The 144,179-nt window shown below is 38.5% G+C and overlaps 1 long non-coding RNA gene across 3 annotated transcripts; it reads left to right on the forward strand.

Annotated features, from left to right (window-relative positions):
* The first annotated feature begins 532 nt into the window (after positions 1-532).
* On the forward strand, positions 533-58,022 carry LOC147370015 (uncharacterized). Of its 3 annotated transcripts, none has more exons than XR_015168306.1 (4): positions 533-969; positions 34,460-34,557; positions 53,960-54,165; positions 57,070-58,022. It is a non-coding gene; the product is annotated as an uncharacterized LOC147370015 (long non-coding RNA). The 3 variants fall into 3 exon arrangements; XR_015168307.1 differs by lacking the exon at positions 34,460-34,557 and adding an exon at positions 49,201-49,310; XR_015168305.1 differs by lacking the exon at positions 34,460-34,557.
* The last annotated feature ends 86,157 nt before the right edge of the window (positions 58,023-144,179 follow it).

Below are 144,179 nucleotides of genomic sequence, written 5' to 3' on the forward strand. Positions count from 1 at the left end.
GGCAAGAATACTGGAGTGGTTTGCCATTTCCTTCTCCATTAATCTAATATAACATGGCACTCTTGTGTCTTGTGCCCATTTTAACTTGAGGTTAATATTGATGAAGGATATCCCTACTTAACAGTTTTAAAGAAATCTTTTTTAGTTATGTGATTTTCCCCAATGATTATATTAAAAATATAATGATTTTAGAAATTTAGTTTTATTAAACTCCAAGATCTTACCCACTATATCTAACCTATTACTCATTCCCTCACCAATTTCCTAATGAAAAAACAATATTTGAAAGGGAAATGCCATTTCTGCCTCATCTTGATAAGAGTGAAATATGATTTTATGTATTTTGTGAGGACATGTGTTTTATATGTGGAATTGGTTTCTGTTTTTCAAAGGAATATTTTGAGATGGTATTAGGGTATATGATAGAACCTTCAGGCTTTGGGAATGAGAGGGCAAGGCTGCCCTGGGACTCTTAGCAAAGAAAATTTGCAAACTTTCCCTTAGTGCTCCTGGTTACTATGCTCACCAGGTCCAGGTCCGCTTCCTTCAGTTCTGTTTCTCCAGGTGAACACTGATTGAATTTCTTGGCTCAGTGATCCACACCTGGTCCAATTAGTACTGTGAAAGAAGACAGGCTGGAAACAATAATGTAGAAAAAGAAGGTCAGGAGAGGCTGTTTCCAAAGAAGGAGGTAGGCTGAAGGCAACATATGTACCTACTACAGCACATGATCAACTTTTAAGACCTCATCCCTTATCCCTTATATTTGCCTCAGGTGTTGGCTTGAAATAAAACTGTTAAAGGGGGAGAAGCCAAGATGGCGGAGGAGTAGGATGGGGAGAACACTTTCTCCCCCACAAATTCATCAAAAAAAGCATTTAAACGCCGAGTAAATTCCACAAAACAACTTCTGAATGCCAGCAGAGGACATCAGGCACCCAGAAAAGCAACCCAAGTCTTCGAAAGGAGGTAGGAAAAAAATATAAAAGACAAAATAAGAGACAAAAGAGGGAGGGATGGAGTTCTGTCCCGGGAAGGGAGTCTTAAAAAGAGAGAAGTTTCCAAACACCAGGAAACCTTCTCACTGCCGAATCTGTGCCAAGCTTTGGAAGCACAGAGGGCAACATAACAGGGAGAAAAAATAAATAAACAATTAAAACTCGCAGATTGCGAGCCCTACGGTAACTCCCCCAGCGGAGAAGCAGCACAGACGCCTGCATCCGCCGTTAGCAAGCGGGGGCTGGGCAGGGAGGCGCGGCGCGGGCTGCATCGCTTAGAGTAAGGACCTGGCCTGAATACCCTGAGCGCTATCTGAGCGAAATAATTTGGGCTAGCAAACCAGACTGTGGGATATCTACCACACGAAAAGCCAGCCCTAACCTAAGACACCACCAGGCCCACGCACAGAACAAAGGACTAAACAGAGATAGCCGGCTGCAGACCTTCCCCTTCGGGTGACACGCAGCCAGAGCTGGAAGGGGGCAATCTCAGCCCCAGAGAGACATTATCTATAAAACTGTAAGCAGGCATTTCACCCGGGTCTGCGCTGCGGCCGCAGGCGGAGCAGCTGGTGCCGGTGCTGGCCCTCGCGTCCGCGCTCTTGGGCTCCCAGGCGGTCGATGGGACCTAGCGCCGTGAAGCAGGAGGCGGCGGCCGTCGGGGGGCTGGGTCAGCTTAAAAAAAAAAAAAAAAACTGTAAGCAGGCTTCTTTGCTAACTAAAACTTCTTGGGGGTCTGGATGGTTAACATCTGCCTGAGAAGGTGCGCCGGTTGTACACCTAGATAACCAAGTGGCGGGGAGGTGATAAGTCGCAGCAATCGTGCTCGCTTAACACCTCATCACCTGAGCTGCTCGGACCTGGGAAGGGCACAAAATGCAGGCCCAGCTGAGTCTGTGCCTCTGAGGACTACCCGAGGGCCTGAACCTGAGCGGCTTGGACCTGGGAGGTGCAGGCAGCCCAGGGCTGGCCATGGATGGTTCCCGGCGGAACAACCTAGAGCCTGAGCAGTGTGGGCAGGGAGGCTACACGCGCCGTGAGCGGGGGGCAGACCCAGTGTGGCTGAGGCACTGTGAGCGCACGCCAGTGTTATTTGTTTGCAGCATCCCTCCCTCCCTCCCCACTGCGCAACTGAACAAGTGAGCCTAAAAAAAAAAAAGTGTCCTCCACCATCCTCTTTGTGTCAGGGTGGAAACCAGACACTGAAGAGACCAGCAAACAGAAGAAGCTATAACAGAGGGAACTGCCTTGGAAGCTACAGGCAATAGATTAAAACCCTGTGGTTACTACCGACTACATAGGAAGGGGCCTATAGATCTCGAGAAATATAAATCGGACCAAGGAATTAGCCAAAAATGAGCTGAACCCACAATACTCACAACAAAACCAGAGAAAGTCCTCGATATATTTTTACTACTTTTATGATCATTTTTTCTTTCTTTCTTTTTTAATTAAAAAAAAAATTTAAGTCCTCTATTATTCCTTTAATTTTCACTTTTATAACCTATTACTTTGCACAAAAAAAAAGACCCTATTTTTTTTCTTCAGCAAACTTCATATATATATATATATTTATAATTTTTTGACCTTGTTTTTTTTTTCTTTTCTTTAGCATTGTATTTTTGAAATTCCAAACTCTACTCTAGATTTTTAATTTTCGCTTTTTTTGGTATATGTTATCAATTTTGTACCTATAGTTTTTTTTTTATAATTTCTGTGACTTTTTTCCCCCTCTGTTTCTTTCTCTTCTTCTTTTACATAACATTGTATATCTGAAATTCCAAACTCTACTCTAGATTTTTAATTTATGCTTTTAGGTATTTGATATCAATTTTGTACCTGTATTTTCTTTATAATTTTTGTGACATTGTTTTTGTTTTTTGTTTTTCTCTCTTTCTTTTTCATCTTCTTTTTTTTAACATTGTATTTTTGAAATTCCAAACTCTACTCTAGATTTTTAACTTTTGCTTTTTGGTATTAGTTATCAATTTTGTACCTATATTTTCTTTATAATTTTTGCGACCTTGTTTGTTTTTGTTCATTTTTTCTCTCTTTCTTTTCCTTCTTCTTTTCTTTAACATCATATTTTTGAAATTCCAAACTCTACTCTAGATTTTTAATTTTTGCTTTTATGTATTTGTTACCAATTTTGTACCTTTAAGAACCCAATCTTCAGTACCCATTTTTCACTAGGGAACGAGATTACTGGCTTAACTGCTCTCTCTCCCTTTGGACTCTCCTTTTTCTCCACCAGGTCGCCTGTGTCTCCTCCCTAACCCCTCTCTACTCTACCCAACTCTGTGAGTTTCTGTGTGTTCCAGATGGTGGAGAACACTTAGGGAACTGATTACTGGCTGGATCTGTCTCCCTCCTTTTCATTCCCCCCTTTTATCCTTCTGGCCACCTCTGTCTCCTTCCTCCTTCTTCTCTTCTCTGTATAACTCCGTGAACATCTCTGAGAGGTCCAGTTGTGGAGTGCACATGAGGAAGTGATTACTGGCTAGCCCACTCTCTCCACTATTGATTCCACCTCATCTCATTCGGGTCACCTCTAACTCCCTCCTCCCTCTTCTCTTCTCCATGTAATGCGGTGAACCTCTCTGGGTGACCCTCACGGTAGAGAAACTTTTCATCTTTAACGTAGATGTTTTATCGATGGTGCTGTATAGAAGGAGAAGTTTTGAAACTACTGTAAAAATAAGACCAATAACTGGAAGCAGGAGGCTTAAGTCCAAACCCTGACTCCAGGGAACTCCTGACTCCAAGGAACATTAATTGACAGGAGCTCATCAAATGCCTCCATACCGACACTGAAACCAAGCACCACACAAGGGCCAACAAGTTCCAGGGCAAGACATACCAAGCAAATTCTCCAGCAACAAAGGAACACAGCCCTGAGCTTCAAGATACAGGCTGCCCAAAGTCACCCCAAAACCATAGACATCTCATAACTCATTACTGGACACGTCATTGCACTCCAGAGAGAAGAAATACAGCTCCACCCACCAGAACACCAACACAAGCGTCCTTCCCTAACCAGGAAACCTTGACAAGCCACCTGTACAAACCCACACACAGCGAGGAAACGCCACAATAAAGAGAACTCCACAAACTGCCAGAATACAGAAAGGACACCCCAAACTCAGCAATTTAAACAAGATGAAGAGACAGAGGAATACCCAGCAGATAAAGGAACAGGATAAATGCTCACCAAACCAAACAAAAGAGGAAGAGATAGGGAATCTACATGATAAAGAATTCTGAATAATGATAGTGAAATTGATCCAAAATCTTGAAATCAAAATGGAATCACAGATAAATAGCCTGGAGACAAGGATTGAGAAGATGCAAGAAAGGTTTAATGAGGACCTAGAAGAAATAAAAAAGAGTCAATATATAATGAATAATGCAATAAAGGAAATTAAAAACACTCTGGAGGCAACAAATAGTAGAATAACAGAGGCAGAAGATAGGATTAGTGAATTAGAAGATAGAATGGTAGAAATAAATGAATCAGAGAGGATAAAAGAAAAACGAATTAAAAGAAATGAGGACAATCTCAGAGACCTCCAGGACAATATTAAATGCTCCAACATTCGAATCATAGGGGTCCCAGAAGAAGAAGACAAAAAGAAAGACCATGAGAAAATACTTGAGGAGATAATAGTTGAAAACTTCCCTAAAATGGGGAAGGAAATAATCACCCAAGTCCAAGAAACCCAGAGAGTCCCAAACAGGATAAACCCAAGGAGAAACACCCCAAGACACATATTAATCAAATTAACAAAGATCAAACACAAAGAACAAATATTAAAAGCAGCAAGGGAAAAACAACAAATAACACACAAGGGAATTCGCATAAGGATAACAGCTGATCTTTCAATAAAAACCTTTCAAGCCAGGAGGGAATGGCAAGACATACTTAAAATGGTGAAAGAAAATAACCTACAGCCCAGATTATTGTACTCAGCAAGGATCTCATTCAAGTATAAAGGAGAAATCAAAAGCTTTTCAGACAAGCAAAAGCTGAGAGAATTCAGCACCACCAAACCAGCTCTCCAACAAATACTAAAGGATATTCTCTGGACAGGAAACACAAAAAGGGTGTATAAATTCAAACCCAAAACAATAAAGTAAATGGCAACAGGATCATACTTATCAATAATTACCTTAAACGTAAATGGGTTGAATGCCCCAACCAAAAGACAAAGACTGGCTGAATGGATACAAAAACAAGACCCCTGCATGTGTTGTCTACAAGAGACCCACCTCAAAACAGGGGACACATACAGACTGAAAGTGAAGGGCTGGAAAAAGATTTTCCATGCAAATAGGGACCAAAAGAAAGCAGGAGTAGCCATACTCATATCAGATAAAATAGACTTTAAAACAAAGGCTGTGAAAAGAGACAAAGATGATCACTACATAATGATCAAAGGATCAATCCAAGAAGAAGATATAACAATTATAAATATATATGCACCCAACACGGGAGTGCCACAGTATGTAAGACAAATGCTAACAAGTATGAAAGGAGAAATTAACAATCACACAATAATAGTGGGAGACTTTAATACCCCACTCACACCTATGGATAGATCAATTAAACAGAAAATTAACAAGGAAACACAAACTTTAAACGATACAATAGACCAGTTAGACCTAATTGCTATCTATAGGACATTTCATCCCAAAACAATGAATTTCACCTTTTTCTCAAGCGCACATGGAACCTTCTCCAGGATAGATCACATCCTGGGCCATAAATCTAGCCTTGGTAAATTAAAAAAAAATAGAAATCATTCCAAGCATCTTTTCTGACCACAATGCAGTAAGATTAGATCTCAATTACAGGAAAAAAACCTATTAAAAATTCCAACATATGGAGGCTGAACAACACGCTGCTGAATAACCAACAAATCACAGAAGAAATCAAAAAAGAAATCAAAATTTGCATAGAAATGAATGAAAATGAAAACACAACAACCCAAAACCTATGGGACACTGTAAAAGCAGTCCTAAGGGGAAAGTTCATAGCAATACAGGCATACCTTAAGAAACAAGAAAAAAGTCAAATAAATAACCTAACTCTACACCTAAAGCAACTAGAAAAGGAAGAAATGAAGAACCCCAGGGTTAGTAGAAGGAAAGAAATCTTAAAAATTAGAGCAGAAATAAATGCAAAAGAAACAAAAGAGACCATAGCAAAAATCAACAAAGCCAAAAGCTGGTTCTTTGAAAGGATAAATAAAATTGACAAACCATTAGCCAGACTCATCAAGAAACAAAGGGAGAAAAATCAAATCAATAAAATTAGAAATGAAAATGGAGAGATCACAACAGACAACACAGAAATACAAAGGATCATAAGAGACTACTATCAACAATTATATGCCAATAAAATGGACAATGTGGAAGAAATGGAAAAATTCTTAGAAAAGTACAACTTTCCAAAACTCGACCAGGAAGAAATAGAAAATCTTAACAGACCCATCACAAGCATGGAAATTGAAACTGTAATCAAAAATCTTCCAGCAAACAAAAGCCCAGGCCCAGACGGCTTCACAGCTGAATTCTACCAAAAATTTAGAGAAGAGCTAACACCTATCCTGCTCAAACTCTTCCAGAAAATTGCAGAGGAAGGTAAACTTCCAAACTCATTCTATGAGGCCACCATCACCCTAATACCAAAACCTGACAAAGACCCCACAAAAAAAGAAAACTACAGGCCAATATCACTGATGAACATAGATGCAAAAATCCTTAACAAAATTCTAGCAATCAGAATCCAACAACACATTAAAAAGATCATACACCATGACCAAGTGGGCTTTATCCCAGGGATGCAAGGATTCTTCAATATCTGCAAATCAATCAATGTAATACACCACATTAACAAATTGAAAAATAAAAACCATATGATTATCTCAATAGATGCAGAGAAAGCCTTTGACAAAATTCAACATCCATTTATGATAAAAACTCTCCAGAAAGCAGGAATAGAAGGAACATACCTCAACATAATGAAAGCTATATATGACAAACCCGCAGCAAACATTATCCTCAATGGTGAAAAATTGAAAGCATTTCCTGTAAAGTCAGGAACAAGACACTTTCACCATTACTATTCAACATAGTTTTGGAAGTTTTGGCCACAGCAATCAGAGCAGAAAAAGAAATAAAAGGAATCCAAATTGGAAAAGAAGAAGTAAAACTCTCACTATTTGCAGATGACACGTAACTCTACATAGAAAACCCTAAAGACTCCACCAGAAAATTACTAGAACTAATCAATGACTATAGTAAAGTTGCAGGATATAAAATCAACACACAGAAATCCCTTGCATTCCTATACACTAATAATGAGAAAACAGAAAGAGAAATTAAGGAAACAATTCCATTCACCATTGCAACGGAATGAATGAAATACTTACGAATATATCTACCTAAAGAAACTAAAGACCTATATATAGAAAACTATAAAACACTGGTGAAAGAAATCAAAGAGGACACTAATAGACGGAGAAATATACCATATTCATGGATTGGAAGAATCAATATAGTGAAAATGAGTATACTTCCCAAAGCAATTTATAGATTCAATGCAATCCCTATCAAGCTACCAACGGTATTCTTCACAGAGCTAGAACAAATAATTTCACAATTTGTATGGAAATACAAAAAACCTCAAATAGCCAAAGCTATCTTGAGAAAGAAGAATGGAACTGGGGGAATCAACCTACCTGACTTCAGGCTCTACTACAAAGCCACAGTTATCAAGACAGTATGGTACTGGCACAAAGACAGAAATATAGATCAATGGAACAAAATAGAAAGCCCAGAGATAAATCCACGCACATATGGACACCTTATCTTTGAAAAAGGAGGCAAGAATATATAGTGGATTAAAGACAATCTCTTTAACAAGTGGTTCTGGGAAATCTGGTCAACCACTTGTAAAAGAATGAAACTAGAACACTGTCTAACACCATACACAAAAATAAACTCAAAATGGATTAAAGATCTCAACGTAAGACCAGAAACTATAAAACTCCTAGAAGAGAACATAGGCAAAACACTCTCCGACATACATCACAGCAGGATCCTCTATGACCCACCTCCCAGAATATTGGAAATAAAAGCAAAAATAAACAAATGGGACCTAATTAAACTTAAAAGCTTCTGCACACCAAAGGAAACTATTAGCAAGGTGAAAAGGCAGCCTTCAGAATGGGAGAAAATAATAGCAAATGAAGCAACTGACAAACAACTAATCTCAAAAATATACAAGCAACTCCTACAGCTCAACTCCAGAAAAATAAATGACCCAATCAAAAAATGGGCCAAAGAACTAAACAGACATTTCTCCAAAGAAGACATACAGATGGCTAACAAACACATGAAAAGATGCTCAACATCACTCATTATCAGAGAAATGCAAATCAAAACCACTATGAGGTACCATTTCACACCAGTCAGAATGGCTGCGATCCAAAAATCTACAAACAATAAATGCTGGAGAGGGTGTGGAGAAAAGGGAACCCTCTTACACTGTTGGTGGGAATGCAAACTAGTACAGCCACTATGGCGAACAGTGTGGAGATTCCTTAAAAAACTGGAAATAGAACTGCCTTATGATCCAGCAATCCCACTGCTGGGCATACACACTGAGGAAACCAGAAGGGAAAGAGACACGTGCACTCCAATGTTCATTGCAACACTGTTTACAATAGCCAGGACATGGAAGCAACCTATATGTCCATCAGCAGATGAATGGATAAGAAAGCAGTGGTACATATACACAATGGAGTATTACTCAGCCGTTAAAAAGAATACATTTGAATCAGTTCTAATGAGGTGGATGAAACTGGAGCCTATTATACAGAGTGAAGTAAGCCAGAAAGAAAAACACCAATACAGTATACTAATGCATATATATGGAATTTAGAAAGATGGTAACAATAACCCTGTGTACGAGACAGCCAAAGAGACACTGATGTATAGAACAGTCTTATGGACTCTGTTGCAGAGGGAGAGGGTGGGAAGATTTGGGAGAATAGCATTGAAACATGTATAATATCATGTATGAAACGAGTTGCCAGTCCAGGTTCGATGCACGATACTGGATGCTTGGGGCTAGTGCACTGGGAGGACCCAGAGGGATGGTATGGGGAGGGAGGAGGGAGGAGGGTTCAGGATGGGGAACACATGTATACCTGTGGCGGATTCATTTTGATATTTGGCAAAACTAATACAATTTGTAAAGTTTAAAAATAAAATAAAATTTAAAATAATTTAAAAAATAAAATAAAAAATTAAAATTGAAAAGAAAAACTGTTAAATACTGTACATTACTTGGAATCATTAGCTATTACTGCTACTTGTTAAAATAGTATTTTTCTATTTACAGCCATAGATTTGAGAAAAAATATTTAAGTTAATTCTTCAAAAGAATGCATATATATACACTTACATTGGCTCTATGAGAATATACGACTCTATCTTTTGAAGTCAATTAAAATAGCACATTATAATATTGGATTAAATGTATTTCATTATTAGCACTGATGCAATTATTTTATACCTATCTTGTGGCATATAAGATAAAATATGAGATTTGAAGATAAATTGTCATAAATTTAAGCGTGAACAGCTAACTTGGCACTTAAGCTAGCTTTATCTATTTCTGAAATGTTATGTTCTGCTACTCCTCTGCCATATACTGAATTAGACATGAGCTTACTCTGTACTCTAGTACTCACTCTGCCTGTTTGCTATGTGATCTTGGGCAAGACACTTAACCTCTGTGAGTCTTGGTTTTTTCAGTAGTATGAGAAAGTTAACATCTGCCTTCCCTGTATCACAAGATTATTATGAGGATAAAAAAATTGCTGTATATGAATGCAGTTTGTGAGCCATGAAATACTATGTGATTTGTATGTCTGTGTCTCTAAATTATAAGCTCTTTGAGAGGAAGTACTATAATTTGTATTTCTCTGTTATCCAATAAGTAGCACAGTTCTCAAGCTATGGCAGATGTTCAATCACTTTTGGTATTGATGATGAGGCTATAAATAAAAGTGTGGAGGTCTTGCTAATAATTTTATTCTGCTTGTAGTCACTTATTCATTCATTCACTACAGTGCCTAAAGTGTCTTCCATGTGCTGACATTGAGTCATTGCAGATAAAATAAGATGTAAGACTCAGTGTTCTCAAGAAATTTGTAGAAAAGGAAAGGAGAGACTCATGAGCAGAAAACTATAAACATTATGGGGGACCAAGGACAAAGATGGTTACAGTGCTCTAGAAAGGTACATCTGATTCAGACTTGGTTCTCTTGAGCATGAGAACTGTAAATTTCTCAGTATAATAAAATAGTTTTGCAATTAGAATTTTGAATGCAAATTAACTTTTAAATTAAGATCAACATTGAATATTCAATATGAAATATAGCTCCTTGAGTATTTTAAAGACATAAATTTAGTACATAGAAAGTTTATGACTTGACAATAATAATATGTCATGGCATTTTAAATTTGAATTCACAGTATTTATTCCTAGCTGGCGATTATATATTTATTTCCATGTGATTTAGTTTAATGCCCTCATCTCCCATTATGCTGTACACTCTGTGAGATGAAGAACTGTATTAATCTTGTTTTTCACAGTATGCCCAGTCCTGCCATGCTGGGCATTTACATATTTGCCAAATGTTGTTTGAATAAATAATCTACGGACAATTGGAAGAAATTTGTGGCATAGACTATTTTATATTGCATGTTATTGAACCTACACATAATTTTTCATTTTAATAATATTGTTATTAGATCTTTGTATAATTTCTCTCACTAAACATTGCTTTTTGTCCCTTGGAACACTCATTCATATTTGAAGTTGCAAATATCAACTCTTTGTTAACTCTTAAAGGCCTTTTATCACTTAAACTTGAAACATTTAAAATCTAATTTATTATTTCTTTTCAAATGTACTCCAATAATGATGTCACACATTTCCTATGCTCTAGATCAGAAAACTGGATGAATCTTACATTTTTCTTACTGCCCCTCATGTGTCAAGCTGCTGCTGCTGCTAAGTTGCTTCAGTCGTGTGTGACTCTGTGTGACCCCATAGACGGCAAGCCCATCAGCCTCCTCTGTCCCTGGGATTCTCCAGGCAAGAACACTGGAGTGGGCTCTCATTTCCTTTTCCAATGCATGCATGCATGCTAAGTCATTTCAGTCTTGTCTGACTCTGTGCAACCCCATGGGCAGCAGCCCATCAGGCTCCTCTGTCCCCGGAATTCTCCAGGCAAGAGTACTGGAGTGGGTTGCCATTTCCTTCTCCCATGTGTCAACAAGTATGTCTAATTCGTCATAAAATTGTTTTGTTCTGTCCCTTACTATATGGGTTTCCCAAGTGGTGCTAGTGGTAAGGAACCTTCCTGCCAAAGCAGGAGACATAAGAGATGTGGGTTCAATCCCTGGGTCAGGAAGATCCCCTGGAGAAGGAAATGGCAACTCACTCTAGTACCCATGCATGGGAAATCCCATGGACAGAGGTGCCTGGCAGGCTACAGTCCATGGGGCTGCAAAGAGTTGGACATGACTGAGCAGGTACGCACTTCTTTCTCATTACTGTCTCTGAAGCCCTTACTTTCTCACATCCACCACACCCCGGTTTCCTTGGCTTCACTTTATCCCCTTTTGAACCTCGAGATATTTCATTGCTGGATTAAATTCTCCGAAGCACCACAAATCATTGATTTCCTGCTCCTCCTGTATTTTAGTGAACAGTTCTTCACTCAATGAACAATTTAGGTCAACTCATTTACTCCCCTAAGAAAAATGAAAAAACAAATTTGGGACTGAACCATCTTTTTAATATGGTCCAAAATTGTCTTGAAATTTTCTAGACTTGTGTTTATTTCTTTTAAACTATTACCCCTTGCTCAGATTTTTCTTTGCTTCTATAGGTTGATGTTTAAATTTGGCCTGGTAGTCAAAACTATCTTCTGGTTTAATCATTTGTTTGAGCTTTATTGTTGGTATAATTTGGTTCAATCATTGAACATAGATCCTTGCATATAATGGATATTCAACAAATATTTATTAATTTTGTTTGACCTGTGAAAGTTAACGTGTATTGACTTGGGATATTGTTATAGAACACATTTCTATTTTCAGTTGGTTAGGATACAGATCAAGAATTCTTTATTTATCGACTGAAGTACTTATCTCCTCAGCCCTGGGGCAGCCCATGGTGGTTGGAGTTGTGGAGTTAATTATCTTTCCTTGCTGTACAAGTAGCATCATTTTCTATGTGTGCCATGCTGTGACAAAGATTGAGAAATGCTGTGTAGGAATGCTCTGATGCTCAGCTTACAATGATTCACATGTTAATTAACATTTCCTTTTGATTTTATTACTAAGGTAAAGCAGAATAGAAATTTAATGAAGATTGTAACCTTGCTGACAAATGTGCCAATTCTGGTCTTTTTCCCCAGAGACATAATTTTGGCTACTTGTATTTGTATCCTTGGGGATTGTTGCTGTCACTGGATTAGCATTTTCTCATTTTTCTGACAAAATATTTCACATAATTTCATGCTCATGTCCATGGCTCTTAAAAGTGGAAAACATGTCCATGGCTCTTAAAAGTGAGGTAATATCAGAAGTTTATATATTTTTCTAAAAACATTTTATGTTTTTTTGAATATTAGCAGTTTCACCTTGGAGAAGGCACTGTTGACCCACTCCAGTACTCTTGCCTGGAAAATCCCATGGATGGAGGAGCCTAGTGGGCTGCAGTCCATGGGGTCTCTAAGAGTCGAACACGACTGAGTGACCTCACTTTCCCTTTTCCCTTTCATGCACTGGAGAAGGCACTGGCAACCCACTCCAGTACTCTTGCCCGGAAAATCCCATGGATGGAGGAGCCTAGTGGGCTGCAGTCCATGGGATCGCTAAGAGTCGGACACGACTGAGCGACTTCACTTTCATGCATTGGAGAAGGAAATGGCAACCCACTCCAGTGTTCTTGCCTGGAGAATCCCAGGGACGGGGGAGCCTGGTGGGCTGCCGTCTATGGAGTCGCACAGACTCGGACACGACTGAAGTGACTTAGCAACAGCAGCAGTTTCACCTACGTATGAGTGAGTGAGTGAAGTCGCTCAGTTGTGTCCGACTCTTTGCGACCCCATGGACTGTAGCCTACCAGGTTCCTCTGTCCATGGGATTTTCCAGGCAAGAGTACTGGAGTGGATTGCCATGATTATTCTGAGGAAGGAAAATATACTCCCTATATTTGGAAACAATCTGGTCTGTTTATACATTTAAAAAATAATACTGTTTAAATAGTATCATTTTTTGATATTCTGTTTATTTAGAGCCATTAGTTTATAAATTACTATTGCAGCCCCAACACAATTTCTGGGAGATATTGGCAGTACATAGAAAGAGCTGTCATAGTCCAGGTTTCCAGTAAAACCCTAGAAACTACCACTGTTAGTCAAATGTGATATTAGGAAAAAGTTGCTTTGATTTTTACAGGCTCAATATTTGTTGACCTGATTGCTACAGTTTTAAAATGCATGTATTGAAATATATTCATTTTAGAAAAATGTATGCACATTTGTTACAAAAAAGCAAACATCAAGTATTCTAATCCTTTCCCTACTTCTGTATAACTTGGTATCAGGGGATAATTTTTATAAGGTGAAGAAGACTTAAAATATTCACTATTTGTGGAATAAAAATAGCCTACAAATATCTCTTAATATAATGTTTCCAATTTAAGCCAGATAAATCTTAACATAGAACCAAAAAGTCCCTTTAAGATGAAGTAGTTTGAGAAAATGTTTTTTAAAGGACAAAGAAGTGTGTGAGAGAGATACACACAAACCCAGTGGAAAATTGTTTATTTCCTCTTGGGTTCACATACATATTTCTTACTTTTTATCTACTTTGGAACCTATGATGAGTGGTCTGTGTAAGGTCTGCAATCCAAGGGGATGAATATTATTAGTCACATGAATGAAACACTGCATAAATTCTTCATGAACAATGAGCTGCAGATGTTATGTAAACCATTGGTGGAATAGAATTCTGTTCTTCATTAAAATATGGTTAATAAGCCAGATGGGTCCTTGATGGGCAGCATGATCATTTGTATCTGAATCTCTCCAAGTCCAAGGATTTAGTCCTGACTCCACACTTCATGTAGTTAGTTAGTTAGTTCAATCTCTCAGTCACATCTGGCACTTTGCAACCCCATGGATTGCAGCATGCCAGCCTTCCCTGTCCATCACCAATTCCTGGAACTTGCTCAAACTCATGTCCATCAAGTCAGTGATGCCATCCAACCATCTCATCCTCTGTCATCTCCTTCTCCTCCTGCCATCAAGCTTTCCCAGCATCAGGGTCTTTTCTAATGAGTCAGTTCTTCCCATCAGGTGGCCAAAGTATTGGAGTTTCAGCTTCAACATCAGTCCTACCAATGAACACCCAGGACTGATCTCCTTTAGGATGGACTGGTTTAATCTTGTAGTCCAAGGGACTCTCGAGAGCCTTCTCCAACACCACAGTTCAAAAGCATCAATTTGTCAGTGCTCAGCTTTCTTCGTATATGGCTACTGGAAAAACCATAGCTTTGGCTAGACAGACCTTTGTTGGCAAAATAATGTCTCAGCTTTTTAATATGGTGTCTATGTCGGTCATAGTTTTATTTCCAAGGAGCAAGCGTCTTCTAATTTCATGGCTGCAGTCACCATCTGCAGTGATTTTGGAGCCCAAGAAAATAAAGTCTGTCACTGTTTCCATTGCTTCCCCAGCTATTTGCCATGAAGTGATGGGACCAGATGCCATGATCTTAGGTTTCTGAATGTTGAGTTTTAAGCCATCTTTTAAACTCTCCTCTTTCATTTTTATCAAGAGGCTCTTTAGTTCTTTGCTTTATGCCATAAGGGTGGTGTCATCTGTGTATCTGATATTTCTCCTGGCAACCTTTATTTCAGCTTGTGCTTCATCCAGCATGGCATTTTGCATGATGTACTCTGTTGCTGCTGCTAAGTCACTTCAGTTGTGTCCGACTCTGTGTGACCCCATAGATGGCAGCCCACCAGGTTCCCCCGTCCCTGGGATTCTCCAGGCAAGAACATTGGAGTGGGTTGCCATTTCCTTCTCCAATGCATGAAAGTGAAAAGTGAAAGTGAAGTCGCTCAGTCGTGTCCGACTCTTAGTAACCCCATGGACTGCAGCCTACTAGGCTCCTCAGTGGCACCCCACTCCAGTACTTTTGCCTGGAAAATCCCATGGATGTACTCTGAATATAAGTTAAATAAGTAGGGTGACAATATACAGCCTTGACTTACTCCTTTCTCAATTTGGAACCAGTCTGTTGTTTCACATCCAGTTCTAACTGTTGCTTCTTGACCTTCATGCAAATTTCTCAGGAGGCAGGTCAGGTGGTCTGGTATTCCCATCTCTTTAAGAATTTTCCACAGTTTGTTGTGATCCACACAGTCAAAGGCTTTGGCATAGTCAATAAAGCAGAAGTAGATGTTTTTCTGGAACTCTTGCTTTTTCACTGTTCCAACAGATGTTGGCAATGTGATCTCCACCTTTTCTAAATCCAGCTTGAACATCTGGAAGTTCATGGTTCATGTACTGTTGAAGTCTGGCTTGGAGAATTTTGAGCATTACTTTGCTAGCATGTGAGATGAGTGAAATTGTGCAGTAGTTGGAACATTTGGCGTTTCCTTTCTTTGAGACTGAAATGAAAACTGACCCTTTCCAGTCCTGTGGGCCCTTCTGAGTTTTCCAAATTTGCTGTCATATTGAGTGCAGCACTTAAACAGGAATCATCTTTTTGGACTTGAAAATAGCTCAACTGGAATTCCATCACCTTCACTAGCTTTGTTTGTAGTGATGCTTCATAAGGCTCACTTGACTTCGCATTCCAGGATGTCTGGCTCTTGGTGGGTGATCACACCATCATGGTTTTCTGGGTCATGAAGATCTCTTTTGTATAGTTCTTCTGTGTATTCTCGCCACTTCTTCCACCCCAACCCCCACCTTCATCTTTTTTTTTTTTCTTAAATTTATTTATTTATTTATATTTTGGAGGCTAATTACTTTACAATATTGTATTGTTTTTGCCATACATTGACATGAATCCACCACAGGTGTCTTGCCACATCTTAATATCTTTTGTTTCTGTTTGGTCCATACCATTTCTGTTCTTTATTGTGCCCATCTTTACATGAAATATTCCCTTGGTATCTCTAATTTTCTTGAAGAGATCTTTCCCATTCTATTGTTTTCCTCTATTTCTTTGCATTGATCACTGAGGAAGGCTTTCTTATCTCTTCTTGCTATTCTTTGGAACTCTGCATTCAAATGAGTATATCTTTCCTTTTCTCCTTTGCCTTTAGCTTCTCTTCTTTTCTCAGCTATTTGTTAGGCCTCCTCAGACAACCATTTTGCCTTTTTTTCATTTCTTTTTCTTTGGAGTATGTATTTACTGTAGAGTTTTGACTCAGTAAAATAGTAAAATTCTAAGCATTTCATTGTAAACTGCATAGAATCATATTTTCTTTGTGTCATTCACAAAATTATGTTTGCCATTGATATTTTCATTTAAATCAGTTTATCAAAGAATAATATATAAAATTTAACCAACCATTTCATGAAAAGTTTATCCATTTACACATTTCTGACTTAAGGATCTCACACTCTTGAGACATTGTTTTCAACTAATAACTTCTGAATCACCTTAGGTAATAAATATAAGATGCCATTATTGCTCTCAAATTGGTTACAATGAAGACAAAAAAATGAAATATTGGGTTGGCCAGAAAGATTGTTCATGAAATTTTTGGCCAACCCACAGTATTTGATGGAATGGTGGCAGTAAAATTCTGCTACAAAGAACTTTTGGGCAAAGGTTTTTCAATTAGGCAAAAGTAACAAGATATTTAACTTTTAACCCCTTCGATATTACAGATTCTAAAACACTTAGCCATTTCTTGCTGTAAATGGGTATACCAAACACAATTCACTATATTTGAAGATTCAAGGTCTTCATTATGAGCATTTACTCTCATATGGTTAATACACTCATGTCCTATTGAAATGTTTTTCATCTGTTGGCTCATACTTGAAATAACTCTGAACTATTCTATTTTGTGCTCTTAAGTGCATGCATTCATGTGTGTGTGTGTGTGTGTGTGTGAGAGAGAGAGAGAGAGAGAGAGAGAGAGAGGGGGAGAGAACTTATCACTGATGCCCACTTCACCGTGGTGCTGTATCACCTTAATTGCCTCACTTATATCTCCCAGCATTGCGTTTTACTTTTGCTTGGACCTAGAAACCTAACTTTCCCTTCCTTTGCCTTCTTTTCCTTTCTTTTTCCTTCCTCCTCCCTCCCTGCCGTCTCCCTCCTTCCTCCCTTGCTTGCTCTCACCCTCACTGTCCCCTCCCTTTATCTTCCTCCTCCTTCTTCTTCCCTCTTCTCTCTCTTTTCTTTTTTATCTCTTTCATCTACTCACTTATTCAACAATTATTTATCGACTGTTTTTTATGTACTTAGAAAGTATGTTTATTATATTATGAATAAAGCAGAAAAAATGAGCTTCAGACAAGATCCTAGAGAAATTTCCTATATGTAAAAAGCACTGATTTTAGTGTGTGGGATTTGTGATTTCTCTTTAGGGTACTCAGATGTCTTTTATCCCTACTTAGTTTTGAAGTGTGTTTCATCTGGGTGAGGTGTCACAGTAATGTGAAGAACTATTGGAAGTTATGTGTCAAATGAGTTCATTAGAAGGAGAGTAATCAGCGTGAATTATAGTAATTGGAGAAAATCTCATGAAAGAAGTGGCAACTGACTGACTCAACATGAGCTAATAAAATCGCAATGATATAAAAAGATTCATGATGAAAAACTGCCACATTGGGAGGTTTCTCCTTTGGAGCACTGGTAAGATTTCAGATGAGATGGTAAATACTTGTGATTAAATAAATGATTGCACAGATTATTTGTCCTAACTAAAAATTTAATGGCCATATGTGATGTGGTAAATAATGAAATCACTTCATAACGTAAGATGTCTACTGTGCAGTGATTCATCATGGAGGCCCCATAATACCGGTTATATGGGAATGGATTTCTCAGATTGTTGCAGGAGGGTGTGCATATAACTGTTGGTTCTGGAGAATGTTTATAAAGTTTATAAAGGACAAAGTTTCTTCAAACATTTTTGTGACATGACCTACATTCACACACCATGCACACAAACACACATATGCCTCATAAGTATCTAATAAACAGACATTTCACAAACTTCCTATTTGCTGTGTGTTCTGTTATTTTCTGCTCCATTTAATTTTGCTTTTAACTAGATATGATCCACAAAATTGATTTAATGATTCATTAGTATGTTGTGATCTTCAGCTTGAAAAAGGATAACCTTAGAGTTAGGATAGAAGGCAAGAGAGGAAGGCATAATAGGCACTAAATGTAGTCAGCTGTAGTGAGTATTTCATTGTTGGTTGCTCAATAGCTATTCCCACTTGTAATTGTGCCCTGATTTTCTTTTGGAGATTGGCCTTCTTGCACTATTAGTCTTCATGGTGGGCACCTTTTCTAGATGCCAACCTCTGCCCCTGATAGCCAAGAGACAATCACATGACATAATCTTGGCCCACAAGACTCTGTCCCACTAGAGACTTTAAATCTTGAGAGTGTTATGAGGGAGGACATGGTCAGAAATGACTGATCTCAGGTGCAGTGTCAGCTGGCATCATTCTTGGTAAGGCTGTGCCAGGGATCTCTGTCTTCCTACTTCTTGCAGCTCCCTGGGTTCTGACCAACCACGTCTGCGTCTCTGTTCTTGACCCCGAGTGAGTGTCCTGATTGGCCCTTCCTACCACACACTTGCAATAACAACTCTTGTGCTTTGGTTTAATAACATCTATTTTGCTTAATTTAGCTAGACTTAAGTTCTTACTGGAAAAAATGAATTTTAATTGCTTCATCAGTTAAACAGGAAAAGTTATTGGTTAGTTTGGTATTAGGAAATCAGTCTTGACTATTCATTGGAAGGACTGATATTGAAGCTGAAACTCCAATACTTTGGCCACCTCATGCAAAGAGCTGACTCATTGGAAAAGACTCTGATGCTGGGAGGGATTGGGGGCAGGAGGAGAAGGGGACGACAGAGGATGAGATGGCTGGATGGCATCACCGACTTGATGGACGTGGGTTTGGGTGAATTCCGGGAGTTGGTGATGGACAGGGAGGCCTGGCGTGCTGCAATTCATGGGGTCACAAAGAGTCGGACATGACTGAGCAACTGAACTGAACTGAACCAGCAGACTAATACATGTGTTATGGAGAGGGATGAGAGAGTAAAGGAGAACTTGAAAATGAAACATTTGATATGACTGTGCTAGTTAACACACGGCACTAGTATACAGCACCATTTCACAACGCACTGTATTTTAACAGTAGTCTAAATAGAAATGCCAAATGATAAGCTGGCCAGTTGAAACTGGGTACCTTACTGAAAGGAAAAAGGACCAAGAGGTATTTGTTTCACTTATATAAATATCCTCTCCTGAAAAAATAGCTGTTTCAATTAATTCAGCTTTTTTATCTTGTCTTACAACAGTAGAGTTGGATCAGGTTTTCATATGTAGATAAATTTTGTGCTTAGGGGGAGTTCTTAGAAATTGTAGAAACGGTTAGTTTGTTTATAGCTAAGGAGAAAAATGAGCTGATGCTTTTAACTAAATGCTATTCAATAAAACTAGAGCTTGTACTATTACTGTGATTGCTATAATTATTGTCAACATATTGTTATTTTAATTTCTGTTTCCATATGATAGATAATATTTTCAATGAAAATTTAAAAATCTGCTACAAATTTTTTTATAAATAATTTTAAAAAGCAATAAGCAAATTGCAAATAGAAAAGTTAAAAACAGACTCAAAATTTCTACCACCTAGAAATATTCATCATTAAAATTCAATGAACATTTTTTCAGATATCTTTTTGTGCAAATACTGGAAACCTAGCTGAAGATGACCTTTTATGAATATACATGTTATAATCTTAATAAAAATATTTTTACCTATCAGGATGATTTGATATAATTATGAGTTGTTTGAGATCTTTTTAAAAAGTAGCAAGTAACAGTTTTTTTGAGTATGCAACCATCTAACATAATTTTCTACAATACACTTGAAAGTCCTAAAAACATTCATGCCTTCTAGATAAAAATCAAAGGAACAAATTATTTGGTCCATTAAAAAATCAGAGATGCACCCAAATAATTAGTGTAAGAATATTTACTTCTGTGCTATTCATAATAGTAAAAATTACATTTCACATGCCCCAGCTGGAGTATAATAAAATACATTATCTTATTAGTCATTTCATGTAGTGCTATGCAGCCTTGCCAAACAATGTTGAATAAGAATCACTAATAATCTAAAAGTTCATACACTGTGAAGTGAAAAAACACAGGTTACAAACAAGTATATACATATATTATTGTATACATATGTTACAGACACACATATATTTTTCATATTAATATATTTACACATATTTATATGTATTTATAAATATATTTATATATGTACTTGGGGTTCACTGGTGGCTTAGCTGGTAAAGAATGTCCCTGCAATGTGGGAGATTTGGATTCAATCCCTGGGTTTGGAAGATCCCCTGGAGGAGGGCATGGCAACCCACTCCAGTATTCTTGCCTGGAGAATCCACATGGACAGAGGAGCCTGGAGGGCTGCAGTCCATGGGGTCGTGAAGAGTTGGACACAAGTGAGCAACTAAGCAAGCACATATATATTACACATATATGTACTAAAGGGTATGGACTGAAGTGTTTGTTATAATTATTATTTTCTTTTTAATTAAAAACTATCATATAGGTATTGTTATTTTAATTTCTGTTTCCATGTATTTTATGTATTTTACTTGAAAATTAAGAAAACAATGTTATTTTACATCTTTCTATATCTTGCTGTGTTCAGAATTGGGTTTATAAACACCATTGCATTAATTCTGCTTTAGGTATGCTAGTTTATAGACCAATTTTCAAGCAGGAAAATTTTAAGCAAATCACATCTGTACTTGGTTTCTTTATATTCTTCCTCAGGTAATTTAAGACAAATCAAAATCTATTGACTAGTTCTTAATTTTCTGAAGCATAGAAATCAATAAGGCAGAGTATCTACTTTTTTTTTTTTTAATACTATCTAGAAGAAAACAAAGGTCATATGCAGTCCCTCTGTGCTGTGCTAAGTCGCTTCAGTCATGTCCAGGTCTTTGTGACCACATGGACTGTAGCCTGCCAGGCTCTTCTATCCATGGGGCTCTCCAGGCAAGAATACTGGAGTGGGTTGCCATGCCCTCCTCCAGATCTTCATGACCCAGTGACTGAACCACCCCCTGTCTCTTGTATCTCCTGCATTGGCAGGGGAGTTCTTTACCACTAGTGCCACCTGGGAAGCCCCATGCCATCCCTCTACCCTTATATAAACATGTATTACTATTATGAATAAACACACATACCCACACGTACACACACACACACACACATATATATATATATACTTTGTTGTTCATAAATGGAATTGTATCATATCCTGTCATCCAGTTTTTATCAATGGACACTTTTCCTCTCCCTTCACCCATCTCCTGCAACGTCAGCACCCCATGCTCCACAGTTGTCATGCTAATATTCCTTTTTATTTTTCTGTGCTTGTATGGTGATATCCCACTAAACATTTTGTTCTTATAACAACTGTACCATGTAGAATTGACTATTGTTACTCTGTCTTATGTGTCTTACATACAAATGAACAATTCTTCCTTCACTCCTTTTCATGTTTCTCGCAGCAGATGTTGGGCATTTTCTCGTACTAATTGCAAGATTTATCTAAATTTAAGAAAATTCTTGATAAGGTGCTACATTTAATTGGATTGGATTTTTATATGAAAGATCAGTACTTTTTAATTTCTTTATCACCTATTATCAAGAAATTCTTCAGGATTACTTTCTATTATGAAAAATACTCTCAAAAAAACGAGAGGACTGATTAAGAGTGAGGTTCTTATTAAGGCTGATTTACAAACTGCCATCTCTCTAAACTGTAATCTGCTTACTAGTAACATAAGTATTGAGGAAAGTAATTTCTAAGGTCTGTTTTAGTTATTAGGCTCTAAAATTTATATTAAAATGATTTATTACAATCTACACACACATATATATGAAAGTCTATTTTTTCCGGGTTCTCCAGAAATCCAAGCCATAGCTACTTCATGACTAACAGTAAAAATGACATAATAATGTACTGGTGGAGTGATGTACCTGTCCTGTTTCAGTTCCTGAACTGAAGGAGCTTGTAGGATTGGGGATATTAAGTGTCAAAAGCTAGATGGATCTAGGCAAACGAGGATGGTTAGTTATTGTAAGTGGTCTGGTGGTTTCTTTAAAAGCACTTTGAAAGTGTCCATATTCTTATGCATAAACTCATTGAAATTTCTGCTTTGATCTTTAAAATTTACTTTGAAGGTGATTTCTCTCATAAATTTTACAAAGATTTTTTTGGCTCAAATAAACTTTAATGTTAAAGATAAATTATTTGATATGTGATTACTATTTTTATTTACTTAAAATTTTTTATTGCAGTATAGCTGATTTACAATGCTGTGTTAGTTTCAAGTGTACAGCAAAGTGAATCTATTATATATATATATATATATATATATATGTATATACATGTTAGGTAGTTAGAATAGGAAATAGGAGTCCAGAATGGTGGTAGCTAAAAAGCAAAGAGGGGAAAAGCCCACGAAAATAGAACAAAGGATGGTCTGAGGACAGGAGTGAGAACCTTGGGTAAAACACACAGCCCTCCTGGCTAGCCCAGTTTACATAGGGCAGGCTCAGGGGGAGGAGGAAAAACATATACAAAGAGGAGCCAAAATTGAGCAGGGAGCTCTCTTCTCTTTGTGTCTTTTGGGTCGGCCACCCTCATACCTCAAGGATGTATTTTCCTTTACTTGCCAAATGAAAATGAACTGTAACACAGGGTCCGTCCGTTGCTTCTAATTTTTGCTGTGGTGAGACAGAACCAAGGAAATCACACACTCCCCATGACATATATGCATGTATATGTATGTCTATCTCCACTTTTCAAGATTCTTTTCCATATAGGCCATTGCAGAGTACTGAGGAGGCTTCCCTGTGCTATGCGGTAGGTCCTTACTAGTTTTTAATTTTGTAATATATTTTTCTGGGCTCCAAAATCACTGGAGATGGTGATTGCAGTCATGAAATTAAAAGATGCTTACTCCTTAGAATGAAAGTTATGACCAATCTAGACAGCATATTAAAAAGCAGAGACATTATTTTGTCAACAAAGGTCTTTCTAGTCAAGGCTATGGTTTTTCCAGTGGTCATGTATGGATGTGAGAGTTGGTCTATAAAGAAAGTGGAGCACCGAAGAATTGATGCTTTTGAACTGTGGTGTTGGAGAAGACTTGAGAGTCCCTTGGACTGCAAGGAGATCCAACCAATCCATCCTAAAGGAGATCAGTCCTGGGTGTTCATTGGTGGTACACCCTCCTAGCTGAAACTACAATACTTTGGCCACCTGATGCGAAGAGCTGACTCATTTGTAAAGACCCTGATGCTGGGAAAGATTGAGGGCAGGAGGAGAAGTGGATGACAGAGAATGAGATGGTTGGATGGCATCACCAATTCAATGGACCTGGGTTTGAGTGAACTCCGGGAGTTGGTGATGGACAGGGAGGCCTGGAGTGCTGCAGTTCATGGGGTCGCAAAGAGTCAGACACAACTGAGCGACTGAACTGAATATATAGTAGTGTGTCTGTATCAATCCCAGTCTTCCCCCTTACCCTCAGTAACTATAAGTTTATTTTCTACATCGGTAACTCTATTTCTGTTTTGTGGACTAGTTCATTTGTAGCCTTGTTTTAGATTTCACATATAAGTGACATCATATGATACTTGTCTCTGACGTACTTCACTCAGTTTGACAATCTCTAGGTTCATCTGTGTTGCTGCAAATGGCATTATTTTGTCCTTTTTATGGCTGAGTAATATTCCATTGTATTCCATTGTACCACATCTTCGTTATCTATTCCTCTGTTGACGGACATTTAGGTTACTTCTATGTCCTGGCTATTTTAAATAGTGCTGCAGTGAACATGCAAGCAGTTTATATAGCTCAATATCAAACAAAACAATCCATTAAAAAATGAGCAGAAGATCTAAATAGACATTTCTTCAAAGAAGACATACAGACAGTTAGAAAGCGCATGATAAGATGGTCAATATCACTAATTATTAGGGAAATGCAAATCAAAACTACAGTGAGGTATAACCTCACACAGGTTAGAGCAACCATCATCAAAAAACCTTTAAGCAGTAAATGATGAAGAGGGGTGGAGAAAAGGGAACCTGTCTACACTGTACAGCCACTATGGAGAAAAGGGAACCCTCCCGAACTGGTGCAGCCACTGTGGAGAACAGTAAGGAGTTTCCTTGAAAAACTAAAAATAGAGATACTGTATGATCCAGCAATTCCATTCTTGGGTATATATCTGGAGACGTAATTGGAAAAGATACATGATTAATATTTATAAATGGTGGTCTGTAAGCAATGTAATTATGCAAAAGTTTTTCTCACATGTCAAATCTTATAAAAGTAAAGTTAAAGTGAAATGAAAGTTGTTCAGTCATGTCCAACTCTTTGCGACCCCATGGACGATACAGTCCATGGAATTCTCTAGGCCAGAATAAAATGTATGTGTAAAAGATAATATTAATATTAGTCTTAAAGATCATGACTATGTCAGAAGAATGGTTGAAAATGAGCATAAGGGGAAGCCAGTAATTATTTTGATATACTCCTATATATTCTGCAAAAGTTATGTTCTTTTATTTATTATTATTATTTTTTACTTTACAATATTGTATTGGTTTTGCCATACATCAACATGCATCTTCCATGGGTGTACATTTGTTCCCCATCCTGAACCCCCCTCCCACCTCCCTCCCCATACCATCCCTCTGGGTCATCCAAGTGCACCAGCCCCAAGCTTCCTGTATCCTGCATCGAACCTGGACTGGCGATTCATTTCTTATATGATATTATACATGTTTTAATGCCATTCTCCCAAATCATCCCCCCCTCCCTCTCCCACAGAGTCCAAAAGACTGTTCTATACATCTGTGTCTCTTTTACTGTCTTGCATACAGGGTTGTCGTTACCATCTTTCTAAATTCCATATATATGCGTTAGTATACTGTATTGGTGTTTTTCTTTCTGGCTTACTTCACTCTGTATAATAGGCTCCAGTTAAAAGTTTTGTTTTTTTAGGGATCTTTTATTAGTCTTCTTGGGCCACTGTCACAAATATACCACAGGTTGCGTAGCTTAAACAATAAAAGCCAATCTTTAAAGTTCTAAAGGCCAGAAATCCGAGGTCAGCATGCCAGCATAGTTGGCTTCTAGTGAGGGCCCTCTTCCTCACTTGGTATGACTGCCTTCTCATTCTATCTTCTGATGTTGGAAACAGAGAGACAACGGGCTCTTTCATGTCTCCTTTCTCAAGGGCACTAATCCCTTCATGAGGACCCCACTCTTGTAACTGTCAAATTATCTCTCAAAGACTGATCTCCCTATACCATCACATTGAGGGTTAAATCTTCAACATATAAATTTTAGGGGCACACAGTTCATAGCAGCTTTCATGGAAACATACAAACCATGAGAAATAGTGATTTCTTGTAGTTAGTTTAGCCTAGTTAATAATTGCTTGAGGGCCTCAAGTCTGATTAATCGCTGAAAAATTACTGCCTTTATGAAGTACATTTTAGCACGTTATTGCATAAGCATTTTGGGGAATCACAATTTTGACAGAAGAAAACACACAAAGGTGACTATATATAAAAGAATGTACAACAGTTAGACAATAAGAGGCTTTCCAGTCATCAGAATTTTTATAGTGCATTTGCATTTTTATTGGCTTAGGAAATTTTTAATGCACTTCAGTATAGTGTATTAAACAGATGAATATTTGGCCTTTATAATATCATTTATTTTATGCAAATTTTTATTCTGTCTTGCTCTCCTCAAACCACTTATACATTGTTGTGTTATTTGGGATATGGGGAGGTTGCTGGCAGTGTCACAATTTTGGCACCAAGCCACTGAGTTGTGACAGTCAATGCCAGCCTTTGTATTATGTATCTATTCCTCTTGAAGATGAGTCTAAGGCAGATAACATGCTTTAAGCATACAGGGGCTTGTATACCTTTGGATGATGATATAACTAAAACATGATTATTTGGTAATTTATATGCATATAAATATTGGCAAATGAAAGTAACTGAGTCTCTTGCTCTTCTGAGATAATGTAATCTAGAACCCTGCTTTTAGATTTGAGTTTTTTCTTTAGTCTGTTTATATTATTTTGAACTTGCTTTGCATCATTTTGTCAGCCTACTTTGTATGGGTCTGTTTTAACAGCTTATTTTATGTTGATCTATTCTGGGTCCTTTAAAAATTGTTTGGATGGTGATGGATCTGTTTGTTTATTTGCTTGTTTGTGGTAATACGCTGATTGAATAAATACTAACATTTTCAGGGCTTAGAATATTTTTGTGATTTCAGTTATTTCCCTGTGGCTGTTTTTCAGCTATTAATATTTCTGGCATACATAGCTATTTGGATGATGGAGATCTAAGTGGGGACAGAACTAATTGGGGGTGGAGGGTAGTGGTGATTGTAGAGAGAGAAAAATCACTTAAACTATGTGGGTAATTCTGTGAAATATAAGGCTACATTAGTATTCAGATTGCATCTGATGTTCTCATAAATAATGTGTTTATAGAAAAACAACCATTTGCTCTAAGTAAATGGTGGTACATATAACATTTTTGTAGATGATTTGTGAGGCATATAGGGGTAATATTGCTTCTCCTACTGAGCGTATATTGCTTTAACTATGTATTCAGGAAAATGTATAAATCACAAATGCAAATTAAGCAAAATATAGTGACTAACACTTGCTTTAAATATGTGGTATTGAAATGTGTACTCCTCAATATTTTTCATAATGGATGGCTTGCAAAGGTAACACAGAAAATAAGGTTAAGCTTAAATATTATATAATTATGGGCCTTCAGCCTTGCCTGCACTTATAAGGTAATAAAGTATATTTGCATTACTTTTGATCTCATTTTATTCTTTTGTGATTGTTAGCTTTTCTTCTGAAATCTGTCCTAAACTGAATTCCGACTGCATTCTGCAGTGTCAGGAAAATTGATAATGTTTATTTCTTAACACTGTGCAGTATATGATTTTACTAACTCTGTATTAATATTTCCAAAGAAGAGTAACAAAAGGGGCTTTTAGCATTCACCCTTTGTTCAATAAATCAAGCATAAACATGGTCTGCACATGGCTTTTCAGCAAACTCTGCCATTTTATTTGTCTTTTATCTTAAGGTTTATTGCTTTCCAAGGCTTAAAATGATTCAGGGTCTGAACTGTTTAACTTGGGATGTTTAGGTTATTGATGTCTCAGCCAGAGAGTGTGAGAAAGTCAGACGCTAAAACTCCTTGACCATGTACAGTAGATGAAGTGTATGTGTTTGAATGATTCATTCCTTGGCACATGATCCTTGCTCTGCCCTCTTACTTTTGAAATTCATTGGCATTTCTGAATAATTACCTGAAATTCTGACTCTTTTCTGTAGGTTATTCTGTCTTCCTCGTGCTCAAAACTTGCTATAGAGCATGTGCTAGCTCGTTTCCAGATTTTCCTATAGGAACTTCCAGGGAAGAAACAACGCAGTACCTAGTAAAGTTAAACTCTAGTAAAATTGAAATCTACTAAAAATGAAAAACGACCAATCCTCCCAAGTTGATTATACAACAAAAAATTTTGTTTTTATTTAGAGTATATTTGTCATTTGCTTTTTTTCCTTTTAGCATTACAAATTTAAAATTTTATATTGTTTAAGTATATGCACAATTCTTTCATTAATTACTGATTAAATGCCTATTTTTTTCTCCACTAGTTTAGACCTGGGGTAGATTCTTAGGGAAAGGAGAATGGGAACAATACTAGTATGAACATGAAATTGGACCCTAGAGAAAGAAACAAATTTCATATTTATTAAGTACTTATTTTGTGCTGGACATTGTTTAAGAAAGTGTGATATATGCCTTGTACCTAAAATCTGGTTGAAGATACATGTGTGCCACATAATTGGTATGTGCCACGTATTGGTACATGTATATACTACCCTTCACTATTATAATTATAAAATTTAAGACTAAAATTATTTTTATATGAATGAAACATGAGAGTTCAGACAGAAGAGTAGTCAATATAGAGCTGGTCTGGACAGATAAGGCTGAGAAGTTGCCTTGAGTTGAGACTCAAGGAGGGCTAGTGCATTTTTTATCATTTGTTTAACACAGAACTTGAAAGTCCTTTTACACATTTTTCATTTACAACTTAAAATAGCCCTTTGAAACAAGTAGTTGAATTACTTCCCCTTCTAAACACAGTAAGTGGAATTTAGATAGATGAAGTAAATTTGCCCCCAAATGACCCAGTGATGCAGCATTATCCTCCGCTCCCAACACAAACACAATTTATCTCACGTTGCAGCCCCGTCACGCTACTCCTCTGTTTAAAACATTTTGACAGTGTTCAATCACCCTTTAAATAAAATCTATACTCCTCTTCTTGACCTATGAACACTTACAAGAGTTCACCTTTGTCTACCCCATGACATCACTTGATGTCACTTTCCCTTCCCTAGTATCACCTTAGCCACTTAGAATCTCCTTTCTCTCCTTTAACTGATACAAAATTTTGCATGAACTGTTGGTACTGGACATTGTTGACTACCTGTGTAGCTTTTATTCAGTATCAGCTTTTCCCTGACAGCATCCCAGCTTTTGTTTGGGTGTCCCATCTCCCTGGTTACATTGCAGACACATGGTTTCTAGGACGGATGGCTGCTTGAGGTATAATTCTAGTAGTCAAAGCCAATCATGGTGTTCCCAACCCTTTGTTAGATATTGACTGAGGGATCAATGCCCACGCCAATCAATACAAAACCATTTCCTCAGTAACAGGAATTGAGTGGAGAATGAGCAGATGACCACATTCAGGCCAGTGACACACAGGGAAAGCTTGGTAAAGGTTTCTGGGAAATATTTTATTGCTCTTAAAATAGAACAAAATGAAGAGGAAGTATGTTTGTTGGCTATCTGTGTGAAACCTGGAACTTTGACATCTCTCTTGCCAGCATCTCAGGATTGAGGCTGACACACAGAAGGCTGAGTTGAGATCTCCGAGGCACTGGATTGAGCATCCCTGAACTATGCTCATATTTGAATTTCTACTTATTTTAAGCAAGATCTACCCTTCTTTTTTTAAACCCATTTCCCTTTTTTTTTTTTTTTTGATATGGTAAAAACTTCCGTCCCTTGTGAACCTCTTTCCCCTAGTTGCTAACTATTGACTTACTGCAGCGTTTATCTGATGTTCAGGTCTCAGTTCAGTTGTTTCCTCTATAGAGAATTCTGTCCTGGTATACAATTGGAAATACTCTTCTCTGTCAATCACTGTTTATCTCACTACTCTTGTTTTCATTTCTTCATAGCACTTATTCCTACTCTCTTATTAGTGTATTTGTTTAATGCTTGAGTCTTTACATGTAATCTCCATAAGAACAGGAAGCTTGTCATCTCAATTACAGTGGCATCTTTAGCAGTTTGAACAGTGGGGTCTTTCTTACCCAGGGATTGAAACTGGGTCTCTTATATGTCCGGCTTTGGTGGGAAGACCTTGTCATTAACAGCAGCTCGGTATCTGTTGGATGGATGGATAGGTGGAAGAGTCAGATTGCAACTTTGGCTTCAAATGCCATGCTCTGCTCACTTCACTTTGTTGGCTGACAAGGAGGAGGATGATCATATCCATAGAAGGAACAGCAAAAGCAGAGGACAAATGGAGGGCATTCCAGAGAGGCTCAATCTCTTTTCTATTGATTGAGAATAAATTGATGCAAATTATAAACCAGTAGGTAAATATGTCAGTTAAAGAGTTTAAAAAATCCAAATCAAATGAATTAAAATGTTGGCTAGTAAAAATTTGGTATGGTATATGCTTACTCCTTGGAAGGAAAGTTATGACCAACCTAGATAGCATATTGAAAAGCAGAGATATCACTTTGCCAACAAAGGTCCGTCTAGTCAAGGATATGGTTTTTCCAGTGGTCATGTATGGATGTGAGAGTTGGACTGTGAAGAAAGCTGAGCGCTGAAAATTGATGCTTTTGAACTGTGGTGCTGGAGAAGACTCTTGAGAGTCCTTGGACTGCATGGAGATTCAACCAGTCCATCCTAAAGGAGATCAGTCCTGGGTGTTCATTGGAAGGATTGATGCTGAGGCTGAAACTTCAAATTCTTTGGCCACCTCACGCGAACAGTTGACTCATTGGAAAAGACTCTGATGCTGGGAGGGATTGGGGGCAGGAGGAGAAGGGGACAAGAGAGGATGAGATGGCTGGATGGCATTACCGACTCGATGGACATGAGTTTGAGTGAACTGTGGGAGTTGGTGATGGACAGGGAGTACTGCCGTGCTGTGATTCACGGGGTCGCAGGAGTCAGACACGACTGAGCGACTGAACTGACTGATGCATATAAAAAATTTAGGTCATTGCACAGAGTTGGACATTCAGTACATAAATGTTTGCTCCATGATTGCCAGTGACTTAAGTTATCACAAGATTTTATCTGTAATGAGTGGCTTGTAACTTGATGAGTTTTATAAACTCAGACTCCAAATACTCCAACCAGAGGGAGACTGACAAGTCCTGAAGAGCCTTGGCAATGGGAAGAAACCAGTGAGTGGAAGCTTCTTAGGAGCTTCAGTGATGGAGCAGGGATGATGTCAAGGATCACGCTCTACTCTGTCCTCAGCATTGATTTGCACTGGCAATGGAATGGGGGTGGCTGGACATCAGGAAGTAAAGGGATCATCCTGACACCTTTGTTCTCTACTTAAGACCCTAAGTCAATTTTTTTTTTTTTTTTTGCTCTACTTTTCAGATACCCACCGAAGATAGTCTTAGAGTTTACCATAGTGCTTAAAAGCGTGTCTTGATACTAGCTAGACTCCTTGAGATTGAATTTCTGCTCTGTCAACCTGCTGTGTGACTTTACTTAACCTCTATGTGCCTTCCTATCTACATTTCCACATGCAACTAATAATAATAGCACTTCATAGAGTCACTGTAAAAATTAAATGAGTCAATATACAGAAAAGCATGCCTTCCATCCTATCTGTGGTGATATATCTTGTTCTCTTTTTTAAAAAAAATATTCCAATGTTACTGATAATTTTGTAAAAAATAATACAATGGATTACTAGAAAACTGAAGTAAAGACACAAAACACTGGTCTCAATTTTATAAAACAGATTAAACAGAAAAACATTACTGTCACAGTTTACCATAGCAGTTTCTGAATGTTTGTTCTCAGTTTCTGTATTTGATAGTAAACTGCTAACCACCACCCAATGAGTAGCTGGTGTGTAAAGAACTTAAAACAGTACTTGGCACATATTATGTATAGCACAACATTGCCCAATATTGCAGAACTTTACTTTAAGAAACAGATCTAGGAAGGGTTGTCTACTATAGCTATATGCTAAGTCGCTTCAGTCATGTCTGACTCTTTGTGACCCCATGGACTGTGCCTGCCAGGCTCCTCTGTCCATGGGATTCTCAAGGCAAGAATACCAGAGTGGGTTGCCATTTCCTCCTCCAGGGGATCTTCCTGAGTAGAGATCAAACCCATGTCTCTCATGTATCCTGCTTTGGCAGGCAGGTTCTTTACCACTAGCGCCACCTGGGATTTCCTCCCAATTTGTCTAACTGCTGCTGCTAAGTCACCTCAGTCATGTCTGACTCTGTGTGACCCCACAGACAGCAGCCCACCAGGCTTCGCTGTCCCTGGGATTAAGAACACTGGAGTGGGTTGCCATTTCCTTCTCCAATGCATGAAAGTGAAAAGTGAAAGTGAAGTCGCTCATTTGTGTCTGACTCTTAGCGACCCCATGGACTGCAGCCCACCAGGCTCCTCCATCCATGGATTTTCCAGGCAAGAGTACTGGAGTGGGGTGCCACTGCCTTCTCTGAATTTGTCTACTACCCACTTTATTGTAAGAAGCAGATCTAGCAAAGTTTATCTACTACCCATAGAGAAAACTTGGTAAAGGTTTCTGGGAAATATATTGCTTTTAAGTGTTGAAGGCACAAGTAGGTGACTAGAGAAAGGGAAGGGGTGACTAGAACCCTCTTCTCTCTTGCAGCAGAAATGTTTAACTTTTGTGATTTCCTTTCACAGCTCAATGAATTGGCAGACTTTTTCAAATAGATATATTAACCAGTAAATATACATACTTTTGGGATAGGGAGACAATTCTCATGGATATTTTGCAGGTATTACATATCTCCTTTCCTTAGTGTAATATGTATAATTTATACCCAAGGGAAGGTATATCCACTCTGTGAGACTTACATAAAACCCAAACTATCTTTGACCCCTTTCTAACTTTGTTACCTGACTGTACTACCTCTCTATACCTCCCTTATCTCATCTGTAATATTATCCCATAGGATTATGATCAAGGTTAAACAAGCTGATATATCTTAGCTAATATCTATCAGAACAATACCTGCTATAGAGTAAGCAGCAGGAGGATACCATGAATAATACGTAATAATAATGAATAATAGAAATCCAAACAAAGACCATTTCTGATAAAATATTTTTATATTGAAAAAGCCTTATATCCAAGTAACAAATTAATCTTACATTACTAAAGATCATTGGAAATGCTAAAATTGTTATTCACAACCAATGAATAGCATCATCTTTTTGATGGGGCAATTACCCTGAGTGATCTGATGGTGCAAACTCACATGATTCAAAAGTGGAATAAATCAGACATGTAGCAGAGAGCCATCAGTGAGAGCTTAGACATGCTACAGGCTTACAGGTCATCACAGGGAGATATGTAATAGTTGTTTGAAAGTGAAAAAAGGCATGAAAATATTTTATTTTTGAGTTGTGGGCATCTTTTAAAAAATATCTGGTTGAAAGCCAATTCTCTATATTTATTGAACCAGTCATCATGTATGTATTGAATGCCTATGTGGTGGTAATTCAAAGATTATATCACTTAACTTCAAAGAACATACAATATGACAGGAAGAGACATACTGAATTAAATTATTAATAAAATACTGTGTTAGATTTCGGTAGCAATTCAGACATCTGGATGTAGCAACCATTTGTGAAACAATCCAAATGATTCCACAGTTCTGAAGCAGCAGTCTAATCCCTTTCTTACTTTTAGAAGATAACTTGTCAGCTTAATGTATGTTGCCTTCTCCATAGAGGATGGAAAAAATATGGGCCTGCCTTATTGAGAACCAAACAATCCAGAGAAAGGCTCCGTTATGGGAAACCTCATTGCTCTGTAAAAAGTACCTGCCAAAGCAGAAAGGTGATTCCAGGAAGAGTTAGCAGCTTTATAGTGTCTTTGGACAACTTTATTTTTTTCATCAGGAGTGACCAAACAAGATGGTGACACCTCTGAGACCAAATTCTTGTCCCATTTCTATCCCATTCCCAACTACTCACCGAATGGACTATGTGCCCCTTATGTTGAGGTGATCACTAATTTGCTCTCCTGCCTCCTTGAAAGAAAAGAACAGAAAATTGTTTTGCCACTGATTTAGCTGAATGAAACTCATCTCATCCTGTGTTTTGGACCTGAATGGTCTCTCTAAATGTGCCATATCATTGTGCTTTGTCACCAGGTAGTGCTGGAGAAATCTTGGATAGCTTATGGACAAAACTCTTTTTAAATTTTATGTTATTTTGAGACTTTGCTTCTTTGGGGTTGGGGTACACTGGTCACCCCATCTGGCCGTGAGAGCTCTCTACAGTCTGTGGGCCGGCAGGGTGCTAATCTTTTAAAATTTCTTTCCCTACCCAAAGCTCCATTTTTGGTGAGGTTTCGGTGAGGTCTGTTAGGTGTACATCTGGCAGCTTAGTTGGCTTAAAATGTTCTCTCCTTTGGTGTGATCTCTTTGGGGACCAATTGAGAGGAAGAAAAACCAGTAGTATATCTGTTTTGATCCTGAAAATTGATGTGTCTTTTTGAAATAAAGGACCAGTCTCTCCAGAAAAAAAAAAAAAAAGAAAGAAATGAGAACAGCAAAAAACAAAGCAAAAACAAAAAACAGAGACATATGTAGTTGATATAAGATGGTAAATGATTGCTTGGTTGCTGTCATGTCCAGCTGTTTGTGACCCCATGGACTGTCACCCACCCATCTCCTCTCTCCGTGAGGATTCTCCAGGCAAGAAGACTGGAGTGGGTTGCCATGCTCTTCTCCAGGTAAATGATTAATTACCATTAAAAGGTATAGCGTTTTAGGAAATATATAGACCATTTTAGGTAGTGGTGATGGAATGGATGCTATATTCTGATGATTAAGTAGCCTATGTATTTTGTTTCATTCAGTAAGAATAAAATCCTACCAACAGTCACACACATATATGTGTGTACCTGTTCCTCTCCACACATACCCCAAACTAAAAAGGAACCATATGTAAATCTATTACATTTTAATCAAATTCTTCTGGCAGGTATTATATGACCTTTCTGAAGCATTGCAGTAGAATTGTCAAGCAACCTAAACTTGTTCTTCTTTTAAATGCCTCAATGCAAAATTTGAAGCAAATTCACTGGAGCTACATGTACAGTTTTGAAAGACAGTCTAATTTTTCTGGGAACATTGAACATAGTATGATTAGCCTCAAAGTTGACATTCAACAATTTAGGTGTGCAATTTAACTTTACATTAAAAGAGAGAAATTTTGAAAAGTTTAGTTAACTTTAAAAATTAGTACCTTTTCAGACTTGAAGCCTATCAGGATGTCAACATATTCTAGCTGCCAACTCTCTTTAACCTAATGTCTGAAGAGTGTGGCATTAATTAAACCTTTATTATTTATCCAGTCAGTCTGTGGACTTCTCAAATTTGAGACTCCTAATTAGTCAGATGTCTTTTGGTGGTTCCATGACAAACATTAAGAACATGTTATTAAGTTCAACTTGTGACTTATTACCACCCTGTGATTAGAATGTTACTCCATTTACCATTTGGGGAGAAAAGGTGCTAAACAATTTACATAAAATGTTGTTCTAAGGACTTGATTGAAAAATCTGTGGTGTTTTCAAGCCATATTTTGAAGTAGCACATTCTGTCTCTAACAATGATTTCTCAGCAGGACCTGGTTTCCACTGCAGCTATATAAGGGGGAAGTTAGCCACGTCTTCTGGCAGTAATACATGAAATTAAACACATTTTTCATAAGGTGTGTTTATCCAGAGGACCAAACGTACCATGAACAAATGTATTCTTTGGTTAGCCACTTACACTTGAACTCACTGGAATGCTCAAAACCTGACTGTCATTGTAAGAATGTTTCAATTAAAGAGGTTAGAAGAGTCAATACAGTCTTTTTAAGGGAATAATAGCCAGAAACAATGTAAACAATCCCAAATTTCCCTAGATTATTTAAATTTCATTTTGAGAAAGCAGAAAATATGACTCAGTTGTTAACCAAAGGTATCCGTGCCTTTACAAATTAGTTAGCAGTAAAAGAAATTTACTTAAGTCCTGTACCTATGTCAGACTATTGCATACTACCTTGTTCAGATCAAGCACAGGAATATAAATGTGTAAATCTGAAAATCAGCTATTTTAGCTATGATTTATATCTTTAAATTTTTCTCTTTAATAAATTAAGTATTGTGTTTTGGAGCGAAGCTATTCAATTCAGTCTAGTAATATCATCCAACACGATAAATGAAGACGCTTACTAAGCTGTTAAAGACAGAAAAAACAGAAAACCCAAAACAAAACAATAACAAAAAACAAAGCTATAGATCCTGTATTCAAACAACAAGCAGTAGTTCTTACATCTTTTGATTATTTTAATTATGGACATAGCTTCTCAAGTGGAGATCGCTAATCTATTTCTTAATTTCTTTGGCTATCAGTTTATACACTGATTGGTGATATTCTATTTATGCCTATAGTTGTGAAAATAAAATGGCTTGAAAATATATAATGGAAATAGCTTAAAACAAAGCTTATCAACAGTAGCATTATCGATGTTTCCAGATGAGTAATTCTTTGTTGTGGGGATGCTCTGTCTTGTGCGTTGTAGAATATTTAGCAGCATCACTGGTCTCTTCCCTGCTAGATGCCTGTAGCATCCTCCCAGCTGTGGTAATAAAAAATGTCTCCAAACATTGTCAGACGTTCTCTGGGGAGCAAAACTCCTGGCTGAGATGCACAGTCTTAAGAGTACCATATATTGTGATGAATGAAACTGTCTTTCTTCTCTCTTGTATTGTGCTTTTCTCTCTCTTTTATGTGTGTGCATGTTTTATATTCTGCACTAGATTATTAATCCTCTGCCTAGGAAGGACTTAACAAAAACATAATATTTATATTTGTTTAAAATGACAATAAAATTGTTACCAAGGCAGGAATGTTACACATAAGACCTAGCTCTGAGGGTGAACATTCAGGCTGCCTATGAGAAAGCGGGAATATAGCAATTATCCAAGAGAGACTGAAGTTTTTTCTTGAAAGTAAATTCTAAAACACATATTTCATCTGGGATGTTTTTCCCTACTTGGTTGTGGAAAGATGCTAATTGCAAAAGTCGAAGTATACAGCTTATTTATATTACCTGACTCTCTCTCACTCTCTCTTTTTTTTTAAAGCAATCTTAGCTTAACTCTGAAAGTATATGGATGATATGCAATTGAATTCACGTGTTCTTGTGAACACGTGTGAACTGAACTACGGTCAGTTCTCTCTTTTATTTCAGCTAGGAGTTTTAGTTATAGTTTTAGTTAGCACTAAATGACTGGCTACTAAAGATCATAATCTCTGAAGATTTAAACCATTTATTTTTTAATCTTCTAACTGAGATTACAGCCACAGGTTTGAAACTATATAAATAGGATCAAGCAAATAAGATCACACCTAACATATTATAAAAAACTGCTGAAAGCCAAAAAAAAAAAAAAAAGAGAGAGAGAGAAAAATATTTTCTTCCCCCAATTTATTTAGATATAATTGACATATTACATTGTGTAAATTTAAGCTGTATAGTGTGATGATTTATGAGAAAAATCTTATCACCCAGAAGAAAAGACACATACATTTTATTTTATTGAAGTGTAGTTGATTTAAAATGTGTTGGTTTCTGATATACACCAAAGTGATTCTCTCTCACACGCACACATACACACATATACTCTTCCATTATGATTTATTACAAGATATTGGATATCCCTATGCTACATGATGTTGTTCAGTTGTGTCTGACTCTTTGTGACCCCATGGACTGCATCACACCAGGTTTTTCTGCTCTTCATCATCTCCTGGAGCTTGCTCAAACCCATGTCCATTGAGTTGATGATGCCATCCAACCATCTCATCCTCTGTCATCTCCTTCTCCTCCTGCCTTCAATCTTTCCCAGCATCAGGGTCTTTTCCAATGAGTCAGCTCTTTGCATCAGGTAGCCAAATTATGGGAGCTTCAGCTTCAGCATCAGTCCTTCCAATGAATATTCAGGACTGACTTCCTTTAGGATTGACTGGTTTGAGCTCCTTGCAGTCCAAGGGACTCTCAAGAGTCTTCTACAACACCACAGTTCAAAAAGCATCAATTCTTTGGAGCTCAGCTTTCTTTATAGTCCAACTCTCAGATCCATACATGACTACTGGAAAAACCATAGCTTTGACTATATGGACCTTTGTCAGCAAAGTGGTGTCTCTGCTTTTTAATATGCTGTCTAGATTTGTCATAGCTTTTCTAACAAGGAGCAAGTGTCTTTTAATTTCATGGCTGCAGTCACCATCTGCAGTGATTTTGGAGCCCAAGAAAATAAATTCTTTCAGTATTTCCATTTTTTCCCCATCTATTTGCCATGAAATGATGGGATCAGATGTCATGATCTAAGTCCTTTGAATGTTGAGTTTTAAGCCAGGTTTTCACTCTTCTCTTTCACCTTCATCAAGAGGCTCTTTAGTTCCTCTTCACTTTTTGCCATAGGGTGGTGGCATCTGCATATCTGAGGTTATTGATGTTTCTCCCAGCAATCTTGATTCCAACTTGGGCTTCATCAGTCTCAGCATTTTGCATGATGTACTCTGCATATACGTTAAATAAGCAGGGTGACAAAATACAACCTTGATGTACTCCTTTCGTGATTTGGAACCAGTCCATTGTTCCATGTCTGGTTCTAACTTGTTTCTTGACCTGCATACAGATTTATTAGGAGGCAGGTAGGTGGTCTGGTATTCCCATCTCTTGAAGAATTTTCCACAGTTTGTCGTGATCCACACAGTCAAAATGTTTAGCATAGTCAATGAAGCAGAAATAGATATCTTTCTGGAATCCCCTTGTGTTTTCTATGATCCAACGGATGTTGGCAATTATTTATCTATTTTACATATAGTAGTGACTTCACTTTCACTTTTCACTTTCAGCATTGGAGGAGGAAATGGCAACCCATTCCAGTGTTCTTGCCTGGAGAATCCCAGGGACGGCAGGGCCTGGTGGGCTGCCGTCTATGGGGTCGCACAAAGTCAGACATGACTGAAGCGACTTAGCAGCAGCAGCAGCAGCATTGTATATCTGATGATCTGTAACTCCTAATTTATTCCTCCCTATCCCTTTCGTCCTTTGATATCCATGAGTTTATTTTCTGTGTCCGTGAGTCAGTTTCTGTTTCATAAATAAATTAATTTGTATCATACTTTAGATTCCACATGTAAGCTATATCATCTAAGATCTGTCTTCCTTTGTCCAAATGTTTCACTTAGTCTGTTGATCTCTAGTTCCATGCACGTTATTGCAAGTAGCATTATATCGTTTTTAATGGATGAGTAGTATTCCATTCTTTTGTTGATGGGCATTTAGATTGCTTCTATGTCTTGGCTGTTGTAAATAATGCTGCTGTGAACATTTGGGTGCATGTATCTTTTTGAACTATAATTAAGAAAAGACAGATTAATCACATGAAGGATCACAAAAAAATAGCATCTGACTTCTCATTGGGAACAATGGAGGCAAGAACAAATATAATACCATCTTCAAAGTGCTGAGAGGAAAATAAGAATTGTTGTCTTAGAATACTTTATGTATTGAAAATATCCTCCAAAAAGAATGGTAAAATAGTAACATTTTTGATGAATGTAAGCTGAGAGAATTCATCATAAACAGATCTGGTGATACGGTTTTTAAAAACGCTCAGGGAAGTTTTTTAAGATAAATGATACTAGGTAGAAACTTTAATGTACAGAAAAAAATGAGAAGAACCAGAAATGGTAACTATATAGTTAAATACAAAAGACTTTAGATGTAAAAGTTTTTTTCTTAAAAGTCAATTTTTTTAAAGAAGAAACAATATGACATTAATAATATGGGAATTATAGTGGAATGAAATATATGGATTTACATAATGATTCAAAAATGAAGGTGATTAAATGGAATTATTCTGTTGTAGGGGTTTTACATTTTACTTGAAGTGATAAAATATTCTTAATTCCAAGGAAATTTGTTAAGTTTGGGATGTATTTTGTGATTCTGAAAGCAACCACTGATGGAGTATTATGAAACATAGCTAAAAACCCAATTGTAAAGCTAAAATGGAAAACTAAAATAATTTTTCTTTAGCCTAAAAAAAATATCAAAGGAGGAACAGAAAACACAGGTGATAGTGGAAAACAAATAGGAAAATATGTGTTAATAATTATGTCAAATGTAAATGGGCTTGACACTCCAATTAAAATCAGAGATTATAAGACTATATAAACAAGCAACTGTATGCTGTCTTTTCAGTGCCTTGACACACAAAGATTCAAACATATCAGAAGTAAAAGAATGGAAAAAATATGGTATGCAAAGAGTAAAGAAGAGCAGGCTAGTGTGGTTGTATTAAAATTGACAAAGTATATTTCAGCCAGGAGGTCTACCAGAGGTAAAGGGAGACACATGATAATTAATTTGTTTTAAAATTCTTGAAATAATTTAAGGGACAAATAGATAAAGAGGACTGTATAATAAAAGGATTAAATAACAGGAAGACAACTCTACATGTCTACTTAATAACAGAGTTTCAAAATACTATGTCCAAAAAAAAAAAAAAAAAAACTAAAGGGAGAAATGCAAAAAATAGTTGAAGATTTTAATACCTTTCTCTCAGTAATTAATTGAACAAATAGGTTAAAAAGTCAAATAAGATATGAAGGATTTGAGCAACACTATGGACTATCTTCCCTGGGGAAAGAAAGTGCAACCCACTCCAGTTTTTTGCCTGAGAAATCCCGTGGACAGAGGAACATGGCAGGCTACAGTCCATAGGGTGGGAGAGAGTCAAACATGACTTAGCTAGTAAGCAACAAATAACAACAACAATTAACTACCTTAAGTCTCATTTATATAGCATTATACTCAACAACTACAGAATAAATATTCTTTTTACATACGTATTGAATATTCAACAATAAGGCTATATATTGGGCCATAAAGTAAGTATCAGTGTATTTCAAAAGACTGAAATCATGTGGAGTATATTCTCTGACTAACTAATTAACTTAGAGATAAAAATAAAATGGAAAAACCTCAATTATTTGTCAGTTAAACAAAATACTTATTCCTAATCAATGCCTGAGTCAAAAAAGAAATCACCAGGCAAATTTGTAGTATATCAAACTAAATGATAATAAAGAGACAAATATCAAAATTTGTACAATGCCGCTAAAATAGTTTATAGAGAGAAATAAATAACTTTAAAACTTGTATTCAAATAAAAACATTTAAAAACAGTGGTCTAAATTTTTACTTTTAAAAGCTAGAGAAATAAAAAGAAATTAAACCCTAAGGATGTAAAAGAAAATAAGAAAGACAAGAGCATGAATAAGTGAAACAGAAAGCAAACAGAATTAACAAAGTCCATCTAAAAATTTCATTGCATGTTCTGCACATTCAGACTATCAGAATGAAATTGCTCCTCATGTGGTATATTGTGAGGTTACATATACCCAGAATTACAGGAATGATTTATTCATACTACTTTTGAAAGATAACATTGTATTTAAAAATGATAATGATTTCAGTTATAGTTTACTGAATCCCTACAATGGGCAGATATATTTGAACACATTTATTGTTAATAGAAATACTGTAAAGCATATATATTTTCATTTTCCAAATGAGGAAGCCACATTTTGGAGACCTGAAGTAGTTGTCTCAAAGTTACCCAATAAGTGATAGAAATAAGATTCAAAATAGACACCTTTGGTCCCCAAACCAGCACCACTTTTTCTATAAAGCTAAGTTATATTATCTATTGATCTGTTTGTCTGTCTCTTTTTATCACAATTCTTTTTATAGTTCTTTTCTCATATGATATCTTAGACTCTCTTGGACATTTTATTTCCAGTCTATAGTTCAGTTCTTTTTTTCAGTTTATTATTTTTTGGTGATATCACTGAAGTTAAATATACTTAATATGAACTACTTTGGAAATATCTACAGAATTTCATTATTGTACAGTTAATGTTTACTTTCATATCTCCATACCTTCAAAATGTCAAAACCTACCTTGACTTTTCTGAGTCATTGTAAGGTGAAATTTACTGTGATATCATATCCTTGTAAAGAGGATAGTTTAAAAATTCTGATAAAAGTGATTTGAAAAATAAAATTTTATTAATGAAAACATTTGGAATACTTCATTTTAGTAAAGGTAATTTTGACTAAAATTGCTGATCTCTAACCTTATTTTCTTATTTTTCTATACTAAAAAAAGATGCAGTCTTACTTGTCTTCCTGTTTTCTAGCAACTTACACCCACTCTCTAAAATATGATGTCTGCTTCTACTAATACTTCCAAAATATCTGAATGTTTATGTGTTATTTTCTGTGATAAATGCTTTGTAATCATTACATCCTTAAATCCTTATTGAGTGAGCGAGTGAAGTTGCTCAGTCATGTCCAACTCTTTGCGATCCCATAGACTGTAACCTATCAGGCTCCTCCATCCATGGGATTCTCCAGGCAAGAGTACTGGAGTGGGTTGCCATTTCCTTATGATTTGTTAAAATAGATAGAATTATCCCTATTTTAAATGTGAGGAAACAGGCCCAGGTTGCATCAAAGGAAAGCCAAAAATCAGTATTCAACTGAGATCTTGTTGGCTCAAATCTTGTTCTTTTGGCTTATATATATATATAAGTAGTATATATATATATACACACATAGTAGTAAGAGATGTTTATCAGTTTTCACAATCAATAGCAGACAAAAAATAAAAGATAATTATAATTGCAAGCCATAATGGGAACATGATAAACTTAACAATGTAAAATAATCACATACAATTGGGGGGGTGTTCAAGCAGGGTGATTGTGATAAGTGGAAGTGGATACATGCCCATGTGTTCATTCAGCCAACTAAGTCTTTTGGTTGGTGCATTTAATCCATTTACTTCGGGAGCCGTGTTAGGCATTACTGACAAAATGGAGGCATGGCCCCAATTCCCTCTCCTTGTCCCGCAGGCGTGGACCCAGGATAAAGGAGTTAGGCCTTGTGATTCTGACTTGTTTTTTTTCCTTCTCCTTGGCTGAGTTTACTGAAAAGAATATTAAGGTGCTTATTGTTCTTGAGGGGAGCATGAGAAGGCACAAAGCCTTCTGCAGCTGTGCTCAGAGAATAATTCATAAAGTTAATCATTGACATTCGCTCAAAAGAGTGTTCCAGGATAAGCACTTAGGCTGCAGCTTGAGGCCATGGAAGGGATTGCTATCTGAAACCTATTTGTGAGGGAAATGTATATGGTAAAGGAGTTTGCTGAATTTAGGGCTTAGGAATAATTAAAATAGTTAGAAGCTAAAGATTTAAGGAATGTTGTAATGTTAGTAACATAATGTACGGTAACATTTTACTATCAGATCAGATCAGATCAGTCGCTCAGTCGTGTCCGACTCTTTGTGACCCCATGAATCGCAGCATGTCAGGCCTCCCCGTCCATCACCAACTCCCGGAGTTCACTCAGACTCACGTCCATCGAGTCAGTGATGCCATCCAGCCATCTCATCCTCTGTCGTCCCCTTCTCCTCTTGCCCCCAATCCCTCCCAGCATCAGAGTCTTTTCCAATGAGTCAACTCTTCACATGAGGTGGCCAAAGTACTGGAGTTTCAGCTTTAGCATCATTCCTTCCAAAGAAATCCCAGGGCTGATCTCCTTCAGAATGGACTGGTTGGATCTCCTTGCAGTCCAAGGGACTCTCAAGAGTCTTCTCCAACACCACAGTTCAAAAGCATCAATTCTTTGGCCCTCAGTTTTCTTCACAGTCCAACTCTCACATCCATACATGACCACTGGAAAAACCATAGCCTTGACTAGATGGACCTTTGTTGACAAAGTAATGTCTCTGCTTTTGAATATGCTATCTAGGTTAGTCATAACTTTCCTTCCAAAGAGTAAGTGTCTTTTAATTTCATGGCTGCAATCACCATCTGCAGTGATTTTGGAGCCCCCCAAAATGAAGTCAGCCACTGTTTCCACTGTTTCCCCATCTATTTCTCGTGAAGTGATGGGACCAGATGCCATGATCTTTGTTTTCTGAATGTTGAGCTTTAAGCCAACTTTTTCACTCTCCTCTTTCACTTTCATCAAGAGGCTTTTTAGTTCCTCTTCACTTTCTGTCATAAGGGTGGTGTCACCTGCATCTCTGGGTTATCATCAGATATGGTTTGATCTGACTCATATTATCTTGATTAACTTCCAGTAATTTGGTTTTTGATTTAGCTGCTGTGCTTCTTCTTAAGAGGCTTATGTAAGCTTCTTGATGGGAGGGACTGGCAATGGGAGAAACTGAGTCTTGCTCTGGTGGGCAGAGCCTTCCTCAGTAAAGATTTAATCCAATTATCTGCTTATGGGTGGGATTGCACTCCCACCCCCCTCCCCAGTAGTTGTTTTGCCTGAGGCAACCCAGCCCTGGGGGCTATGTCAGTGAGGACTTTCCAGTGCCCTGGTCCCTGTGGTGAGCCCCTGTCAATCCACACATCCACGGGAGCTTCTCTAACACTAGGAGGTAGTTTTGGTTCAGTATCCTGTGGGGTCAGCATTGCTCTCCTCTGGGTCTTGATGTATGCAAAGTTTTGTTTATGCCCTCCAAGACTGCAGTCTGTTTCCCTCAGTCCTCTGAAGGCCTATAATTAAGATCTGCTAGCTCTCAAGGCCAGATTCTTGGGGATTCTCAGTTCCTTTGACAGATTCCCCAGGCTGGGAAGTCTGATGTAGGCTTCGGAACCTTCACAATATTGTGAGAACTTCTTTGGTATTATTGTTCTCCAGTCTGTGGGTCACCCACCTTCCAGTTATGGGGTTTGATTTTATCATGATTATGATAAAATCCTACCATCTCGCTGCAGCTTCTTCTTTGTCTTTGGATGTGGGGTGTCTTTTTTAGGTGGGTTCCAGCATCCTCCAGTCAATGGTTATTCAATGGCTAGTTACAATTTTGGTGCTCTCACAGGAGGAGATGAGCACACATCCTTCTGCTCCGCCATCTCGAACCAGACTTGAATGTTGAGTTTTCTGTATTTTTTATTAAGACAACTTTTTTGGAGCAGTTTTAAGTTCATAGCAAAATTGAGAGGAAGGTACAGCTGTTTCTTATACATTCCCTGTCCCTGGACATGCATAGCCTCACCCATTATCAACATCTCCTCCCTAAGTGGTATATTTGGTGGAACTGATTAATCTATATTGACACAAAATCACCACCCCAAGTACATCATTTACATTACGGTTCACTCAGTGTTATACATTCTATTGGTTTGGACAGGTGTGTAAAGACATGTATCCATCATTATAGTATCATGAAAGTATTTTCACCACCTTAAAATTTTTCTCTGTTCCACCTAGTCATCCTCCTGTATCTATCCACAACCCATGGCAACCACTGATCTTTTTACTGTCTTCACAGCTTTCCCTTTTCTAGAATGTCATATAGTTAAAATCAGATTGTATATAGCCTTTTCAGATTGACTCTTTTTCTTTAGTAAAATGCAGTTAAGTTCCCTCCATGTCTTTTCATGGCTTGATGGGTAATTACATTTTAGTCCTGAATAATATTCTATTGTCTCTGTGTGCTGTGCTTAGTCACTCAGTCATTTTTTAAAAATATATTTATTTTAATTGGAGGCTAACTACTTTACAATAGTCACTCAGTCATGTCCAACTCTTTGCGACCCCATGGAGTCTAGCCCGCCAGGCTCCTCTGTCCATGGGGAGTCTCCAGGCAAGAATACTGCAGTGGGTTGCCATGCCCTTCTTCAGGGGATTTTCCCAACTCAGGGATTGAACCCAGGTCTCCCGCATTGCAGGTGGATTCTCTACCATCTGAGCCAACAGTCTCTATGTACCAGAGTTTATTTATCCATATTTACCTACTGAAGGGCATTTCAGTTGCTTCTAAATTTTAACAACTATGAATAAAGTTGGTAAAAACATCCATGTACAGGTTTTTGTGTGGACATAGGTTTTGACCTCCTTTGGGTAAATATCAAAAAGCATGATTGCTGGATCCTACGGTAAGTGTATGGTCAATTTTCTAAGAAAGAAACTGCCAAATTGTCCTCTCCATCACTGAATTTTAATATACCACACAAAAAGAATTATTGACAATTTCAGACCATTTAGCGGCATCGTTGTATTTCTCGGGAATAGTTTAAAAAATGAAAATAAGATTGTGAACTTATTATTTTAGTGAAAATTATAGTAGTTTTTTCCCCCTTAAATTCTGATGATGAGCATTTGTGATAGTACCTTATTATTGTGACTGTGAACCAGAATGTAGTTTGAGTGTAAAATACCAATCAGATCACATCAGATCAGATCAGTCGCCCAGTCGTGTCCAACTCTTTGTGACCCCATGAATCGCAGCATGCCAGGCCTCCCCGTCCATCACCAACTCCCGGAGTTCACTCAGACTCAAGTCCATCGAGTCAGTGATGCCATCCAGCCATCTCATCTTCTGTCGTCCCCTTCTCCTCTTGCCCTCAATTCCTCCCAGCATCAGAGTCTTTTCCAATGAGTCAACTCTTCGCATGAGGTGGCCAAAGTACTGGAGTTTCAGCTTTAGCATCATTCCTTCCAAAGAAATCCCAGGGCTGATCTCCTTCAGAATGGACTGGTTGGATCTCCTTGCAGTCCAAGGGACTCTCAAGAGTCTTCTCCAACACCACAGTTCAAAAGCATCAATTCTTCGGCGCTCAGCCTTCTTCACAGTCCAACTCTCACATCCATACATGACCACTGGAAAAACCACAGCCTTGACCAGATGAAACTTTGTTGGCAAAGTAATGTCTGCTTTTGAATATGCTATCTAGGTTGGTCATAACTTTCCTTCCAAGGAGTAAGCGTCTTTTAATTTCATGGCTGCAGTCACCATCTGCAGTGATTTTGGAGCCCAGAAAAATAAAGTCTGACACTGTTTCCACTGTTTCCCCACCAATTTCCCATGAAGTGGTGGGACCGGATGCCATGATCTTCGTTTTCTGAATGTTGAGCTTTAAGCCAACTTTTTCACTCTCCACTTTCACTTTCATCAAGAGGCTTGTTAGTTCCTCTTCACTTTCTGCCATAAGGGTGGTGTCATCTGCGTATCTGAGGTTATTGATATTTCTCCTGGCAATCTTGATGCCAGCTTGTGTTTCTTCCAGTCCAGTGTTTCTCATGATGTACTCTGCATATAAGTTAAATAAACAGGGTGACAATATACAGCCTTGATGTACTCCTTTTCCTATTTGGAACCAGTCTGTTGTTCCATGTCCAGTTCTAACTGTTGCTTCCTGACCTGAATACAAATTTCTCAAGAGGCAGATTAGGTGTTCTGGTATCCCCATCTCTTGAAGAATTTTCCACAGTTGATTGTGATCCACACAGTCAAAGGCTTTGGCATAGTCAATAAAGCAGAAATAGATGTTTTTCTGGGACTCTCATGCTTTTTCCATGATCCAGCGGATGTTGGCAATTTGATCTCTGGTTCCTCTGCCTTTTCTAAAACCAGCTTGAACGTCAGGAAGTTCATGGTTCACATATTACTGAAGCCTGGCTTGGAGAATTTTGAGCATTACTTTACTAGCATGAGATGAGTGCAATTGTGCAGTAGTTTGAGCATTCTTTGGCATTGCCTTTCTTTGGGATTGGAATGAAAACTGACCTTTTCCAGTCCTGTGGCCACTGCTGAGTTTTCCAAATTTGCTGGCATATTGAGTGAAGCACTTTCACAGCATCATCTTTCAGGATTTGAAATAGCTCAACTGGAATTCCATCACCTCCACTAGCTTTGTTTGTAGTGATGCTTTCTAAGGCCCACTTGACTTCACATTCCAGGATGTCAGGCACTAGGTCAGTGATCACACCATCATGATCATCTGGGTCACGAAGATCGTTTTTGTACAGTTCTTCTGTGTATTCTAGCCACCTCTTCTTAATATCTTCTGCTTCTGTTAGGTCCATACCATTTCTGTCCTTTATCGAGCCCATCTTTGCATGAAATGTTCCCTTGGTATCTCTAATTTTCCTGAAGAGCTCTCTAGTCTCCCATTCTGTTGTTTTCCTCTATTTCTTTGCATTGACCGCCGAGGAAGGCTGTCTTATCTCTTCTTGCTATTCTTTGGAACTCTGCATTCAGATTCTTATATCTTTCCTTTTCTCCTTTGCTTTTTGCTTCTCTTCTTTTCACAGCTATTTGTAAGGCCTCCCCAGGCAGCCATTTTGCTTTTTTGCATTTCTTTTCCATGGGGATGGTCTTGATCCCTGTCTCCTGTACAATGTCACAAACCTCATTCCATAGTTCATCAGGCACTCTATCTCTCAGATCTAGGCCCTTAAATCTATTTCTCACTTCCACTGTATAATCATAAGGGATTTGATTTAGGTCATACCTGAATGGTTTAAGTCTGAATTTGGCAATAAGAATTTCATGGTCTGAGCCACAGTCAGCTCCTGGTCTTGTTTTTGCTGACTGTATAGAGCTTCTCCATCTTTGGCAGCAAAGAATATAATCGATCCGATTTTGGTGTTGACAGTCTGGTGATGTCTATGTATAGAGTCTTCTCTTGTATTGTTGGAAGAGGGTGTTTGTTTTGACCAGTGCATTTTCTTGGCAAAACTCTATTAGTCTTTGCCCTGCTTCATTCCATATTCCAAGGCCAAATTTGCCTTTTACTCCAGGTGTTTCTTGACTTCCTACTTTTGCATTCCAGTCCCCTATAATGAAAAGGACATCTTTTTTGGGTGTTAATTCTAAAAGGTCTTGTAGGTCTTCGTAGAACCGTTCAACTTCAGCTTTTTCAGCGTTACTGGTTGGGGCATAGACTTGGATTACTGTGATATTGAATGGTTTGCCTTGAAAACGAACAGAGATCATTCTGTCGTTTTTGAGATTGCATCCAAGTACTGCACTTCAGACTCTTTTGTTGACCATGATGGCTACTCCATTTCTTCTGAGGGATTCCTTCCCGCAGTAGTAGATATAATGGTCATCTGAGTTAAATTCACCCTTTCCAGTCCATTTCAGTTCGCTGATTCCTAGAATGTCGACATTCACTCTTGCCATCTCTTGTTTGACCACTTCCAATTTGCCTTGATTCATGGACCTGACATTCCAGGTTCCTATGCAGTATTGCTCTTTACAGCATTGGACCTTGCTTCTATCACCAGTCATATCCACAACTGGGTATTGTTTTTGGTTTGGTTCCATCCCTTCATTCTTTCTGGAGTTATTTCTCCAGTGATCTCCAGTAGCATATTGGGCACCTACTGACCTGGGGAGTTTCTCTTTCAGTATCCTATCATTTTGCCTTTTCACACTGTTCATGGGGTTCTCAAGGCAAGAACACTGAAGTGGTTTGCCATTCCCTTCTCCAGTGGACCACATGCTGTCAGACCTCTCCACCATGACCCGCCCATCTTGGGTTGCCCCACAGGCCTGGCTGCGCTTTGCTGGAGTAGCCATCAAGAGATACCCCACGCCCAAGGTAAGAGAAACCCAAGTAAGATGTTAGGTGTTGTGAGAGGGCATCAGAGGGCAAACACACTGAAACCATACTCACAGAAAACTAGTCAATCTAATCACACTAGGACCACAGCCCTGTCTAACTCAAAATACCAATAGTGTTTCTCAAATATTTATCCAAAATTGAATCAGTAAATACTGTACAGTTTACTGCACTTGCTGCCTCTGAATGACAAGATAACTCCTATATAAATTAAGCAATTTGCTGAAAGTTTTCACAATTTTTAGGCCTGAAACCTTGAAATTTAGAAATATAATCTCACTCTCTGTGTATGTTTGTCACTCAATCGTGTCCGGTACTCTTTGCAACCCTGTGGGCTGTTGCCTGCCAGGTTCCTCTGTCCAAGGGATTCTCCAGGCAAGAATACTGGAGTTGATTGCCATTTCCTTCTCCAGGGATTGAACCGGGGTCTCCAGTCTTGCAGGCAGATTCTTACCATCTAAGCTCTGGTTGAATTTTAAGCTTTGATAAAAATCATACCATTTCCTTTTCATATTTTGCAGAAGGTTACACTCTCTGAGGGTAGATAGAATTTGAGAGATTAAAAAAAAAAATGAAAGTCTCTTGTTACATGTGAATGTGTAAGTATTTTTGTCAAAAGGCTGATTATCATGCATGTATTAAAGCAATATATTTTTCTTTCAGCATAATAAACTTATCATGTGCATTTTATCATGAAAGTAAAAGAAAGTGAAGTCACTCAGTCATGTCCGACTCTTTGCGATCCCATGGACTGTAGCCTGCATCAAGCTTCTCCATCAATGGGATTTTCCAGTCAAGAGTACTGGAATGAGTTGCCATTTCCTTCTCCAGGGAATCTTCATGACCCAGGGATTGAACCCAGGTCTCCTGCTTTGCAGGCAGACGCTTTACCCTCTGAGCCACCAGGGAAGCTTATCATGAAGTTGTATATGATTGGGTTGAATTTTTGAAATTCTTTTAAAATCATGAAGTAAAACACATACAGAAAACCATGAAAAATTAATTTATAGCTTAGTGAACTTTTTGAAAGCAAGCATTCCAGTAACTGTTATCCACATTAAGAAATCAATTCTTGTTTAGACAACCTGTAAGTCCTCTGTGTGCTTCATCCCATTCATATCTGCCATCAACATTAACCTGTATCTTGACTTTTTTCAAAAAAACTGGGGATATAGTTGCTTTACAATGCTGTGTTCGTTTCTCCTGTACAATGAAAGGAATCAGTTGTATGTATATGTATATCCCTTTCTTCTTGGACCTCCCTCCCAGCTCCCCCCATCCCATCCATCTAGATCAGCACAGAGCACCAAACTGAGCTCCATGTGTTATACAGCAGGTTCCCACTAGCTATCTATTTTACACATGGTAGTGTATATATGTCCATCCCAAGCTCCCACTGTTTTTTTGCTTTGCAGATTGGTTTACTGCCAGATCTTGCTAGTCCATGGATTCACAGTGTGAGAGCTGATCAGGCTCCTAGAGAGCATTGACTCAAACTTCTCCTACCTGCCCACCACAAAGGAGAAGAAATTGAGTAGTAGAGGGGAGAGACTTTCTCATGTGCCTTACCATTCTCTCTGCTTGCAGGATTTTCCCACTCTTCCTTCCTCACATATACTCAGCCTCAACAGATAAAAGCCCCACAGTGACCTGGCCCTGTTTACCTGCATATTCTTCCAGTTTTATTTTTATCACTGCCAACTCTCCAAAGTCTAGGTTCTATTCAGGCAAAAATACTTTCAAATTCGAGGAAATGTCATATTCTTTTATCTTAGGTCCTTGGCATTTTTTTGTTTTCTCAGTCTCAAAAACTCTCTTTCACTACTCTCACCTGACTTCACTGTGCACTCTAGTGGTCAGCTTACTTTCCTGGGGGAGGGGGAGGGCGCTTTGCTGGAACATCCCACACCCAGTTTAAGTGCTGCTCCCAACTGCTGCCTTAGGACCCAAACACACCACTTGGAGGCACCTATTAGCTGATGCTGCAATTTTTTTTTAAACTTTGTATTGTTCTTGATTGGACTGAAAGCTCCAAGAAGTCAGAAACCATGTCTAGTTCATTAATGTTTAAGTAGCTTGTGTCCACCTATCATAGTGTGTAAAGAGGGGTCTCCAGTAAATATTCACTGAAAAATTGTTTTTGTTCATATTTTTATTATCTCATATCTGAATGTAGGTGTACACACACACATACACAGCAAGTCTCTAAGTTTTTTCCATGACTCCTTACTTTTAGACATAATTATCTTTAATTTCTGAATCAAAGAAAATTTCCTCTTTCTATCATCATTCAGAGTGGTATACTAATGGATCTTCATCATCCTAATTGCTTAATAAACATTGTTACTTGACAAGTCATTTAGAGGATTATTGCAATAATGACTATTATTTACTATTTCATGGGAAGAAGTTTAATGTGCAAATGCATAACTGTTTGGTGGTTCAAACATCAGCAGAATCAATATTTAGGTTATTCTAAGATTGATATAATTGTTCCATGTTTGCATGAATGCTAAGTTGCTTCAGTCATGTCCAACCCTTTGATACCCTATTGACTATAGCCCGCCAGACTCCCCTGTCTATGGGATTCCCCCATTAAGAATACTGCAGTGGATTGCCCTGACTTCCTCCAGGGGATCTTCCTGATACAGGCATCGAACCCATCTCTGCAGCCCCTGACTTGCTGGTGGATTCTTTACTGCTGAGCCACCGGGGAAGCCCATATTTTCTGTCAAATACATTTGATTCTCAGGAGGTAGTTTCATTCAAGAAAACAGCATGGACTTCAGGGGATTTCTGTGGTAAAAGCTGTTGTTTATAGAAAGGTCAAGCACCACAATCATATTAAACTAACCAAAACCAACATGATATATTTTGGAGGGGAGCATGCTCTGCATTAAGAATTTGTAAAATTAATGTAGAACTCAAGGGCCTATGAATATCTGCTCTCTATTATCTGATCTTGGATTCTTGAAAGCACTTAGTTTAAGGGCTTGTGAAAGATAATAGATCAATAGGACTGTTTAGAATTTTGTTCATACTTTTCTATTCAGATAATTTTAGGTGTCAACAACTAAAAGGAAAAAAAAATTACTGTTTGGTAAGCATTGAATCTTGCTGTTTACATTCCTGTATTCTGCCTAGATGTGCGGAGGGATTAACAAAAGAAAGAGATTGATGGTGTCTGAGGAGAATTTGCTATTCATTTTCTTGATCCTCAGTAATATACATTTATTGTTATACCTTATTTTAGTCACCAGAATTCTATTTTGTTTGCTTTTTACCTGTTTCAGTGAAGTTGAAACTGAAATACTTTCATAAAGCATCCTCCTGATGTTAGCAGAACTGGATATAATTTATAGGCTATTTCTGAGAATCAAACAGTGGCTCCCTTACATTAATTGTGTTTTGGAAAAATGGGTCAGGTTATTGATTACATTGTTTTAAATATAAAATAACTCATTGAATATGCTTTATGTTTCTGTGTAGAGCTATGTTTAACATTCTGTCTTATTGTTGGCGTTCAGTTGCTAAGTTGTGTCTGATTCTGCAACTCTCTGGACTGTCACAGGTCAGGCTCCTGTCCTCCACCATCTCCTGGAGTTTGCTCAACTCATGTCCATGAGTCTAACCATCTCATCTTCTGCCACCCCATTCTCCTTTTGTCTTCAATCCTTCCTAGCATTAGGGTCTTTTCCAGTGAGTCATCTCTTTGTACCAGGTGGCCAAAGTATTGGAGCTTCAGCTTCAGCATTTACTTTCATTGTATATTCAGGGTTGATTTCCTTTAGGGTTGACTGGTTTGAGTCTTATTTACACCAAAAATACTGATTTTACTGTAAATATTTTATTACTGAATATAGGTAGTTAAATATGTATATGAGTAGAGTAGATTAAACATTTTTAGATGATTAATTTGTGGTCTGTTGCTGTTTTATGTTTATAAGCTTAACAAACATCATTAAAATGTACAAATTTTATTCTTTTTATTTTTACTTTATGTGTGTATGATGTTTACAGAAATATAAAGCAATGTTTTATATTTTTTGTGTCTTCCTAGTAGTAAATTAAACTTTGTTAGATCAGTAATTATTCTGGCCTTTTCCCTCTAGCTTTGCCAATTGTTGATTGATAATTAGTTTTGTTATTTATGAAATATTGTATATTATTTAAATATGATCAACTTTTTTTTTTTCATAATTAAGCCAAAATATTATTCTGGTTGGACTGAAAAAGGTGCTACAGATTGAAGTACACAAATTAGTTTAGGTAGAAATCACCGTAATTCAAGTGGATTTTAAAAACTTAAACATGGAATGCTTTATCCTTTCCATTTGTTATCACATTTGATGCATTGTACCCTGCTGGTCTTCTATTAAAACAGTAAGCTGCTTGGGAGGAGGGACCCCACATCACTCATTTTTGTATTACTGACACAATGCATTTTCCTGCACACATTCAAAGTTTAGGAAATAGTTGACAAATGGATAAGACTTCAATCTGAATGAATTGTGGTTTACATGTTTGTTGTACTGTATTCATGTGGAAGAACAAAATTAATTATGTTGTTTTTTCAAATTTCTCTTGGGAACTTTGTACATTGTACTATACTGAATGTTTTCTTTTAGCCCACCAGGTCCACTTTCTACCCTTCTCCACCTTGTTGCCTGCCCCAGAAGGCTGAACTGAGTGGACACGTCAACAGAGCTCCTAGCCTTCTGCTTTCTGGTTGGGTTTGGCCCATGGAGAGCCGTGGCAGATCAGAGTGGGGCTGGATATTTATTCCCTTGGCCTCTCCTTGAGGGTTGCCTAATGCCGGCTGTGTCATGCAATTGTAAGTCATTGCTTCTCTCCGAGTATGTCATTTTATATGACTCTTACTTGGTCCTAGATACCTCTCTCTCCTCTGGTCATCTGTTTGGACCTATATGTGGTGGCAGCTTGGCTGCTGGTATCCCTGAATTCCCCTTCTATCCCCTTAGTGAGCAGCCCTTTTGTAAACAAGCTCTCCTTGCACTGCACTAATTTGTGCCATCTGGTCGCCACTACAGCTATAGCTGACACTTGCATCTGACTGTGATTTGTTTTAAAATTTTATTCTTTTGTTAAATACTTTATTAGCAGAATCTAATTTTCATAAGAGCAATGACAATCTACAAATTTGATGCAACTGAAGTACTTGGTGACAGCATAAAACAAGTGTATCAATCTTTTGAAGAAAGTGATATCCACTAATCTGTGTACTCCACCACAAAATAAATGATAGACTGTTTAAAATTAACATATTCATTAATTCAATAAACAACTGAGTATACGGTATTCCAGGAGTAATAGATACAAAGATGGAGAAAACCAAACGTCTAATCATTTATATTACCAAAGCATTTAAAATATGTACCTGCAAGATAATATGTATCTTTACATAGTTTTTATCCCCTTTATTGGAGAAGGCAATGGCACCCCACTCCAGTACTCTTGCCTGGAAAATCCCATGGATGGAGGAGCCTGGTAGGCTGCAGTCTATGGGGTCTCGAAGAGTCAGACACGACTGAGCAACTTCACTTTCAGTTTTCACTTTAATGCATTGGAGAAGGAAATGGCAACCCACTCCAGTGTTCTTGCCTGGAGAATCCCAGGGACGGGGGAGCCTGGTGGGCTGTCGTCTATGGGGTTGCACAGAGTTGAACACGACTGAAGTGACTTAGTAGTAGTAGAAGTATCCCCTTTATATATCAGTCTCTCATAGTAAATTATGAGTATTTTGAAGTTTCACTATGAGAGACTGATATACAAAGGAATAAAAACTATGTAAAGATGCATATTATCTTGCAAGTACATATTTTAAATGCTTTGGTAATGTAAATGATTCTTCTTAGGAAACTAGATTTCCCAGCTTCAAAATGTTCAACATATTACTATATACTGGGCACTATTCTAAGTAATCTATACTCACTCTTTTCATCCTTCTTTAGCTCTTATGAACTTAATGCTATTAATTACCCATTTCAGATATGAGGAAACCAAAGCACAGGAAAATTAAGGATGTGCCTAAACCAAAATTGCTGCTGATTAATATAGCTGAGATTCAAATTCAGGCTTTGAATTAAAATCCACCTGTTTCCCAGGTGGCACTAGTAGTAAAGAACCTGCCTGCCAATACAGGAGGTGCAGAGATGAGGATTCAGTGTTTGCATCAGGAAGATCCCCTGGAGGAGGGCATGAAAACCCACTCCAGTATTTTTGCCTGGAGAATCCCATGGACAGAGGATCCTGGTGGGCAGCAGTCCACGGGGTCACAAAGAATAGGACATGACTGAATTGACTTAACATGCATACACAATATAGCTGAGATTCAGATCCAGACAATGCTCTTCTGGAGCACAAGCTCTTAATCACCATTCTGTGATAAGACTTTAATATAGTCCAAACCACTCCTTTCTACATATCCTTGTTCACTCCATCTCTGCAAGAAGAAATGAATAGCTGATTGGTGAGTTTGACAGAAGGACCAGAATTTGTGTGAGCCACTCGTTTCTCTTCCCTTTGGTTGTCTGCCTACCAGGAAGAAGAATACCATTTCATTTTCTGTTTGCTGTGAGGCAGGCTTTGTAGATCAGGTGCCTCTCCTGAGACTGTGGGCTGAAATTATCCTGTACCAGTGGCATAACTAATTCAGGGGAAGCAACTGCTGTTGCTGTTGACCTAAGCCATATGTCTAGAACAGCATTATCAGGAATAATATATTTGTTCACCTGCCTGGCTATTGCATTTGTCTCTCAAATTGTTTCCCAATTAAGACAAGGGAGTGAGGGAGGTTGTATATTTACCTTCCTGCTGCTACTGCTGCTAAGTCACTTCAGTCGTGTCCGACTCTGTGTGACCCCATAGACAGCAGCCCACCAGCCTCCCCCATCCCTGGGATTCTCCAGGCAAGAACACTGGAGTGGGTTGCCATTTCCTTCTCCAATTCATGAAAGTGAAAAGTGAAAGTGAAGTTGCTCAGTCGTGTCTGACTCTTAGTGACCCCATGGACTGCAGCCCACCAGGCTTCTCTGTCCATGGGATTTTCCAGGCAAGAGTACTGGAGTGGGGTGCCATTGCCTTCTCCAATTTACCTTCCTAAACACCAACAACTGACAAGTGAAGAAGCACATTCCAGGAAGAGATATGAAGTAGCTTGGCACATTTGGATATTATACCAGTTGAACTGTCCATTCCTTAGTCGTTCACTACAGACTGATGAAGAAACTGATATAAAGTTTGTATTTTTAACCTCATTGTTGTATTTTATAAATATAGTATTGTAGCAGAGTCACTGGTAGGAGCCACTTTTAGGATGCATAATGTTAGAGAAAGAATATAAGGAAAATGAGTAGCTATAAAAAGGAACAAAATTGAGTCAGTTGTAGTGAGAAGGATGAACTGAGAGTCTGTCATACAGAGCAAAGTAAGTCAGAAAGAGAAAAACAAATATTGTATATTAATAGATATATATGGAATCTAGAAAAACGGTACTGATGAACCTATCTGCAGGGCAGGAATAGAGACGCAAATGTAAACGTCTTTTAAATGTCAGGATAGAATTGGAATCCCTGCTCAAAAAATATGGTTTAAGTATTATCACTGACCACTTAAATCCATGTTGTAAAGCTCTATTGCTCTTTGTCCAGGATTTTAAAAATGGCTCTGTGTTTTCTGGATGTTTTATTTTTCCCTCATTATGATACCTTTTTTATAGTGGTTCTCTGCTGGGAGCCAGCGTGAGGAACTCCGCCCATGGCAAAGGTCATGAGGAAGGAGGCTTGGCATATGTAAAGGCGGGATCGAGCCTCAGGAGTCCCCCTGGAAATTCTCGAGCATCTACCCCCCAAACCATAGTCTGCCTACTTTACTGCTTTGTGCTCTCACCTACACCATTGACTTTATGGGGGGACTGTCCCCCACCACCTCTCTCGGAGAAGGAGTTAACTTAGAGCTCCAAGTAATTAAGTTCCTGGGCGTGACAAGAGTGTTTTAGTTCACAAACTCCTTTGGAAGTTCTCTAGCCTGCCTGAACAGGTTCTTCTGGCCACATGTGATTGTTCACAGCCTCCCAACCCTGAGAGGCACGAGATGTTCTAAGCTTTCTAAATACAGATTCTTTTGAGCAGTTAGAAGATTATTAGCATAGTATAGTGGGTTGATTAGAAATTATATTGGTGAAGGGTTTTCATTTATTGGGCCAATGTTTGCTGCTAAGTTTCCATATCCCTTACCTACTGTGTCCCTGGGAGTGTATTGATTAATATAATTGGTGTATAGGAATGTAAGTAGTAGCTTTAATGTTTGTAACCTTGGACCCTTGAGTTAATTCTTTTCTTGTTATAGCCCACCACACCTTTGCCCTATAGGAATGCAACTTTATCTAATGCTTTCGGAGGGTGGCGCCTGACTTTAGAATAATCACCTTCAGAGAAAAATAAGTTTTCTGAAGAAAGGGTCATAAAATGTTAACAGGCCTCCTGGCCAGAAGATGATGTAAATTACCTAAACTTTTGCATATGATAAGTTTGCAGGAAGAAAGCCTGGCTTTGATAAGGATCAAGGACTGCTGACCTTGCATGACTCTACCCCTTCCCCCATTATCCTCTATGCACAACTTAAGGTATAAAAACTACTTTGGAAAATAAAGTGTGGGCCTTGTTCACCGAAGCTTCGTCTCCCCATGTCGTTCTTTCTCTCACCTTCTGGCTGAATCCCATCTGGAGCATGGAGGCTTGTCAAGCCTACTAATTTTGCCTGGGCTTCTAAGATCTGACTGAGGAGGCCTTAGTGTCTCCTCTCCTTCGGGAGAACGGGAGGACACCTGCGGCCTATGTAGGTGACGCAAACTCCTTGTCTTGGAGTTTTATTGGCTTTCCACGTAAACAAAGTTATTCAGCCTCTTTTCTTCACTGAATTTCTTTGCTGAGCTATCCCTATTTAACCACTCTTTATATCTTTAATTATATCATATCCTGATCGCTGAGGCCATCTCCCCTTCGAATTCCCTGGATCCACCGTGGCTGGACTCCGGCAGTTCTCAAAGTGAACATGAAGAGGAAGGCAAGCAGGGGAAGAGGGATTCAGGGATCACGTGCCCTTTGAAATTCCCAGTGGCTTCCACAGTGGAGAGCTATTGCTTCAGTGCTTTCCAAAATTAAACATTTCCTTTCTTCTCTGATATAGGTGTAATTTTGATGTGTTCCCAATCCAAGTCAATGTTAAGTTTCCCTTTGATATTATGCACGATGCTCTCAACTTCCTGTCAAGGTCCACTTCCTTGGAAAGTCTTTGCATGGTTCATTTGCTTTTAAAGGTAGAAAAAGGGGCTTCCTATAGCCTGCTGTGAAGCCTCGGGGCAACCGCTTTCCTGTGTACCACATTAGAAACACTTTTTTAGAACTTCTTAAAGGATTAGGGGGGCCATGGTGATATCATGAGATACACTGAGTTTGGTTTCATGGGACATGGAATCACTATATTCTTGCCTCAGTTGAAGCATCAGTTCAGTCACTCGGTCGTGTCTGACTCTGCGACCCCATGGACTGCAGCACGCCAGGCCTCCCTGTCCATCACCAACTCTGGGAGCTTACTCAAACTCATGTCCATTGAGTTGGTGATGCCATCCAACCATCTCATCCTCGGTGGTACCCTTCTCCTCCTGTCTTAAATCTTTCCCAGCATCAGGATCTTTTCTAATGAGTTCTTTGCATCAGGTGGCCAAAGTATTGAAGCTCCAGCTTCAGCATCAGTCCTTCCAATGGATATTCAAGACTGATTTCCTTTAGAATTTAATGATTTTATCTCCTTGCAGTCCAAGGGACTTTGAAAAGTCTTCTCCGACATCAGAGCTCAAAAGCATCTTCTGCACTCAGCTTTTTTTATGGTCCAGCTCTCACATCCATACATGACTCCTGGAAAGACCATAGCTTTGACTAGATGGAGATTTGTCAGCCAAGTTGGAGCATAGCTAGTGGGTTTATTTTTATCATCTAATAGAAACATAGAAAGCACTATGTTAGAATCACCTAACAGTAGGACTCTGGTCAAGGAATTCTTTGGAGGCTTAATTTTCTCTTAACTCTGTATGTGTTAACGTCTAGGAAAGGGATATACGTGGTTGTATAGTGAAGGACAATAGAAAACATTGCAGACTGTTAATTCTATCTGCTTCCCAGAAGCAGTGATACTGAAGGGACCTGCGGGGGTTTCATATCATCTTGTTTGTGGATGTGTTTACAGACCTTCACTGAACAGTTCATCTTGTTGTTCCACTTAGCAAGCCATCGCTTGGTCGTGGCTTTTCAGCTAGCCCGTCTGTATGTTATTCCCATGCACATGTAGTGGGAAAATACCGTCCATGCAAACTGGTATGAGATCAGGAGGAAGGGCTCTGGGTCTCATTGGTCTCATTTCCTGAACAGCTACTGCTTTGTCCTTTGTCTTTATTATAGCGCCTTATTTAAGAAAGAGTTTTTTGACCAGTTTACAGTTATCTTACTTTTAGAGCTAGGTTTGTTTCTTCATCTGAAAATCAGTGGGACTGAGTCCTCTGTTTTCCAGCCTTTCTTATCTCTACTTGCCTTCCTCTTCTATAATCTCTAACCAAGCTGCCAGCATCCAAAACTCAAATAGGTGGCAGATGGATAAAGTACACCTGATTTATCTGTTATGTGTATCTTTATTTCAGTCATGTTAGTATACGATGGCTGTTATTTGTAGGCTACACATCCTTAAGAATTTCAGCACCTTGATTTCTTTTATGAACTCTAAAAGAGGAGTTTATACAGGATTTTAATTTTTGTCTCTACCTCTCTTCAATGATTGAAAGTACATATACTGTCATATTTGAGCCATTAAGACTTTCTTTAAAAAGCCTGGCACGTATGAGAGGCATACTTAAATTGAGAAAAAGTAAATAAAATTTAATCTACAGAATTCAAATATTGGTAGTAATATGTTATCTTTTTCCCTCCTCTTTTTTTTTTTTTGGCCACATCATGCTGCTTGTGGGTTCTTAGTTCCCTGACCAGGGATTGAAGTGGGCCCTCAGCAGTGAAAGTACAGAGTCCTAATTACTGCACTGCCAGGGGAAACCCACCCCTCCCATTTGCCCTTTTTGGTTATTTTATCCAATTTTGAAAACTTGACTGCTTATTACGTGCCAGACATTTCACTCAGGGTTGCCAAGTGAAGATACTGAAATATCAAATAGAATATTATAGTGAATTATTATTATAGAAAGCTATATCTTATTTTCTCACAGCTGACTGATCTCTCCTTATTTGTTTCTAAAGCAAGAATACCAAACCAGATAAAGCCATGCTTCATACTTATTCACACAAGCATATGCAAGCTCATTTACATCTGAACTCTCTTAAAAGAGGCTTACAGAAAAGCTAAACATTTTTTGTTTTGGTAGTATTCCGCTGTCAGTCACAGACATACTTCCCAGAGAATGTTTTTCTCTGCCTTCTTCAGATGTTCTTTTCTCTTATGTAGACTTTAAAGTGGAAGCTTCAGATGGTACTTTTAAGAACATTCTTAGTGTTTTTTTTTTAAATCACTGTTGGACATATTCAAGATGCTTTTGACAATTTGCTCCATCAGAGAATCAACCTCACAAAGATAGCAATTTTATTTGTTCAATCTGAGACACTGTAACAGGAAAAATCACCTTTCCAGATTCACTGTGATTCTGTAAACATGAAATGGCTGTCAGAGGAGGAAGTCTACTCATCTTCACTTAACAAACGGATGTCTCACTGTTATATAAATTTGTATTTCTGCTAGAAATCAGTGTTCAAAATGATCTCTGTAGTGGGAAGTTGATTTCAGAAATTCTCCTTTATTGTCTTTTCTCTTTAGTTGAAAGAAGAAATACTTAATCATGTCACATGGCAGTGTAGCAAAAGCCCATGAATTATGTGGCTCTATACACATTTTCCTTAGTTAACCTTCATTTACTTCAACAGTAGCCTGCTTAACTTAAAAAAAAAAAAAAACGATTTTCTTTTTCTCAGAACATAGATTCTTGTCCATTTTGATGGTAGGCCACTCTTTGCTAATTGGACATTTCTTCACCTGGTTGCCAGATCATGTTGCCTAATTTCAAAATGACTCAGAGGGGTAAGAAATTCACCAAAGCTGGTCCAGATGCATGATTTTTGGGTTTTTGGATGCCTTATTAAAACATTCTTAAATCAGGAAGCATTTAGCATTCCCTTACTTGCTAAAAATAATTTACATATCTTAAAAGTTGTTTTTACTCTTATTTATTTCAGGGAAAAAAAAATCTCTTCTTCTAATAATGAAGTACCTTTCATTGTTATTCCATTAACATTACAACTATTTTAATGTTATTTGCTTACAAAAATTGATTTTTTATTTTTTGTTGTTTGTGTATTAGCAAAATGCAAATTCTTTGCGTTCTAGAAGTCTTGTTGCTTCAAAGTTAGAGTTTACACACCGAGGAAAGCAGAACTGAAAGAGACACATGTACCCCAATGTTCATCGCAGCACTGTTTATAATAGCCAGGACATGGAAGCAACCTAGATGTCCATCAGCAGATGAATGGATAAGTTTTACAATTAACTCTTAGTTGGGTTTTGGCAGTTACAGACTCTTAAAAGGCCAGAGATAATATTTGGAGAGTTAACTATGCTTTTTTAAAAGTTCATGTTTTCATAAATGTTTATACCATGCCTTTGAGAATACAGCAAAATCGATGTGACATTACTGATACAAGGCTATGTTAGTTGTGAGATTATGGCTTATTTTATGTTGATTTCCTTGTATCGTTAGTTGTAAAATACAATAGTACTCCCAATGCTGGATGTAGTCCTGAGCATGGCTATTTAGGTCTAATTTAAGATGCATCCACATGAACAACATTCCTATTTTCCTGCATTTCTAATAATTAGTACCTCAGTTGATGATTTCCTAGCATAATATAACTTGAAAAGACCAATCTTTGCAACCAACATTATCCCGTGGATTGACAAGTATTGGAAATACTATCTATTTCTATTCTTATATCCCCCACAACAACAGTCACATCAGCTGGGAAATAATAGGTTGGGGTGAATCAGTGGACATTTAGGGGAAAAAATTCAGTTGGTTCCACACCAGAATAAATTATAGATGAATCAAATATTTACATTAAAATGTGACACCATTAGAATACTAGAAGAAACCATGGAGTAAATAAATGTTATATTTGCTATAGAAAAGCCTTCTCTCAAAATACAAAATTCAAAAAATTTTGATAAATTCTATCACATACAAATAAAAATTTATATGGCAGAAACTGCTAATTCAAAATGCAAATAGCAAAAATAAAAAAATATTTTCAAGTCATACCACCAGAAAAAAGATTAATTCCCCTAATACGAAAAGCCCAACAGAAACAGGATTTAAAAAAATCAATGATCCAGAGGCAAAATGGACAAAGGACATGCACTGATGTTCATGTGTGCTTAGTCTCTCAGGCGTGAACACCACACTTGAAAAGCATCAATTCTTTGGCGCTCAGCTTTCTTTATGGTCCGACTCTCACATCCATACATGACTATTGGAAAGACCAAAGCTTTGACTAGACGGACCTTTGTTGGCAAAATAATGTTTCTGCTCTTTAATATGCTGTCTAGGTTTGCCATAGCTTTTCTTCCAAGGAGCAAGTGTCTTTTAACTTCATGGCTGCAGTCACTATCTGCAGTGATTTTGGAGCCCAAGAAAATAAAGTCTCTCACTGTTTGCATTGTTTCTCCATCTATTTGCCATGAAGTTATAGGACTGGATGCTATGATTTTTGTTTTTGAATGTTCAGTTTTAAGAGAGAAAAACCCCTAGTTAAAACCTAAATATGTTGTTTCATGTGAGGATAGGAGTTGAGTAGACTGGAGGTTACAAGAGAGATTTCACCTTATACTTTTAAAAGTTGATTTGTAAAATATGTTTCCTACTCAAAAAGTAAATTGAACATACCCCCCACAGGTACCTTCTCAGAAATGGAAACAGTACATTCAACTTGTAAACACCTCCTATATTTGATTTAGTTCCTTGTTTGTAACATGTAACAACTGTCTTGAGATTCAGGTGACTATGAAATTTAGAAAATCCTGTGAATATAGTTAATCCTTCATCAAATGTAAACACTGTGGACATGGTAAGTGGGGAGGGGAGGAGAGGATGGGATGAATGGAGAGAGTAGCTTGGAAGCATATACGCTCAGTTCAAGTTCAGTTCAGTCACTCAGTTGTGTCCGACTCTTTGCGACCCCATTAATTGCAGCATGCCAGGCCTCTCTGTCCATCACCAACTCCCAGAGTTCACTCAAACTCATGTCTACTGAGTCAGTGATGCCATCCAGCCATCTCATCTTACCGTATGTAAAATAGATAGCCAGTGGGAATTTGTTGTATGATTCAAACTGGGGGTCTGTGACAGCCTAAAGGGATAGGATAGGGTGAGAGGTGGGAGGGATGTTCAAGAGAGAGGGAATATATGTATACCTATGGCTGACTCATGTTGATGTACGGCAGAAGCCAACACAATATTGTAAAGCAATTATCCTTCAGCTAAAAATAAATAAATAATTAAAAACAAAAAAGTAAACATACAGAATGTGTCTGAGAAAATCTTTCTATGTTCTTACATATGTTGAAATAGTCTTAATAAATACTACAGTATTCACTTAACACAAAGTTTTAAACTGGACGTTCCTCACTGACAGAAAGCTAAGGAAGATTTAAGAAAGGAGTAGGAATAAGGAGCTGGATAATGTGGTTCAAGATGGCATTTGGAGGAAGGTTATATGCTTAGGTATATCTCAGACCCCAGATGGATAAGACAGAATACTGTTAAGAAAATGAGAATTCTATTGTTGACTTTTTTTTAACTAAATACATAATCTTGGCCTTTTCATTTCACCTCTCTGGACCTCACTTAAAGAAAGTATTATGGGGGATGATCTTGAAGATTTTTTCAAGAAATTAATGCTCTGTTATTCTGATCTCAATAATTATATAATGCAGGTGTTATGATTCAAGTATCTTTATATTGTTTAAAGTTGTTTAAACATTATAAACAGCATAAAAATTAATAGAGCTTTACTTCAACCATCAATAGACCATAAAATTTACTCTAATTAGTGACAGCCTAGTAACGATATGTTTGTTTTACATTTAAATATAAGACTACATATAAATGCTGTGTACAAAATGAAATTTAACATATATAGTATGTTCTATAGGTTATAACCTAGACAGCATATTAAAAAGCAGAGACATTACTTCTCCAACAAAGGTCCATCTAGTCAAAGCTATGGTTTTTATAGTAGTCATATATGGATGTGAAAGTTGGACCATAAAGAAAGCTGAGTGGCAAAGAATTGAAGCTTTTGAGCTGTGGTGTTGGAGAAGACTCTTGAGAGTCCCTTGGACTACTAGGAGATCCAACCAGTCAATGCTAAAGGAAATCATTCTTGAATATTCATTGGAAGGACTGATGCTGAAGCTGAAGTTCTACCTGATGTGAAGAGCTGACTCATTGGAAAAGACTCTGATGGTGGGAAAGATTGAAGGCAGGAGGAGAAGGGGACCTCAGAGGATGAGATGGTTGGATGGCATCACTGACTCAATGGACATGAGTTTGAGCAAGCTTCGTGAGTTGGTGATGGACAGGGAGGCCTGGTGTGCTGCAGTCCATGGGGTCTCAAAGAGTTGGACATGACTGAGCGACTGAACTGATAGATTATAAAGGCCATAAATGTTAGTGGTTTCATTTTCTAAATGAGAGATGCTTAAATCTTTCAGGATTTGCTGAAGAAGGTGTCAGAGGTACCGTGACACATATATGAATTCTGAAGTATCTATAGAAGCATCCAAAAATTTTCCAGGAAGTTAGGATCAAATGTTGGGTAGGCATAGCCAGCAATGTTAAGTGGCGTAAAAGATGATCAAACATGTGGAGACTTGAACTTATTTTGGAATTTATGAAATATTAAGTGTGACCAAGGAGTGGTAAGAAATGAAGCTGAAGAAGTAGTAAACGAAGATAACAGAGAATGTGGTATTACATTCTAAAGGGATTAGCAATGAAAATCATTGCAGTTTTCAAAAGTAGGTGAGTGACATGCATTGTAGATAGAACATCTGAATACTATAGAGATGGACTTGGAAAATGGAAGACCAGGGGCAGACAGACTGATTAGGAAACTTTGTAATAGTTGGTAGACAAAAGATTATAATTGCATGATTTAAGATCAAGGCTTCCCTGGTGGCTCAGATGGTAATCTGCCTGCAATGTGGGAGACCTGGGTTTGATCCCTGGGTTGGGAAGATCCCCTGGAGAAGGGAATGGCTATCCACTCCAGTATTCTTTTCTGGAGGATCCCATGGACAGAGAAACCTGGAGGGCTACAGTCCATGGGGTGGCAAAGAGTCAGACACGATTGAGTGACCAACACTTTCAGTTTCAGATAAGATCAGACACTTGAAACGGCATATGGGGGTGTCTGGCTGTTCAATGATGGAGTTAGCTGATTTTAACTGAATCTGAGCATTAGGGAAAAACCAGTGACATCTCAGAACAGTAAGAACAGTAGCATTTTATTTCCTTCTTCTGCTTCTTTTTTTTTGACTCTTCCAAAAGCTAAACAACTTACACAGATATTTCTTTCAGGTTTTGTGATCTCCTTCAAATTTTTGTCAGCATGCTTGTCTAAGTTATTTGATTATTCTAACTTTATTTTCTGCTCATTATCTGATGGGAAAATATAGTATTTAGTATTTTTTGTACTCTCTAAGGGCTTCCCTAGTGGCTCAGACGGTAAAGTATCTGTCTGCAATGCAGGAGACCTGGGTTCGATCCCTGGGCTGGGAAGATCCCCTGGAGAAGGAAATGGCAACCCATGCCAGTAGTCTTGCCTGGAAAATCTCATGGACCTGTGGAGCCTGGTAGGTTATCGTCCGTGGGGTACTCTTTAAAACTAGTTGTAGACAACGTTTACCTTAATGAATGTAGTTGAAAAAGAAACACAGAGCAGGGGCAAGCTGAGGATGTGTCATTCAGATTAGGGATTTGGGTTAAATGAATAATAAATTCACTTAGCCTTAATGAACCCCATGCTGATGACCTTGATATCATTATTGCTCTTCACACTTTCTCTCACGTATCCTGGATGGCATGCATACATAAAGCTGCTTCAAAATAAGGAAAAGAAGTACTTCTGATCTAAGCTGAAAGGATAAATTTTAAACAATATTTTGCATTCTTATTTTCAAATTTATGTGATAGGCTTTATTTTATTTTCATAAAGTCTCCATCTAAGAAGACTCTATTAGATAGCCCAGCAATAAAAATATTAAACAAGTCATTTGCCTAGACTTCTAAGACCTATACAACTGAATTATGTTTAAAATGTTATCCCAATTAGAAGCCGGTTCTTTAGTTTGATTTCAGATGCAAGCAACATTCTTACAATAAAATTATGAAACAGTTCAAGCATTTAAAATTGCTTCTAGTTTAGGGTGCATATTCATCACACGATTTCTTTTTAAGGGAATTATTAGTATATGAATTTGAATTTTAGCTAAACTTTTTTTTTGCACTTGATGCCAAAAATAGTGTTTTAGAAACATTTTTTCTTTGTTCTCATTCCATCTACTTGTAAAGGGTCATTGTGTTTCTGAGTGGAACATTTTCTTCTCAACATTGATGCTCCCCTAAGTAAGAGAAAGAACAACATCTGAACATCAGAGACAGTTTTGCTTCCTGTTTCCCACCCTCTCTCCCCATCTGTGCAATGTTTTTCTTCTTGCTTGACTGACATTAAAATAAAACACACACATACACACATGATTAAAGATCTTTCTCTGTTGCTTACTCTTTGATATTTTAGCTTGTAGCAACTGAGTCATTCAATAGCCTGGCCCAGGTGAACGTAGGTGGCTCTTTTGCCCATGGGGAACTCGAATCCATTGGCACCACCAGAGCTAAACATTTGCTTAGACTATCAAACATTATTTCCTTTTAATACCAACTACACCTTCTTTAAAAATTAAGTTACTGAAACTATGGGTTAAAAAATAAAGTCTAAAAATCACATTCCATAAAAAAATTGATTAGTCCTGGTTGTTTTAGGATTTATTCTATGTCAGGGTCACTGTGGATATTATTGTTTACATCATGGCTAGGTAGGTGAGGAAAGAACATTGAATCTATGCTTAGCCTATAAGAAAACCATTGTTGCTCCTTATATCCACTGTGGTTGGTATATCATTTATAAAGTTGAGGTGGAAAGTGAGTGAAAATTGCAACTCAAAGTCATTAAAAATAAATAGTTTTTTTCTCATTTTAACTGAAAGTCCAGAAGTTGAGAAGGTTCCAAACATAATGTCATGATGTGATAAAAAGTTAAAATATGTCATTTCAAATATCCAGGTTGATCTTCTCCTACTCTGTTACCTTCAGGATCAACTTCATGTTAGGGTGGGTTCCCCTCCATGTGATTGCAAGAAAGCTACCAGTGGCCAAAGAGCTTAAATGCTCCCTTAGTAATGTTTAGCAAAAGAGAGAGTGAAGTGAAAGTGTTAGTCTCTTAGTCGTGTCCGACTCTTTGCGACCCCATGGACCATAGCTCACCAGGATCCTTTGTCTATGGAATTCTCCAAGCAAGAATACTAGAATGGGTAGCCATTCCCTTCTCCAGGGATTGAAACCAGGTCTCCCACATTGCAGACCCAAGGATCGAACCCAGGTCTCCCACATTACAGGCGGATTCTTTACCATCTCAGCCACCAGGGAAGACCAAGACAGAAAGTAGCTTCTCTTTTCTAGGAGGTCTGTGAAACTCTCTCCATGCATGCCATTGACCCAAACCCATTTGGAACTGCTGCCTCTGAGTCAACAGAATGGATGCTGTTGAGTCTGTTTAGTGTAGTAGAAGAGTCTTCATTTTAGAAAGGTAGCTAGAACATTTCAACAGGAGCTCATTAACGGTATAGGAATAACGAGGGAAACATTTATACCCGATTAGATATTCTTGTTTTATAATTTGCTTTTTGGAGGCTTCCCTGGTGGCTGAGATAGTAGAGAATCTGCCTGCAATGTGGGAGACCTGGATTCGATTCCTGGGTCAGGAAGATCTCCTGGAGAAGGGAATGGCAACCCACTCCAGTATTCCTGCCTGGAGAATTCCATGGACAGAGGAGGCTGGCCAGCTATGGTCCATAGGGTCACAAAGAGTCACACACAACTGATTAACACTTTCATGTTCATAATTTGCTTTAATCATCTTTAGCTTGGGGTAGCTGGACGGATTCCTGCCTGAATGGATCCTACTTCTGCCATTATACACAGGGAAATCTGTACGTTCTGAATAAAACCAAACCACTATCCTTTGGGATTGGACTAGGTAATCTCAGCAGACCAGCAGCTTGAACTGTAAACCCTAGTTGCCCCTCTTCATGTGGCATTGGGTTTGATTGTATTAAGGGAGCAGCAAGTATCCTTTCAAAGCCCAGGTTTATCTGGACACTGGTGTATGTGTGCACACACGTGTGTGTATGTGTGTGTGTGTGTGTGTGCACAGAGGAAGAATTTAGGGGAGAGGGAAATCATTGGTATCCTGTAATTTGTCATTTTTCACACTGACATTGAAATGTGTGGTTTGGGATTGGAATAGGTAGTCTCAGCAGAGCAGCCGTTTGAACTATAAACCCCAGTTGCCCGTTTTCATGTGGTATCAGATTTGATTTTATTACGGTAGCTGCAAGTGTCCTTTCAAAGCCCAGGAATATCTGGACACTGGGGTGTGTGTGTGTGTGTGTGCACTTGTGGACATATGTATGTGTGTGTATGTACAGAAAGAATTTGGGGGGCATAAGGAAACTCATCGGCATCCTGTAGTTTGTCATTTGTCACACTGACATTGAAATGTGTATTTTGTCACAAATGTGTATAATGTCACATGGTCTCATTTCATAACTCTGAAAAGTATAAGGTGTATTGGATACATAATAACTATGCTTCCAAAGAATTTAATCACAATAAATACCTGCAGTAAATTGATTATATATAATATTTTTCCACCAGATGAAAATCTGAGATTGAATCTTAGCTGTTAAGCACTGTATTTGTTTTATATGAATAAACATATAATACTTTAGGTCTAATGAAATAGAGTTCTGTAAGAGAAAAATACACATTTCAAATGACTCACTGGTAAAACCACATAACAATTTCACAAAATAGCCTTAGCTTTGGAGGGTATTAATGCATAAATATACTTATCAGGCTGTATAACAGTCTTATTTGGACAAGTGCTATTATCCAAATAAACATACAATTTTTAATCAATAATAATTTTTAAAAAATACCCAAATATCCAGTCAAAAAATGAGCCATTCATTGTCATAAGCCATTCACACACTAAAAATAGTAAAATAAATATAAATGTTTTCTTTGACTTACTGAGAAATTTCTCCCGCCATCTCTATCTTAGAGAATTTGAGCCACTGTAACAAAATACGTCAGACTGGATGGTTTTAGAAAGAACGGAAATTTCTTTCTCATAGTTCTGGAGGCAGGAAAGTCGAAGATGAAGGCCCTGACAGATTCAGCATCTAGTGAGGACCTGCCTCCTGATTCATGTAAGGTGTAATGTTGCTCTAATCTCACATGTAGGTAGGAGCTAGGGAGTTGTGGGATCTCTTTTATAAGAGCATGGCTTCCCAAGTAGCGCAGTGGTAAAGACCCTGCCTACCAATGCAGGAGACTTAACAGATGTGGGTTTGATTCCTGGGTTGGGAAGATCCCCTGGAGGAAGGTATGACAACCCACTCCAGTATTCTCGCCTGGAGAATCCCTTGGACGGAGGAGCCTGGTGGGATGCAGTCCATGGGGTTGTAAGGAGTCAGACATGACTGCTGCTCCTTAGCACACACACAATGCCATTTATGAGGACATGGGCATTCAAATATAGCACTATGCCACCTATTAATGAGGTCCCTCAGACCTGAGTTGTTCCAGTAGTTATTATAAGAAAGAATATAAGAAAAGCAAAATAAGAGCTTAGAAATACTCTTCTGGAAATATGCATATGACATAAATGAAGAAACATCATTTGGTAATTATGACTGAGTGAATTGTTTTTTACAAAAGTTACCTAAGTTTTTCAATATTTATAATGTGCTAGACACTATTTTTCTGTCTAGAAGATAGTACAGTTTTGATCTTCTCGTGAAGGTAAAATTGTAATTTCAGGAGGGGAACGCAGATAATAAAAATTGTTCATTAACTAGCCAAGATAATTTTATACAATAGTGAGGGCAATGAAAGAAATACAACAATGTAATCAGAGAGAGAGATGGGCAGAGGCTGGATGACTAGACTCACAGCAGGGCTTCACTGAGGAGCTGTGGTGGTGCTGAGGCCGAGATGTAGAGATCTCAGTCATAAGTAGCCACAGGGCCTGATGAGGCATTTCAGGCATGTAGTAAATAGAGCAATGGCAAACTGTGCAATGTCACTAATATTCAAAGAAGAATAAATCAAAATTTTATGTGCAGATTTTATGTCTTAAATCAGGAACAAATAAGTAATAAAATATATTTAGCCCTATTAAGATTACAGTAAAATTAGTGGTCTCATTCACAGCAGAGGCCAAGAACAAAGACATTAGAATTTTTATACATTAGTTCTTCTATGAGTACCCATATTGACAAATTAAAGTAAAGGAAAATGTATTAACAGGCAGATGTTTATTTTAGTATTATTTATATCTTTGGAAAAATGAAAGCAATTTAATCATTCAATTTTAGTGGGTTGTCAAGTAAATTTTGAAGAATCCAGTGTAATATGCATCACTGTAAATGGTCATTGTAAATGTTATGTAAAAACACTGAGCAAAAGCGGAAAAAGAGAAAATGAAATTAAAATGCAAATGACAAATTATTCATGCTGTAACAGAGGAGCCTGGTGGGCTGCCGTCTATGGGGTCGCACAGAGTCGGACACGACCGAAGCGACTTAGTAGCAGCAGCAGCAAGCATATATTACAAGTAGGAATTTGTATCTCAGTTCGTTTATTTCTTGACTATCAAGTTACAATAGGCATCAAAAATTCTCTAGTTTTCTGTCCTAGAACCTAGTTTAGTTGATAATAAATCAATGTTCATGTGATAAGTTATCTTTCTATATCACTCTCTATATCACTGTATTAAGCAGAATTTTGGTGCCTGTGATTTTCATATCCCAGTTTTATTACTGTGGTTATATTAGTTACGTGGCAAAAGGGGCTTTGTAGATATAATTAAGATTATGAATCAGCAGACCTTAAAATAGGGAAATTATCCTGGACTTTCTAAGTGAATTCAGTATCCTTTAAAACACTTTAAAATCTACTGATTAAGTGCAGGAGAGGAATTCCGAGAGATTCGAAGCATGAGAGGATTCAATATACTGTTGCTGGAGGAGCAACAAGTTGAAGAATGGGGCAACTTTGAGAAGCTGGAACAACTCCTAGCTGACCAGGAGAGAGAAGGCCTGGTTCTCTTTCCAAAAATTGCACAGAATTGAATTCTGCCAAGAACTTGAATAAGTATGGAAGCTTATTCTCCCCCAGAGCCTCCAGATACCATCCCAGGCTGGCCCACACCTTGACTTCAGCCTTCTGAGATCCTAAATAGGGAACACAATTGAGGCACACTGGGCTCAGATTTCAGGCAGTACATGGGTTTTGTTTTAAGCTGTTGGGTTTGTGGTAAGTTGCTCTGACATCGATAGAGTCTCCTTCAGTACCAAACAGATATCCTTTCTACCTGCTGGGTGGTCAGCTATAGGCAGGAGCCTCTGTCTTGGTCTTTACGTAGTAGGCTATTCTACTCACATATGAGTTGTCTACTATGCACTATCTGCATTTTTGCAGCCATAGTGTTCATTGTTGTCACTTCCCTAAAGTTATTCTCTAACAAACCAAGCACTTGAAAATGTAACCATCTCTGTCTCCACAAAACACTGTCTAGCATCTAGCACTAGCCAGCGGCAATCTTTCTATTCTTGATATCTGTCAAAATACAAATGTAGGGATAATCCCCCAATAAAATGGCAAAAATAGATATAAAATTTCATAGTTGGTGAAAGTGATATTTCAAATAACAGCCTTACAGAATTAGACCATTTAACAGTGGAGGAAGAAAGAATTCAGCAAAGTTAATGGTAGAATATCAGATTCACTCTAAGTGGTATTTTTTCCCTTGGTACTAATGGTGAATTATGTGCAATTAACCAGCACTGGCTGTGGTGTGCCCGCTTCTCCTGAATTAAGTTTTTGACTTGTACTGTATCCAGTCATTATCTCACCTTCCTGGAATGGAATTTTGTCCATCAAGCTTAGTCCCTTGAATGGATTCCTCCTACCATTTTAGCTCAGAAGTTTCTCCATCACTACGTTCCACCAGTTACTATTGGGCTCCTGCTGCTAAATTGGATCTCCAAATAGCAGTGATCAACTGAATCCAGCATGATCTTGTCACATCCTTTAGACACTGATGCAGACTCCATTGTCTTCTTGTCAGACCAGCTTCTGTTGTGGGGATAATTGCACACATAGATTCCCCTGTGAGCCTTGGACAACAGAATTTTGCTGAGTTTCAGCTTCCCTTCACTTTTCCCAACTATTCCTAAGTTACCATGGTCCCAGAATGTCTTACACAAAGTGAAGTTATTACCAGTGTGATCTTTTGAAAGTGTTTTCTTTTTTTATTTCCCCAAGCTTACATTCCGTTGTAGATAATTTTTGCTTTGATATACTTAGAATGCTTTCTAAAGATACAAGCAATTCCTATTTTGGTGAAGACTGAGTTGTGTCTTATCTGTTCTTCCCTTCTCTCTGTAAAATAGAGCTTACCCATCCTTACTGTTAGCTGGTCATGTGTCCACCCAGAAATGGATGGCTAGCCTCCCTTATAGTTTGGTGGGACTATTTGACTAAAATCCAGACAATGGGAAATAATTGTCTGGATAAAAAAAATACCTGTTCATCTTGCAGAAAGTGTCCTTTATTGAGATCAGTCTCCCTTATTTCTCCTTTCTTTCTCATTGAGTGAAATATGGACATGAAGAGGGTACTTGAACCACGTCTTGGACCACAAGATAGAAATAACAGGACAGGAAGATCCTGGAGTTCCTTATGATTTGGGGACTGTAAATCTAGCCCTGGACTTCCTAAATTTTCATAAGATAAATTTCCATTTTGTTTATCCCGGGTATTTTGGGTAATATACTTAACTGTTCATTTTCTTAAGGTCTAAATGATCCTAAATTGAGTAATAAATAAGATATATTAACATCTGTATTTTAAGAGTAAAATACTTCCCAGAATCTTATTATTTGGAGACCTCTATCTCCTAATAGTACCAATGTTGTATTAGTCAGATATTTATATTTCTTGGATTCCAGTTTTTTTTCCAAAAAATTATATTCCAGCTTTGGAACTAGAAGGGCTATTGTGGATTGTGTTATAACTGATTTAGAGCTTCTAAATTCTAATATCTTTTCAAGTTACTCACAGATTCCTTTCTTCCTTCCTTTGATGCTGTTGCTACTTTCTATTTCCCTTCCTCCTCTTCCTTTTCTTCTTGCTTTTTCTCTATGTATTGAGGAAAGTCTTTTTGTCTCTTTTAAGATAATATCTTTAAAAAACAGAAAAAATAAACTGGTTTGTGGTAAATACCTGTACAACTGCTATTTTGGTATTCTCACACACCCTTTTGAGGACCCCTTCTCTGCAATGGCAGAAATCCTGGCCACAAGCAGAAGAGCTTATGAAGCCAGGCTATTTACAAGTGAAGGGTTGCTGTTATCCATTCAGTCTTTGTTCTGGAGGATTAAGTCCTGAGTAGCTTAATGGATATTCCTTGTGGGTATTATTATTTTGTTTAGTAAACACTTTCATTTGTCTTGGGAATACCAGATGAACTTTGAAGAAGGATCTCTGCCATCCATATTTTTGAACACCTCAAAGAATAGTTCATTTGTTTTTTTTAAGAAGAGCATATTGGCTGAGAGAAGTAGCCGCTGAGCATGGACCAAACTCTGCCTTCTTCTATTTTTCTCATCCTTCAACTGCCAAGGCCCAGGGAAGAGTTGTTCTACATGATATACAGTGTGCTTGGGTCACTTTTAGCACCTTGTCTGAGACTTTAGGAAAAGCCAAGAACAGCATAACTAGTTCTTCTCTAGGGAACAGTATATTCCTTAGTGTATGCATGTGTGTGACCTTGTTCTAAAAACACTGATAAATGCAATGGGCAATGTTTTCAACAGTGATGTTGTAGAAATCACAAAATGTTCTTCATTTAATGGTTATTTCCAGCATCAACATTTGATTTAAAAATGAAAACATAACATTAAGTCATAATTGAAGAAAGGATTTCTAAACTAACTTTGTGAGATATAGACTTTCAACTTTATGGTCATCCACCTTGATCTAGGGGGAAAATTTTTAGAAAACCTTGTAGAGATATCAACTGCGTGCCCTACACCACCCACGTTCACTTATCTTTGCTAGATCCACCAGGATAAGTTAAATCTCAGGTCAGATCCTGAAACAGAAGAATTTTGTTTGGTTAGACTGCCAGAGCAAAGGATGAAAAGTTATAATAAAAGAGGAAGTTGTTCAATGGGAATAAAAATTTGCTTTCACAAAGAAAAGGTAAAGAAACTCAACTGTCTCCTGGTCTGCCCCTACAATTAGACCTGGTTTCTAGTAGAGGGAGTGGAAGAAGTGATGTGAGACTAGTGACTCTGATTAATCTTTTTTTTTCTCAAGTGTTTTATTCATTCATTCTTTAATCCATTCATCCATTTTGCTTTTTCTTTCTTATTATGCTTAGTATAAGATCTACCCTTCTGACAAAATTCTAAGTGTGTAATACAGTATTGTTTGCTATAGATATATTGCTGCATAGAATATCTCTAAAACTTACTCATCTTGCATAACTAAAACTATATACCCATAGTATGTAGTTATATAGCTGCACACATGGTAACTCCCCGTTTCCCTTCCCCTGCTCTGGAAGTCCCCAGACTTCTGGAAGTCCTCTGTTCTTGGCTTCTACTGTTGCTGCTGCTGCTAAGTCGCTTCAGTTGTGTCCGACTCTGTGCGACCCCATAAACAGCAGCCCACCAGGCTCCCCCGTCCCTGGGGTTCTCCAGGCAAGAACCCTGGAGTGGGTTGACATTTCCTTTTCCAATGCATGAAGGGGAAAGGGGAAAGGGGAAAGTGAAGTCGCTCAGTCATGTCCAACTCTTCCCGACCCCATGGACTGCAGCCCACCAGGCTCCTCCATCCATGGGATTTTCCAGGCAAGAGTACTGGAGTGGGGAGCCAGTGCCTTCTCTGCCTCTGTTCTCTGAGAGTGACTATTTTAGATACCTCATATAAATGTAATCTGTTTTATGTCTAGTTTATTTAACTTAGCATAATGTCCTCTAGGTCTATCCATGGTGCCACAAATAGCAGCATTTCCTTCTTTTTAAGGCTGAATAATATTCCATTGTGTGTATACACCATGTTTTCTTTAGTAATTCATATGTTGATAAATGTTTAGGTTGTTTGCATATCTTGGCTATTATAAACAGTGCTACCATCAACATGGAAGTGCAGATTTCTCTTTGAGATTCTGATTCCAGTTCTTTTGGTTATATATAGTTAATCTTTTACTCCTTAAATTCTACTGTTATGTGACTCATCAGATAAAATTGCTCCCGAGTGTCCTATTTTCTTCTGCTTTTCTGTAGGTAGCAAGTTGGAGCGGAAAGAGACACCTGCAGTCCTTCTTCTCACTCCTCTTCAGTCTCACATTTGCCGTGGCCCTAGGTGCCTCATTCCGGTCATTTGACTCTATTGCCTTCCTTCTCAAAAAGAGAAATGATATTATTTTGGGAACAGTGTTAACAATCTGCCTCAGACTTCTCAAATGAGGAAGAAAGCATTGTGTCTACACTTTCTTCAGTGGACTTGGCTGAATAAGGGTTTTTAGAGCTAAAGATTCTCAGTTCTGCATGGCAACTTTCATCAAGAAATGGTTATCTACATGTGAGAATAGGCAGATATCAGACATAACTCAAAAGTTAGAAGGTTACCATTTTTCATGTCCCACATTGAAGGGCACTTGATAGCTCTGGGGCTGAAGAGGAGCCTCTCAGTTGTGATTTCAGTCCTGACTGTGCTGGCAGGCATGGACCTCCCAGAGAATTGTCCTAAAAATGTGTTTATTTAATTGATGCCTATTCTTGCCAGAAAAATGTAAGATCCTTGAAATCAGGGATTGTGTCTGCCTTAGCACGGTTGCCCTCATTGCCTAGCACTGTGCTGGCACATAGTAGGTGCTGAATCTTTTTTTTTTTTTAATGAATGAGCTATTTTTATAGCAAATAGTAGGAGGTTACTTGAAAATAGTGATTTATAATATAGCTTCAGACAGGAGTGTCAGACTAAAGGACAACTACAGCATACAGGCTGTTGTACATTGTCATTAAAATATTTTTTTTCACTTCAGTTTGCAGATAAGTTAGATTTGCTTCCTTTCAGAAATGATCAACCAGGAAAATCAAATTAGCAATATTTAGAATACTGTTGGCTCGGTGGTAAAGAATCCGCCTGCTAAAGCAGGAAATGTGGGTTCGGTCCCTGGGTCAGGAAGATCCCCTGGAGATAGAAATGACAACACACACAGTATTCTTTCCAGGGGATGCTCCATGGACAGAGGAGCCTGGCAGGCTGTGGTCTATGGGGTCACAAAAAGAGTCAGACACGGCTCAGAGCCTAAACAGCAACAACAACAGAGTAAGATAGACTAGATGTATTTGGATTCATTTTAACTTTTTGTATTAAACTCAATCAAACATCTGGTGAGATATATGACATGCAAAATATTCTTAGAATAACCAAAATCTTGTTTAATTATATTGTTGTTTACTTTAAGGCTATTATTCCTTTTCATATAAGGTTTTAACTACTGCATTAGTTTTGCTAATCTTTTTCTTCAAGCTGCTAAAGGAAACAAAATAAGACAAAACAAAGCAAAATCTGCCTTTTTTGGCAGGTTTATCTGAAAGAAACTCAAACTAATATAATCACCTGCAACAGCATCCATGAAATAGCTACTCTCTGATTTTCAAACTCCCTTTGCTCATAAATCTGTAATTATTTTTCCATTTCTCACAGTTTGACTAAGTACTTTTGCACATAATACTAAAAAAATTCTGTGACCATCAGCAATTAACATGGTCATTTTATCTTCCAAAAGTTATAAAATTTCCTCCTTTTTAATCCCTTATTTCTCTCATTCACATATTAAATAAACATTCAAAGAATTCAAAAAATAAAACTATTTTAAAAATAGCTACTGTAGTTTTTTCTTTAGTGTTATTAAATGGAAGTTGCTATTGGAATATTGAGATAAGAATGCAACAAATGCTTCCTACTTTAGAGTGAGAGGCATTCACTAAGAATTGAGCATAAAAAATCATGAAACTTAGAATATTTCTAAAGGAACTCAAAAGCCTCTTGATGAAAGTGAAAGTGGAGAGTGAAAAAGTTGGCTTAAAGCTCAACATTCAGAAAACGAAGATCATGGCATCCGGTCCCATCACTTCATGGGAAATAGATGGGGAAACAGTGGAAACAGTGTCAGACTTTATTTTTCTGGGCTCCAAAATCACTACAGATGGTGACTGCAGCCATGAAATTAAAAGACGCTTACTCCTTGGAAGGAAAGTTATGACCAACCTAGATAGCATATTCAAAAGCAGAGACATTACTTTGCCAACAAAGGTTCATCTAGTCAAGGCTATGGTTTTTCCTGTGGTCATGTATGGATGTGAGAGTTGGACTGTGAAGAAAGCTGAGCGCCGAAGAATTGATGCTTTTGAACTGTGGTGTTGGAGAAGACCCTTGAGAGTCCCTTGGACTGCAAGGAGATCCAACCAGTCCATTCTGAAGGAGATCAGCCCTGGGATTTCTTTGGAAAGAATGATGCTAAAGCTGAAACTCCAGTACTTTGGCCACCTCATGCGAAGAGTTGACTCATTGGAAAAGACTGATGCTGGGAGGGATTGGGGGCAGGAGGAGAAGGGGACGACAGAGGATGAGATGGCTGGATGGCATCACTGACTCGATGGACGTGAGTGTGAGTGAACTCCAGGAGTTGGTGATGGACAGGGAGGCCTGGCGTGCTGCAATTCATGGGGTCGTAAAGAGTCGGACATGACTGAGCGACTGATCTGATCTGATCTGAGTGCCTTCTTTCCTCCATTGTAATTTTGTTTATTTAGTATAAACTTAATAAGGCCTTGTTATTACATGTGAAAGATGAAATTATCTAAGTACCTTTATTAGGCCAAATTCTCAGGACAAGCCTTCCAGCTGAGAAATGAGAGATGTATATTTCCTTTGTCTTTAATACTGGTGGCAAAACTAAAATGGAAACAATGGCATGAAAGGATTTCTTTTTTAAGTCGATAGCAGAAATACAATATTTTATAACTTGGACTGATTTAATTAAATTGATTTTGAGGGAAAAAGAGCAGTGTAAGAAATAAATCAGAAGGGGAAAAAAAAAACAACCGACTACTACTGTATCTGACTTTGGATGCTTCCTAGGAACCTACAGTCCCTGGTGGTTGTTTCTGAAGAAGTCACTAACAAGCTTATCAGAGTATCAGGCTTTGGCATAATGACAGGGCCTTGTCACAGGTTCCTGACTGGTGTGTGATCTTGGCCCTTATTCCCAAGCGGCTGTGAAACTCGACTGCCATTGAAAGGTGCAAAAGGAAATTTGCTGGCAAGTTAGAGATATTTTAAGGTCTCAGCAAAATCATCTAAATTCTGTTGTCTAGCTGAGAGTAATTTCTAGGGTTTATTTATTCAATGCCTTCATTCATTGCTTTTACATGCTAATAGCTATCCACCCACAGTTCCCTCTGAATTGCATCTTAACAAGATTATGCTCCTTTTTCTAATTTATTGAACTAGCATGGAATATATTTATATAGAAATTAGCTGCTTAAATACTTCCTTGATGAAAAACATAGCTGTTGTAATTTTATTATGAATTTTAATCAGGGAAAAAAATGACCTTTGAAATTTTCTTCTACCTCATTTATGTGTGTGTGTGTGTTTGTGTGTGTGTGTCTCTCTCTCTCTTTATATGATTAGAAATCTTTGTGATTTAATTAAGTTTAATATAGAAAACATATGAGTGGATAGTAAAAGTTTGTTTTGAAAGAAAAATCTGAAGGAAACAGTTAATAAATTAATATGACTAACACAAGACCTGTTCTCTCTGAAAACACTAATTTTTCCAGCACAGTGCGTCTATTTCACAATAAAATACATTCTGGTTTGCTTTTGGTTTAGGGGAAAAAAAAAAAAAAAACCCTCTGAAGTGAATCCAAGAATGCCCTCTGCTTAATTTCTTTACTGCAAGGTTCCAAGCCTTTTGAAAATCCATTGTAATTGTTGCCAGCTTAAGGAGCACCTCTTCATACTGTACCCAAAAATCAACTCAGGGAGATGGTTCTCTGATAAGAGGAACTACAATTTTAACTTCAGGGTGTTTGAAGATTATGAAAACCTGTGTGCTGGAAGGAAGGTTTCAATAAAACAGTGGGCTTCAAACTTTGAAGTCTAAGCGTGTAGGGGAGGTAAAAAGTTTCGCTTGGTTCTATTAGGATCCCTGGCTGGGTCTGAAAATAGTTAACAAAGACAGACTAAGCATACAGATTTATTTAACAGAAGTTTTTTGAGACACAGGAGCCTGCATAAGTAAATAAAGGCTAAAGAAATGGTTAAATTTCAGTGTTTTCATGCTAGGTGTGATGAGCTGTAGACATTTGTAAGACATGTGATAAAGCAAAGAGTATGAGCTAAGTCTAGTAAACTGGGGGAAGCTTGGCATGGTCTGTTTAACCAGATTCTTTTTTGTGTCCTTTGTGCCTTGGAGATGAGTGTTCTTTCCTCTGGATATAGGGAGGGGATCTTTCGCATGTGGCCCTTATGGACTGCTTCAAGGAAAGGGAAAGAGTCTTTCCTGCACCTACCGTTTTGTCAAACTTTTTCAGCTTAAAAGAGTCAAAATGTCAAGGTACTATATTTTGGGTTGGTGTGTCCTGAATTCTATCAAAAGTATCTACTTGCAGATATTGTTAAATGTGTATTTTCAATCACCAACCTCCAAAATGGGATCCAGTAAATGTGGATGAAGTTTTGGTAATAAGTTATGATGAGTAGCCCCAAGTGGTATGCTGGCTGCGCCAGGAACCCCACTGAGAATGTAGAGATTGCTAATGAAATTACATTGAAATTATTCCTTTCAACATCAAGATGATAAACCAGTTTTAAAGTCATATCTAATTTAAGAAAGAAATTTACAATATAATATGTCTGGTTGTGATTTTTCCCACTTACTGCTGACAGAGACCCACAATTCAAGGTTAAAAGAGAAGGAAGATTGGGAACATAGATGGGGTTGTCTTAACAGGTGCTTCTTTAAAAAAAATAAATCTAGTACTGAGAAGTTCCTTTGCCATAACCCGTACTCATAAGTTAAAATAATTCTGTTTTGTTCCTATTGTTTGTCTATGAAAATAGTTGATATTAGAGGGGTGATGTCTGAAAATTATAATTAACTGAACAAATTAATTGATTGCAAACATTTTCCAATTCGCACTACTTCATCATACAATTATTTAAAGATGACTTTTCTTTTTCCACTGTTTTCTCTTTCAGTGGTTTTCAATGCCTGCTAGGCATACCACATCCAAGGGTAGAATTACAAGTCTTTTTGCAAAAAGAACCACTGAACCTGAGAAGGAAAGGGAAACAAAGAGCATAGTTCAGTGGTGCTCTCTGGTTGAACGTAAAATCTGATTTGTAGAACGCCTGGGGCTTCGCGGTTAACAGTCTGCAAAGCAGGAGACCCGGGTTATATCCCCAGGTTGGGAAGATCTTCTGGAGGAGGGCATGGCAACCCATTCCAGTATTCTTGCCTGGAGAATCCCATGGACAGAGGAGCCTGGCGGGCTACAGTTCATGAGGCCGTAAAGAGTCAGACACGACTAAACTGACTTAGCACACATGCATGCGCACAAATGTCTCCAGCTTCTCTGGAAAGCAGATCCTGGAGCAAATGTTTATGTGATACTAATTTATTGGGGAGTGCAACTCCAGGGAAGCAGGATGTGAGAAAAGGGTGAAGGAGGGAATGTGTTAGCCAAGTAGCCACCTATTAGTACCAAGTTAAACTGATTCTTTGACTTTGCAGAGCCATAGTTTGAGAGAAATATGGATGAGTGTTTCTCAAAGCAGTATGCCCAGAGGTAGGAGAAGAGATAAAAAAATTTCTACTGGTTCCTCCCTCCAGTTGGTCAAAGTTTTGCCCCATGGGTGTCAATTCCCTTGTTTTTCCAGGTTGCACACTTCAACAGTAACAGGAAAGTCAGAGTCCTGTGTTATGGGCAGGAGACTAGCAACTTGTGTCCTGCCAGGGTGGTAGCTGAGTGGAGCTCATGCAGAGTTTGTTACCCTGGCAATGCCAATGGTAAACAAGTGTAAAGGGCCTTAGAGATAAGAGAGAAAAGACCTTAGGAGACAAGAGAGGAAAGAGGATCGTAGGAAAAAAGAGAAGAAAGAGGACCTTAGGGGACACAATGAATTTGATCCAAGACTTCTCTGTAGTTACGACAGGACCACAAATAGAACTTACTTATGTGAGATCTGTTTATTTTATAAAAAAATCTGATTGCAATTTTTTTTATCCATGATAAGAAAGAAAACAGATAGTAGATGATCTATGTATTGATAGACAGGTCCTGTGTGGTCAAGACAGGACCACAAATAGAACTTACTTATGTGAGATCTATTTGTTTTAAAAAAAAATATGATTGCAGTTTTTTAAGGAATCTCCACACTCTTCTCCATAGTGGCTGTACTAGTTTGCATTCCCACCAACAGTGTAAGAGGGTTCCCTGGAAATAGAACTGCCATATGACCCAGCCATCCCACTGCTGGGCATACGCACCGAGGAAACCAGAATTGAAAGAGACACGTGTACCTGAATGTTCATTGCAGCACTGTTTATAATAGCCAGGACATGGAAGCAACCTAGATGTCCATCAGCAGATGAATGGATAAGAAAGCTGTGGTACATATACACAATGGAATATTACTCAGCCATTAAAAAGAATACATTTGAATCAGTTGTAATGAGGTGGATGAAACTGGAGCCTATTATACAGAATGAAGTAACACCAGAAAGAAAAACACCAATACATTATACTAATGCATATATATGGAATTTAGAAAGATGGTAATGATAACCCTCTATGGGAGACAGCAAAAGAGACACAGATGTATAGAACAGTCTTTTGGACTCTGTGGGAGGGGCGGGGGAATGATTTGGGAGAATGGCATTGAAACATGTATAATATCATATAAGAAATGAGTTGCCAGTCCAGGTTCGACGCAGGATACAGGAAGCTTGGGGCTGGTGCACTTGGATGACCCAGAGAGATGGTATGGGGAGGAAGGTGGGAGGGGGGTTCAGGATTGGGAACACATGTACACCCGTGGCAGATTCATGTTGATGTATGGCAAAACCAATACAATATTGTAAAGTAATTAGCCTCTAATTAAAATTAATTAATTAATAAAAAAATCTGATTGCAGTTTTTTTTAATCCATGGTAAGAAAGAAAACAGATAGTAGATGATCTATGTATTGATATGTCTTCAGAAGAAGAAGACAATTTACTAAATGGGAGAAAATATTTGCAAACATAGTGATGAACAAGGGGTTAATATAGAAAATATAAAAACAGCTCAAACAACTCAATATGAAAAAAAAAAAAACCACTAACAACCTAATCAAAAAGGGGGCAGAAGACCTAACTAGACAGTTTTCCACAAAGAAGACATATAAATGGCCAATAGGAACATGAAAAGAAGCTCAACATCACTATTAGAGAAATGAAAAAACCACAATGAGTTATCACCTCACACCAGTCAGAATGGCTATCATCAAAAAGTCTACAAATAGTATAATGGAAACCTATAATGGAAAAGAATCTGAAAATGTATGTGCAATCACTGTGTTCCAACCTATGAGAGCATATTCAGTCACATTACTCTCATGTTAAAATATCATTATCTGTAATTTTTATTAAGAATAGGAACACTATTTATATCATTCCAATTCCAGTTCAGTCACTCAGTCGTGTCCGACTCTTTGCGACCCCATGAACCGCAGCACGCCAGGCCTCCCTGTCCATCACCAACTCCCAGAGTTCACTCAAACTCATGTCCATCGAGTCGTGATGCCATCCAGCCATCTCATCCTCTGTCGTCCCCTTCTTCTGCTCCCAATCCCTCCCAGCATCAGAGTCTTTTCCAACGAGTCAACTTTTCATATGAGGTGGCCAAAGTACTGGAGTTTCAGCTTTAGCATCATTCCTTCCAAAGAAATCCCAGGGCTGATCTCCTTCAGAATGGACTGGTCAGATCTCCTTGCAGTCCAAGGGACTCTCAAGAGTCTTCTCCAACACCACAGTTCAAAAGCATCAATTCTTCGGCACTCAGCTTTCTTCACAGTCCAACTCTCACATCCATACATGACCACTGGAAAAACCATAGCCTTGACTAGACGGACCTAATAAAACAAAATTTTAAAAATTCTATAAATTATAACTGCTGGAGAGGATGTGAAGAAAAGAGAACCCTTATACACTGTTGGTGGGAATGCGAATTGGGGCAGGCATTGTGAAAAACAGTATGAAACTTCCTTAAAAGTCTAAAAATAGAGCTACCATACTATCCAGCAATTCTACTCCTGGGTGTGTGTGTGTGTGTGTGTGTGTGTGTGTGTGTGTGTATGTGCACATACACATATGAGAAAACTATATATATATATACACACATATATATATATGAAAATAACAAAAACACTAATTGGAAAAGATACATGCATCTCAATGTTCATAGTAGCATTATTTACAATAGCCAACCCATGAAAGCAACTCATGTTGCTTCTATTGATGATAGGATTAAGAAGATGTGATATATATACATACACACATATACATACACATATGTATGCATATACACAGCATAATATTACTCAGCCATAAAAAATAATGAAATACTGCCATTTGCAGCAACATGGATGAACCTAGAGAATATTAAGCTTAATGAAATATCAGCCAAAGATATCACTTATAAGTAGAACCTAAAACAATTACAAATAGATGTCCATACAAAATAAAAACAAGACTCACAGACATAGAAAATCGATTGGGAACATCTGTCTCACTAAATGGGTTAGAGAATTCTGATCTGGAAAATTTGGAATACTGAAAGTTTAGTAGGCACTCTGTGCTGTGATGAGATCTATATATAAATGATATCTTTGTTTAAAACAAAACCAATTTTGCTCGAGGTAAGCAGAGAAACTGAATTAAAAAACAAACAATTTTTGTTTTTCTCTCCCCTTTTCCCTCCAAGAGCAAGACTGGTGGTGGGAAGTGATCTAAACTGATATCTGTCTTTACCTTTGTGAAACATGAGAAATGAGTAGCGGGAGATGTTGTTGAAGAGAAGTAAAAATGATTTTGTAACAGCAGTCCAGGGAAGGAAGGGCGAGTTTGTGACCACTGGCTTCACAGACTTATACAGCAAATTCTTACTGCAGAAACCCTACTGTCTTAGTCTGAGCTCTGCCTTATGCCCACAGACCCACATTCTATGCATCTGGGCCCAGAAAAAATGTAAAGATGTAAATGTAAATGTAAATCTGTGAATGTACATGTGGCGTGAGTCCTGATTTTGCCACTCCTAATTAGAGGTGATAAACATGGATCACTGTTGTTAAAAGCTTAATGGTGGAAGACTAACCAAATTTCAGGTTAGAGTTGTAGGAGGAAGCTTAATATATAAGCAAGTTTAAGCATGTTTATATCCTGAAAGTCAGAAGAGAGATCAGAAAGAGTATTAAGTTATTCTTTCTTCACGTGAAAAAAATGTGTAGCACAAATCTATTTAAGCTTGATATTAGGATTAACTATGTACTAAATATTATATATGTAAAATATACATGTATATTTATATGTGTGTAAACACATAGATACATATATACACATGCATATAAAATGTACATGAATTTGTGTATATATTAATATTTATACATAAATATATAGTAGACATGTATTTGTATGCATGCATGCTCAGTTGCTTCCATCCTGTTCAACTCTTTGTGACCGTATGAGCTATAGCCCGCCAGGCTCCTCCATCCATGGGATTCTCCAGGCAAGAATACTGGACTGGGTTGCCATACCCTTCTCTAAGGGATCGTCCCAACCCAGGGATAGAACACACATCTCCTGCATTGCAGGTGGATTCTTTACTGCTAAGCCACAGGGGAAGCCCATACTTGTGTGTATATAGATAGATAGATGGATAGATAGATAGATAGATAGATAAACCTCAATGCATCACAGTCATTACATCAGAACGTCATATCTGTACTCACTAACTCATATCTGGAAACAAAACTGGAAATATTTCTGGAGTGATGAGATAAAATTGTAGTTCAAAGTGAAGCTGCTAGTAGCCTTTGTCAACTAGGATTTCTCATTTGAACCAAAGTTATTTGAATGATTATTTTCTCAATTCTCTCAAAGATGTTGCATAAGAAGAAGTTAATTTATTGCATATAATGGTTGGTATCCTAAGATTGGGGGTTTTAATTATCTTGCAAAACCAGTTGAGAAAATTTGGTTATTAATCTAAACAGAACATGTGTATATATAGAAATGCTAAATTTTACTCCATCACATTGCACCAAAGTCCAGGCTCATAGCTCTTGATGTGGCTCCAAGCTACAAGAGATCTAAACACTTTAGACCCAGGCAACAATCTGTACTTAATTATTTACTTTTAGAATGAAGTCTTTACTTCATTCTTTGCCATCTTTCCATTATGTTGCCAACAAAGGTCCATCTAGTTGAAGCTATGGTTTTTCCAGTAGTTATGTATGGATGTGAAAGTTGGACTCTAAAGAAAACTGAATGCCAAAGAATTGATCTTTTTTGAACTGTAGGATTGGAGAAGACTCTTGAGAGTCCCTTGGACTGCAAGGAGATCCAACCAGTCCATCCTAAAGGAGAGCAGTCCTGGATGTTCTTTGGAAGGACTGATGCTAAAGCTGAAACTCCAGTCCTTTGGCCACCTCATGCGAAGAGTTGACTCATTGGAAAAGACTCTGATGCTGGGAGGGATTGGGGGCAGGAGGAGAAGGGGACAACAGAGGATGAGATGGCTGGATGGCATCACTGACTCGATGGACGTGAGTCTGAGTGAACTCCGGGAGTTGGTGATGGACAGTGAGGCCTGGTATGCTGCGATTCATGAGGTCGCAAAGAGTCGGACAGGACTGAGTGACTGATCCGATCTGATATACATAACACTGAGTAAAGTACTTAATTAAAAAGTGAAAGTGTTAGTTACGTCCAGCTCTTCGGGACCCCTGTGAATTTTAGCATGCCAGACTCCTCTGTACATGGGATTGTACATGTACATCCAGGGGATCTTTCTGACCCAGAAATCAAACTTCGGGTCTCCTGTACTGCAGGCAGATTCATTACTGTCTGAGCCACCAGGGAAGCCCCATTTGACATGAAGAAGGTATCCAATTAGAGGTTGCATTTATTATTATTTACTTCATCTGCATCAGTCACAGCTGGCACCAAAGTTGAACCCATTGGTGTTCACCAATACAAGATGTGATTCAGAATCTTCTGGAAGGGAGACCAGGCATCTGGATTTTAATTTGGAGATTCTGATATACCAAACGCTGACAACAGCGATGCCTTGGTGAGATCTTCTTGGACTTGAGCCTTATCCTGCTGTGGAGATACCAGTTGCTGGGAGGCTCCCGGGATGTTACAGTTGGTCAGGGGGAGACCCTTAGCCCATGCGCAAGGCTGGTCTGTAGTCCTGAAAGTAGAAGGAAAATTCAGGTTCTCCAACCTACAGAACAGACCCTTCACTGCAAATTAACACTGCTCTTCAGATGTCTGTTTTCTAAAGGGTTTTCCTAAGACTTACCTCAAAGTTATATCTTCTGTAAAACTATTGTTGTATTTTTAAAAGTATGTGATTAAGTGTGATCCTTTTTATCGTTTCCTCCCCATACCCCTGTGGTCTGGGGTTCCCAACATGTAATCCCTCAGGCCTCTGTGGGTTAACCTATTAAGTCAGTTCAGCAGAGTAACTGAATCTAAAATTTCAGAAAAATAGGCTCTTAGAATTTAATGACTTTCTTCTATCAAAGGCATTGAATGTTACATAATTCATGCCTATGAATGATGGCTTGTGTCCTCTTTTACAAATGCCAACATAACCACCCATCCTCCAAAAGCTTTCATCTCCTCTACCTAGACAGAGATAAATTAAGATTGCCACAGTGGCAGAGGGAATGGAAAGGAAGGATAGATTCATGGCTTATTTACAGGATAAAATTGATAGAAATTGGCTGGGAGGGAGACTGAGTATCAAGGTTAACATTTAAGTTTCAAAATGAGTTTGTAAACTCAACTTAGTGGCTATAGACTATGATGCAATTTCAGACTACGCCTATATCCCCAGCTGCTCACACAAATCCTCTTTCCTCACTGATGATGCAGTGCATGCAAACGAAAAAGGACAAAGCCTTTTCTCCCAGACCAGTATTGCCTTCTCAACGACTCTGCCTGGTGGACAGTGCTGAAGGTGAAGAATAGTCATAGTCATCTACTTCAGGGAGTTAGGAAGAGGACATAGTTCGGTCTCGTTCATTTGGTCCCACTAGTTTGAGTAAACTCCGGGAGTTGGTGGTGGACAGGGAAGTCTGGCATGCTGCAGTCCATGGGGTTGCAAAGAGTTGGACATGACTGAGAGACTGAACTGAACTGAATAAGGATAATACTTAATACTTATGGACACAGTCCAGTTGTTTCTTTTTCAACTGGTTAATTGCTCAATTTTATCAGGAAGAAGGAGTTATTACTAGGTATTGGAGAGTCTTGCCTGTATCTCTGTACTGACCCTAACAACTAAAGTAACAAGCACTTTAATTCTCAAATGGTTATAGTAGCAAAAAAACAACTACAACAAAAAATGCAATTTTCAGCAACAAGCACATGCCTGAAATCTAGAAGTGTAGCAAATATTTTCAGAACTGGGTAGTAAATATCTTTTCTAGAGTATGTAAATAATAGTCTGCCAAATCTCTGCCTTTAATACTTTTCCTTTAACTCACTTACTCCCCAGAGTAGAACACTTGCAAGGTAAGAATATATAAGAATTCACTTATTGAATGCATCTTCCATGTTGCTATAGCGACTACTTTTATCCCTAACAAATGCTAATAGTATTGACATTTAGTTGGAATGACTTTCTTTTTCTTAGGGTTATCTTCTTCCTTAGGCAATTTGCTGTGTCATCTCATTATAGTCCTGGGGTGAAAGAGGCATCTCGTTCTGAAGCTTGCAGTGGTTTATCGATCTTAAAAGATGAGGCAATTCACTGTGTATAATGCAAGGCTCTGAAGAACAAAATTCTCAACTGTGCTTTTCTCATGAGATAATCTAAAACGGAAGTACCAAATCCTGGTCCTTGCTTAGCATCTTCAAAAGAATTCATTAAGTTCAAAATATTATCCTTAGTATTCATTTTAAATATCCTTGTCTGCTAAGTCGCTTCAGTCATGTCCCACTCTTTGTGACCCTGTAGACTATTGCCCACCAGGCTCCTCTGTCGCAGGGACTCTCCAGGCAAGAATACTGGACTGGGTTGTCAAGCTCTCCTACTGAACCCGTGTCTCTTAAGTCACCTGCACTGGCAGGTGAGTTCCTGACCACTACCTCAAATATGCAGATGACACCACCCTTATGGCAGAAAGTGAAGAGGAACTCAAAAGCCTCTTGATGAAAGTGAAAGTGCAGGGTGAAAAAGTTGGCTTACAGCTCAACATTCAGAAAACCAAGATCATGGCATCCAGTCCCATCACTTCATGGGAAATAGATGGGCAAACAGTGGAAACAGTGTCAGACTTTATTTTTCTGGGCTCCAAAATCACTACAGATGGTGACTGCAGCCATGAAATTAAAAGACACTTACTCCTTGGAAGGAAAGTTATGACCAACCTAGATAGCATATTCAAAACAGAGACATTACTTTGCCAACAAAGGTTCATCTAGTCAAGGCTATGGTTTTTCCTGTGGTCATGTATGGATGTGAGAGTTGGACTGTGAAGAAGGCTGAGCGCCAAAGAATTGATGCTTTTGAACTGTGGTGTTGGAGAAGACTCTTGAGAGTCCCTTGGACTGCAAAGAGATCTGACCAGTCCATTCTGAAGGAGATCAGCCCTGGGATTTCTTTGGAAAGAATGATGCTAAAGCTGAAACTCCAGTACTTTGGCCACCTCATGCGAAGAGTTGACTCACTGGAAAAGACTCTGATGCTGGGAGGGATTGGGGGCAGGAGGAGAAGGGGATGATAGAGGATGAGATGGCTGGATGGCATCACTGACTCGATGGACGTGAGTCTGAGTGAAGTCCGGGAGTTGGTGATGGACAGGGAGGCCTGGCGTGCTGCAATTCATGGAGTCGCAAAGAGTCGGACATGACTGACCGACTGATCTGATCTGATCTGAGCGCCACCTAGAAGCCCAACATGTATCTCCTTCCGTTCAGTTCAGTTCAGTTCAGTTGCTCAGTTGTCTCCGACTCTTTGCGACCTCATGGACTGCAGCACGCCAGGCCTCTCTGTCCATCACCAACTCCCAGAGTTTACTCAAACTCATGTCCATTAAGTTGGTGATGCCATCCAACCATCTCATCCTGTCATCTCCTTCCACCTTCAATATTTTACATCATCAGGGTCTTTTCCAATGAGTCAGTTTGTCACATCATGTGGCCAAAGAATTGGAGCTTCAGTTTCAGCATCGGTCCTTCCAATGAATATTTAGGACTGATTTCTTTCAGGATGGACTGGTTGGAACACCCAGGACTGATCTCCTTTAGAATGGACTGGTTGGATTGCCTTGCAGTCCAAGGGACTCACAAGAGTCTTCTCCAACACAACCGTTCAAAAGCATCAATTCTTTGGCACTCAGCTTTCTTTAGGGTCCTACTCTCACATCCATACATGACCACTGGAAAAACATAGCTTTGACTAGATGGACCTTCGTTGGCAAAGTAATGTCTCTGCTTTTTAATATGCTGTCTAGGTTGGTCATAAATTTTCTTCCAAGGAACAAGTGTCTTTTAATTTCATGGCTACAGTCACCATCTGCAATGATTTTGGAGCCCAAGAAAATAAAGTCTGTCACTCTTTCCATTGCTTCCCCATCTATTTGCCGTGAAGTGATGAGACCAGATGCCATGATCTTCGTTTTCTGAATGTTGAGCTTTAAGCCAACTTTTCCACTCTCCTCTTTTACTTTCATCAAGAGGCTTTTTAGTTCTTCTTTGCTTTCTACCATAAGGGTGGTGCCATCTGCATATCTGAGGTTATTGATATTTATCCTGGCAATCTTGATTCCAGCTTGTGCTTCATCTAGCCCAGCATTTCACATGATGTACTCTGCTCCTGCTGCTGCTAAGTCGCTTCAGTCGTGTCCTACTCTGTGGGACCCCATAGATGGCAGCCCATCAGGCTCCCTGGTCCCTGGGATTCTCCAGGCAAGAACACTGGAGTAGGTTGCCGTTTCCTTCTCCAATGCATGAAAGTGAAAAGTGAAAGTGAAGTCGCTCAGTCGTGTCCGACTCTTCGCGACCCCATGGACTGCAGCCTACCAGGCTCCTCCATCCATGGGATTCTCCAGGCAAGAGTACTGGAGTGGGGTGCCATTGCCTTCTCCGATGTACTCTGCATATAAGTTAAATAATCAGGGTGACAATATACAGCCTTGACATACTCCTTTTCCAATTTGGAAACAGTCTGTTGTTCCATGTCCAGTTCTAACTGTTACTTCTTGAACTGCATACAGATTTCTCAAGAGACAGGTCAGGTGGTTTGGTATTCCCACTTCTTGAAGAATTTTCCAGTTTGTTGTTATCCACACAAAGGCTTTGGCATAGTCAATAATGCAGAAGTAGATATTTTCCTGGAACTCCCTTGCTTTTTTGATGATCCAATGGATGTTGGCAATTTGATCTCTGGCTCCTCTGCCTTTTCTAAACCCAGCTTGAACATCTGGAAGTTCATGGTTCACTTGGCTTGGAGAATTTTGAGCATTATTTTACTAGCGTGTGAGATGAGTGCAATTGTGCAGTCATTTGAGCATTCTTTGGCATTGCCTTTTTTTGGGATTGGAATGAAAACTGACCTTTTCTAGTCCTGTGGCCACTGCTGAGTTTTCCAAATTTGCTGGCATATTGAGTGCAGCCCTTTCGCAGCATCATCTTTTAGGATTTGAACTAGCTCAACTGGAATTCCATCACCTCCACTAGCTTTGTTCATAGTGATGCTTCCTAAGGTCCACTTGACTTTGCATTTCAGGATGCCTGGCTCTAGGTGAGTGATCACACCATCATGATTATCTGGATCATGAAGATATTTTTTGTACAGTTCTTCTGTGTATTCTTGCCACCTCTTCTTAGTATCTTTTGCTTCTGTTGGGTCCATACCATTCCTGTCCTTTATTGAGCCCATCTTTGCATGAAGTGTCCCCTTGGTATCTCTAATTTTCTTGAAGAGATCTCTAGTCTTTCCCATTCTATTGTTTTCTTGTATTTCTTTGCATTGATCACTGAGGAAGTCTTTCTTGTCTCTCCCTGCTATTCTTTGGAACTCTGCATTCAAATGGGTGTATCTTTTCTCCTTTGCCTTTCATTCCTCTTCTTCTCATAGCTATTTGTAACATGTCTTCACACAACCATTTTGCATTCCTTTTTTTGGGGATAATCTTGATTATTGCCTCCTGTACAATGTCACAGACCTCTGCCCATTGTTCTTTAGGCATGCTATCAGATCTTATCCCTTGAATCTATTTGTCACTTCCGCTGTATAGTCGTAAGAGATTTGATTTAGTTCATACCTGAATGGTCTAGTGGTTTTCTCTACTTTATTCAATTTAAGTCTGAATTTGGTGACAAGAAGTTCATGATCTGAGCCACAGTCAGCTCCCAGTCTTGTTTTTGCTGATGGTATAGAGCTTCTCCATCTTTGGCTGCAAAGAAGATAATCAATCTGATTTTGGTATTGACCATCTGGTCATGTCCATGTGCAAAGTCTTCTCTTGTGTTGTTGGAAGAGGGTGTTTGCTATGACCAGTGCATTCTCTTGGCAAAACTTTGTTTGCCTTTGCCCTGCCTCATTCTGTATTCCAAGGCCAAATTTGCCTGTTACTCCAGGTGTTTCTTGATTTCCTTCTTTTGTATTCCAGTCCTCTATAATGAAAAGGACATCCTTTTGGGGTGTTAGTTCTGGAAGGGATTTGTATAACACTAATGATTGTTGCTAATTGTACTAATAATGTTATCTACATCTGATTAATTTCTATTATTGTACATCTTACCATGTGAATAATGTCAGGAGTGTATATATTAAGTATTTGCTTAGAAGTTATACCCAGGAAATATGAGGGAAAGCTTTGTGCAATGAGATATTAGCTAATAACAGGGTTAGCAGAGTGATAAAACAGCTAAAACAAACAAACACAAAAACCAACCAACCAAACAATGAAACAAAAAACCACTTTTACCCAATCTAAGTCACCCAGAGTATACCAAATTACCACTTTGTGACTCTGTGTCAGGAACAAGAGGGTGAATATTTATGTTGAGACTGGAAGCTACTGAATGGAATGTTGTATCTCTTTATTAATTCTATTTGGTGGAGATTATCATAAAATTGATTATTTTTTCTTTTTGTAGTCTCAGGCTTCAAATATTTTCTCCACAAATAGTGTTTTGGATAGAGAGAGTTTTGTGTTGCAGAAGTTAATAAATATAGCTTTGGGGCATTTGTTACCTACCAGTCACCATGTTAGGAAATTTACATGTTCTCTTAATTTTATTCTTATAGAATATACTATTTACTGTCCTGATTTTACTGATAAGGAAACTGGAAAAGAGGTTAAGCAACTTGTGCTACCTCTTACAGGTAAGAAATGCCAAAGTGAGAGATGAACTTAAGCAGAATGGATCCAACAAGCTTTCTTGACAATTACACTACACTGATTCATCTCACATTAACATCCAGTTGGAAACAAGTGAGAAATGTTCATGAAAAAAACTTGTTTGGATTATAAGTAAGGATGAATAAGATTCTAAAAAAGGAGTTGGCAGGGTAAAATAAAGAGATATTTTGAGCTAATGAAACAAAACAGGAAAATACAATAAAATGGAAATATAGAGAACATATTCAGGAAAAAGTGAAAAGTTTATCTATACATGTATGTGTGTGTGTGAGAGAGAGAGAGGCAGAGAGAGACAGAGAGAGAGATGAATTCTATATAGTGAAACACTAAAATAGATTCTAACCAAATGGAAGTGGAAAGCCAAAGCGATTAGAGAACACCACCACCACCACCACCACCACCATCATCATCAGCTTGAAACTTGTGGGCAATGGAGCCTGTTCTAGAATGGCATGCATTTTTTGGTCTTAATCAAAATATGTCACAAGATCTTAAGTATAGTCCTGTTCAAGTTCTCATACTGGTCAAATCTTGCCCTCCCCCCAACATTTGATCTCTTGTTTATTCTGAACAAATATCCTAAACCCTCTGAAATATAACATTTTTCCAGTCGAAGGATAGTGAAACGAATAAGTCAGTGCCTTTCTCGCTCATACTAGCAGATGTTAGAAAGTAGCTCAGGCCAGCAGAAAGAACCCATAACAAGCTGTTTCATAGCTGTAATTACAACCTTAATAAATGAATCATTTCCTTTGGCTGGCACTAGTGGAGTTCTGAGCGTAGCATTTGTGGGTTAGCCATTCTAGAAGCATTTCCTTGTCTGCTGATGCTTTTTAGCACAGAGGTTTGAGGAGCTACGCGTATAACAAAGGTGGCCCTAATTGTAAATAAATGAAAGTTTAGCGATTGGTAGTGAGCTCATGAGAGAAAGAAGTCAAGTCACAGGTAATGTAATTGGCTTGACTTATTAGGTTGTAGCTTAGAATATAAAAATCAAACTATAAAACATAATCTGCTGTACAGTGTGCTAATTAACCAGCTGGGCCAGCTTTTATAGACTTAATTTTACAGATTTCCTTGAGGACCTAATCTAGTTTTGTGACTCAGAACTGTATCTCCCTCCTGCCAGGTCTTAATAATTATGGCTCCTGTTCCCCACCCCCTCCCATCAGAAAGTCAAAGACGGCATCTTTGCCTTTTTTGTTGGATAATATCCTTTCTACATAGAAATCCCTTTGGTATATCAGTATTAGACATTGCATTATTAAAGTCCAGACTTTTCTACTTCTGCCTGCATCGTGTTTTCTCTGTTGTGATTAGTGCTCATATTTCAGGATAATAAATCATATTTTATAACAACCATCCCAGGGTGAAACAGAGGAGACAGAGAAACAAGTGGTAACAAGGGCTGGGGTGAAGATAAGACTGTGGGCTTTGGAGACACGCAAAGACGAAGTGGGAAATCAATTAGCTGCAAGCTTTTTCACAATGATAGCAGTGGAGGATGTGGAAAGGGGAAACAAAAAACAAAAAATCAATTGTCTTACCAGCTTTGAGTTTATGAACCAATTCAGCTAGGGGGATAGGTAGAACAATACAGATAAAAAGCCTTAAAATAGCTTTTGTATGCTAAAGATAATATATGCTTGACATAGGATTCTTATAAATCTTAAGGAAAAAATTACCTAGAGATCGCCATTGTGAATATTTTAGTATATTTCCTAACAGCCTTTCTCTATGTCAAAATATTTTTTTCTATCAACTTGCTATCATTGTGTGTGTATAACTTTGTATTCTTTTTTAAGCATTATATCATAAACATTTTCTTGACAATACAGATCTTCCAAAAACATCTATACAGCTTTTTTGATGTTTTTTTTTATCAGCAAAATATACACTTATAGAAAAATTTAGAGAATGGCAATATAAGCTACTAATGCTATTGGTTGTGTGTATATGTGTGTATACATTAACATTAATTCTGTGATCTGTTCATGTATCCCAAGTATGTGGTCACATTACAATTATTTATTTTGCAATATGTTTTTATTACTTAGCAGTACATTATGAATATCTTTTCATGTGTATATATACATACACATATGTATAAACACATTATTTTGAACAAATATGCAGTATTTCCTTAATTGGGTGTTCTATAATTGATTTAACTAGTCCTCCAGCACTGGACTTTCATATTGCTTCCAAATGTTCACTTTTACATATAACACTGTAACAAAAATCCCTATGAATATTTCGTCATTCCCTGGTTACTTTTTAAAAATATTTTTTAAGAACCTATAAGTTTATGCCACTAGTACAATTTGTGCCATTTTCATGTTGCATGGGATGGTAATGGGATGGTAATTTAATCATATTTAATTTAATAGGCAGGTGTTATCTCCTTGTTTTCATTTGTATTTCTTTTATATTAATGAGAATTGATATTTTCATATAGTTATTGCATATTTATAGATGAGTATTTTTTATTTTTCCATTTTTATGTTAGGGGATGTTACTTTTTAAATTAACTATTTCCAGTAATTTTAAATTAAATTAAGTTCATAAATTAAAATTAAAAGCTTATTAATTGTTACCTTATTGGATACATGATATATATATATTTAGCATAATGCAGAAAGGAACTTTCTGTTGCCTCCAAATTTTGGTTAAGCCATCAAAGTTGAGAAAGATGGGGAAAAGTACCATCATGCTTTTTTTATTTTATTTTTAAACTTTACAATATTGTATTAGTTTTGCCAAATATTGAAATGGATCTGCCACAGGTATACATGTGTTCCCCATCCTGAACCCTCCTCCGTTCTCCCTCCCCATACCATCCCTCTGGGTTGTGCCAGTGCACCAGCCCCAAGCATCCAGTATCATGCATCGAACCTGGCCTGGCATCTCGTTTCATACATGATATTATACATGTTTCAATGCCATTCTCCCAAATCTTCCCACCCTCTCCCTCTCCCACAGAGTCCATAAGACTGTTCTATACATCAGTGTCTCTTTTGCTGTCTCGTACACAGGGTTATTGTTACCATCTTTCTAAATTCCATATATATGCATTAGTATACTATATTGGTGTTTTTCTTTCTGGCTTACTTCACTCTGTATAATAGGCTCCAGTTTCATCCACCTCATTAGAACTGATTCAAATGTATTCTTTTTAATGGCTGAGTAATACTCCATTGTGTATATGTACCACAGCTTTCTTATCCATTCATCTGCTGATGGACATCTAGGTTGCTTCCATGTCCTGGCTATTATAATCAGTGCTGCAATGAACATTGGGGTACACGTGTCTCTTCCCCTTCTGGTTTCCTCAGTGTGTATGCCCAGCAGTGGGATTGCTGGATCATAAGGCAGTTCTATTTCCAGTTTTTTAAGGAATCTCCACACTGTTTTCCATAGTGGCTGTACTAGTTTGCATTCCCACCAACAGTGTAAGAGGGTTCCCTTTTCTCCATCATCATGTTTTTAACAGAGGAACTGGATACACCTATACACCCTCCATGATCTGAGTTTTTCAGAGACTCATTACCACCAAAAGCAGCCAGAGACTAATTTTTGATTTATTAGATGAGAATACTTTGAAAGGGGTTTGCAGGGAGTAGAGAAAACTGTGTTACTTCTCTTCCCTCTTCCAATCTTAAGCTGAATGAAGGCAATACTAAGAAGATTTGATTGCATCCTGGGAGTTTATGGGGCTCAGATGATGGAAAGGCTGGAGCAGAAGGCTGGCTGAAAGCTGGCCACAAAGGCAGAGCCAATGGAGAGGGAAGTGGGAGAGTGTGGCTAGTAACCTCGACTTTGGCAAGCTGATTTGGAATGTTTTCCTAGACTCAAAAGGTAGCTGACCACAAATCATCTAGTGAAGACCTCCCCATGTCATCAGTTCCATGTTCCAGGTCTTCAGGCCCCAAATACTGCAGTTGTTGTTGACGCCTTTATCACTTTCATAAACTACAACCAGTTAGTAAACCTGTCAGCTCCAGAACCTTATCACTTCCTCCAAGTTCACTCATTATCTCCAGTTCTCAGTGCTTCTTGTATGTTGCCCCACTGCCTCCTCTCAGTTAGTTTCAACATACTATGCACAGTGATTTTTTTTCATATTTAACTTGGAGCATGTTATGGCTTTGTTAAAAAATTTATTTCCAATAGCTTCATGACTTAGAGTAAAGCTGAAGTCTTAAAAATGGCATAAGATCTTGACATGAGGCTTTCCGATTCATCCCTATTTTGCCATCTAGGGGTCAGCAAGATGGCATTTCTGACCCATCCAGGAAGAATTCTCCGCTTTTAAGGATTCAGGTGATTAGATTTGGTCCATCTAGATAATATCCCCACCTAAAGTCCCGTAACCATTCTCAAAGTCCCTTTCACCATATGAGGTAACATATCCACAGCTTATGGTGTAGATATCTTGGGGAGTGGAGTTTTCTTCCATTCTACCACAGAAGAAAAGAAGACATCACTATCTTTCATGCTTGTCCCTGGTAACCTAAGAGATTAGCATTTTATTTCTCTCCTTCCTTTCAAAACAGCTTTCTTAAAACTCTGATTACTATCTGTTCCTTCCACTTTTCATTTCACTCCCACTCTTGGACCTCTTACAATTAAAAGCTTCAGATTCTGCCAACATACTGAATGTGGTTCTCTCCAAGCCCAACATAGACCATCTAATCACCAAACGTGTTGATCTTTTCCCTCCATGCATCAGAATATGCCTGAAAAACTAATAGGAAGATGCCTAGCTCCCATAGCAGAGAGGAAGGAGAGAGGCCCATGGGCTAGTTCAGAGTGGAGAACCCGGCTGACAGTCCCTGTCAGATATAACTTGGTCCTGGGTTCTTAATCACATACTCTTCCACTCACAGAATTGTGTCTTGCTTTCCTGATCATTCATTTTTCTTCTTCCAGAGGTTTGGAATTCTCTACACTTCACAGTCTTCCTTCTGATGTTTGGCTTTTTTCTTGTACCGTGTTTTCTCTTTGATACCCGCTCAGCTTTCTAACTGCTTTAATACAGAAACCTCAGCTCCCTGGTCTTCATGCTTTAGACTCCTAAACTGGATGCTTCTTTTATGTGGGGAATCATTCTGGGGACATCAGCTTTTCCTGTTATTCAAGTTTCTCCCCCATTAGTTGGTAAATGTCTTTATTCAGTCTGACCCTCACTGACTACCCTAAACAAAACCATAGATGCTCTGAAGAGATGTGCCTACTACTGGCCATTGTATTTGGATGCTGGCCCAGCTCTGAGTAAGGGTGACCTCTGGTGGACACAACTCATTTTTTTCTCTTGTAATGCACTACTGTGGTTTTGTTGTGTGTGTGTGTATATGTGTGAATTTTAATTGTCGTTAAGTATTACATGACATAAAATTTACCATCTTAACTGTTTTTAAGAGTACAGGTCAGTAGTGTTAAGCACATTCACGTTGCTGAGCAACCAATCTGCAGAACTCTTTTCATCATATTAAACTGAAACTCTCTATCAATTAAACACAAACCCCCTTAGTCCCCACTTCAGCTGTTGGAAATTGTCATTCTATTTTCTGTCTCTATGAATTTGACTACTCAAGGTACGTCATCTAAGTGGAATCCTACAATATTTGTCTTTTTTGTGATTGGACAATTTCACTTAGCATAATGTTTGCAACATTCATCTATGTTATGTCATGTCAGAATTTGTTTTCTTTTTAAGGCTAAATAATATTCAATTTTATGTATATACCACATTTTCTTTATCCATTCATCTGTAGGTTGACACTTGGGTTGCTTCCCCCTCTTGGATATTGTGAATAAAGCTTCTGTGAATGTGGAGTAGATATGTCTTTGAGACTCTGGTTTAAATTCCTCTGTGTATGTACCTAGAAGTGAATTCCTAGATCATGTGGTTCTTCTATTTTTAATATTTTCAGGAATGGCCATATTGTTTTCCATAGTGGCCACACCATTTTACACTCTCGTTAACAATGCACAAAGGTTCCGATATCTCCACGTCTTCATCCACACTTGCTATTTTTGCTAGTAACCATCCTAATAAGTAGCTTGTTTTGTTGTTGTTCAGTTGATAAGTCATGTCTGACACTTTGTGACCCCTCGGACTACAGCATACCAGGCTCCTCTGTCCTCCATTATCTCCAGGAATTTGCTCAAATTCATGTTCATTGAGTCAGTGATGCTACCTAACTATCTCCTCCTCTGCCACCCCCTTCTCCTTTTGTCTTCAGTCTTTCCCAGCATCAGGATCTTTTTCAGGGAGTCATCTCTTCACATTAGGTGGCCAAATACTGGAACTTTAGTTTCATCATCAGTCCTTGCAATGAGTATTCAGGGCAGATTTCCTTCAGGACTGACTGGTTTGATCTCCTTGCAGTCCAAGGGACTCTCAAGAATCTTCTTCAGCATAATTTAAAAGCATCAAATCTTCAGTGCTCAGCCTTCTTTATGGTCCAACTCTCTTTATGTCTCCTCCACTGCTGGAGGTGCATAAACATGTTGTGTGTCTCTGTTTTTCTCTTGAATATTGTGCTGTTTCTTGAAGTTCAAGAAGTCTAAAAACAGGCCATATTACTAACTCTTCTTTCTCTTTCAGTGGTACTGTTAGTGGGAGCACACTTGTGGTCAGAACAAAGCTGGGTCTATTTAGCTTGCTATAGAAAGGAGAAAACATTCTAGGAAAAACCTCATAAGCATTTCAGTCAGAGAAGTTGGGAGGGGCTTTTTATTGGATTTGAATTTATTTTGGATGATTTTGAGGAGGATTTAGGGAAGTAGAGGACTGTTATTAAAGTGAGATAAGTCAGAAAGACAGATACTGTATGATATCACTCATATGTGGAATCTAAAGAAGCTGAATGTATAGAAATGGAGACTAGAATGATGGTTACCAGGGGTTTGGGGGTGGGGGAACTGGGGAGATGTTTAAGAGTACACGCTTGCAACTAGAAGAGGAGCACATTCTGGAGATCTGATGCACAGCATAGTGATAATAGCAAACACTACATACTAAAAAGTTTACAGTTACTTAGAAACTACATCTTAATTGTTCTCAGCACAAGAAAGAAATGATAATTATGGCATGTGATAGATGTGTTAGCTTAATGCCCTCAGTTCAGTTCAGTCACTCAGTTGTGTCCGACTCTTTGTGACCCCATGAACCGCAGCACTCCAGGCCTCCCTGTCCATCACCAACTCCCGGAGTTCACTCAAACTCATGGGCATTGAGTTGGTGATGCCATTCAGCCATCTGATCCTCTGTCATCCCCTTCTCCTCCTGCCCCCAAACCCTCCAAGCATCAGAGTCTTTTCCAATGAGTCAAGTCTTTGCATCAGGTGGCCAAAGTATTGGAGTTTCAGCTCCAGCATCAGAACACCCAGGACTGATCTCCTTTAGGATGGACTGGTTGGATCTCCTTGCAGTCCAAGGGACCCTCAAGAGTCTTCTCCAACACCACAGTTCAAAAGCATCAATTCTTCAGTGCTCAGCTTTCTTTATAGTCCAACTCTCACATCCATACATGACCACTGGAAAAACCATAGCCTTGACTAGACAGACCTTTGTTGGCAATGTAATGTCTCTGCTTTTGAATATGCTATCTAGGTTGGTCATAACTTCCCTTCCAAGGAGTAAGCATCTTTTAATTTCATGGCTGCAGTCACCATCTTCATTGATTTTGGGGCCCCCCCAAAAATAAAGTCTGAAACTGTTTCCACTGTTTCCCCATCTATTTTCCATGAAGTGATGGGACCAGATGCCATGATCTTCGTTTTCTGAATGTTGAGCTTTAAGCCAACTTTTTCACTCTCCTCTTTCACTTTTATCAAGAGGGTCTTTAGTTCCTCTTCACTTTCTGCCATAAGGGTGGTGTCATCTGCATATCTGAGGTTATTGATATTTCTCCCTGCAATCTTGATTCCAGCTTGTGTTTCTTCCAGTCCAGCGTTTCTCATGACGTACTCTGCATATAAATTAAATAAGCAGGGTGACAATATACAGCCTTGACATACTCCTTTTCCTATTTGGAACCAGTCTGTTGTTCCATGTACAGTTCTAACTGTTGCTTCCTGACCTGCATATAGGTTTCTCAATAGGCAGGTCAGGTGGGCTGGTATTCCCATCTCTTTCAGAATTTTCCACAGTTTCTTGTGATCCACACAGTCAAAGGCTTTGGCATAGTCAATAAAGCAGAAATAGATGTTTTTCTGGGACTTTCATGCTTTTTCCATGATCCAGCGGATGTTGGCAATTTGATCTCTGGTTCCTCTGCCTTTTCTAAAACCAGCTCGAATATCTGGAAGTTCATGGTTCACGTATTGCTGAAGCCTGGCTTGGAGATTTTTGAGCATTACTTTACTAGCGTGTGAGATGAGTGCAATTGTGTGGTAGTTTGAGCATTCTTTGGCATTACCTTTCTTTGGGGTTGGAATGAAAACTGACCTTTTCCAGTCCTGTGGCCACTGCTGAGTTTTCCAAATTTGCTGGCATATAGAGTGCAGCACTTTCACAGCATCATCTTTCAGGATTTGAAAGGGCTTAATGCCCTAGCAGTAGTGATGTTGCAATATATAAATGTACCAATTAACTCACTGTATATTTTAAAATTCAACCATCTCGATTTTTTTTTAAAGAAGTAGAAATACTTAGTGACTGGGATTCTTAATAAATTTAATCTAAAATACAGGAGGAATTAAGCTATTCTGGAGTTACCATTGATGAAGAATCAGCTTGGAGAAAGGTTATCTGTTTTAGTCAGATAAGAGGAAACATACCCATTTTGTTGCCAGAGAATGACCTGGGTCTTGCTCTGAACATGGTGATGGAATGAGCTGAGAATTTTTTGTTTTCTGCTGTGAATGTTGCAGTCTGTTTTTCATTTTCTCTGTATCTTTTTATTTCCCTTTCTTCCCTCCCCCTCATCCACCTCTGAACGTATTCCCTGGTATCTAGACAATTGGAGTAGCCATCTCATTTTCCCCCCTGCCTCTCTCACTCTGCCCATTCCACTCTGTCCTTTACCGCACTACTGAATCAGTGAACACTACTGTGACCTTGTTAGTACTCAAATATTTTAATAGGTTTCCTTGTTTACAAAAAAAAAAGTCCACACTCTTTATTCAAAGCAGTGCACATTCCTTTCCCAGTCTACCATTTCAAGCCACTTTCCCGGGCCTCTTCCACTTTCCTGTGTGCGTGCATGCGTGCTAAGTCGCTTCAGTCAGTGTCCAACCCTTTGACACCCTCTTGACTATAGCCCACCAGGCTCCTCTGTCCATGGGATTCTCCAGGCAAGAATGCTGGAGTGAGTTGCCATTTCCTCCTCCGAAGGATCTTCCTGACCCAGGGGTGGAACTCGCATCTCCCGCATCTCCTGCACTGCAGGAAGATTCTTTATTCACTGAGCCACCTGGGAAGCCCATCTTTCTCTGTATTAGTCTTTAATGTGAATGTATTATTTGCATTCTATTCTTGATACTAGTTTGTTTGATATGCTCTTAAAAATGTTCATCCTTAGCCTTAGAAGAGGTTTACTCGATGTGACCTTGAAGTAGGGGTGTGGCTAACAGTTTCATTTTCTTAAGGGATTATGATGCAGGTTGTTCATATGCCACTTCTTTGTGAAACACTCTTTTGTGGCTTTGTTCCTGCTCTTCTCCCTCTCTGCAACACCCTCCGATTACCTGAGCTGACCACTCTTTAAAATCTAGTTGACAAATCTATCCCTAACTGCCTAGAGTCACATTAAGGTTGAACTATTACAGCATTCATTGTGTGTATCATATCATTGCTTTGCTGTTTTACCCATTAGAGACTCTAAGAACCCTGAAAGCAAGGACTTTGGTTAGACTTTTTACTATGTCCTATTAGTAAATAGTAGCTATTCAGTGAATATTTAATCCATGAAGAACAATGTGATCCAGTGATATTGAATCTGGTTAAAAAAATTATTTTAAATCAGTGCAATAGACTTTCAGCTCAGTTCAGTTCAGTCACTCAGTCATGTCCGACTCTTTGTGACCCCATGAACTGCAGCACGCCAGGCCTCCCTGTCCATCATTAAATAGAATTATAAGTTCATAAATACAAATTAAAAAATAAGCAACATTGAAATTTCTTTTACTTGTTTTGGAATATATATATTTTAAGAGAGAAAGAGGAGGGAAAGAGAATTTTCCTTTATTTAATCTATATTTAACCTATGTGCATTTTTATTATAATTATTAACAATTTTAAGAAATAAGACCTTTATTTTACTGGTTGAAAGATTGTCCAATTGAAAGTTTGGTTAGAAAAGTATATACAAAGTTTATAAACTTTGTAGACAATTTCTCCAAGAAGTCTTATCACATTTTGAGACTTCAACCTAATTTATTTGAAAAAAAAAAAAAGGCATTTTGTAAATTATTTTTATTACACTCCTTACTGCTTTCAGTTAATCTTAGCAGCTTGAGTATGTAAAAATGGGTTTCTTTTTCCTCTTGAACGGGCACAGGACTCTGAACACCAACTGCCTTAGAGGCAATTCCCTTTTCTTTAAGTGAAAGTGAAAGTGAAAGTGAAGTCGCTCAGTCGTGTCCGACTCTTTGCGACCCCATGGACTGTAGCCTACCAAGCTAGTCAATCCGTGGAATTTTCCAGGGAAGAGTGCTGGAGTGGGTTGCCATTGCCTTCTGCAGGGGATCTTCCCAACCCAAGGATCGAACCCAGGTCTCCCGCACTGCAGGCAGACTCTTTACCGACTGAGCCACCAGGGAAGCCCCCCTTTTCTTTAAACACCATGTAAATACCACCTCTGCTATCCTGCTACTGAACAGGGTGAAGTGTAAGATGTAACCACCCACAAGCCTCGTTTCTTACTCCCATGCCTTTGAGTCTATAAACAATTACTTTACGTCGCCAACAGTGTGCCACGGTGGATGCGCTTTTACTAGCATCCTTTGTTCTGAAGAAAATACATAAAACTCGCACTGTGGTCACGAGTGTGGTTGCTCCAAATTGCCTCTGGGTCTACGGATCTCAGGAAGGATTGGGGTGGAACTGGGTCTTCCTGAGACCCAATGGTATGAGAGGCAGTTCAGCTGAGGGCTCTGGGCTTCTGATTGCTTTCTGGGAAAGTGGAGACTTTATGTTCGTGATCGTCTCCATGTACCTCTTTCGTACTCTTTGTTCTAATGTACAAGGGGCTGAACGGGTATGACGTCAGCAACGTACTATTACCTGACTTGCACGTGTAGACTGGATGCTTGAAGCCACAGGGCATGGAGGAAGCAGGATAAATGCTTTGTTGATAAATCAGGTCCAAATTCTATTAGGTGTTTTTGCTGGGTTGAAGAGTAGGTTTCTCCAACATGCTGTTTCCTGTCAGAGAGTAAAGAGGCTGCCTGTTATTTGCTGCCTTGAGATGCTGAAGAGACAGTCAATCTCCAGGATAACTGGCTGAGATGGAGAACACACACTGCTCTCTTCATCACAGTGCTTGCAGAAGCCCAGGGCATCAGTTATTGCTTCAAAGACCTCCTTCTCTCTATTTATTGATTATATATTAAATGTAAAATGAAAAAATGGGAGAATAAACACCTGGGTATAAAGAAATATTTGTTCCATGATCAAATAGTTTGTGCAATATTGAATCACTGGCCTTTTGACCACCAGATTAAACAACTTGTAGTACAAGCAACTAGACAGACCTTTTCATGTTGAAGGTGAATTTGTGCAATAGGGAAAAAATAACATATCAGCAAAGCATGAAGGGCATTACTAGTGCCCTTAACAGGGACGAAGTTCTGAGAAAAGTCCAATGAAAATGTTCAGTGTTGTTAAGGGGTGCACAGGTGTCTAGTCTTGTGGTTCTCCATCTTGCCTGTACATTAAAATTATATTAGGCGTTTTTCATTTTAATTTATTGTTGAAATAATATCAGTTAGTTCAGTTCAGTTGCTCAGTGATGTCCGACTCTTTGTGACCCCATGAATCGCAGCATGCCAGGCCTCCCTGTCCATCACCATCTCCTGGAGTTCACTCAAACTCACGTCCATGGAGTCGGTGATGCCATCCAGCCATCTCATCCTCTGTCATCCCCTTCTCCTCCTGCCCCCAATCCCTCCCAGCATCAGAGTCTTTTCCAATGAGTCAACTTTTTGCATGAGGTGGCCAAAGTACTGGAGTTTCAGCTTTAACATCATTCCTTCTAAAGAACATCCAGGGCTGATCTCCTTTAGAATGGACTGGTTGGATCTCTTTGCAGTCCAAGGGACTCTCAAGAGTCTTCTCCAACACCACAGTTCAAAAGCATCAATTCTTCGGCGCTCAGCTTTCTTCACAGTCCAACTCTCACATCCATACATGACCACTGGAAAAACCATAGCCTTGACTAGACAGACCTTTGTTGGCAAAGTAATGTCTCTGCTTTTGAATATGCTATCTAGGTTGGTCATAACTTTCCTTCCAAGGAGTAAGTGTCTTTTAATTTCATGGCTGCAGTCACCATCTGCAGTGATTTTGCAGCCCCCACAAATAAAGTCTGACACTGTTTCCACTGTTTCCCCATCTATTTCCCATGAAGTGATGGGACTGGATGCCATGATCTTCGTTTTCTGAATGTTGAGCTTTAAGCCAACTTTTTCACTCTCCTCTTTCACTTTTATCAAGAGGGTCTTTAGTTCCTCTTCACTCTGCCATAAGTGTGGTGTCACCTGCATATCTGAGGTTATTGATATTTCTCCTGGCAATCTTGATTCCAGCTTGTGCTTCTTCCAGCCCAGCGTTTCTCATGATGTACTCTGCATAGAAGTTAAATAAGCAGGGTGAATATACAGTTCCTATTTGGAACCAGTCTGTTGTTCCCATGTCCAGTTCTAACTGTTGCTTCCTGACCTGAATATAGGTTTCTCAAGAGGCAGGTCAGGTGGTCTTGTATTCCCATCTTTTTCAGAATTTCCCACAGTTTATTGTGATCCACACATTCAAAGGCTTTGGCATAATCAATAAAGCAGAAATAGATGTTTGTGTGGAACTCTCTTGCTTTTTTGATGATCCATCGGATGTTGGCAGTTTGATCTCTGGTTCCTCTGCCTTTTCTAAAACCAGCTTGAACATCAGGAAGTTCACGGTTCACGTATTGCTGAAGCCTGGCTTGGAGCATTTTGAGCATTACTTTACTAACATGGTTTTAGAAACAGGATGTACAAATCGTTAATGTGCAGCTCGATTAATTTTTTCGAGGTATATATACCTATGTAACCACTACTAGGGTGAGAAATAGAACATTCCTAACTCTCAGAAGCCCCCATCTTCTTCTCTTAATCATTACCTCCCTATGGAATGAAACCCTGTCCTGACTTTGAATACTCTAAATTTTTTATAATTATTTTTGAAGTTTCCATCCATGGAATAATAGTGTATTATTATTATTATTTTTTGTATCTGTCTGGTTTTTCCTTTTTCCTGCTCAATAGTGTTTGCAAGAGTCAGTAAGCATGTTCATTCTCACTGTTACCTAGTGCTCCGTTTTTGTATATGCAGCCATTTATTTACTTTTTTCTACTTTGATGGACATATGAGTTGGCCTCAGTTTTTGGCTATTGCAAACAGTGCAGTCATAAATATGACTTTTTGAATGTTTTGGTGGAACACATGTAAGCGTTTTGTTGGCCATGTACCCAGGAATGGAATTGCTAGACCATGGGATATGTGTATATTCAATTTAGCATATGCACTGTTCATTTTCCAAAGTAATTTTCTTTTACTAATCTACACTCATTGTCTAGTTGCTCCACATTCGTACCCATCTAGATACTTTAAAAATGTCAGTACCTTTGGGGGTGGGGAGAGATGAAAAATATGTCAATATTTAAGGTCTACCTGGGATTCCACCCAGAGCAGTTTAATCAGAGTTCCTGGGGGTCAGACCCAAGAACTTGTATTTTTAAAAATCTCCCCAGATGGCACTAATGTGTACCAGAGAAGAGAACTGAAAATCATCAGTATTCGGATGAGATGACTGGGATATGAGGGGATGAAATGCTTTGCCTAAATCACCTGCAGGTGAGAGGGAAGCCAGCCTGAGATGCCAAATCTGCTGATTCCTGCTCTGGACTTTGTCTTCCCAACCAATCTCACTTGGAGGTACTTCCTCACTACTCTAACCTCATACTGTGAAGATGAACCTTGATTTAACCTACATATTTGGAACACTTTTTTGTTTCCAAAGCAGTTTTTCAGGTTTTGTAAGATAGGTAGAGCAGGTATGTAGGGCCAGCTACAAAATATGTGGAATCCAGTGCAAAATGAAAATGGGGGGTGGGTGGGGTAGAAGGGGGCTCAAGAAGGAGAGAGTTATATATACTTATGCCTGATTCACACTGTTGTATGGCAGAAATCAACAGCATTGTAAAGCAGTTACCCTCCAATTAAAAAAAAAATCAAGTCTCCTTATTTTAAAACAATTAAGTATTTTAAGACCATGATAACAGAGCATTAAACCAAGCATGGGACGTCTCTAAAAGTGGAGCCCTGTGTGATTATATCCCCATGAGGCTGGCCTGCCCCTGCCGGTGTTATTAATGTTATTTGCAAGTTAGAGGTGAATAAGTAAGTCTCAGCAACTTGGTAGGGGTCAGCTTAAAAGTAGAGACTGGTCTGATAATGCCTGGTTTGCCTTTCTGGCCTAGACAGTAGGCATGTCTTTTTTCGCCCTAAGATTTTCTAAGATAAAATGAATAAATAGAGTGAAAGTGAAAGTGAAGTCACTCAGTCATGTCCGACTCTTTGCGACCCCTTGGACTGTAGCCCATCAGGCTTCTCTGTCCATGGGATTTTCCAGGCAAGAATACTGGAGTGGGTTGCCATTTCCTTCTGCAGGAGATCTTCCTGACCCAGGGATTGAACCCAGATTTCCCGCATTGTAGGCAGACGCTTTACCATCTGAGCCACCAGGGAAGTCTAGACTACCTGCAAAAAGCTTACTGAGAGAGCACATTTGAAAAAGAAAAAAAATGTAATGAGGACTCATCTTTCAAAATAAGTAAAATGAAGTGAAAGTCACTCAGTTGGTCCTGAGTGACTTTGGTCTTTGCGACCCCATGGACCATAGTGTCCGTGGAATTCTCCATGTCAGAATACTGGAGCAGGTAGCTGTGTAGCTTTTCCCTTCTCCAGGGGATCTTTCCAACCCAGGGATCAAATCCAGGTCTCCCACATTGCAGGTGGAATCTTTACCAGCTGAGCTACCAGGGAAGCCTTTTTTCAAAATGAGTAAAGAATGTTTATTTTGAGAGAATGAAGTCCAATTAACTGCTATTAAAACTGCTATCTGGTCTCCTTGCCTTCAGTCTCTTTTTGGACATCTCTGCTCTTTTTTCTGAGACATGTGGCTAATAAACTCTGTCTACATCTGTGGATCCCTCCAAGAGATACCTTCATAAGTCTTGTGTCGGGAGTGGTGGAAGAAAGAGATGGAAATGTCAACTCTTTTTATTGGGGTAAAAGCCTATAACAACACATGTAAATATGACAGAACTATGAAGTGAGCATGGAGTTGGAAAACGAAAAGAAGTAATTCTCAATTCTCTGTGTTGTAAAACCAAGCAAGGATAATAAAAACTTAACCACTACCATCTCCAGTTAATCTTTCCTCCCATCCCCCACTATTTCCCCTAATTATTCTTATATATTATTCTACAGCTAACTTCAAAAACTTAAGATAAGTCTTAATCAATAAGATATATTATCAAGTATCTAATAATGTGGGTATAATCTCTGTTTAATTCTGGTACTTATGAAGTTTCCCTTTTTAGTTGTTTAGGGGTATTTGTGGAATGGCAAGGAATAATACATAACTTCTTTTTTTCTTAAAGTGGTTTAAGTTCAGTTCAGTTCCTCAGTCGTGTCTGACTCTTTGCAACCCCATGAACTGCAGCAGGCCAGGCCTCCCTGTTCATCACCAACTTCCAGAGTCCACCCAAACTCATGTCCTTTGAGTCAATGATGCCATCCAACCACCTCATCCTCTGTCGTCCCCTTCTCCTCCTGCCCTCAATCTTTCCCAGCATCAGGGTCTTTTCAAATGAGTTAGCTCTTCACATTAGGTGGCCAAAGTATTGGAGTTTTAGCTTCAGCATCAGTCTTTCCAATGAACACCCCAGGACTGATCTCTTTTAGGATGGACTGGTTGGATCTCCTTGCAGTCCAAGGGACTCTCAAGAGTCTTCTCCAACACCACAGTTCAAAAGCATCAATTCTTTGGTGCTCAGCTTTCTTCACAGTCCAACTCTCACATCCATACATGACCACAGGAAAAACCATAGCCTTGACTAGACAGACCTTTGTTGGCAATGTAATGTCTCTGCTTTTGAATATGCTATCTAGGTTGGTCATAACTTCCCTTCCAAGAAGTAAGCAGTGTTTAATTTCATGGCTGCAATCACCATCTGCAGTGATTAGGTTTTTACAAATAACTTCATCTGAATTAGTCTGTTTCCGGAAGACATGCAAGACCATTTCTTTCTTGTGCTCCTCTCCCACACTTGGACTCTTATACTCCTCCCATTCCATAAGAGTGAGGATGCAGGAGTTAGAACTCAGAACTCAAACCCAAAACACCAAGTAGTTGCGTTAAATGGTCTATGGCCTTTTAAAAATCACTTATCCTCCTTTACCTTCTTCATCATTAAAACCAAATATTATAGTCTGAGTTGTGCCCACCTCTCTCCCAGGTTTCTGTGTTGAGATCCTAGCCCCCTAGCAGCTCAGAATGTAACTAGAGTAGTCTTCCCTTATCTGTACTTTTACTTCCTGAGGTTTTCGTTACCCACATTCAACTGGGATCTGAAAATATTAAAAGGAAAATTCGAGAAATAAACAATTCATGAGTTTAAAATTGTGTGAAGTTTTGAGTAGCCTGATGAAATCTTACTTAATCTCACTCTGTTCCCCCAAGACATCAGACAACAGCATATCCTGCCTGTTAGACACTTTAGCTGTTATCTTAGTTATCAGATAAGCATTGTGGTATCACAGTGCTTGTGTTAAAAAAAATCCTTCTTTTGCTTAATGATGGCCCCAAAGCACAAGATTAGTGATGCTGGCAATTTGGATATGCTGAAGAAAAACCACAAAGTGATTTCTTAAGGGAAAAGGTGAAAGTATTCAACTTAATGAAAAAAAAATTTTTTTTTGCTGTGGTTGCTAAGATATATGGTAAGAGTGATTCTTCTGTGAAATTGTGAAGAAAGAAGAAGAAATTCATGCTAGTTTTGCTGTCACACCTTAAGATGCAAGAGTTATGGACACTTAAAAGTGCTTAGTTAAGACAGAACATGTGTTAAATTTTAAATTTGTGCAATAAGATATTTTGAGAGAGAAAAAGACCACATTCGCATAGCTTTAATTATAGTATGTTGTTATAATTGTTCTATTTTGTTATTAGTTGATGTTAATCTCTTACTGTGCCTAATTTGTAAATAAAAATTTATCATAGCTATGTATGTATAGGAAAACAGGCAACATACAATATATAGCATTCAGTACTATCTGTGGTTTCAGGCATCAACTGGGAGTCTTAGAACGTTTCACCTGCAGATAAGAGAGGATTATTGTGTATTTGGAAATGTGGCCTTTAAAGCAATAATTCAGATTCAGTGAAGGCATTAGGATGGGTTCTAAGGAGAAGATTAGGAAATAGGGACCCAGAAAGACCATGTGGAGGCTGAAAGAGAAGACAGATATCTACTAACTAGGGAAAATAGACTCAGATGAAATCACCCTACTGACACCTTGATATTTGACTTCTAGTCTCCAGCATTGTGAAGATATAATTTATGTTGCTTTAGCCACGTGGTCTATGTTACTTTGTTATGGCAGCCCTAGCAAAGTAACGCAGGGGATAATTAGTGCTGACTTCAAAAATTGTTTGGTGGAATAAATGCTGTTGGGCTGCTGCTTAACTGTGAAGTGGAATGTGTGTGTTAGTTACCGTGTATGTGCATACTAAGTTGCTTCAGTCATGTCAGACCCTGGGAGCCTATGGACTGTAGCCTGCCAGGCTCCTCTGCTCATGGGATTCTCTAGGCATGAATACTGGCGTGGGCTGACATGCCCTTCTCCAGAGGATCTTCCCAACCCAGCGATCGAACCCATGTGTCTTGTGTCTTCTGCATTGGCAAGCAGGTTCTTTACCACAGGGCACCTGGGAAGCCCTGTGAGTTACTGCTGTGGCCACTAAAACTTGCTTTTCTATCTGTAGCACACAGTCTGTCTCCCTGTCTCATCTCACTCTTCAACGTTGCCCTTAATGAACAGCATGAATCCCAAAGAAACACCATGAATTCCAAAGACAGGTGATTTAAATCAAAGTAATTTAGTTATTTTTCCCATTGTATTTTTGTGTTCATTTATTGATTTACTAACTTATATTTTAAATAAGAAGCCTGAAATGTCCCTTTCCTTGTTGAGAAGTCAAATCCAATGTATTAATAAATTCCTAGATGTAACTGTATTCCTAGGTCTGGTGAGCCGTCTCTGAACTGCATCTGTTCTTATCTACTCCCCGCTTGTCATCCATACTAAGACAGAAATATGAAAAAGAGGACAGATTGATGTTTTCAGGGATAATCCTCTGATAGCCTTTTTCTCTTTTGCAGAAGGACCATTTTTCTTGCTAGCTATCTTTAATAAAAGCCTTCATTTTATTCAATAGACTGTGTTAATATTACCCTGAGAATAGTTAGTATTTATATAGCAGTTTCCCTAGAAGCTCAAAGCACTATATAAATATTGTCTCATTAAAAACTCATCTATCCCCATGAATTAAGTTAGTAGCTGCTGCTATTTCCCTGATGTGCAGTTGGAGAAACAGAGGGTGAATGACTTTTACAAATTCAGAAAAACTGGGAAGGAAATGCAGAAAAGCAGCACCTTCTCAGATCTGGTGATAACACCTCCTCCAGACAGCTCCCCAGATTTTTACAAACTGAAAGGCATTCAGCACAAGGCCACAGTTTATCTATGCTTTGATGAGTAATTATAACATTGTAAACATCAGGATCCTTGCTTTTCTTTGGGGACTGAGGCTGGTGTCTTAGCTGGTGATGGCTAAACAGCACTTTAACTAGTAGGACTTAACTGTTCTGGCTTATTTTTCCTTTTCCCTTTTTTTTGGTTGGTGGGCTTGCCATGGGTCACTGCTGGCTTATTCATATCACTTTGGATATTCTCTGATTTTTTTCAGTAATCTTTTCATAGCAGTAACTACAACAAGGTCCTAAAAGGTTTTGTTCTGGTCCAGTCAGCAAATCTCCTAATTCAAGGGTATAATTCTATATCTATTTTTCATTCTTTTAATGTGTTCATCTTCCTTTGTCTTTATTTCCACCTCTGCAAATCGAAAGGCATGGGTTAGTTCAGTTCAGTCGCTCTGTCATGTCCACTGTTTGCGACCCCATGAATTGCAGCACGCCAGGCCTCCGTGTCCATCACCAACTCCCGGAGCTCACTCAGACTCACGTCCATCGAATCGGTGATGCCATCCAGCCATCTCATTCTCTATCGTCCCCTTCTCCTCCTGCCCCCAATCCCTCCCAGCATCAGAGTCTTTTCCAGTGAGTCAACTCTTCGCATGAGGCGGCCAAAGTACTGGAGTTTCAGCTTTAGCATCATTCCTTCCAATGAACACCCAGGGCTGATCTCCTTTAGAATGGACTGGTTGGATCTCCTTGCAGTCCAAGGGACTCTCAAGAGTCTTCTCAGTTACATGGCTGCAAAAACTAATAATAAGCTTATCAAGTTCATTGCTAATACATATTACTTAATAAAATCTACATAATTAACAACACAGATACTAGTATGGCTATACAATCAAGCAAGTGAAGACAGAGACCAAACATGAAGGGACTGCTAGCATTAAGGATGCTTCTTCCCCAGAAATGAACTGGTTAATGGAAATTGTAGCAGAAATGGTATGCAAAAATAGTCCCAAGTCTGAGAAGGAAGCCAGAGGGGAACCAAGGCACTGCAGGTGGATTTCCTGCTTCTGGGTCAGGGCTGAATTGAAATTGTGACTGCAAGACTGACAGGTCTTTATTATAATATTCATCTCTCTCTAAAATATGGTGAACAGCTTCCCTACTGACTCAGATAATGCCTATTGCTGAACATCTGCAGCTAGAGAAAGGACTATTACTTTTGGCTGAAAGCCTTCTGATAGAGGATACTTTATTAGAAGCGAAGTAGCAGCCTTCACCTGCAGTGAAATGGAGATATGCCATGGATTTTTAATTCAGCATTTTCATGGCACAGCATATTCAAGCATACCTTGCTTAATTGCTTCTTGAAAGGTTTTGAGATTTGTCCCATGAAAGACAGTATGTCTGAGGTTTTGTTCTTTACAATGTAAAAATAACTCCGCCTTTTGTCTTTCCTTACAAATTAAGAAAGGCTAGTTTTTTTATGCTATTATCAGATTCAGGATTATAAAAAGCATCACTTTCTTTCAGAAAAAAAAAATTTAAACACGATTACTAATTCCCTATATCGATGACTGAGAAAACAAAGAACAGAACAAGAGGATTTTATCTTCTAGCAAGTATTACTGCACTTTTTTAAGAGACACATACTATAAAAGAGTTTGTTGAGAGTTTGCAAAGAATATATACATTTAAATTAAGCAAGTGCCAGGTTTTCGCATGAGAGTGAAATTACATCTGCAACTAGCTTTTATTTTTTATTTAAAAAATTTTTTTTTTAACTTTACAATATTGTATTGGTTTTGCCATATATCAACTTGAATCCGCCACAGGTATACACCTGTTCCCATCCTGAACCCTCCTCCCTCCTCCCTCCCCATACCATCCCTCTGGGTCATCCCAGTGCACCAGCCCCAAGCATCCAGTATCATGCATCGAACCTGGACTGGCGACTCGTTTCATATATGATGTTATACATATTTCAATGCCATTGAGACAGCAAAAGAGACACTGATGTATAGAACAGTCTTTTGGACTCTGTGGGAGAGGGAGAGGGTGGGATGATTTGGGAGAATGGCATTGTAACTAGCTTTTAAAAAACACAAGCCAGAAACTGTATACTATTACAATTCTAAGAAAATTTTCACAGGAAAAAATAAATACTATTCATAGATTTCAAAATCCGTTCTATAGGTTTTATGTTAACAGCATGATTATAGATATTTTCTGAGGTTAAAGTATTTTAAAGTTCTGCATATTCTTTGTTGCACTATTCTCTGGTCCTCACTTACTATGTTCAAAGATACTATTTCCTGAGAGGCAACAACATCTCTTCCCATAAATGATCTTTTTTTCTTTTTTGCATGAGAAATTGGTATTTTTGTACTGGTGGCAGAAGTAAGGGGGTGACAGACTTGAGAAAAATCCAGAGGCGAGTTCTGGATTTTTACTAGGAACATTTGTCAATGTTACTAGCCATTTGAAAGTGAAAGTGAAGTGAAAGTGAAAGTCGCTCAGTTGTGTCTGACTCTTTGCACCCACATGGACTATACGGTCCATGGAATTCTCCAGGCCAGAACACTGGAGTGGGGAACCTTTCCCTTCTCCAGGGGATCTTCCCAACCCAGGGGTGGAACCCAGGTCTCCCCCATTGCACGCGAATTCTTTACCAGCTGAGCCACAAGTGAAGGCCATAGCCACTTGAGGGATCAACAGAAACGGTAAAGCGGGTGGAGCACTTTGATTGGCCCAGCCACAGTGTATGCTCACCTGTGTTCAGCCTTATCCAGCGAGGGTCAGCCAGGCAAATGTGCCAGGCGAGAGGGGCAAGAGAGTCAGGGCTCGGGAGTCTTAGGAACCTGAGTAATCACCCCTTACTCTCACAGCCACACTGGCCTTTCTCAGCATTAGAACATTCCTATAACCTGATAGCTCATCAGTTAAAGCGTCTGTCTCCATGTGGGAGACATGGGTTTGATCCCTGGGTCAGGAGGATCCCCTGGAGAAGGAAATGGCAAGCCACTCCAGTATTCTTGCCTGAAGAATCCCATGGACAGAGAAACCTGGTAGGCTACAGTTGCAAAGAGTCGGACATGACTGAGTGACTTCACTTCATCCATTATTGCCCTTTACATATGCTAGATGTGTTCTAAACACTTTATAGCTTTTTAAATTTAATGATGAGAATGGGTCCTTATTTCTTTTCACTCACCCTACATACATACACCTATAAACACATATTTACATAAGTATTATATCAGATCAGATTAGTAGCTCAGTCATGTCTGACTCTTTGCGACCCCATGAATTGCAGCACGCCAGGCCTCCCTGTCCATCACCAACTCCCGGAGTTCAGTGAGACTCACATCCATCGAGTCAGTGATGCCCTCCAGCCATCTCATCCTCTGTCATCCCCTTCTCCTCTTGCCCCCAATCCCTCCCAGCATCAGAGTCTTTTCCAATGAGTCAACTTTTCACATGAGGTGGCCAAAGTACTGCAGTTTCAGCTTTAGCATCAGTCCTTCCAAAGAAATCCCAGGGCTGATCTCCTTCAGAATGGACTGGTCGGATCTCCTTGCAGTCCAAGGGACTCTCAAGAGTCTTCTCCAACACCACAGTACAAAAGCATCAATTCTTCGGCGCTCAGCCTTCTTCACAGTCCAACTCTCACATCCATACATGACCAATGGAAAAACCATAGCCTTGACTAGACGGACCTTTGTTGGCAAAGTAATGTCTCTGCTTTTGAATATGCTATCTAGGTTGGTCATAACTTTCCTTCCAAGGAGTAAGCGTCTTTTAATTTCATGGCTGCAGTCACCATCTGCAGTGATTTTGGAGCCCAGAAAAATCAAGTCTGACACAGTTTCCACTGTTTCCCCATCTATTTCCTATGAAGTGATGGGACCGGATGCCATGATCTTTGTTTTCTGAATGTTGAGCTTTAAGCCAACTTTTTCACGCTCCACTTTCACTTTCATCAAGAGGCTTGTTAGTTCCTCTTCACTTTCTGCCATAAGGGTGGTGTCATCTGCATATCTGAGGTTATTGATATTTCTCCTGGCAATCTTGATTCCAGCTTGTGTTTCTTCCAGTCCAGCGTTTCTCATGATGTACTCTGCATATAAGTTAAATAAGCAGGGTGACAATATACAGCCTTGACGTACTCCTTTTCTTATTTGGATCCAGTCTATATACATATTAGCTTTTGATTTTAATTAAAATAATATATGTATGTATATATGTATTTATTACTGTCTGGGTATATATTCTCTTATGATTTTTTTTTTAAATCAAGCACATTTATATCCCATCTCCTTTGACAGCCCTTTGTGAAACCTCACAGTGGTGGCTCCTTCAAGGCCACTGACGGAGGGACTCCCCAGACCACGTCCATTTATAGTTATGTTAGAATTTTGTACTTGTCACCTGGCTGTATTCTAAACTATTTGAAGCTGGGGATAATTTTTGACACATTTTGGTGTGCCAGGTAGCTCACACAGACCTGGCCCAGAGTATATGCCCATTTGTTTGCTAAGGAGTTAGAATATAACCAGAGCTTTGAAGAACGAGTGGAATTGTTGTTGGCAGAGTTCAAGGGAATTATTTATTTCCTAGATTATAATTTATATTTTGCTCTGTCAAAGCAAAATCTCTTCTCAAGACCAAAAGTATAATCACAGCTGAGAATATAAATATGGCTAGAAACTGGAAAATGAGATTATATAGATAATTAGACATTCATTCAGAGAGTAAACAGCTGCACTGGCTTGCACCCATCCAATTGGCTTTATTCATCTTTATGTATAATTTAAACTAATTTATATGCTTTCATAAAAATGTTACTTACTTCCTTTACTTGTAACTATAAAAAGTTCATCCCACTAATTCATGTAATCATAAATGACTCATAGATCAATTGAACAGAAGGAGCTTTGAATATCCTCCATTTTGCAAATGAGGAAACTGAAAGCCAGCTATTTTAAATGGTTGGGCCAAAGTCACACATTAGATTGCCAGCAGAGTCAGGACTCTGACTCAGAATATGTATTTTATTTGATAAAGAATCAGGCCTAGCAAAGGGCTTCCCTTTTGGCTCAGCTAGTAAAGAATCTGCCAGCAATGCGGGAGACCTGGGTTTGATACCTGGGCTGGGAAGATCCCCTGGAGAAGGGAAAGGCTACCCACTCCAGTATTCTGGCCTGGAGAATTCCATGGACTGTATAGTCCAGGGGGTTGGAAAGAGTCGGACACGACTGAGTGACTTTCACTTTCAGGCCTACCAGTTAACCTTACTCTGGATGACAACTCAATGAATATTTATTGGGTGAATAAATTATTCTTATTAGGCACTTCTTAATCAGAACAGAAAAGTGAAAGTGAAGTCGCTCAGTCGTGTCCGACTCTTTGCGACCCCATGGACTGTCGCCTACCAGGCTCTTCCGTCCATGGGATTTTCCAGGCAAGAGTACTGGTGTGGGTTGACAACTCCTTCTCCAGAGGATCTTCCCAACCCAGGGATCAAACTTGGGTCTCCTGCATTGTAGGCAGATGCTTTACCGTTTGAGCCACCAGGGAAGTTCAAGAACAGAACAGAAGCTAGCCTAAATAACTGGCATGGCCACAGTGAGTGCATATGGACTAAATGTCAGCTCTGAGAGCCATGACACTAACCACTGTGTGAATCAAGTAGGCACATGCTTAGGGCTTAGGGTTCATTTAATTCAACCCCTTCTTTTTCTAGATGTGTCCCACACCATGCATTTAAATCAAGAAGTGGAAATCAGGTTGTCAGTTCTTGGTAGCCAGTGCTTTCTGCTACATCATATCTAAATGTGTGGAGAGAAATGAAGTGGGGTTATAGTAGACAGAATAATTTGATTGATAGTAACCAAATGGCTAAATAATGAGACAGAGCAAGTTTTTCTTACAGGTACAGGAACTAAAAGGGTAACCTAAACCATGGGCAGGGAAAGAGTGAAGATGAAACAATAAGAAAGGAAGAAATCAAGAAGTTATAGAGATCATGGAAGTCTGTAATGAAAATGCATCACTTAAAATTATAGATCATACAATCCTTAAAACATCTCCAGAATGGGTTGCTTGGTGCTCAAACTAGGACAAACAGAAGGAAAGAAATTGTAATAGTCAATATTGTGTTTTCAGCCCATGTCTTCAATCGTATTTTTTGGTTTCAACATCCAAATACCTCTGTAGAATCCCAAATCCTGATGTCTGGAGTAGCAGAGTTCTTGGCAGTGAAATAAAAGACATCCTGTAAAGAAAATTATGCTACTCTTTGAATCTGGTACCTCTAAGCTTTTAAAAGTTACCCCACAAAGAGAACTAGAATGACGGTCGAACACACCTACCCAATTATGAAGCTGAGTGGTCCTGCTAGGGAGTCAGTTTTATTCTCATTTATCATAGCACAAAGTCAGTAAGTTATATGTGACAATTAATACACCTGGAAATAATGCTGTAGGATTTTCTTTGAATATTTGTAGATTTCTCAACATTACAACTGAAACAAAAAAATTACCAGAGTTAGAATTGTTTTTCTTTTGCCAGCAGAAATAGTGGATCGTAAAAGTATGACAATTATTCATTGCTTTTCAAAGGAAGGCTTTCTTTTTTAGTTTTCATGTTTGTTTTGAGCCTTGTGTATGCATTACTTTAAAATATTTTTAATATAAAGGAAAGTGTTATTTATTTATTATGAGGCTGTAGGGCTGTGGGGGGTGCCCTGCATTTGAATGAAATGGTCTTCAAAGGACAGACATGTCAATAGCCCCCAATCTTTTTTTTTTTTTTAATGAATGAAGGTAAACCAATCAAATTAAGATATGTTTGGCTACTTTCCCAATGTCTCCCCTTTCTCTCTAGAGCTGCTCAGTCACTCACCCCTGCGGTAAGAATTTAGCTGAGTACATGTGATGAGTGAAAAATTTGGTAATGCACCCCAGAGCAAAACCCAAATGCCTTTTTAGTCACTGTTTAAACTATGTTACTACTCCCTCAGTTTATATAAATAATGACTTAAGTTACATTTTCAAATGTTTTAATATTATACTAAATAAATACAGTTATATAATATACATCTGAAAATCCTCTGATTCCCTGAGAAAGAAAAGCTGCTCCTGATACAGCCCTTACCCTTTTTAATCTTGCACATTATTAGGCATTCTGAGTGTATTTGCCAGTGCGTTTGTGTGAGTTGTAAATCATATGAATGTGTATACCCATTGACCACCCAGGACAAAATAATGTTATTGATCATCCACACTTTCACACCTAGGCGATTATCCCTGAAATGATCAGACCTTCTGAAATCTGAGCCATATGCCACCAACTCATAAATCAAAGCTAGAGCTCAGTGAAAGCTTGAGTGGCTCTGTCCACTGAGACTGGCTGTGAGGTTCCTTTTGCCCCATGACTTCTTAGTAACCCTGGGGAGGAATGCCTTTCCTGTGAATCCTCTCATTGGCTTGGTATCCCAGGCAGCCCAGCTATGATTTGACATTCATTCTGTCAGTGGAAGGCTGTGTGATTCAGACAAAGGAGAAGCTGACAGCCTCACTTTGGAGTGTGTATGAATATTTAAAACTTATGTTAACATTGCACATGACTGGTAAATAGGGATTTGCTATGCCTAGACTGAATGGATTTTGCACTTATTTTTGTCTTTGTCTTTTGAATGTCTAAATAAAGAAAAAAAAAAAAGAGTCCTTTAACCTCATAAGCATGTCATTTTCACTCTAAAACCATCTGTACCTTGCTTCATTCAGTCAACTGACAAAAACATATAATTTATACTAAAAAAGGGTTGCATGTGAATTCTTAATTTCTAATTTTATATTGTATTTTCTAGGTGCATGAGTTGGAGTTATAATTACCAAATATTCTATTTCCTAATTGTAGGATCTTTTATCTAATTTACCCACACTGGATCTTTCTTTCCTCGGTTCTATAGTAAAGGCTTGGGTTAAAACAGAGGGCATGTGTTATTTGACCAGTGCCTCTTTATCTAGGCAGAACTTAAAAACTTATAATAATTAATTTTTCAATGTTTAAAGAACAGATGATGTTTTTCCTAATAATAATTCATGTTTTTGCTGTCTTTAAAAAAAAAAATTACGAGATCTAGGGACCAAGACCCTGGGACCAACCAACATCTGAAGGCAATAAACTGCTGAACGCTTAGATGGTGCTGTGGTGCTCCAGTGTGCCACTGTTCTTGTGATTCCTCTAATGCTGCGGCTTAATAACAGCTGCTGTTTAGGCAGCCCTTGCAGTAGCATGTTTTCCTACAGCTGCCCTGCTTTGCTCATTTATATTCCCTATCTTGTGAGCATGTGTTTGCAACCTCTGGAGCCTAAACTCTAAAAGTCCTGTGATTTATTTCTTGAGAAGGGTCAGGAATAATTTAGCTTTACAGCAAGACATTTTGTTAAGGCCTAAGCTGTTTTTTTTTTTTTTTTTCTAATTTTATTTTATTTTTAAACTTTACATTGTAAGCTGTTTTTTAAATTACTAAAAGGCATGTTATGTTTGGTGATTTTTGCAGTAACTATATATGACGGAGGCTGATATTCTGCTGCATGGGCTGGAGTCTGCCCAGGTCCTAGACCCTACCTGTAGTTTCTTGCTCCATGGATTTCAAAATAGCTGCTAAACACACCAAACCAGCAAGAACGCTCTCGCTCTAGCTTGCTCAATGACGTCTTAGAGCATTTAACCTAATCATGGGAAAACATGTATCACCTTTGCATTATCTATTGATTAAAAGCAGGTCTCAGGATCTACTTGCTCTCAAGGGGATGATGCATTAGGAGATGGGAATCACTGAAGTCACACTAGGATATTTCTGCCACATATGAGGAAATATTTTTTACTTCAGTAAACATTTATTCAGCATTTACCACATATAGCCTTCATTCACTAAATGCAAAAGAAAACTATAGTGATAAGTACTTTGAAAAATACAAAGTTGAAAAAGATAAAGCTCCTGCTTTCTAGAAAATTACATTTAATGTGAAAGTCAAATCAATACATTTATAATTCTATTTAGGTCTTCTCTGGATGGCTCAATCTGTAAAGAATCCACCTGTAATGGAGGAGACTGCCTGCAATGCAGGAGACCTGGATTCAATTCCTGGGTCAGGAAGATCCCCTCAAGAAGGAAATAAGCAACCCACTTTAAAATTCTCACCTGGGATATCCCATGGATAGAGGAAACGTGCAGGCTATACTCCATGGGGTCATAAGAGTCAGACATGACTTAGTGACTAAACCACAACCATATAATTCTACTTATACCCTAAAAAACACTTAAAATGTGTTCATAACGTGCCTCTGAGAGTCTCTTGGATTAAAATACATTCATTTTGACTGTTTTTTTTTTTTTGGCATTTTCTTTTTTTTTTTAATTTTACTTTATTTTTAAACTTTACATAATTGTATTAGTTTTGACAAATATCAAAATAAATCCGCCACAGGTATACATGTGCTCCCCATCCTAAACCCTCCTCCCTCCTCCCTCCCCATACCATCCCTCTGGGTCGTCCCAGTGCACTAGCCCCAAGCATCCAGTATCGTGCATCGAACCTGGACTGGCATCTCGTTTCATACATGATATTTTACATGTTTCAATGCCATTCTCCCAAAACTTCCCACCCTCTCCCTCTCCCACAGAGTCCATAAGACTGTTCTATACATTTTGATGCTTTTGAACTGTGGTGTTGGATAAGACTCTTGAGAGTCTCTTAAACTGCAAGAAGATCCAGCCAGTCCATCCTAAAGGAGATCAGTTCTGAATATACATTGGAAGGACTGATGCTGAAGCTGAAACTCTAATACTTTGGCCATCTGATGTGAAGAACTGTTTCATTTGAAAAGACTCCTTTTTTTATTATTATTATTATTTTTAACTTTACAATATTGTATTGGTTTTGCCATACATCAACATGCATCCGCCACGGGTGTACACGTGTTCCCCATCCTGAACCCCCCTCCCACCTCCCTCCCCATACCATCCCTCTGGGTCGTCCTAGTGCACCAGCCCCAAGCTTCCTGTATCCTGCATCGAACCTGGACTGGTGATTCGTTTCTTATATGATATTATATATGTTTTAATGTCATTCTCCCAAATCATCCCCCCCTCCCACAGAGTCCAAAAGACTGTTCTATACATCTGTGTCTCTTTTGCTGTCTCGCATACAGGGTTGTCGTTACCATCTTTCTAAATTCCATATATATGCGTTAGTTTACTGTATTGGTGAAAAGACTCCTATGCTGGGAAAGATTGAAGGCGGGAGGAGAAGGGGATGACAGGAGATGAGATGGTTGGATGGCATCACCAACTCAATGGACATGAGTTTGAGTAATCTCCGGGAGTTGGTGATGGACAGGGAGGCCTGGCGTGCTGCAGTCCTTGGGGGTAGCAAAGAGTCATACACAACTGAGCAACTGAACTGAACTGACTGAGACTGTATTTATTTCTGATAGTGGACTAAAAGTTTCAACAAAGTGTTCAAATATATTTCGTTCTTTTGCTTAGCTCTCAGTTTACCAGCGAAATGAATTTGATGATTGTTGTAGAACAAAGACAAAGATAATGCCTTTCATTCTCTACTTCACTTAAGTATAAGTATGATATAAAATCAAAAAGAAAACAATCAATGCCAGGCACAGAATAGGTTATCAACATCTTATGGACAGAGGAGCCTGAGGGGCTATAGTCCATGAGGTTGCAAAGAGTTGGGCACCACTGAGCAGCTAACACATCATAGGTTATTAAAATCTTTGTTTATTTTCTCCTTCAGGAACAGGAAGACCATTAATGGAGAAAACATGTTGAAGATTCTTCATAGTTATTTGTGAATGCTTTAGTATCACACTGAGTTTTTCACGGTGGATTGTCTATAGAAAATGTATTATACCATGTATCAAAAATGGGATGTCTTGCTTCCTTATTTTAGCACACCTCTGCCTAACACATCTTATCCTTGTTCTCATCCCCGACACCTTAAGGAAAAAAAGAAATCACATTCCAAGTGCTAACACAAATTTCTACAAAGCAGATTGCAGACAAAGACTTTAATTGCAACAGCTCTAAAAGATGCAAACACATGAAGCACACGGGACCGTCCACAGTCTCTGCTTAAAGTGATTGATAGCAAAACCTCATCGGGCGCTAATGAGACCTGTGATCCCTGCAGAGACAGCGTGTGCTCCCTAATTAGGAGGGAAAAGTGCTCTTCACTGCTCCATTATGACATTTTTAGCAGGGAGAAAAATGGAACATTGTTCATATTACACTCAAAATTATCTACTTAAATGTGTCCTGTAGATTCCTCTGGCAGAGACAAATTTCTGTATTCTCCAGATTCCCGTCAATATATATGCATGTATAAATAGCAAATTAAGGAAAGTCTTATCTATGGATGATCCACTGTTTCCTTATTTGCTGCAAATAAAGCCATATCATTTGCTCATTTTTTTCCCTATTTCTTAGAGAGCAAAATATGGCCTTGTTTGTCTTTTTTATTCAGATTTTGTAGAGTAGACATTCCAATTTAAATGATTTGCTTAAATCAACTTTCAACCTAAATTCTTACCAGTCTGTTCTCTTTGGATTTGAGGGTGCTGCTCGTTTTTCTCTGAGTCTTGAAGTTAGAAAAGAAAAATACTCAATTTGGCATTTTTTTTTCCTCATTCAGCGATGATCTGCAGAATATTTAGACTTGGTGATGAAATGGATTTTATCCTTATTTTACAGAGAAAAACAAGACTTAGGATGTTGAGAGTCCTGCCCAGTGCCTCCTGGTGACTAGTACTCTGGATGAATAAAAAGAAGCTTGAATATAAATGTGTTGATTATGACAATGAAGGAATCAGGAGTTTTTCCTTTCTTGCATCAGATATTCCATTTGCACACACATGTGGATAGAGTAGATGAGTATTATAGATTCATACCTTGCTTTTGCAGCTGGAGAATGCTGTATGTAAATAGGACTGCGTATGTGCAGTCTATTCCCAATTGTCTAGGAGCTGACTGAATTTTCTGTGTTTAGGCTTCTCCTCTAGTCATTTCATCAGATATAGGACTCCATCAGGCAACTGCTTCATCTGCAAATACCTCTTCATTTACAATCCCCTGCTAATCTCTGTTGGACATACACAGTGAAATAATGAGGTGTCAGTTGTCTGCTCCAAAATTACCTCCTGAATATTTTTGCCTCTGTTGGGCACCGGTGTCAAACGTATTAGTGTGTCAGACGGTGTTTTAAGTGAAAATTTCAAGAATACGATGAAAAAGAGGTTTTTGTGCTGAGAGTCATTTTCTTCATACCAAAAGCAGGTCGGTTTCTTGCCTGATTCATTCCCATCATGCTACAGCATCAAGGCGTTTAATGTGTGTTATAAAAAGGAATGTATAGGAATTAGGGAGAGACAACTGAAAGGAAGCATTAGTGAACTTTGTGTGTAAGTGAATGGATGAGCCAGCAGCTTAGAATAGGAAAAGTGTCACGTTGGGTTAGCCTGAGTTACTCTCCAAAGTGAAAGTGCACCCAGGGCATTTCTTTCCACGGGAGGTTTGCTTCTGACTGTAATGTCATAAATTGTGCTTCTACAACCCTGCAGTTTATAATCAAGTGCATGAAGCTGAATTTCTTAGTCCTTACTATATGTGACTTATGGGGTAAAATACATAATATTTTACCAGTAACATATAATATTTATATATTCTGAGTAATATATAATATAGTATATTTGTATATTCTGAGTAATACATGATATTTGCTTATGTGAAGTTTATGGCCCAGTGAGGTTTATTTTCAAAAGAGTGAACCAATAAACTTACAATCAAGAGAAACCTGTAAAAGGTGCTAATTGAGCACTAAGTGTGGAATTGTTAGATAACAAAGACCTGTTTTTTGGAAGTCCATTAAGCTGAGGTCTTAGTCTGGCAACAACAACAAAAAAAGGATGTGACATATCAGAGAGCCAGTAGATCAACACAGTAATTATTGTAACTGTCTTGGGTTGGGTTTCTAAGAAGCAGAGCCTGGGCAGGCTGATTTATTGAGAGTGCCCTTGGAAGAAACCTGGAAGGTAGATGAGGGAAGCAGGAAGGGTCAGGGGAAGAAGCCAGGTAAACATGTGGTCTTCCTGCAGAGACCTCTGGGGCATGATTGACACCACTGAGTTATCATGCTTTGGGGTGGGTCAGACTTGTGTATCCCATACCAGTCAAAATTGGCTGCAGGATATAGCATTTCTTGGTGAGTTGGCTCCTGTCCCCTGAAGGCAGTTTTCTGGAGAGGCATAGCTGTGAGCTATTTGCAGCTCACCGTGACAGCCACTCGGGAATGGATGGATGCATGGACCTGGTACAACAATGACTAAGGTTGCACGCTTAATGTTTAAGGGCCCAGCACTCTGACAGATGTTTTACATATATAAATTGTATTAATTATATGAGGGAGTTAGCAATATTTCTCCATTTGAAATTAAATAAAACTAAAGCACAAACTAAGTGAACAGATCAAGATGACACATCAGAGAAGTGGCAGAGCCACGATTTGGACACATTCAGTCTAATTTGTTTTTTTAAAAATAGACAAGTAAACAACAAAATTGGCCGTGATTTATTTCTCATTTCTCCATAGAAAAAAAATTGTCTAGGTGGTGATTAAATTGCCACTAGTCTATGGAAACTGAAATTTGTACCTTTTAGGAAAACATTTTCCCATATCTCAGTTGCAGTAGCAGCTCCTACGTGTCAACTCCTTTCCCATTTTGGGGATGGGGACGACCACATTGTTCACCCTTCCTGATGTCTGCTTCTCTCTCCAGGCTGGCCGTGCTTCCCCTCACTCCCAGTGTTCCGTGTTTGTTTTGTGAGTGCACCACGCTCCCTTCTGCCACAGGATCTTTGCACACGCCGGTCCCTCTAGCTGAAATGTGATTCATGCTAACACCTCCTCACCCTCAACTATGTACTTAGTTACCTCTTCATGATCCTCCTGATCTTATTGATCAGACTTCATTCATTCCATTTCCTATCTTGTTGTCTAGGCCAGGGGTTTTTGTTATAGATTCTCATTTAACTACATCTTTCTCCTTCAGAGGACTTTCCCAGTGGCTCAGGTGGTAAAGAATCTGCCTACAATGAGAGAAACCTGGGTTCAGTCCCTGGGTGGGGCGCATCCCCTGGAGAAGGGAGTGCTACCCACTTCAGTATTCTTGCCTGGAGAATTCCATGGATGGAGGACCCTAGTGAGCTACGTCCATGGTGTTGCAAAGAGTTGGACATGATTGAGTGGCTAGCAATCTCTCCTTCAGAGTTCCTATCTCATTTCGTGTTTATGTATACTTTGGTGGGATTGTTTAATTAATGCCTGTCTCCTCTTCTGCAGGATTCCCAGGTGACTCAGTGGTAAAGAATCTGCCTGCCAATGCAGGAGATGTAAGAGACACAGGTTTGATACCTGGGTTGGGAAGATCCCCTGGAAGAGGAAATGGCTATCCAGAATACTTTTTTGGGAAAATTGCATGGACAGAGGAGCCTGGCGGTTATAGTCTGTGGAGTCACAAATAGTAGGACATGACTGAATGACCAAGCAAGCACACACACTGCTCTTTTGGACTGTAGATTCCGTGATGACTGGAATTGTGTTTGCTTCACCCACTACTGTACCCAGTACAGTGCTGATATATTGTTGATATTCAATAGGTGCATACATGCTCAGTTGCTTAGTTGTGTCCAACTCTGTGACCCCGTGGCTCCTCTGTCCATGGAATTTTTCAGGCAAGAATACTGGAGTGGGTTGCCATTTTGTTCTCTAGGGGATCGTCTTGACCCAGGGATAGAACCTGTATCTCCTGGATTGGCAAGTGGATTCTTTACCACTGAGCCACCTGGGAAGTCCATTCAATAGATACCTATTAATAAATGAATAAACTAGGAAAAGAATGCCAACTGTCTGGTCCTCTGTTTCTTCCTACAGAGAAGAGGCAGGCTTGCCTCTCTGATTCAGTTGCATTTGCGCTCTGAATTTTGGTTCACTTCAAGGACCCATGTCTATCCAGCAGACATGTCTTGCTCCAGGTTTGGAGTCCTTTGAACTGATCCAGCTAGTGCCAAGTAAGTTCTGAGCTGCTCTGGAGACACCTATCCCTCACCCTTTATCAATAGCACCATTCAATTTTGAATTAAACACATTTGGAGAATGCAGGCTATCACCATGTTCTGTTACTGTAAGACTCCTGTGTGCACGAATTTAGCTTCACAAACTCTTGTATGTTTCAAGGTCACTCTTTGATGATATCCAGATCCACTAAAAGCACACTCATTTTAGGAGTATGAATATTTACACTGATGTTTTAGTAAAATACTTTAAAATAAAAAAGACAGATGTCTTAAGGCTTTTTAATAATGCATCCCAATTATCTGTGAATAATTTGTTCTGTTGATGTGTCTTTTTATTAGCAACAAGCTTAAGAGAAGTCTAAAGATAGGATTTTTTAATGGGTGACTTTCTTCAGCAGTTGAAAAAGTAAGCAAAATATGTCTGTACCTGTTTTTCAATTACAGTCTCAAATTGATTTTTCTGTTATAGACACAAGTTTCAAAGTAGAAAAGTTGGGATGGATAATAGCTCATTACTCTACATTTTTCATGTTATTTTGCTGGTATAAAGATGGTGCATCTTATTGATTTGAAATAGTGTTGGGGGTTATTACAAAAAGGAATTGACTCTGTATGTTCATTAGCTTATCCATTCCCTTTTTTCAAGAAATATTTACTATACATCAAATAAAATTTGTTATTATCTATTACTTAATAAGTTGAAAGCTGTGTTCGAATTGCATCCAGATTTTGTTGATGGAAACACTTACTACAGTTCTTAGCAAAGGGTTCATTACTCTTTGAACTTAGTAGCCCAACAGGTCATTTGCATATCTGTCCTGAGCAACTTAACATTGAAAGGGACCAGCTCTGGTAGGAACACCGCAGCTGCTAAAGTGCAAAAGAAAACTCAGTGTAACAGTGGGATAAAAAGTAAAGCAGTTGAGGAGCTACGCATAAGGTACTGCTATGTATGGGAATTTAAATATATAAGACCGAATGTACCATATCTGCTATTTATCCTATTTGATAATTCTTCTCTGAGCTCCCCAAGATATTCCAAAATTCTCACATTTTTATATTTTAATAGATTATCTTTATACCTTCAGTTTCCACATCAATCTAAAGAGAAAAAAAATATCCAAACTTGGAAACTTTGAATTGATCGCTCTCATGGTGCATCATACGTTTCACAGTGACCCAGTGTTAGAACCTCCCAAATTCCCTTCATGACAAGTAAGGTAACCATATCATTTGTTAGTCAAATTGGAATAATTTTGAGAAGGCTGATGTTCTGAAAAATTATGCCAGGGCCAAAAACTGGGATCATTTCAAGTAAATTTGGTGTATGATCAATCACCCTAAGGATGAATAAATTCAGATCTTTAGTCAGTTGTCCACTTGTCCTTTGTATAACAAATTAAAATTTCCCTCCCCAGTCAGTCTTCCTGTAGCCTCTTCCTATACTTTTAGGACAGTTTGAGGTAGAAAGAGATACCGTGTGACCTGCTCTTCAATATTTTGAGGATGGGATTTCTCACATTATCAAGGTGGATGAGGTGTGTGTGTGTGTGTGTGTGTGTTTAATATGCTATCTAGGTTGGTCATAGCTTTTCTTCCAAGGAGGAAGTGTCTTTTATTTATTTATTTATTTTTAACTTATCACATTTTTATTAATGACTTCACATTTTTTTAAAATTTTATTTTATTTTTAAACTTTACATAATTGTATTAGTTTTGCCAAATATCAAAATGAATCCGCCACAGGTATACATGTGTTCCCCATCCTGAACCCTCCTCCCTCCTCCCTCCCCATACCATCCCTCTGTGTTTATCTGTGCATGAACATATGCACAAGTGTGCAGGAATATGATCATCTAGTTTGACATTGTCCCCACCCATAAGTTTTAAAATATTTCATAGAAAAGTAAAGCCAACAGAAATAAAGTGATTAAAAAAGAATCAGTTTACCTAAATGTTGATTTGTCTAATAACTGGAAGGGTAAAGACTAGAATTAATTAAGTGTAAAATAAAGACAAATCTTTTTTTTAGGAGATTTTTATTAGGGATATAGGCTTATAGTTAAATTATAATAATTAATGTCAAATCAAGAAAGATGCCATTATGAATTAGACCCTAAAGAAAGATGCCATTACAAATTAGACCCCAACATTTCTTGAATGCAATAATTATGTTTTGCTCCATTGCCTTATGTTGTTTTAAAGTTCTATTTATTTTCTCTCTCTCAGTGTCTTCCCTGACTTTAAAACACCTTATGTGGAATTCAGCCCAGTACTGAATGATGCACAGAAAAAAAAAAAAAAAAAAAAACAACACTTCAGTGACTTCTAACAGATTAAGCTTTGGACAATAGTTTCTAAGCAGAAAGCATGACCCTGTATCTGAAAGGGTAAAGCAAATGGCTGTGAATAATGTGAGTGAATGCAGGAGGAGAGCAGAGAGGCAAAAAAAAGTTTCCAGGCTTATTTCTGGTTCAGTTCCACGACTATCTTTTTATATATTTGCCGTGAATACAAGATTTTATCACTGGCTAGCCTAAAGTGCCACAAAGTTCTGACTTTCATGTTCTTTCTTCCCATGGAGTATTTCATTGCATTCCTCTCTTCCCTGGGATAATAAAATTCTTTATTTCCTAATTGCTCAATGGAGGATCCACATGGCTAGGGTAATAAGGAGCTGGCATAAAGCCTCTGTTTCTGAGAGGCTCTGTGGATTCAGAGAAGTCACAAGGTTTGCTAAAGTGAATTCCTTTTTGCTTGCAATTGGTCCCCCAGGTAATGTAGACCAAAGAAGAAAGAGGGGACTTCAGGCATTAATGGGAAGACCTGATCTGGAGAGAACTTTGCTCAAGCAAGGGCTTGTCAGTCACAGAGCTTTTAAAAAATGCATCTCAAAGTTCATACATTTTAGCTACTGAAATAACTTGACATGAGCTGGTTGTATAACATAAAATCCCCTTTCATTGACTCTAAGTGAAACTATTCACATTAGAGATTCAGCTGAAAACCTGTCTAGTGTTTGAGGGATTATTTCTACAAATCCAAGATAGATGGTGTGAATACTAATTGTTTGACTAATGGGAGGTAAAGCTGAATGACAATGAAGGTCGCTGTTGATATCCAGAGAGCAGCACTCAACATAGTTTGGGGCTGGTGGCTCCAGTCCTTGGTTCAGGGTTGGCATTTTGAAGATCATTTTTCCCTGAGATGTGAGTGATGGACTCCTTTCTCACTCTCTCTTTGCTTTTTATTTATTTATTACAAGTGATTTTTATTGCAGCATAGTTCCTTTACAATGTTGTGTTAGTTTCTATGTCAGTTAAGTGAATCAGTGATTCGTATATAGACACCCCCTCTTTTTTTGGATTTCCTTTCAAGTTAAATCACCACAGAGCTCTGAGTAGAGGGAACAGACTCCCTTCTTTTGATTCCTCCCCACAATGTAAACCATGAAATACTCTTTAGGGCATAGCTGCAATATTTATCCTCAATCATATTACTATTATTTTTAAAATTGAGGGATATTTTATTGGAAAAGCACCAGGCTCCCTGAATTCGTTATGTGCAGAGGAGTTAAAAGATCAAGGCTAATTATCAAGTTAGTATTCTGTTGTGCATTTTAAGGATTATCATAATGTTATACTGAAATGCTAAGGAGGAGCTTAGATACATTGCCTTTACTGGTATTATTTTCATCTCCAGAAAACAGGTAACAGGAAAACATGGTCTTTGGAGTTTTGATGTTGATAAATTTTTAAAGTTAAGAAAAGTGGATCAGTACTTTAGGTAAAGGGTTGTCTCACATAGTGTTGTATTGCACATCCACTAACACATTTTTCAGTAACACTGTGATTTTTTTAAACCATAATTTACCATACTAGATTATTAGACATGTTTTTATCTATGACTCTATTCCCAGAACTGGCTCAATTATTTATCTACTTACTTTAAATGGGTGTCTATACTGCAGTAACAGAAGCATGGGCTTTGAACAAGAGAGAGACTAGTTGTTCTTATTCCCTTTCTCTGGCATGTGCTCTCAGTGACCCTCTACTTTTTATGGGCTAAAACACATGTCACAAGAAAAATGACAACAACAACAAAAAAGACAGTGGGAATATTCAGTTGGATGAACAGAAGACTTAGAAGGAATGTGTAAATTGTCCTCAAATATTTTCAAACTTCTTGGACTTATTGAATGGATGTATAGAGGGATAAACGAGTGAATGAATGAATGAATGAGGTACTAAGTGGAAGGCTCAGGGAAGCAGTGTACAGTGACTAGAATGACACGCATGTTCTTCACCCTCAGAAAGCTCACCTTCGCAGACAAAGAGGAAATTACTCTCTGGAGCAGTAATTAAAAGGTGAATAAATTGATTCTGAATAGCTCCATAGGGTAGAACCAAAGCAAGTGTCAGTGTTTATCAAAAGTTTTTTTTTTTTTATGTACTATATATCAAATAGTTTCCAAAGTCTAATTATAAACTTAATTAAATTTAACATGTGTTTATTGAAGACCTATTATGTGCAATCTATGCAGAGCAACATGGAGCATGCATCCAGGTGGTCATATTAGAAGGAGTTAGCATACAGGAGACAAAATGCTATTAGGCACTTGTAATCCAGAAAGTAGTTAGAATCCACATTTGCAAATGAATTTAGAAATATCTCAGTGTGGCAAAGTCCAGGTATTAGGCCAGAATATGCAATTCATTCAGCTCAGTTCAGTTCAGTCACACAGTGTGTCCAACACTTTGAAACACCACAGACTGTAGCACGCCAGGCCTACCTGTCCATCACCAACCCCTGGAGCTTGCTCAAACTCATGGCCATTGAGTTGGTGATGCCATCCAGCCATCTCATCCTCTGTCGTCCCCTTCTCCTCCTGCCCCCAATCTTTCACAGCATCAGGGTCTTTTCCAATGAGTCAACACTTCGCATCAGGTGGCCAAAGTACTGGAGTTTCAGCTTCAACATCAGTCCTTCCAATGAGCACCTAGGACTGATCTTTAGGATGGACTGGTTGGATCTCCTTGCAGTCCAAGGGACTCTCAAGAGTCTTCTCCAACACCACAGTTCAAAAGCATCAATTCTTCGGCACTCAGCTTTCTTTATAGTCCAACTCTCACATCCATACATGACTACTGGAAAAACCATAGCTTTGACTAGACGGACCTTTGTTGGTAAAGTAATGTTTCTGCTTTTTAATATGCTATCGAGGTTGGTCATAGCTTTACTTCCAAGAAGCAAGCGTCTTTTAATTTCTTAGCTGCAGTCACCATCTGCAGTGATTTTGGAACCCAGGAAAATAGTCTCTCACTGTTTCCATTGTTTCCCCGTCTTTGCCATGAAGTGATGGGACTGGATGCCATGATCTTAGTTTTTTCAATGTTGAGCTTTAAGCCAACTCTTTCACTCTCCTCTTTCACTTTCATCAAAAGGCTCTTTAGTTCCTCTTCACTTTCTGCCATAAGGGTGCTGTCATCTGCATGTCTGAGTTTATGGATATTTCTCCCAGTAATCTTGATTCCAGCTTGTGCTTAATACAGCCCAGCATTTCACATGATGTACTCTGCTTATAAGTTAAATAAGTAGGATGACAATATACATTCATTCAACTAGAATAAGTTAGATATTTTTTTCTTATCTAGTTTGTGATAATTTTGATTTATGCACATCCTCTTTACTATACATTAACTTTTCTGTTTTTTAAATTATTTAAATTGAAGGATAATTCCTTCATAATATTGTGATGGTTTTTGCCATTTACCAACATGGATTGGCTAAATATATACATGTGTCCCCCTATCCTGAACCTCTTCACACCTCCCTCCCACCCCATCCCTCTGGGTTGTCCCAGAGCACTGGCTTTGGGTGCCCTACTTCAAGCATCAAACTTGCACTGGTCATCTATTTCACATATGGTAATGTACATGTTTCAGTGCTATTCTCTCAAATCATCCCACTCTCTCCTTCTCCCACTGAGTACAAAAGTCTGTTCTTTACATCTGTGTCTCCTCTGCGGCCCTGCATGTAGGATCACTGGTACCATCTTTCTAAGTTCCATATATGTATGTGCTAACATGCAGTATTTGTCTTTTTCTTCCTGACATTTTCCTCTGTGTAATAGGCTCCAGATTGATCCACCTCATTAGAACTGACTCAAATCACTCCTTTCTATAACTGAGTAATTAGGTGCCACAGCTTCCTTATCCATTCATCTGCTGATGGACATCTAGTTTGCTTCCATCTCCTAGCTATTGTAAACAGTGCTGCAATGAACATTGGGGTTCATGTGTCTCTTTCAATTCTGGTTTCCTCTGGGTGTATGCCCCAGCAGTGAGATTGCTGGGTCCTAGGGCAGTTCTATTCCCAGTTCTATTCCTACACTGTTCTCCATAGTGGCTGTGCTAGTTTGCATTCCCACCAACAGTGTCAGAGGGTTCCCTTTTCTCCACACCCTCTCCAGCATTTATTGTTTGTGGACTTTTTGATGGTGCTTTTCTGAGCAGCATGAGATGATACCTCATTGTAGCTTTGATTCGCATTTCTGTAATAATGAATGACGCTGAGCATCTTTTCATGTTTTTATTAGCTATCTGTATATCTTCTTTGCAGAACTGTCTGTTAGGTCTTTTGCCCGCTTTTTGATTGGGTTGTTTGTTTTATATACATTAACTTTTAATGAGAGTAAAGGGCTTTGTGAGATGTAAACTGCTGTTTATTTTTAACCAAAGAAAGAGGAAACACATGTCATATATATGTGTGTTTATATATATGTGTGTGTATGCTGTTTGTCTTATTCCTTTCTTCTTATTCATTTCTTTAAGGACATATAAAAACAAGTCTTTTTCTTCTACTTCTTCAAAGAATCAAACATGTTATTAGATTTTTTATTAATGGTTTATTTTCTTTTTTATTTAAATAGAGAAATCCATAGTTCAGGAGTTAGGTATGAGATCAACATTTGTAATAATTTTGTAACTAGTCTTTCAAACCCAAACTATATATATCCTGTTTTCCCAATTCCCCTCACATCCTTTATACAGATTTTCTACAATGAATTTACTGTCCAACATTGAGAGCCATCCTTGAAAATGTCTTTTCATAGAGATTCTGGAAAAATACTGTTATGCAGTAATGAAACTTAATGACCTGTTCTGTGAGCCTTGACCTTGATTCCTTTGAGAAGTTACAGATGAAGTAGATGTCCAAAGGAAAATGCCAGAATTAGAATAGCTATTGAAATTATTGGCTAGAAGCCATCAGTATTCAAGAGTTGATAATACTATCTTTAGCAGGGAAGTAAACTGTCCATCTTACTCACAGATAGAAACTCATTCTCTGACAATGTTGGTCTTTTGATGGAGGGTATCATCAAGGATGTTACTTGGTTCTTCTGGTTCTACATGCCGTTCAGTTCAGTTCAATCTCTCAGTCGTTTCCAACTCTTTGCGACCCCATGGACTGCAGCACACCAGGCCTCCATGTCCGTCACCAACTCCTGGAGTTTACTCAAACTCATGTCCATTGAGTCGGTGATGCCATCCAACCACCTCATCCTCTGTCGTCCCCTTCTTCTCTCGCCTTCAATCTTTCCCAGCATCAGGGTCTTTTCAAATGAGTCAGCTCTTTGCATCAGGTGGCCAAAGTATTGGAGTTTCAGCTTCAACATTAGTCTTTCCAATGAATATTCAAGAGTGATTTCCTTTAGGATAGACTTGTTAGATCTCCTTGCAGTCCAAGGGACTCTCAAGAGTCTTCTCCAATACCACAGTTCAAAAGCATCAATTCTTCTGCGCTCAGCTTTCTTTATAGTCCAACTCTCACATTCATGCATGACCACTGGAAAAACCATAGCCTTAACTAGATGGACCTTTGTTGGCAAAGTAATGTCTCTGCTTTTTAATATGCTGTCTATGTTGGTCATAACTTTTCTTCCAAGGAGTAGGAGTCTTTTAATTTCATGGCTGCAGTCACCATCTGCAGTGATTTTGGAGCCCCCAAAAATAAAGTCTGCCACTGTTTCCCCATCTATTTGCCATGAAGTGATGGGACCAGATGTCATAATCTTTGTTTTCTGAATGTTGAGTTTTAAGCCAACTTTTTCACTCTCCTTTTGCAGTTCATTAGCATGTAAACATCCGCTGGATCATGGAAAAAGCATGAGAGTTCAAGAAAAACATCTATTTCTGCTTTATTGACTATGCCAAAGCCTTTGACTGTGTGGATCACAATCAACTGTGGAAAATTCTGAAAGAGATGGGAATACCAGAACACCTGATCTGCCTCTTGAGAAATTTGTATGCAGGTCAGGAAGCAACAGTTAGAACTGGACATGGAACAACAGACTGGTTCCAAATAGGAAAAGGAGTTCGTCAAGGCTGTATATTGTCACCTTGTTTATTTAACTTATATGCAGAGTACATCATGAGAAACGCTGGACTGGAAGAAACACAGCTGGAATCAAGATTGCTGGGAGAAATATCAATAACCTCAGATATGCAGATGACATCAACCTTATGGCAGAAAGTGAAGAGGAACTCAAAAGCCTCTTAATGCAAGTGAAAGAGGAGAGTGAAAAAGTTGGCTTAAAGCTCAACATTCAGAAAACAAAGATCATGGCATCCGGTCCCATCACTTCATGGGAAATAGATGGGGAAACAGTGGAAACAGTGTCAGACTTTATTTTTCTGGGCTCCAAAATCACTGCAGATGGTGACTGAGGCCATGAAATTAAAAGATGCTTACTCCTTGGAAGGAAAGTTATGACCAACCTAGATAGCATATTCAAAAGCAGAGACATTATTTTGCCATCAAAGTTTCGTCTAGTCAAGGCTATGGTTTTTCCAGTGGTCATGTATGGATGTGAGAGTTGGACTGTGAAGAAGGCTGAGCACCAAAGAATTGATGCTTTTGTACTGTGGTGTTGGAGAAGACTCTTGAGAGTCCCTTGGACTGCAGGGAGATCCAACCAGTCCATTCTGAAGGAGATCAGCCCTGGGATTTCTTTGGAAGGAATGATGCTAAAGCTGAAACTGCAGTACTTTGGCCACCTGATGCGAAAAGTTGACTCATTGGAAAATACCCTGATGCTGTGAGGGATTGGGGGCAGGAGGAGAGGGTGACAACAGAGGATGAGATGGCTGGATGGCATCACTGACTCGATGGACGTGAGTCTGAGTGAACTCAGGGAGTTGGTGATGGACAGGGAGGCCTGGCGTGCTGCGATTCATGGGGTCGCAAGGAGTCGGACACGACTGAGCAACTGATCTGATCTGATCTGATCTGAGCATGTAAATGGTTCCTCCATTTACTGATTTGAAACTGAGTGGAGGTCAACTCATACCATAACTACTTCGCTTTTTATAATACAATTACAATTTCTGTAAAATAAGAAAGGTTTAATGAAATGAAATTTGTTTAATAGCAGAATAACACATGGGGAAGGTGAATATCTGTTTTTAACATTCAATAATTTTATTACAATGAAACGAATTCAAAATGCTAAGGGGTGAACATTCCAGTTCAGTAACACATGGATAATACTGAAATCCCTCAAATTATGAAAACATTAAGTTGAACTTGATGTAGACAAATAAGGTAACAGAGAGAAATGATTGAGTTTTGTCTGTGAAATAGCATTCATTTAGATCATGACTCTGTTATTTGTAGGTTGTCTGAAGTTCGGAAAAATCTAATCTGTCTATTGTTTCTCACTGCATATTAGGAATAAATAATAGAATCTATCACATCATCATTTTGAGAGTTAATGTAAAGTGTTTAGAATAGCTCCTAGTAGGTAGTGGTGTGCTGAGAAATGTTAACAACTGGCTCTGCAAAAAGAAGTTCTGATGTAGTGTTTGCCAATTTCTATAATGTAAATATTTCCATCATGGAGTAAATGCCCTCAAGATGACATCACTAGATGCTCAGTTGGAAAGAGACATGCACAATTGGTGTTCACTCACCTATGTGACCCAGCTCCAGCATGCTACAGATAGTAAGCATTAAATAAATCTTAATTGTTGTTGTTTACATATTAAAATAATGAAAGACACTTAAGAACTTTTAGCTCATGAATCAGATGTGCCATGTATTGTGATCATCTAGTTTGATGGCCTATTTAGCTTATGATTTATGACATAAAAGTCTAATACGCAATATACATTTGCTTTCGTTTCCGTGGTGGAATTAAGTTCTGCATTTTATATTTATCAGTTTGCAAAACACTCTTTAATTTACATTATGGTTGTACATTACATTTGCCTTTCCCAGGTTCATTGTGTTTACATTTTTTATTGTGATGTTGTTTCCCTACAGAGTTTGACTTTTTATTTATGTTCTCATTGTCAGGCATAATGAATTGTGAAAAGGAAAAAAGAAAAAGGTAAATTAAAGGAGCAACTTGTTAAGGTAATGCCTTCCAGATGAGGCAGCAACTGCTCACTTACTGAGGTTGTTAAGTTATCGATAGGCTTCCCATGTTGACTCTCTTTGCAAGCGTCTCTCTACCCATCTTCGGAGAAGGCAATGGCACCCCACTCCAGTACTCTTGCCTGGAAAATCCCATGGACGGAGGAACCTGGTGGGCTGCAGTCCATGGGGTCGCTAGAGTCGGACACGACTGAGCGACTTCACTTTCACTTTTCACTTTCATGCATTGGAGAAGGAAATGGCAACCCACTCCAGTGTTCTTGCCTGGAGAATCCCAGGGACGGGGGAGCCTGGTGGGCTGCCGTCTATGGGGACGCACAGAGTCGGACACGACCGAAGCGACTTGGCAGCAGCAGCAGCAGCAGCAGCAGCAGCAGCAGCTCTACCTATCTTAGGCAACACACGGTTCAGGCCTTCTTCCTCCTAGGATGACCTTTTAAGAGTGCATTATCAGGATGTGTGACAAGTAATAGAGAAGGAGGCCAAAAGCCTTGTCTTGCAGAGTGGCAGTAATCGTTTTAAGCCTAAAAATCCACCCCAATTATTATATTTGGCTGAATAGGTATTTACATAAAGAGGGTTCAAAATGTGCATAGAAAAAAAAATAGCTTAGATGTTGACAAGAAATTATGGTGAGATTTAAAAACTTATTATATAAATTAATAACAAGGCCCCTCGTGCTAGAACAGTACCAATTTTTCTTCAGAACAGTTAGAACAAATAATTTATCTCGACATTAAAATTGTCACTATAAAAGTATATATAACTAACACTTCTTCAGAATTTAGATATACACAGCTGGCTATGATGTTATTATATTGGCTTGCCTCATAGCTGGAACCAGGAGCTGTATATCATTCTGGTTGACCTTTAGAAATTTGTAGTACACTTAAGTAAAAAGAGCTTCATTAGTATATTTTGGAGGATGGTTTTGAAGAGTTTTGGAGAAGGAGACCACTTTGCTTTCAAGAGTCACTTGTAATTAATCCTCAGAAGCCTAGAGAGGGTTGCTTTGGAGATGTCTTTACACAGCTAGAGTGGCAGAGGCCACGTTTTACTTTTCAGATGTTGCTAATAGTATTAGTAGCAGTTTTGGAGACTATGTGCAATGTGTGTGTGTGCTCAGTTGTTCAGTTGTGTCTGACTCTTTGCAAACCAATGGACTGTAACCTGCCAGGCTCCTCTGTCCATGGAATATTCCAGGCAAGAATTCTGGATTGGTTTGCCATTTCCTACTCCAGGGGAACTTGCTGATCCAGGGATCAAAAACACTAGCCAAAATTACTCATCCCTGAGACAATCCTCTCAGGTAGATTATTTTTATTTCAAATTTATAAGGGAGAAGATTGAGGTTAAATAGGTTTGTTAATTTGCCAAAGGTTATGGTTACCAATGAAGAAACCTACTTTTCAAAATTTTATCTACGCTTCCACAGCCCCCTTCCTTTCTCTATATCACACTGCCTCTAATAAGACATTGAAAATCGAGACTTCTGTTAGATCTTATTTTTCCATATTTTTATGTTGTGAATTTTTCTTCTCAAAAAATTGTATTAGCTTATTTAGGAAGCAATGTCCATTATTCATATTTTGCCCTTGTTCTCTATCACTGTACCTAAAAAGATTCTCTTGAAGATTGAAAATGACATATTTGGAGTCATAAAGAGAGAAAAGATACACATTTAGAAATATGAAATACGTAAAAATGCCTATATTAGAGAGGCACTCAAAGCCTAACTCTGCTACTCTGATATTCCATGAAAGAGCAATTGCTTTCCATGGACACTTGGATTCCAAAAAACACAAAGGAAAGATATTTCACTTTATTCAAATTAGTTATAAATTTAAGGGTATATAAAAAAAATCTACAGGCACACCTCATTATGTTGCACTTTACTTTATTTTGCTTCAAAGGTACCAGTTTTTTTTTGTCCCAAATTGATTTCTGGCAACCCTGAGTTGAGCACGTCTCTTGGCACCATTTTTTCCCCAAAGCATTTGTTCATTTTATGTCTCTGTGTTACATTTTGATAATTCTCACAATATTTCAAATGTTTTCATTATTATTATATTTGTTATAGTTATCTATGATCATGAATCTTTCATGTTAATAATTCAAAAAGATTAAGACTTGCTGAAGGCTCAGAGAGTGGTTAGCATTTTTTTAGCAATAAAATATTTTTAAAGTATGTACATTTTTTTTTAGGCAGTGTTATTACACATTTAATAGACTATACTAGAGTGTAAATATAACTTTTATATGCACTGGGAAGCCAAACAACTCAGGTGACTCCCTTTATTGCAGTGGTCAGAACAGAACCTGCAGTATCTCTGAGGTGTGCTTGTAGTTGGTAAGTGTTGGGGCTGTTTTCAGGATTGTCTGAATATTATTTGGAAAAACAAAATATCTTGAAAAGCAATCAGTCACTAATAAGAATCAGCTTTAAAAGAGGAAAGCTGATTCTTTTTTAAAAATTTATTTATTTATTATTTTTTTCTGCACAAATATTCATTGGTTTTATTTTTTAATATAAATTTATTTTAATTGGAGGCTAATTACTTTACAATAATTGAAGGATATTTGCTTTACAGAATTTTGTTGTTTTCTGTTAAACCTCATGAATCAGCCACAGGTATACATATATCCCCTCCCTCTTGAACCTCCCTCCCTTCTCCCTCCCCATTCCACCCCTCTAGGTTGATTCAGAGACCCTGTTTGTGTTTCCTGAGACATACAGCAAATTCACCTTGGTTATCTATTTTACATATGGTAATGTAGGTTTCCATATTACTCTCTCCATACATCTCACTCTCTCCTCCCCTCTCCCCGTGCCCAAAAATTGATTCTTTTTTTTATTTTGGAAAAAGATAACTGAACTTATATTGCTACAGCACACAATGATTCTATTGTGTACTTCTGGGGACAGAAGCTCAAACTGCAGACCCAAGGTAGCTACCATTTTTCATAGACTCTGAGAAAGTAAAGCAGACACAGAATACTTGACACACCTTGATTATTTAGCTTTTATTTTTTTCTGTTGTTAAAAATTGATGGTTCATATCTTTCCAGAACTGTTTTAAATGTAAACAGGAAAAGCTAGTGTAGTCTGAAGTCAGGGAGCCTGATTCCTGTAGTTTCATTTTCTTTGCTCAAGATCAATTTGGCTATTTGATGTCTTTTGTGTTTCTATACAAATTTTAAGTCTTTGTCCTTGTACAGTGAAAAATGCTGTTGGTAATTTGATGAAGATTGCATTGAATCTGTGAATTGCCTTGGGTATTGATGGTTGATTCTCCCAATCCTAACACATGCTATATCTTTCCAACCTGTTTATGTTACTTTCAGTTTCTTTCATCAGCATTTTATAGTTTTCAGAGTACAAGTCTTTTCCTTCTTAGGTAGGCTTATTCCAAGTATTTTATTCTTTTTGATGCAATAACAAATGCGACTGCTCCTTAACTTCTCTTTCTGATTTTTTGCTGTTAGTGTGTAGAAATGCAAGAGATTTCTATTTATTAATTTTTTAATATAAAAATCCATTGATAAGCTCTAGTATTTTTAGGGTAGCATCTTTAGGACTTTCTATGTATTGCTATACCTGCCATCTACATGTCTGTGATGGCCTATGTTGCATAATCAACCACGAGCAAGTGAATTTCCTCCATGGAGGTCAGCAAGTTAGGAGGGTGAACAGAAAATCCTGAGAAGGGTATCCAGAAGAAATAAGCAAGCAAATATCTTAGCAAGACTGTTCAGAGCTGTCAGGAACCAATGGGGAAATGAGTGGTGGCATAGGTGTTAGCATTAAGCAAACATCAAAAGGCCACTTGACACTGACACCTCTTTCATTGGTTATCTTCAGATGATTATTTAAACTGTTCAATGCTCTGCTGCCTAGAAGTACCTTTTTTAAGTCTATGATATAGTTCTCTATAGTTCCCTAAGTCTGACTTTAGGAAGTAAATTCAAAACATTTTTGCATGAGATAGGACAGGCTATGTATAGTGAGTACTTTGAAGATGAAAATGGAGAACAGATCACTAGGGATTTTTCTTGTTTTGATGAGCCATGCCAACCTTGTGCTTGAGAGAAAGGGTTTGTCAGCTTCTATACAAAAGTCCCTGGCAGCAATACTTCCCTTGAGATATAGCTTTAAATACTCTTCTTAAAAGCAGTGATTTTTATCAAAGACCAGCAGTTTAAAAATTCATATGATCTTGGACCCTTTTAAAAAAAATGCTTTTTTCAAACCCAAAATATTTAACTAAAAATTTCCTTGCAAATTAACAAGGACTCTGATAGCAGGCTCAATGAATATATCTTCAGATTTCCTTTTACTTCTTCTTTAAAAATATATCTTATTCTCCTTACTTGCTAATGGTTATCTCTCATGTTTAGGGCCCTGGACTAGCTAATTTGCAAGGATGAATTACAAATTTCTGAAAAGTTGGTAGGAATTTCCCGAGTTTAAATGTTAAAATTTCTATCTTTTCCTAACAACTTCAAAGTCAATTTTAAATTTTTTGCATGCTTCTTTGTTGGGCCCATAGAATAAATATAGACTTTTAAATATTTATGTTATTGCAAAATGTCAAGAAATAGATATATAGAATAAAATGTAATTCTGCATATCAAGCTAACTATTAAAGTACCAAATTTCTTGTCCAAAGATAATAGGGTTATTCGCTCTTAATTTATTTAGATAGAATTTATTAAATAAATGTGTATCCCCAGTGGAGTCTAAAAGACCTGAGCTTAATTTAAGCCTATCCATCTAGGACTTCATTAGATAATGTCCAGTATTACTCTCAATTTATTCAATTCAAATCTTGTCTTCCCAGGAAAATAATGGGCTTCTTGAAGTTAAGAATTCGGTCGTACTTTACTGTTATACCTTTGTAACACCTAACAATGAATCTTGGATATAGAATATACTTTATAGGTGTTTGGAACTTAGTATAATTAAATCTCAAATTCCACACTGTGTATTCTGTACAGTGAGTTGTATTTTGTGTATTTTGAATATGATACATCTTCTATATTAAGAATCTGCTAGCTGTATCCCAAATCCTGGTCATCCTCATTTTTGTAAACAAAGTTTGATTGGAGCACAGGCACACCCATTTATTTGCATATTATCTGTGGCTGCTTTTGTATTCCTATGTCAGAGCTTAGTAGCTGGGACTGAAACCCTGCAGCCCAGCAAACCAAAGTCTCTGGCACTTAAAGGATTCTAAGATTTCCACCCTCCTTTCTTGATAGTACTTATCTTTGATAGAAAATGTAAGTTCTTAGGGACTGAATTATTTGATATTTTACCATCCTTATAAAGAAAGCTGAAGAATTGATGCTTTTGAACTATGGTGTTGAAGACTCTTGAGAGTCCCTTGGACTACAAGGAGATCCAACCAGTCCATCCTAAAGGAGATCAATCCTGAATATTCACTGGAAGGACTGATGTTGAAGCTGAAGCTCCAATACTTTGGACACCTGATGCGAAGAACTGACTCATTTGAAAAGACCCTGATGCTGGGAAGCATTGGGAGCGGAAGGAGAAGGGGGTGACAGAGGATGAGATGGTTGGATGGCATCACTGACTTGATAGACATCAGTTTGAGTAAACTCCAGGAGTTGGTGATGGACAGGGAAGCCTGGCATGCTGCAGTCCATGGGGTCACAGAGTCGGACACTACTGAGCGACTGAACTGAACTGAGAAGTAAATTAGATTATAATACTTCCTGATGCTGAATATTTTAACTAAGATTTTCCAGTAAGAGAAAGTATCAAAAAGATTAAAAAAAAAATGGAGGTTGTACCATTTTTCTTGCCATAGCAACTATATTTCTGATTAAAGATAGAGGATAGATACATTAAAACACATCTTAAAAATGCAATTTGGTTTCCTGCCAGTATAAACCTTCATTAAAGCCAAGATTCAGAATAAATTAAAAGGTTGAAACAGCCCACTTTGTATTAGAGAAAATACACAGCTGCCTTAAAAAAGGA

The sequence above is a fragment of the Bos grunniens genome, chromosome 7, assembly GCF_055505025.1.
Source record: "Bos grunniens cultivar Pamir isolate PY7600 chromosome 7, Bosgru_T2T1.0, whole genome shotgun sequence".
NCBI classification, from domain to species: domain Eukaryota; kingdom Metazoa; phylum Chordata; class Mammalia; order Artiodactyla; family Bovidae; genus Bos; species Bos grunniens.